This window comes from Molothrus ater, chromosome 11 (genome assembly GCF_012460135.2).
Source record: "Molothrus ater isolate BHLD 08-10-18 breed brown headed cowbird chromosome 11, BPBGC_Mater_1.1, whole genome shotgun sequence".
In the NCBI taxonomy this organism is placed as follows: Eukaryota; Metazoa; Chordata; class Aves; order Passeriformes; family Icteridae; genus Molothrus; species Molothrus ater.
Genome location: NC_050488.2, coordinates 14,349,074 through 14,475,426, shown reverse-complemented (window position 1 = coordinate 14,475,426; position 126,353 = coordinate 14,349,074). Strand labels below are relative to the sequence as shown.

General features: G+C 41.3%; 3 protein-coding genes across 7 annotated transcripts; 2 read left to right on the top strand and 1 right to left on the bottom strand.

Annotated features, from left to right (window-relative positions):
* Positions 1-16,935: 16,935 nt before the first annotated feature.
* On the top strand, positions 16,936-23,276 carry PSMD6 (proteasome 26S subunit, non-ATPase 6). Its single transcript, XM_036391218.2, has 8 exons — positions 16,936-17,157; positions 18,125-18,330; positions 18,844-18,989; positions 19,961-20,180; positions 20,283-20,391; positions 21,377-21,545; positions 22,748-22,825; positions 22,971-23,276. The coding sequence occupies exons 1-8, from the start codon at positions 17,013-17,015 to the stop codon at positions 23,065-23,067; spliced, it is 1,170 nt and encodes a 389-aa protein (XP_036247111.1). The 5' UTR covers positions 16,936-17,012; the 3' UTR covers positions 23,068-23,276.
* A 5,000-nt stretch (positions 23,277-28,276) lies between these two features.
* Positions 28,277-115,007, bottom strand: ATXN7 (ataxin 7). 5 transcript variants are annotated; one of them, XM_036390839.2, is made up of 13 exons: positions 114,933-115,007; positions 96,496-96,588; positions 88,426-88,680; positions 87,869-87,937; positions 64,855-64,959; positions 40,130-40,382; positions 39,221-39,483; positions 38,400-38,482; positions 36,430-36,695; positions 35,817-36,015; positions 34,824-34,945; positions 33,592-34,543; positions 28,277-32,461 (listed from the first exon to the last, which is right to left on the bottom strand). In XM_036390839.2, exons 3-13 carry the CDS (start codon positions 88,667-88,669, stop codon positions 32,444-32,446), a joined length of 2,574 nt encoding a protein of 857 aa, XP_036246732.1. In that variant the 5' UTR covers positions 88,670-88,680; positions 96,496-96,588; positions 114,933-115,007; the 3' UTR covers positions 28,277-32,443. The 5 variants fall into 5 exon arrangements, with proteins under 5 accessions (XP_036246732.1, XP_036246734.1, XP_036246730.1 ...); XM_036390841.1 differs by lacking the exon at positions 114,933-115,007 and adding an exon at positions 109,793-109,864; XM_036390837.2 differs by lacking the exons at positions 96,496-96,588; positions 114,933-115,007 and adding an exon at positions 92,430-92,705.
* Positions 114,959-123,163, top strand: THOC7 (THO complex subunit 7). The gene is made up of 8 exons (XM_036390842.2): positions 114,959-115,164; positions 115,490-115,607; positions 116,388-116,515; positions 116,868-116,954; positions 117,726-117,783; positions 120,793-120,859; positions 120,984-121,053; positions 122,268-123,163. The coding sequence occupies exons 1-8, from the start codon at positions 115,146-115,148 to the stop codon at positions 122,333-122,335; spliced, it is 615 nt and encodes a 204-aa protein (XP_036246735.1). The 5' UTR covers positions 114,959-115,145; the 3' UTR covers positions 122,336-123,163.
* Positions 123,164-126,353: the final 3,190 nt, after the last annotated feature.

Here is a 126,353-nt window from a genome sequence, read left to right as displayed (position 1 = left end):
AGCAACTCCTGGCCAGGTCAGTGAGAAAACCAGAGAGAACCTGCAAAAGGCTGAGCCAGGATATTTGGGACAGAGATCTGGCATAGCAAACCCCGTCCTGTGGCCGATCTCCTTTTGCAAATGTGCATCTCAAACATGTCTGTACTGCTCCCAACAGCTTCACCACCCTGGTGATGGGTCCTGCTCCAGCCACCAGCACCTGGCTTTGATCCCTCCCTGCAGCACAAGTGCCCAGGCTGAGGCTGCTGTTCTCCCACCCCGGTGTCAGGCTGTGTGGCCATGTCCCCCAGGAGGGATGAGCCAGCAGCAGCAGGAGCACTTCACCTGGCTTACAATCAGTCCTGGCATCTCCATGGCAACTCCAGCAGATGCTGTATCCCTAATGGCTCCCAAGGAACCGCTGCACTCTCACAAGCAGCAGTTGCAATCAACTTCTGTCCTGGTCATCTCCAAGGGAGCAAGAGGATAATGCAGAAGAAATTATTAAGAGGCACTGAAAGCACTTTGAACAGTGTAATTGCCTCAACAATTCCTCTGGATTACAATTAGTCTGTTCTTAAAATGCACAATATTTCTCTCAGCTTTTGTTCTGCTGCTGCTGCTCACTGTTGCCCTGTGCATATCAATGGAGGAGGCAGAATGGGACTGTCTCAGTTTCAAGACAAATTTCAGGAGGAAATGCCCTGGAATGAGCATTTCCTCAAAGGAGAAAGGGCTTCAATATCTCTCTCGGCTGCTTCCCTCACACGGTGATGGTGGGCACAGCCAGGAGAGGGATGGAGAAGGAGCTGCCCTAACAACTCACAGGGACAGCTGGTCTTGGTGCCCCTCTGGATGGCAAAAGGGGCTGCAGCCCCTTGGAGCAGCAAGGTGCAATGACAGAGCGGGCTTCCCCAAGGCAACAAGCAAGGGGCAGCAGAAAGTCTGCAGCTGTAGCCAGGCTGAGGGACCTCCTGGCAGGCAGGGGGTGAAACAGCTCCAGGGTAGCAAAAAACCCCACAGCAACAGTAGGGGCACAGAAGGGACTGGGCAGCAGCAGCCCAGCTCCCAAACATGGCAGAGAAAGAGAGACCCCTTGGGATTTCTCACCGGCTGATCCCTGAGGGTGAGGGCAGCTCCAGGTGGGAAAACAAGGATGTTCCTGAGTCCTGGCAGGGCACACACTGGCTCTGGGCTTCCCTACAGCACAGCAGCAAAAGCAGCCAAGCTGGCAAGTTCAGTCATAGTGCTGAAGCAAAAAAAAAAAAAAATAACCACCACAAAGAAGCAGGCAAAGCCCACAGGAACAGCAGGATCCCTGGTCAGAGGTACTGGCCACGTGTGTCCAGGGGAACAGAACACTCAAAGGAAGGGCTGCCTCTCACCTGCACCCAGCTCCCTCCAGGAACCCCAGCTTGGATCCCATTTATTGCAACAGCCCCAGAGCCAGGCAGGATGGGGGCTGGGGTGGGGACAGCAGCACCCTGAGCACTAACAAAACAAAACAGATCAAAAATCCCCAAAATTGTATGGGACAATAAACCATCCCCAAGATGGGGACTGAGTGGGATGTGCCATGCTCAAATGGGGTTACTCTACCAGGACGAGGTTTGACCATCAGAACATGATGGATCCCAAATGCAAGCATGGAAAATCCAAAATCGTTACCCTACTGTGCCTTTCAACTTCAGCATGTCAGGGGGAGAAGTGTCTGAAAACCTACTGGAGAGTTTTTGCAGTAAAAACACTAAAATCAGACTCATTGTAAGGCATAAAAGAGTCCTGACTTAAATTCTGCATGAAAGGCTCAGTTCTGCCCACAAGAGAACCTCAAATCCCCAACCAATGTGCATTTTTCCAGAAATCTTTCATAGGTGGATGATCATACTGCAGCAACACCTGAGGGATTTTATCTTTTCAGCTAAGTGAAAAGTGTATTTTTTTCTCATGCAAACCTGCTGGGCAGCTCTCCCCACGGGCCACAATGACACAGGAGTTTGCACCCAGTATTGGGGCAGGAATACACCTGACCCCAGCCAGGCACCCCCAAGTGATGTCCCCCCTCAGTGCTGGGGTGCACCCCTGAGGATCACTGGGCAGGATTTAGCTATCCATCACTGCTCAGGAGCCAAAAGGCATTTCTGCCTCATGGCCCACATCTTACTCACCCCCAGGCTCTGTGGTGGGAGTTCTCCCTGCCAGTTCCTCCAGCTCCACACACCAGGATTTCAGAAAAAGCAAATTACACTGGTTTTAGGGTTAACATGTTTGCACTCATATTCCAAGACTTGCTTTCACATCTATAACTCATTTTCCAGCATCTTCAAGCAAATTTCACACTGTTGGAAAAATGTCAAGGGTTTAATCTGATACGTGTGATACTTACTGATGCCACTAGGGAGGGAGATGATCGTATCTTCCACTTCCCATCATGTTTCTTGCAGGAGTGAAAACATGTCAGGAGAATTCACTGGGTTTCACTATACTTGGAACATGCAAATGAACACAAATCAAACTCTCTGAGGAGCACAGACAAATAACTTTGCATATAAAGAGACCCAAGCTTATGTGACAGAAAGCTTATCTGTTTTTTCCAGTTGCATGAGACACTCTGAGGAAATGTGGCTTTGCCAGTGAGCCTTGCCATGGCTGTGACCTGCATCAGAGAGCAGGACCTGAAGCCTAGGACCAGCCTCCTGCAAGCCTCATGCTTGGCTTCAACTGGATTAAGAGAGGAATAAATATAGCAAGGAAAAGATGAAAACTAATGAATACATTGATACTGAGATTTTTGCTCAGATTGGTGTATTCTCTGCAATATCAGCAGGAAAAGATTCCTTCAAATCTGCAGGAATTCCAGAGAGGGCTTCCACACGCAGCAGAGAAGTCAGTGGCAATCTTGTGCCACACAACAAAACAAACAGAAGAAAGCAAGCAGGAATGAATGTTCTTTCTCTTCTGAATTGGTTTGAAACTCAGAGTTTAAAACGAAGTGGCTGCAGATTGGAAGTTAATGGTTTGCAGAGCTGTGGTGGGGCTGGGGCTGCCATGGGGTCTCAGAGAGGGGTGGCAGGGCTGATTTGGGCACAGTTGCCCTGTGTTCTGGGCATGGTTACTGGATGAGCAGCCAGCCCACAGAGCCAGGCAGGAGAGTTTGTGCCACGAGGGCTTTGTGCCATGAAAACAGCTGAAGGATCTCAGTGTGCCCAGTGCCAGAGGAAGCAGGGACATGCCACAGGCTGCAGCCCTGGCTGCTCAGACTGTGCTCAGGCAGCTGGGCTTGCACCACTTCACATCCCAGCAGAATGGAATGGCTCCAGTTAAGCCCTTTGCTGTGGCAAGTCCTTTTCTCTACTGAGAAAATAAATACTCTATTTTAAACCTTGGGATTTTGCAAACAGAGGAAAAAAAAAAAAAGATTTAATATTTAAGTTTTGGTCTTAGCCTGACCACTTGCAAACCCAGGGCAGGGCAGGAGGTAGGGACAGGCACCAGTACCAAATGGTGGGGAGGATACCCATCACTGGATGGAGGGGATCAGGCATGTCAAATGTCACCCAGCCTGTCCAATCCAATCCCCAGCATTGCTGCTGGCAGCCCTCGTGGGCCTGTGGATTAAATTCAGCTATCACTAATGCATGGCATTACGCTGATGCCCAAATATCAATCAATATTATTGACTTCAGTAAATTCTCCTCTGAGCTTATAACTGTAATTTAATTTTGCCCAGACCAAATTAGAAAAAGCAGGCTGCATGAAAGCAATATTCCTACGGCTTCATTTTGGAAAGACATTTGGATCTCAGAAATAGGACTTGAAGTGTTTGTAGCAAGGAATATGCTTAATTAGATTCATGTCTGAGAAGTCCCCAGCTGTTCTGCAGACAAACAGAAATATCTGAAATTTCTTCCAGCTCTATGGAGACCAGAGATTGGCTCCTCTCCCTGTTGCCCCAGTCTGAGAGATTCGCACTTATGATTATTATCTGGTGCTGTTTCAGACAATACAAGATGCCACACAATCTCTGAGCACAGAGCAAATATTCCAGCATTTGTTTCATGATTACTTCCACCCTGTTCACTTCAGCATCTGAAATATTCTTTGCTTCTTTTTTTTTTTATGTGAAAGGCTTTTTGGAAGTTGGACGTAACATACATTCATTATGAAATGAAAATACCTCATGTGTTCAGGATGGAAAAAAAATCTCTAGCTTTCAAGAAAGCTTTGTGAGCTTATTAAAAACAAGAGTGCTCACTATGCGTGTTATTCTGCCAAATGAAAAATTCCGTCCTTGCTTCTCAGGCTTGTAAGCTGCTTTGTGTGCTCAAGACATCTCTTTCCAGTGTCCAGCACATTTTCATCATTAGTCCAACTTGGAATAAAATATTTGCTGCCTTGTACCAACAGTAGGGACTGCAGGGCAGCCACACTTTGGCTCCATCTTCTTTGCAAAGGGATTCTGGAAAAGTCACCAGTGACAATGCCCATGCAGCCCTCAGACTTTGGGAGCAGCCCCCCGTGCCACAGGGAACCTTCATACCCAAACCATGCATCTGGGGAGAGGCTGAAACAGGAACTGTGTGCCAAAACCACAGCAGGCCATAAACACCACAGCTCGAGAAGAGGCATGACTGCCTCCAAAATCCACATCCCTGGGGCACTGTGGCAAGTCCAACCACACAGGGAAAGATGCAAGTCTGGGAGCTTCAGTTCCAGATGCAATTTCCAGGCCCACCTCACCAGCCTGCTTACCTTCCCCTTCTCTTCCTTGTCTCCCCAGTACTCACTCCAGCCCTTTTTTTAGGGGTCCCAGCCCCACTCCTGGCTAATGCTTTGAGACAAATCTGTGGGGCTTGGTGGGGGCTGGTCAATGCACAGGTTGGTCCTCCACTCCTTCTTTTCTCTAATTCCTTCTGCTACTGCTTGTACTTCCCCATAGCCAATCCAACAACTCAGGCTGAGCTGGGAGGAGGTGTGGATAGACACTGTCAAATCAGGCAAGCAGCCTCTCACTGCCCATGGAGGAGCCCAGCTGGGCATCCTGGCACAACCAGCTGCCAGGCTGCTGGGTACAGCCCTGAGCATGGGGCATTTTGGGAATAGAGCTCTTGCCAAGGTTGTTCCAAGGAGCTGGGGCTGGATACACAGCAGAGCATGGGGACAGGAGAACATCAAACACCAGTGATCCTCAGGAAAGGGAGGTTAACCCCTTACTGCCAAGAGGGTGTCTCTGGTGAGGCACATCAGACAAGGAACATTGCCTCAAAGCCTGCTGCAGCTGGGCTGGATCTCACAGTGAGCAATCCACAGAGCAAGGATCAGACTGACAAAATGCATCCATGCAGATCACCTCCAGCAGCCAGTGGAACAAGTCATGGAACTTAGCCAGCAATTCACCCCATATGACTGCAAAACCCTGCATTTCATCTGACTAAGGATGAACAAACATTGCAGGAGCTTTGAAGAGCTGCTCTCAGGAACCAGCAGCCACATTCATTATCCCATAGCCACCTGAAATGGGAGCTCTCAGTCTCCCTTGCCACACTACAAGCCAAGTTAGTCCATTGGTCAGTGGTGCCATTTGGGTGGGCAGGTTGGTAATTTGGAGCTATTCAGTACTGATCACTCACAGCTCATGTGCTGTGGAGGATCACACTCTCTGCTGCAAGAGCTCTCTTTCCCCTAGTTCTTCATTCCCATTTATCTTACAAACAATTAAGACTCTTTAAGAAGATAATCAGTTTGGACTTTGAAGCTTTTTTCTCTGATCTGTGTTTTTTTCCTTTAAAAATAACTTCAAATATTGTGGCATTCTGGATGTTTTCTGTTTCAGTAACAAGCTGCTAATTGTAATTAATTTTATCATGTGGAAATTCAAAAATCTGCTCTGGATGCATTCCTTTGAATTTAGTTAAAAGGTACTTTTTGAGCTGACAATCACTTTGACTGTAGCTTGTGAGAAAGAATCAAATTTTAAACTTACAGGAAAAGCTCATTTTACTGCAGGGCTGAGAATCCACTGTCCCAGAGCTCACTGGCATTGAGAGGTGCTAGTGAGAGCCAGAGCAAATATTTCTCTGGGCTTTCACTTTCAAGAAGTATGTTTTAGATTACACTTAAGTGGATTCAGGAGAGGAAACTGGGGGTGGTGAGTGGAAAGGATGCAAGTAGGTAAGAATGAAAGGAGGCAGCACACGGAAAATTCGAAGGAAACAGTCAACTAAAGAAAAAAAAAGATGCACAAAAGGGGTGAGGAGGTACTGGCAGGATTGAGAGTAGATCATACAGAAAGCTCAGTTACATGTACCAGACTGAATAGATAAGGATAATAAGGAAATGTATAAGGCTAATATATCAAAGGATTGCTGCTGGGCACTTCAAAAATTGCTGTGAGTCACTAGAGGTGGGATGGAGAAAACAGGAAAAGAAGAATGAGCAAGAGAAAAACACCAAAATGATAATAACATTAAAAGATATTGAAATATATATTGAACAGTATACAGTTCAAAATATTAAAAGTACATTATTTTCATGTTTGAACAACTGTGCAGGAAGAAAGTGGCATCCTGTGTCCAGGAGGGAGGATGTGGCCAAACAGAGGCTGTGCCCAGCGGGGAGCTGGTGTTGGGGGATGGGGGCAGGAGGCAGCCAGGGCTCAGGTCCTGCACAAACCCACTGTGCCCACCCTCCTCCTCCTCTTCCATCCTACCAGGAACCAAACCTGGCTCCACTGCACTGTGGGACAGGGTTACCTTGCACCAGGTGAAGCTAATCCTTTGTGTGAGTCCTTCTGTGGACATTGTGTCTTCTTCCACCATCTTCCACCAGCCAGAATATGCTTCTCCTTTTGAGGATGGGATGTCTCTGCCCTCCAGATCATTACCATGGCAAATAGGCAGGATGCAACATATATTAGAGCAACCTGCAGAACCCAAGCAGTGCTAGTGGGATATAGAGAAGTTATGGAAATAAAAAATTGGTATTAAACATGAACTTCTGCACTCAGAGTCTCAAGTGGGCAAGAGCAATGGCTGCTTTGCAAAACAGCAACGGAGGGCAAGGCTGCCTCTAACTCTGGGGATAATTGTCATGGAAACTACAAGTAAAGTAGCACAAAATAGAAGTAGGTATGAAAAAGGTAGCTGAAAATAGCTGCTCTGAAATATTTCTTTGCAAAGGTTCTAGACATTAAAAGGCAACTGAATAAACAGCTTAGTAATTTTAGATGTTCTTGGAAAATGGATTTTAAAGGGAAAAATGGGGCAAACCACAGAACTGTGGCTCAGGGAACACTCCAGGAAAAAAAAATCTCTGAGAGAAAAATGAGTGCAAGTATGACTCCTACAAGATTTACAATACACATACATACAGATGTATAGACAGACAGATAAACTAATGCATATGTGTGTGATCACATAGAGCACAGAGTCCATATTTTTAAGTACATAGAGTGTGCATACATATATAGGAGTATATACAATATATATACACTATGGGGAAAAAAATACTGAAAAGCAAAGGCAGCACAAATGAAATCCTTCCTGCATCCAACTGAAGATGAGAGGGCTTCTCAGAGGTTAACTTGACTGAAGCCCAAGGCCTTGAGCAGGAAAGCAAGTTGTCTGATGAGTTGGACCAGTGTCTAAATGGCATCTGCCCAAGGATGGCTGTGACCAGAAACCACACAGAGAGGGTGAGATCCAGCACCCGACAGCAGAATGGATTTGTGCCAGAGAGCCTCCAGCCAACGGGGAGGCAGCAGCAATTCCCAGCAAGCAGAGATGGCCACAAACCAGACACCTTCAACTCTGCTAAAAAAAGCAGCAAACAGCATTTCACAAAGTGCCTTTTCCTTGCTCCAAGGAACACCTCCCTGTGCCAGACGGATGGTGGCACATCCAGGGATATTCTTCCAGCCAAAATTGCCAGTACAAGGAGCTGCAAGCACAGGGGAAGGAGCAGGGGTGCCAGTCCAGAAAGGGGAGCAGCAGGAACAGCCTCGTGTAATGGTGCTGGGAATGACAGGGCAGGATTCAGTGTGGACACAGAGGACAGCAAGTGAGATGTGGAGGTACTGTCATGCAGGCCACACTAGAAAAACATTAAAGGGTGGTTTATGCACCTGGAGAGGAATGGATTGTGTTGTAACAGAGAAAAGGTTAGCTGGAAGAAGCTAAGAGAAGCAGCAGAATATATGTTACATCACTCAGCAGTACTTGCTGCTGGCTGGGACCAGGATAATCCCACCCCAATTCTTGTGCCACACTGGAATAAACAGTGAATTAACCAGGAATAACTCTGCAACAGCAAATTCTATATATGCCCTAGTAAGAGCCAAGCAGTGTGTTTGAGCAGGCAAAGAAAAAGAGTTCAAGGTGAGTACCAGAGGTGTTCTGGGGCTCTGTTTGGGGCTGCTGGTGCTGTTGTTTGTTTGTTTGCCTTGTTATACACCTGCACACTAGGACTGTTATTCCTTTTCCTATACCTTTGCCTGAAAGTCCCTTAATTTCAAAGTTATAGTAATTTGGAGGGAAGAGGGTCATATTTTCCATTTCAAGGGAGGTTCCCACCTTCCTTGGCAAACACCTGTCTTTCAAACCAAGACAGTTTGTCATATCCACACCATGTAAAATATAATGATCAGTAACTCAAGTGACACCCCAAAAGGAGGCAAGAGCAGAATAATTTCATTCATTCACCAGAGGTGATTGCTACTCCCAAGTGCAAGGAACTGGGAAAAAAAAGGTTCAGAGAGCAAAAGATGAGGAGAGGAGGGGAGAGGAGGGAGAGGAGGAGAGGAAGGTCAAGGGAGAGGTGAAAGGAGAATGGAAATGGAGAGAAAAGTAATCCTAGCTAAGAGGCAATTCTAATCAGCCACAGAGAGAGAGAATTCAACACGGCCCCAGCTGCAGAGCAGTGTGCTGTGGGGACAGGAGGAAAACTGCACAGCAGCAGGGGCTGGATGCTGCAGCCAGTCAGGGCTTTACAGGGCACGAACCAGGTATTTATGAAAACCATGAGGCACAGGTTTCTTTACTTCTAAGAGGTTGCAACATAGAAAGATACCAAAAGGAATTAATTACATGGGATTTTTTACTCAGTAATGTCAGGTCGCAGCTCAGGAAGATTAAATATGCAACCAGAAGTCACCTACATTGACGTAATGCCACTAATAACAGTAGCATTTATAGAGGGCTAAATCACACTTCCCTTGCTTAAGGCCTTTCTCTCTGACCTTTGAAGGCTTGATCTCAAGAAATGATGTAAATCATCTGGAGAGTTTTCTTCACCTCTACCGGGTGAAGGATATTCCTACTCAGTGAAAGCAGAGTTAGTCTTGCAAATAAAAGAAAGAAATACACTGGAGGTATTTATCTTTCAGGGCACCCGAGTTCTCTGGTTCCCAAAGTCACTCTGTGCAATGGCAGAGCTCCTTCCATCAGTTGAGGAGGATCCTCTAGCACTGCACAGAGACAGACTCTCAATTCCAGATGGTTTGAATTTTCTGCTCACTTATTAAAATCAACATAAAACCCCCTAAAGTAACAATCCAGCTATTTTCACCAAAACTGAAGTTTCTCAGGCTAGCAACTTGTCCATTAGTAAAAGCAAAAAACATTTAGGAAGATCAGTGCCTGGGCATGAGAGCACAGCACTGTGTGTACCCTGAAATCCCACTCACTCTGGGACTCAAAGGTGTGCTCAAGAGAAGAAAACAAGCACCTTCCGCAGTTAAATTGGTGTTCAAGCCAACGGGCATTTTGCAGGTACTTTCCAAGTATTCCAACAGTCTGCAGAAACAGTCAGAGCTAAATTCCCACATATTTTAGGGAAATGCCTTGTCCTGTGAACTTATCAGGATGTTCAGACTGTGGTCACTTCAACACTGGGTTTATTTTAGAACACAACACAATATTAAATCATCACACTATTGTTTGTGTCAAACACCCTCTGCCTTAATTAATAGATGTGTGCTTGGTTTGCTGTGAGATCTCAATAGAAATTGCACAGCCCTTCTCAGCCAAGTGCTTTTCCTTGCATGATGTGAAAATCATTTGTGTTATAAAGAGTGAAAAAAAATCCCAAACAAAAAACCCCAGGCTGTGTGTTTGAAAAGAAGCTGTGGAAAATACATCAATATTTGCAATTACAGTGGCAGCTGCTGTTATGTGAGCAGTCAGGGATGAAGGCTGCTTTTCCATGGATCCCATACCCCTTCTCCCCACTCTGCCCCATCCCCACTACACTTGACACTCTCAGCTCTTCCTTCCTCTGCTCCTCACTCCCATCCCTCCATGCACCCTGCAACAGCCACACAGCAATCTTCCCTGCTGGTCACATTCCCTAAACACCAGCTGAGCAGAAGGCACAGGAATCCCCTCACTGCAGGATGAGGGCAGGATGGTGTGGGTTAGCAGAATGGCTGATCCTCCCGGTTTGGATCTGCCCTGCCTGATCTCCCGTAACTTCGAGGAATTGGATGTTACTGAGAGCTCATGACATTGATCAGATTTGGTTCAAGCTCACCGAGAGCTTCAAAGGCATTAGAGCACAGAAACACAGGCTGATGGCAGAGGGTGTAATCACATGAGACTGTTGCTTGAGAAAAAGAGGCTTAAAAAAATCATCTAAGGACAAAAGTCGCTCTGGAACCACAGGGAAGGCTGAGACGCTGAGCTAAGGAGGAAGAAAATGGAGTAGCTTCCCAAGTGACTGAAAGATTTCAAATTCTTTGCTCTTCATTTCAAATTATGTCAGTAAACTGATAACTATCACATCAACCCACCAACAACCTGAAGATTTTAACAAGCTTTTTGCCACCAGCACATATAAACCCCAGTGTATTCCAAACGGATGGTTTATTTAAAGATCACATTATATGTACTACAATCAATATCCAGATTATGCAGGGCTGCTGAAAGGAAAAAGATATCATTTTAGGCATGTAAAACCCCTCCAGTTTGGACAGAGGCTGGGCAAGAGTAATCAGCTTCTTAAAAATATAATGAAAAAGCTGAAGTGTGTGTAATTACCAGTGAGAGGCATTGTAGCAAAGTAGATAAAGTTAATTATACAGTGCAGGAGCGTTTTCCATTGATGTGGTAGTAATCATAGTCAACAGAGAAGTGCCCTACAGAAGGATCTATATACAATAGAAGTAACCATGGGGTGAAAGTGTACAGCACAAATTACCTAAAAAACAAAGGCAGACACTGACACATAGCTGGAGCCTCCAAATTAATGCAGATTTGTGGATTTCTACACATAATAGGATACCTTAAATAGCAGCACACCTTACCTTGTGCATGGTACCCCCTCTAAAACTGTCACATCAGTCTGGAGGAGGTATCAATATTTGTGCTCCATGTGGGCCAGATCCAGCACCAGCCTGTGATAATATTGACACCATTTATCATGAGAAATACTAGATGCTGTTGCTTTGTGTATGAAACAAATACATCAGTGGGTTGGTCTAGAGTATCTGTTTTCTGAAACTCAATTATACTTAGGAGACAAGATGCAACAAACACACCTCACTTGAATTCAGGCTCGCAGGCTGCCATTCCCATGGACCCTCCTTTCTGCATTGTAACAGGCAAGCTGGAACACTGGATCTGAAACAAAAGGCTCAAGCATAAAACATTTGTGTGTGTTTATATTTACACATCTCCATCAATGTCATTTCAGTGTCTCTTGCTCTGATGATGGGACAGACACTGAGCAGGATTTCACTTCCCTGTGCCAGCAGCACTCTCTCCCACTCCCCATTCCAGCCATTTCCCCCAGGAGCTGTCACTTGCTGCATGTCTTCATGGCACCAAATCCACTGGGTTCTCACCTGCTCAGAAAGAGCCTCTCCCCTGAGATTTCCTGAGGCAATGGTGTTGAATATATCCAGCCCCAGGCAGCAGTATGCCATCACCCTTCCCTGCACCCAGGGCTGCCAGAGGTGTGGAGCAAAGGAAGAGGCTCCTCCACTGCCCCTACCTGTCAGTTTGATTTCTCATGGCCATTACACATTAATAGCTTTTCAGATCTCTAAGTAACGATGCAGGAGCCCTCTCTTCCCAGGGTAATAAACTCCCCAACATGTCTGTTTATTGGAATGCCCTGACTCTAATACTGCAAAAGAGTTAATTTGGACACTACGTAAAATGCTGTCCTTCAAAACAAGGATTTACTGATTTGAAAATGTGCAAGGGAAGAAAAGGCACTAATTGCTATGAGACAAATACTTGGCTGATCAGATGCAATTGGTAACAAAGAAAGGATGACAAAAGAATATCAGAGAGGTTCAAGAGATACAGAAATCCCACTCCAAGGCATTTTTCTAGCTGTTTGTATGCTGGTGCCAGGGCTTGTTTAACACCAGCCAGCCTGTGGAGCTGCACTAGCAGAGAGCTTGACCGTGTGCTTTTCACTCCCTGCTGACACAGACCACAGTTTCTGAGAGCCAGACTTCCTGAGACAACAGCCATACCTATGCCAACAATAATTACCTAGGAAAACAGGCAGCTTCTAGGAGCTTATTCAGAAGAAATCAATGCCTAACACTTGTATGCTTATACAGTGCCACTGTGAGTATTGCTGTCAACACTTCCACTACTGAAGGGTGAAGAATGAAGCCAGATGTGATTCAAGTGCCATCTTTTCCCAAGTTCAGTTAAACCAGCCCTGCAAATGAAACAAATGCACTGGCCTTGAAGATGCCTGAGGATGACAGCAAGGAATGAAAGCGTAATTGGTATTGCTGAGGTGAGCCTGCAGCTCACAGCATGGTGGCTGCACACAAAGAGCTTTTTGTTAGAGCATGGACAGGTCCAACAGCTCCCAGGGCCCTTCATGCCTTCTGCAAAATGGGAATTAAAGGCACTCACAGCACTTGGGTCCAATCCTGGCTCCTGCTGCAGATCCTGATCTGCTGGCAGAGGATGCTCACAGTGCCAGGGTGGTCCCTGTCTCTGAAGCCTGGGAGAGCCAGGTAGGGGTGCAGGACCTCCTTGGAGAGGAAAGGGGAGCACTCTGTGACCTGCTGCTGGAAAGTGCCACACACCCTGAGTGATGGGAGCTTTTCCCTTTATGGGCTGGGAGAGAGGAGCCCCTGCACTCAGCAGGGCTGGACAAGCAGAGGGATCAGTGACAGACAATTCCCTGGCTCCCTGGATGACACTGGCAAGCAAAATACTCAGCTCCTGACACTACCATAAGGGGTATGTTATACATCCCTGCCAGCAGCAAAGTGGTGCCTGGTCTGCAAACCAGGCAGTGGCTGCGGAGGGGACACAGCAGGTTTTAGTTGTTCTGTGGCCCTGCAGAAGGCTGGCACGCCCCAAAGATTTCAGTCAACACTCAGCAATAGCAGGGCTTCACTTGGCACCCTGAGCAGGGAAAACAGCCCAGCAAAGCGCTCAGAAGGCAGAGACACCGCGCAGTTCCTGCTCTGAAACACTGGCACCTTGTGGCAGCTCAGCCTCACACAGACAGTGTCTGACTGTCCTGCTGGACATCGGGGTGGCCTCGGCACGGCTCCAAGAGCCAGGACACAAGCAGGAGCAACATGACATAGATGCATAAAAAGCCACCTTGCTCTGGGTAACATTTAGTAACTAACAGCTGGGGAAGGAGGAGATCTGGAAATCTGTACTTGCACTTCCAGCCCTGTTTGTGCCCTCCCACAGCTACAAAAAAGGAGGGTGGCATCACTTGGCATGCCCATGATCTCTGTCTGGGGCACTGACCACACAAGATGTGTCCAAGGCAGGAAACTGCAAGGACTAAACAAAGCTCTTGATGGATGTGAGCATCACCAGGGCAGCATGGGGTCTGGACCCCTCCTGCAGCACATCCACACTGTCACTCTTCAAGAAAGAGGTACCAGGCCATCACAGGGCTCCTCACTGCCTCATGTATCTTCTAAGGAAGGAAACAATCATTTTAGATCCCTTTTTGGAAAAAAAAAAAATTATTTGGATCCTTTTGAATGCTGTAAGACCCCATTAAATGATGGTCACCACAAAGCCTTATTTCACCATTTAAATATTTGAGATATAAGTATTCTCCTGAGGTTTTTTTTCACATTAAGTAGTGAATGTCACATGTGTGTACCCAGCTCGTTTTCTCCCTGTTATGGCTGAAATACACGTAAATATGAAAATATAGGCAAATATTTACAGGCAATAAATGCTGTGTGGGGTAATTAACTAGTGTTTCATATGGTTACAAACCAAAACACGACATTTTCAGTAATAACTAAACCCAGGAAAATTAAAACTCGGTTCCCTTACTCTTCTCACACCTAGCAGCTTATTTTTTAGCTAATTAAAAAGTGGCAAATCCAGAAATGGGAGAATGAAGAAATTTTTCTCCCACAGTACATAATGAATCTGTGGCTTTCACTGCCACAATAAGCTGGGGATTCCAAATCCAGCGAGGCTGACAGGGTGTGGGTGTTTCTGTGGACAGTGAGAATGGCCAGAGCTATAATGGTTACGAATGATGTGAATTTTGGAAGAGGGCAGACCTCCAGCTGTGGCTGCAAACCAATCTTTATTAGGGATTAGGAAAAGAGCTATGGTGACAGCCAGGTTATCTGCTTACAAGGGAGCTGCACATACTTTCCACCTTCCACCGTCGCTGAAGGGACTGTCTGCAATAACTCTGTGTTGGAGCTGGTTCAATTTTTTCCGTCTTCAATTTTTGTGAGCTAATCCCAGCTCAGCCACTCACACAAGCCACATTCACCCATGTGTGCAATGCCTGAGCACTTGGAACATCAGCCTTACTTAGCAGAAAAAACCCCAACCAACCTTTTCTTCCCAAACAAGGCATGCAAAGAATAAACAGCATTCCTTAGCTCCAGAGCACGCTGCCTAAGGAATAGAGCTGGGGACAAGATGCAGGGGGAAAAAAAAAAAACCACAACCATGCAAGATGTCTAAAAGTGTCTGTCATAAATAAAACTAATTAATAGGCCTCTGAGCAAATGCAAAGGCCAAGAGGCACAGAACATAAACACTGCTGCAAGAGATCAGCGTGCTGTTCCCTGCAAAGCATCACAGGCACCGCTCCTTGCGCAATCGATACAAAAGTGATTGTGGCTCCAAAAGAGAAACAGAAGACGAAGGAAAAACTGACTGCTCCTAAAGAAACAAAGGGACTGCCCAACTTAAAACACAGTTTTTCCTTTATTTATGCTAAAATACTATAACTACAAGCCAATAAATGAAAGGGGGGTGGGGGGGGGAAGTCAGAATCAGTATAAAAAATACTAGCACTTATCAAAAACACAGCAGGAAACTGTTTCTTCCAGCCATCTCCTCAATAATTCATGCCCAATATACAGAAGCCAAGCTTGGGAACACACAGTGCCAAAACAGTCAAGGGAACTGTTTCTCCCATCACCCAGATGCAAAGCACAACTCCAAAATAGAGGCACTGGCCAAAAGCACTGCACTTAAACCCCAGTTCTGACAAATAACACCAAAACGTGTCTGGAGGAGCTCAGCTGTACAGCAAGCATGGTCCAGGAGGTTGGGTAGGATCCTCCATACCGCAGGATAGCCCTGGGCACCCAAAAATGCCCTTTGCAGGAGCCAAGCACCCTGTGCCTGCCCAACCAGCCAGCTGTGTTCCACTCCAAAAGCACCAGCTCTGGTTTTATCTTATTGCCAGCTTCCAAGGGAATACAGTGGGTGATATAAACAGAGTTGTAAGGATGAAAAAAGGGTTTGACTTCAACTGGGGATGAACCTCAAGGGCTCCACACACAGGGCCATGGAGGCACAGGCAATGCCCCCATCTGTAACATATGGCACAGACAATTTGTGGGCAGCCCTGGTGAGGAGGGAGAGCAGGGCAGGGCCAGGACCAGTGGGTACACGTGGGGACCAGCCAGCCCTTCTGCCACCATCTCCACTTGACGTTCCCAAGGGAGGGAACATGCTCCAGCACTGATAGTGTTTGCTGTGTGAGGTCAGGAAGGACAAAATCAAAGATATTTAATAAACAGATGGAGAAGCGTCAAGAAAGGCAAAATGAGAAGTAGATGAACACAGGCCAGAGTCAGGTATTGACTTCCACACCATCCTGGATGAACTACAGCTGAAACCAGGGCCATTTAGAGCCCCCATTATTTACCTTCGACTTGTTCTGAGCCACAAGCTCTGGTGTAACACATTTGAACTCCTTTCTGAAACTACAAAGGCTACAAACCCACTTTTTCCTGTGACTCCTTTGGGGTCCGTGTCCTTCCCCTGTGCTGAAACACCAGACAGGCCCTTCCTAGGCCTGCTCAGCCTTGAGAAGAGACAACTGAGAGGGCTCCTCATCAATGTCTGACAGTGTCTGCAGGAAGGGTGCCAAGAAGATGAGCCAGGCTCTGCTCAGTGGTGCCGAGCAATAGGACAAGTGACAACTGCACACAAAGTGATGTACAGGAGGTTCCACCTGAAAATGAGGAAAAACTTTCCTGTGCAGTGACTGCACACAGGAACAGCTTGTCCAGAGGGGCTGCGGAGTCTCCCTCACTGGAAACATTCCAGAATCACCTGAACACAGCCCTGCACCATGTGCTCTGGGATCACAGAATCATAGAATGATTTTATGGTTTTGGCTGGAAGGGCATTTTGAAGATCATCCAGTTCCAACCCTTGCCACTAGACCAGGAGCCCGTTCCAGCCTGGCTTTGGACACTTCCAGGGATGGGCCGCTACTTTCTCTGGGTGACCTGTGGCTGTGACTGCGATTTAGCAGCTGTTTCTGTGTTTGTTTGTGCCCCCATGTCGCTTTCTGTGTTTGTTTGTGTCCCCACATCGCCGTGTCCGTACCAGGCCCGTCCCGCCGCTCTCCGCCAGGGGCCGCCCCGCTCCGCCCGCCGCCGGGTTCCTCCGGGCCGCCAGGGGGCGCCGCGCGGCGGAAGCGTGGGGCCGCTTCCGCCGGTCGCGGCTGAGTCACTGGGCCGCGCCGCCTGCCCGCTGCCCAGCGCCGCCCGTCCTGCCGAGCCCCGGCCCCGCGGCCCCCGTCCCGCCGCCGCCATGCCGCTGGAGAACCTGGAGGAGGAGGGGCTGCCCAAGAACCCCGACCTCCGCATCGCCCAGCTCCGCTTCCTGCTCAGCCTGCGGCCCCGCGCGCCCGACCCCGCCGCGCGCGACGAGCTGATGGCGGCGGTGCGGCTGCACAGTGAGTGGGGCCCGGGGGAAGGCTCTGTGTGTGGGGGGGTTTGTCTGTCTGTCTGTCTGTCCGCCGGCCCCGGCTCCCACCGTGTGTCTGTGGAGCAGCCGTGTGACCGTCCGTGCTCATCGATCCGGTTATGTACACGTTCCCCCTCAGTCCGGCGTCGCTCTGACTCCCCCGGGGCGGGCCGAGGGCCCCGTGCCCAGCTCCGAGCGCTCTTCCATCCTGCTGGGACTGCCAGAGCTGGGAGCTGAGCACCGCGGGCTGCTGTGCTCACAGCGGGATAAAGAGACTCACAGAACATCCTGAGCTGGAAGGGACCCACAGGGATCATCAAAGTCCAGCTCTTGGTCCTGCCCAGGATGCTTCACTCTGCCTGAGAGCATTGTCCGAGTGCTCCATGAGCTCTGCCCTGGGGAGTCTGTTCAGTGCCCGACCACCCTCTGGGGCAAGAACCTTCTCCTGATATCCAACTGAAACCTCCCCTGACACAGCTCCATGCTGTTTACTCAGGCCCTGTCAGGGGTTTCCAGAATGCAGAAGTCAGCACCTGACCCTCCACTTTGTCTCATGAGGAAGTTTTTGATAACTTTGAGATCTCCCCTCAGTCTTCTCTAGGCTGAACACACCACATTCCCTCAGCTTCTCCTTATACATCCCCCTCCAGACCCTTCATCATCTTCATGTCCCTCCTTTGGATGCCTTTTAACAGTTTGAGGTCTTTCTGGTATTGTGGTGCCCAAAACTGCCCCCAGAACTCGAAGTGAGGCCACCCCAGTGCAAGGTAGAGAAAGTGCAAATGAGGTTAGTGAAAGGAAGGCCTGCAGAAGCAGGGGCTGTGCTGTGTCTGGATTCAGCAGGTAGCTGGTACACAAGGGACATCTCTGGCATTGACAGTTCTGTTGTCCTTTTAGGAACAAACACACTCTCGTTGCAGCAGTGAACAGCAGAACCCTTCCTGCTTCTCTTTCAGACATGGCTCCATACTACGAAGCCCTGTGCAAGTCTCTTGAGTGGCAGATGGACACAGATCTGCTGAACAAAATGAAGAAAGCCAATGAGGAGGAGCTGAAACGTCTTGACAACGAATTAGAGGATGCAGAAAAGATCTTGGGGGAGAGCGAAATCCGGGATGCAATGATGGCCAAGGCCGAGTACCTGTGCAGGATTGGGGACAAGGTTGGTGACAGCAGAGGCTTTATGGACTCCTAGAAAACACAGCATGGGAACCCTGCTAGCTGGGCAGGTCCCAGTGAGCACTGGGGGACTTGCAGAGAATTTTCTCTATGGCACAGCTCACACATGGCTGGCAGGTAGGGGAGGGTCTTACTGAAATGTAAATTACCTAGAAACAAAACAGTCCTTGAAAGAAAAGTTTTTTCTTGGCAATGAGAAAAGTTTGCAGACACCATTATTTTCTTTCCTTACACCTTTAGACTTTTCCAAGCTATTTAGATTGTGCAGCTGAATTTCAAGTTACAGAGTAGATTTTCATAATCTTTCGCTTTTAAAGATACATGAGGAACAGCTTTTCTAACTTGATTTAAACTTGGATACATTAAGATTATTCAGAATGCATAATGTCAAAGTCACAACTACCAGTGGGAGACAACACATGTTCTTACAACAGGTATTTTGTGAATGTTCTGGGTGCTTTTAACATTCTTACAGTAGCAAATTCTGTTTTGCCAGGAGGGAGCTCTGACTGCGTTCCGCAAGACTTACGACAAAACTGTGGCCTTGGGACATCGCCTGGATATCGTGTTCTATCTGCTCAGGATTGGCTTGTTTTACATGGACAATGACCTCATCACTAGGAACATTGAAAAGGCAAAAAGGTACTGCTGGGGTTGTCTGAGTGCACTAAAGCATTTTTGAAACAAGCTGTAAAAAAAGAAATGGAAGAGAAATACTTTTTTGTCCAGAAATGACTGGGACTGGTTGTGAGAAAGAGTCAGAGTGATGGGTGGGTGTTACTTTGTTTTAGAACACTTCCTGCTCCTGGATTTTTTTTATGGGGGCAAGAGAAAGGTTCAAGATTTTGTGGTATCTGTTTTCTAGCAGCTGGCTCAATTTGTGAGCTGGCTCAGATCCTTGTCCAGCTCCCACTCCCACTTGGGGTGTGACTGCTCCCAGTGGCACTGAGCTGGCTTTGTAAAGAGGGAGCTTTTCCTTTCAAAGCAAGAGTGGCATGGTGTGTTTTGGTGCTACTGGTAGCTTCAGTGTCTCTGTGCTCCCAATGTTTTGAACCTCAGCATTTCCTGTACAAAGCTGTGGTTCCAGTCTCTGCTGCTGCCATGAGACACCAAGGCAGAGGAGGTTCCCACTTCCCTTGTTCCTTGGGCAGGGATATTTTGTGTTGCCTTCTCAGCAGTTTTGTCTCATCCCTGCCCTTCTTACAGCCACACCAGTTTTGTGCACATCCTTAAAAAGAGGCAACCTGAGTCTTTTTTTCTATGCTGCAGCTTTGATTTTAGCAGCAAAGGCAGTGGAAATCTGTTGCCACAGTCCAGGCTGACAGTAATATTTACCCACACATCCACAGAGACTGTTGTCACAGCTGAAGAGGCTGTAAACTATTCCTTTCAGCTGAAACTTGCACTGTGTAAAAGCCTCTGGCCTCTCCTGTCCCAAGGAAGCCACTTTCCTACACCAACAGGTGTACAAAGCCTGGGCTGTTTCAGCAAGCTCTAACATAAACCAAGTTATTACCTCTCTAATCTCATGGTATCAGTTGATTTGTACTTGTTTCATATAACTTATTACATGACACATTTGCATAAGTAAATATTTTTTGTTCTATTTTAAGTCTAATAGAAGAAGGAGGAGACTGGGACAGAAGAAACCGTCTCAAGGTGTACCAGGGCCTTTACTGTGTAGCCATTAGGGACTTCAAACAAGCAGCAGAGCTGTTCCTTGATACAGTTTCCACGTTTACCTCCTATGAACTGATGGATTACAAAACCTTTGTCACATACACTGTCTATGTCAGCATGATTGCCCTGGACAGGCCTGACCTGAGGGAGAAGGTAAGGAGACCATGTGGAAGCACTGCTGCAAACTGACAGAGCCTTAACCTGTTCATCTCGAGGCTGAAGGGGATGGTGGTTAAAGATGTGTGTTTGTTTCAGGTGATTAAAGGAGCAGAGATCCTGGAGGCCTTGCACAGTTTGCCAGCTGTACGGCAGTATCTGTTCTCTCTCTATGAATGTCGTTATGCAGCCTTTTTCCAGTCGCTAGGTAAGGCTGGCTTGTGTACCTCAGCACTGTTTCAGATCATACACAACTTTTGTGGAGTAGCTACAGTCTAAAACTAGAGCTATGTGCAGAAAAAACAAACTATAGAGATTTTTTCAACAGTAACCTAAAATTTTCTGCTTTGGTTTTTCAACCAAAGACAAATTTCTCATCCAATGAGCCTTGTGAAAGATCATATCTGATTATGTGAAAAAGCACTTTGAAAATGGCTATGAACCACCATCTTACCTGAAGAGCCAGATCAGGAAAGATTTGAAAGCTTTCTGTGTAAAAGGGTGACACCAAGCAGAGCTCTTCAGAAAACCCTCATTCTTGCCTGTTCTCAGACTGCTGGTTTTTCTTCTGTGAGAGAATACAAAAAACTTAGATATTTAGAAAAAGCAAGGAAGAACCCTTGATTTTGTGGAAGACTAGGCCTGATGAAACTTAGTTGAAGGGCAGCATCTTCCTCTTGCCAGCCTCATCCCAAGCTGAGAACCGATGCTGTCAGGAAGAAAAAAAATCACTTCAGTGCTTGGAAATCCTTGTAACTAATTTAAGAGCTAGTAGCAGAAAATCAGTATTGTGTCCTTCCACAGTGTGGGTAACAATGTTTCTTCAAGGAGTTACATACCGAGTCTGCTTGTTACCCAGCTCTGCAGGCAGCAGGTGCAGCTCTTGCCTTCAGCAAGGTGGTCTCTCCCCCTGAAAGAAGGGTGCTGTGCATTTTTACAGGCTCCCATTAGCTCTGCCACAATATTGTTTGCATGCTCTTACACTCCTGGTTGCAGAACTGATACAGATGACATGAATTTACTTCTCTTAGTGCAGAATCCCTTTCATATCTTGAGGAGTGCAAGAATACAACATAGTTACGGTCACACTTAGTAACTGGTGCCGTGTGTTTTATTTACGTAACTGATATATGACATTTCTTAGAAGTTACTGACTTCTTTTCTTTATTTTGCTCCTTTCTTTTCCTGTTCAGCTATTGTAGAGCAAGAGATGAAGAAAGACTGGCTGTTTGCACCTCACTACCGATACTACGTACGGGAAATGCGGATCCACGCCTACAGCCAGCTCCTCGAGTCCTACCGCTCCCTGACGTTAGGGTACATGGCAGAAGCCTTTGGAGTCAGTGTAGAATTCATAGATCAGTAAGTTCTTGGCCTTTTCCAGTTCACAGACATCTCCCTTTATACCTTTTAAATATTTATGGTGATCTTATTGCGAGTAAAAATCTTTGTTCACTTGTATTCTAAATATGCCAAGTTATGTTTCTATGGAAGAGTGTGAGAAACTGGTATTTTATTAATTACTTTGTTGTTCTTTATATTGCTCTATTTATTGACTTCAATGTGCTATGGAACTGTAGATTTTAGACAGCTTAGTTCACAGCTGTGCAAAAACTGAGCTGTTCCAACTTTGGAGATCTGCACATTTTTTGTACTCTGCCAGTCTCCCTCTCTCATTTTGCTTGGTTTCTGTTATGTGGACAGGATCTGATGTTTTTCACTTAAATCAAACAACTGCTGTCCCAATTTGAAATTATTTTCTAGAATAAAACCAGCAGTTTTAGATTATGATAAGAACTAAGTGGTGAGTGAAGTGAGAAACTGACTTTTACTCTGTGTACATGAAGCACATTATTTTCAAATGCCTTCATAAGAGTTATTCTTGTTTCAGAGAGGTTTCAGATTTTCTAACATAGAAAACTTAAAGAAATATGAAAGTGCTTGAAATATTCAGAAATTAGTGTTTCAAGAGAAACCAAATACCATTTAATTCAAAACTAATTTTTTAAAAGTCATACTAATGCTTATGTTTCCATATAATATGTAATTGTTCCATAATATGTAATTTATTATGAGTTGTAACTTACCTTACTCTTGAACACAGGAATATTTTCTTCTACCATCAGTTCTGTAGACCACCAGTTGATTAGACAAAACAATAATAATAAAATTTTAAAAAATTAAATATTATTGAGATACTTTTCTAATTAATTGACTGGCATGAAGATATTTACCTCAGGATAAATTCCAAATAGCCACTCTGCATTACTGCTGCCTTTGGATTTGAAGAGTAGTTGATACAAAGCTCAGTGATAAGTTTCACTAACTCAAGTGCAACACTTTGGCCTGAGGAGAAAGAACTAAGAGATTTTGTGTTCAGGTCACTAAAAGGATTATTTTTGGGTGCAATGTCCAAGCCTTAATAAGATGAGGATGCATAAGACACCTGATGAAGATCCATAGGCTGTTGCTTCAGAAATACAGTGTGGTATAACAGCAGTTTCAGTGCTCTTAGGTCTACAAGTCCCTGGTGAAACAGGATTTAACTTTTTTTCTTTTTTTAGGGAGCTTTCAAGATTTATTGCAGCTGGGCGATTGCACTGCAAAATAGACAAAGTAAATGAGATTGTAGAAACGAACAGGTATGTAACAATCCTGGAGGTTGTTTTTAACAGACCAGTTGAATTCTATATATTTTGATGACATTTACTACAGAAATGTTTAATGCTTTGGTATAAATCATGTTCTCAGTTCTAACCTCCTGTTTTTTCCTCCCATGATTCCTAGGCCTGATAGCAAGAATTGGCAGTACCAAGAAACCATCAAGAAAGGAGATTTGCTGCTAAACAGAATTCAGAAACTTTCCCGAGTAATTAATATGTAATTTTTTTAATGCGAGGGAATGCAAAATTTAGATGTTTAAAACATTTTGGAAGTAACCTATAAATATATTGCATAACTTGGTATACTGTAGGGAAAAAAATAACTAGCAAGAAAGGTAGTGTTTTTACTTTCCACTTCATTATGTACACACTGTTCTGTTCTGGTGTATGGAACCCAGTTCATTTATTAAATGTATGATACCGTTGGTGATCTCTTGTAATAGACTTTGTTCCTTTCCTTGCCTGTATACCCAGTGTTCCATGTTGAACAGCAAAGCAGGCTCACAGCCTGTGAAAACAAAGAGCTCATGGCCACTTCATGCTTGCTGTTTTAAGATTTTCTTATTGGAATCAGGGGTGAAAATAATCAGTTGCATAATAGTAAAGTGGCTAAAAATTTTAGTGAAGAGTGCACCCTGTCCATACAGGAGGGAGTCTTGCAATGAAGTGATTACAGCTTAAGGGAGAAGGAATTAGGATGCAGGTGATTGGGGTGAAGCAGTGATGCAACCACAGAACTACAGGACTAAAACTTTGGGAACAACTGGAACAGAAGTAGCCTCTCTCTTTAAACTATTTTTTTGCAAGCTGTTGAAAAGGAAGCCAGCGTGTGAGCAAAGCATTACATTTGTAATTATTGCCTGAGTTAGATCTGCAGATGTCAGTGATGGTGGGAGCTGTGTTAGGGACTACTGCAGTCTGACAGGGCTGATCAGGTACTGCAGGGGTTACAGTTCCTTTCCTCCCAGCTGCTGAGGAATGAATGTCTCACTAGGCTGCTGCCATGCTGATGACACATGGTTCCTGGCGTGGCAGAGCCTCCAGCAGCAGCTGCTTACCCTGCTGGCCTGCCTTGAGGGGTTTTCTCCCTCCTCCCAAAGAAGTCCTGTGAGTGAGTTCTGTGAGCTTTTGATGCCACTGCATTTGGAACATTTACTGCCTGCATGCATTGCAGCTTCAGGGCTGGAAGGAACCCCAGCAGGTAGGTGTACCAAAGAGCAGTCCTAGCATTTGGAAACTGCTGTGCCACAGACAGGACAGCTTGGAATTTCCCCTGCCCACCCCTCTCATTGCAAGGTCATAGAGGGTCTCCTGTCCTGGAATCGCTGCTGCCTGCCTGAGGTTGGACCCCTTGGTGCTGAGGGGCCATTCTATTCTCTGATGAACTTTTCTGAAACCCAAAATACAACCTCATGATTTTGGGGGTTTTTAGTACTTACTGGAAGCTGTTTTGGTTGTTTCCCCCTCCAAGCAGCAGTTATTTAGCCAGAGTTTAAAGATTTACATTTCAGATAGTACTAATTAGAAGAAAATTCTGATCTTTCTTCAGAGTAATAAACAAGAACTCTAGTTTACCATGTGTTCAGCTCTGAGTCTCTGTTTTGTGTGTTCACACAGAGAGCATTTCCTATTAAGTTTTAATTGATAAAACCCAATATTCATATTTTTCAGACCTGCAATAACCTCTTGTTTTTCTCCATCTGTTCCATGCCAGATAAGTAGAGCTAGCTAGGAAGGCTTTAATCAGTCTGACTTTTGGGAATATCTCCACCTTCCATAAGGTGCAAGTGTGAAGCCTATCAGAAAACCATACTGTCTTCATGCCTTCACTGACTTGAGGAATTTCTGTTTGGTGCATAAATAAATTTTCCTTTCCAGCATATTTATACATGACATGGCCTTAATTACCCGCATCAAAGTTTCCATTCAGCATATGTATTGCCATGTATTTCTTTAACTGTAAACTAAAGGGAATAGAAACCTACTCAAGAAAAATCAGGCTAACAGAGGCTTCATGCATTCCAGAGAAATCTTGCTGCTCTCTTAGTGTAGGTAAGAGCAGCAGAAAAAAAATGGAATTCCCTACTCTGTGTGGAAAATAAAAGCATTGCTAAAGAGTTTTAGTGCTCTAAGCTACTTGCAGAGCTATCAACCATTTTATCTTAACTGTTGCCATCATCCTGTGGGAGCCAAGCACTTCAGAATCTGGTGTTCTCTGCTCAGGTGGGTGAAAAATAATGTTCCAAATAAAAGTACATAATCCTAGTACAGCAAAGACCCCCCCCTTTAAAGAAGATCCCAACTTGCCTGCACATTTCCTGGTGCCAGCCTACATCCTGTAAAAGAGGATCCAGGGAGAGCTTGGAGATCTTCTGGACAAAGATTTTTGTGCCACAGCCTGGTAGAAAAGAGTCACAGCAATTTTAGCTGAACGTTTTAAGGCTTTGTGCATCAGTCAGCCTGCATGCCATGCCAGATAGTGGCGGGATAAAATTCTGGGAAAGGTGAAAGGCAGCACCTCCTGAAGCCCACAGCTGGAGGCACACGCTTTAGCCAGCGTGGCTGTTCACATTGTTCTCCTGAAAAAGAAAAAAAACAATCTGATACACAGGCTTTCCAAAGAGCAGGAATGCTGAGGGGTCCAGGGTGGTCAGACCTTGAGCTGATCAAGGGCATAATTTTGTCTATTCTGTTGTTTTAAAATGCCTTCTTCCATCTCTATGTCAAATCAGAAGCATTAGAATTTCTACTTCCTGAAGTAATTTCAAGTTGATTTTTACTGTCCCGTGATCATGTTAGTTTTATATTCTGGTCTCATAGTTTCCCTTTATTTAACTCTGATTGTGAGCAGCACTCCAGACATAGGCCTTCATGCCTTGCTTTTGACACCTTTCCATGGATTTATAGTCCACATGCCAAAGTTGTACATTCTCTCTTGTAATTTAAGCTTGGGCAGTTCCTTGAGCTAATGCCATTCTCCAATTTCGCTTTGCAAGGCGGACTTGACCCTCTCTACAAGGTAGCCAGAACCAGACAGAGATTTCAAGCCACAGCTTGAACTTCTCTCTGCAATTCATTCCCTGCATTAATGGTGGGAAATGCAGGAGATGGGGTGATTTAGGATTTGTTAGTAAAGCTCTGATAAAAAGCAGTGGAAATGTCATTTCTGTGCAGTTTCTGGCTCACCTGCCAACACCTCTGGTGCTTCTCTTGCTGAACACTGGGCTCCAGAGCTCAAGGTCCAGCCTTGCAGGCCTGGGACAGGGCACTGGCTTTAGGAAAAAGTCACCTGTCATGGACAGGAAAGGACTCAGGTGAAGGGACCTAAACTGCAAAATGGAGGACAAAAAACTCCCAGCACTGTCAGAGACCACCAAACCCAAGCAGCAACACAGTCCCCTGCGGATGCTGAAGAAAACTTTTTTGTATCAATTTGGGCACAAATACCAACACCAGCTATTTCTCATAGGCTTAGACAAAGCTTTTTAACTGCATTTCTCAGGCTGTTTTTCCTCCTTGGCAATAAAGTTTCAATCCACATTAGTTTGAACAAGTTCCTTAAAGGTTTTTGAAGTTTGTTGGGTCAGAAAAACCCCAAGCATATGCCACTTATCCATGACAAAGCTTCCATGCTGCTTGTTAGGAAGGAATCCAGCGGCTAACACAGCTCTGAGCCAACGCACTGAAAAAAACATCCAGTCAAAATAAAACGTCCCACGGTGGATCCTGCAAGCCACATGCATTTGATTATTTGTTGCAGCAGAACGTGATAATAATGCACCAAGAGGAATTTGCATTTTAAAGAGCCAGGGCAAGCAAACCCTCCTTTGGGTTGCTTTGGTAGTCGGTGTAAACAAGGCGCCCACGGAGCGGCGCTCCGGCCTTCGCAGAGCCGGAGGGCAGGCGGCCAACTCCGCAGCCCTGATCCCGAGCTGCGCAGCGCAGCCAGGGACGGGCTGCAGCCTTTGAGCCCAACACTGCTCCGCCAGGGAGAGCAAACAGCCTCGGGCTCCCAGGACGCATCTCCCCAGCTTTGATACTAAATGCAAAGGGCACTGACAAGATGTACAGACACACAAACCCTACACACAGGGAACCTCTGACCCTGGGGTTTCATTGCATGCATTGGCAGTTTCCTACATCACCAAGTTACTGTCCCAAATATAAACTGGAGTATTTTCCTATGAGGCAGTAACTGATGGGAGGGAAACTTTTCCACCCGGTTCAGGGACATCTGTGCTTACTGGGTTCCACTTCAGCACCTGGTCAGAACTATTTTTCATCACTAACTCCTTTAGTGAGTGGAATCACCAGAAGAGAGAACCCAAGGAGCAGCTCTGCTCTGCCCCTGGTAGGGGGGCACTGGCACTGCACTGCACCAATGCAGCAAATGAAGGGGAGAGGGAGAATGTTCCAATTCCACAGAGCTCCGACAGCTCAGGGTTCCACAGAGTGAATGCACCTTTTTTCCCTTTCTTAACCTTGCCAGTTTTAGAGGACACTGAACCCTGTATAAAATGCAGTAAAATGCAGAGTTATTCCTTCAGTGTTGGAGCAGTCAGAGTCACGAACCTGCCTGAACACGATGCCAAGCACAGAGCTCTGCACTCCCACGCGCTCCGGGCTGTGGTCACTGGTACAGCTCTGCAGAACCAGCTGCAGCGCCAGCAGCTCGTGCAGGATGGCACAGGTGGTAAAAATTGATACTGGGAAGAAAAAGGATTTGCAAGAAGGGAAGACAAAAAAAGAAATTAAAATACTCAGTAGCACAAAAAGTAAACGTACAACTACTAAAGGTGCTTTTTATAAAAAGACAAACAAGAACTTGCCTGTTGTCTGAACCCTGTTTGTACCTTGCAGCATTTATCCTAAATATTATGAAAAACTTGTTTTAAGGGGGGAAAAAACCTAAACCAAAACAAAATAGACAGAATAAAGGAAGCTTTGCCACAGATGTCACTCTGAAGTCCTGTCCCAGTAACAGGAGCTTTACTGGTTTTACAAACTGCTCCGAAATCACCCACGACACACAAGTCCAGAGTCACGTGCAGAGAAAAGCTCTGCAGGAGTGTTTCACCTGCTGAATCCATACACTGGAACTTCAAACTGTGAAAACACAGAAGATACTTTTTTAGGAGGAAAAAAAATCCAGGAAACATGATGACTCAACATAACCACATCTGGGGCTGTAAAGGCTGCTGCTCATTATTCTGATTAGAAAATAATATTAAGTGTGAACCCTAAGTAACAGAAGATCCTTTGCACAGAAGGAAAATGCTGCAGAAGTGACAAAGGCACTGCTCAAAACCAGGTACCAGCCCCCCGTAGGATGGGAAGCTCTGAACCTACAGGGCTGACTCATGATGCTGAGGGACAGTGACAGAATTTGACCACATCCAATTCTCTGAAATTAGTTCACATAGGCACCAATACAGATAATGTTTTCCTTTAATAGCGAAGGATTTTATAATGAAGCAGAAACATATAATATATTCCATGCAACCAACCTCATTTATTGAAAAGTCCTAATTTTATTGCCTTGTTTAGTAACATGTTTGTTCAACAAACTAATCTTTTTCATGAAGCAAAGCACAACTTTTTCTTATAAATAGTATAAATTATTTTATTTACAGAAACTTGTTACAAAACAAATAGACTATATATTTATTTTTCTTTTAAATATCCAAAGTAATTTTTCTATCCCATGACATTTGTTCATGTACTATACAGCAGCCAACACAGAGTTCAGCTGATCAGATGCTCTTGATTATGTATACAAATTATCAAACTATTCACACATTTTACACAGGAGATTGCTTTTAGAACCAGGCTCAACACCGAGCAAGATGCTTCCAAGGCCTACATTCACATTGACATTATGTAGTGCTCATTTCAAAATTATCTTTAAAACATAAAATATCTTGCACAAAAGGTAAAAATGATTATTTTCTGCTGAACAGTGAAACATTTAAGAATCTTTCTAAGCCCAATTCCCTCCTCCAGGACAGAATGAGTAAAAGACGAGAGATTCCTTGGCAAGAGAACTCTTACAGGAAGACAACTGCCTTAGAAATGTCATTTGGAAATCACATCTTTATTTTTTTCATGGTTTTAAGAGGTACTTACTAGGGGTTTTTTCTTTGTTTTGGAATACCAACAATTTGGAACATTTTCTAAATTATTTGACTAATGAATATTGCTCCCCCCCTTCCCAAAATAAGACAATTAAATAAACTGCTGGTTAAAACCATATTTCAAACCCTTGGCATTATACTAAATATGAGTTATCAATGGGATTGTTCCAACAGAAGGTATTCAAATTAAAAGATTTTACAAAAGCTACCAGCATAATTTGCTTTCTTTTGTGTACCCATCTCATTAATTTCAGATATATAGATATATGCACGTGTGTGTATATACACACACACACACACACACATATATATTATATATAGGTGGAAAAAGCAAGCTCCAAAATTTCAACTGAACATTCAAGTCTTTTAAGGAGAAGCTGTCTAAACAGTCCAAGCTTAAAACTAGTTATATCAGGCACTTTCAGTTTTTCCGTTAGTTTTAAACCACATGAGACCCACACGGATGCGCACGCACACACACGCACACGAACACTAAAAAAAGAGAAGCAGTGTGTCACTTAGCTATGGATCTGCTGGGAGTCAGGCAACTGAGAAGCAATCAATGCCACATCAACCACGAGGGCTCTGGGCTCGGCCATCCTCGGCGTGGATCCACCCACTCCCAGGACAGGGAAAAGGGACACAGCTTTCACAAAACGGAGGCATCCCTTACATTGCAAAGTAGGCATGTTAACTATTGGCTTGGCAGTGAACCACTTCAAATTATAAAAAGGTATTTGCTTTTTTTTTTTTTAATTAATTAATAAATAAATACTAGATGATCTCAATTGTACCAAAACTGGATATAAGAAAAAAAGACCTGTGCAAAAATACATATTTAAATATGTACAATCAATTAACAAAATATGTCTTCTGAAATAGGGATACTTCAATATTTATAATAGAACAAGAAATTCCAAAATAAAGATACAAAAGTATGTTTTTTTTTTCTTGTATAATTCTTTGTTCATCATTGCAGCAATTTTTTAGGTTAAGAAAACTGCAGGAGTCATAACGAGAAGTTGGAAAGACTATAAAAACTGTATCTCTTAAATTAATACCAAAATCTGTCTAGAAACAACCCAGCCACTGCAAATTCAATTTTGCAAGGAAAATTAATTTTAAGCTTCCTTAATTATTTACAGCAAGAGCTATGTGACAATAAAAGCTTCAGGAACAATGTTCTGCTTACAACCAAGATCTAGAACATAATATTTAGAGCAGGTCTAGGGCAGGCAGAATTTATGCTCGGACTCTTTGCTCCAGTGGCTCAAGCCCACATGGTGCAGGTGGCTGCACCCACTGGCTCTGGAGGAGCAGCCATCAGGAATTCACTTTGTACACATCTGCATGCTACTGAAGGAGCACAAATTTGCCATTTTGCTTTCAGATCAACAGAACCTTAAAAACCAGAGGACAGTTCAATCACAAACTCGCCAGCGCCCAATCTTACCAAATTTCTGTTTCCTTTACCTTTGTTTCTACCAAGAGTCAAATTGCACTTGTGACTGATGCTATCCTGAAGTGGAAGCTCTGCCCCAGGGACTTTCATCAGAGCATGGATTTCTCTCCAAACGTGCAGGATTTATTACACTTGGATTTCTTTTTGTAGCATTTCACTTTGGTTCCTTTTATTAAACCAATTGCAGTTCTAACAATCCTTTCAACAGGGCATCCTATTAAATACGAATACTTTTGTTCCTGAAAAGTTGTCTACTGTTTTTTTTTTTTTAAAGTTTGCATAATAAGTCTCTAGTACATTGCTTTCTCAGTGTGATCTTTTGTATCAATTCAAAGCTAAAGTGTCTGCATAGAGGCTTCTTGTTGTTTTGCTGTATAACAATGATTTCATAGGAAGTTCAGGAGAAACTGAAAGCATTGTTAGGTAAACAACTAAGCAACTGCTACTCAGAGTGGCTTTGGATTCCCTGATGTACTTACTACTTGCCACCAGAATGGGGAGAAGGCTGGGCTACGTGAACAGCTGGACAGGCTCAGATTGTCTCTTCTCAGCAATAGCTGATGCCCCTTTAAGGCAGAAAATAAAAATCTTCTTTGTTAGGATTTCATCTTCCTTTGCTTTGCCCCCTTAATAAAGTTTAGTCAGTTTTGAGCCTTTACCTGATGTTTAAAAACTTAACAAAAACATCCAGATGAGTCAAACCATAATACAATGAGCCCTTTGGCGGAATTAATTTTTGAGGTGTTTTAAGCAAGACAAAATACTTCATAAAAATTGGCTGGGTTATACAAAACTGTAAAGCCCCCCACGCTCATAAAGCCTGGGTGGGCCTGGGATGACTGTGATGCACAAACCAGTGCTTCACAGTGAACTCTGCTGTCAAATTGGCATTTATTCCCGAATTTTGACTAAAACCAAAAAAATCTTACTGAGTGGTAGAAGACATCACACATCAAGAATTCTGTTACACAAACAAGGCAGAAAGAAACTGACTTTTATGGTTGTTAAAAAAGATTTAAATATTTTAAAAACTCATTTTTAAAAGGGCTGATTTTATCTGCTGGAAGAGGAAGACAAATCCAGCCTAATTTCATCAATACAGTTCTTCTTTTAAAAAAAACAAAGGCCTGTGGTATACAGTATAGGTCAATAAATAGGTTCTTTGGGCATAGAGTTTTAGAGGTTATTTGCCTTTGTCTGTTTGATATTTTTGGAATTTTTAAAGAACAAAATTAACTTTTCTTCCACAATAAAATCTCATTCAAAAGAATAGAAAATAGCTTTTGTATCACACAAATACGGAATTTTTATACTTGTTTTCTGAGCAGTGGCCTCAAACAAGTTTTTCTGGTTTTGTTGGGTTTGTTTTGTTTTAAACTCCTGATAGCTTCTTATCCCAAATTACCTGCAAAAGGCTGGGCAAAACAGACTATTTTTTGAATTGTGCTATTTTTTATATTCCATTAAAGGAACATTGCTATAAAAAACACTAAAGCCATATTCCCTTCTTGAGGGCTTCTTTCCATTGTGCCTCACACATTTTTCCCCTTGTCACGGGGTCCTCTCCATTGAGGGTGTCTGTCTGGTTAGCTATCACCTACAAAAGACACCATCAGTATAAAAATAAGTCCACAGTAATGTTTATTTCCCCCCAGAAAACATTCGTTTGCCCAGCCAAACTATGTCAAATAGTGGCAAGATGATGTACTCCTGTAAGGAAAATCTCACAGATTTGTAGCAAACAGTCCAGACCACTGTTAACACTGATAAGAGCAATTATGTGGCTGAACTTCATCCAGTGTCCACTTCTAGTATATTCACTGCTACAGACATGGCTTCAGGGAAATTCCTTGTTTAAGTGACAGTCCAGTAGATTTCCACACCTGAGGACCATGGGAAGTTGGGAAAACTCAAGGCATCTTGGAGTCCAGAAATCCAGATGGAGGTTTTGCTTGTAGTGAAAACTGTCCAGTTTGTTTCTCACCTCGGTGCCTTCAGCTATCAGGGACGGGCCTTCGGCTTGGGGGCAAGAAAAGAGAGAACCATCAGTGCAGGCACTGAAAACAAACTAAGTTTGTGGCTAACAAGAGCAAATTTGAGGGAAAATCTCAGGCACAAAGCAACCTTGATAACCTGAGGTTGGTCTCTCTGAGACTTGAAAATCCTCAGCTAAACCTCTTCCAAGCTGTAATGCTTTCAAGCATGCTTTCCTTCTTAGTTCACTCAAATCATATTTCTTTTTTACTTATATTGCATAGTTGAAATAGTAATTATTAGGTAAGTCCAAAAATAAATTCAGCCATCTGAAGGCTTTTTTTCTTAAGTAAACACACAAAAAGGTGAAAATCTTCCTCTGTGGCTGAAACTGAAAATTAAGAAACCACTCTCAAAAAGTTCTTACCGACCTCCTGGCTCTCCAGCTACAGTGATTTCAGTTTTTAGCAGCAGAGAAAACAAAGTTTCTTGGATTTTTGATCCTGAATACACTACTTTTCCAGCGAGATTTGTTTAAAAAAAAAAAATCAAAACCCCAAACTAATTTTTAAAATGAGATCTTACATACTCACGAGATCTGCTTCCTTTATAGCATATCTATTTGCCTTACCCACTAAAAAGGTTTATTATCTGATTTATTACATTTAATCTCATTATTACTAAGAAGTTAGTCAATGACATCTTGGGATAATAGGCTTATTTTATCACAGTATCACAGTTCTGTTATCAGCATCATTATGTTCCACTTTGTAGAATGTTTATTCCTGACACAGAAACAAGGAGTCAGGCTGAGGCACATAGCTCAGTTCCATGGCAGGCTGGCAAGATTCTTTTTTAAAATTATGGTTTAAAAATAAGAGGAATTAATTTTATCTGAAAGCAATTCACAGGCAACAGCATCTAAGGAATTTGAAATATCCCATTTAAGGTTTTTCTTTCCTAAAGTAAAGCTTTTTTATTTAGAACATTTATAAAAGTCTTGAATAAATGTACCATAAAAACACTCAAAATGAGTACTGGACAAAAAGAAGAACTACCTTTTACTCCAGCAGGACCTGGAACTGGCTATCTATTTAATATTAAAGAGAAGACATGAATTATAAGCATGTGAGGAGGCATTTCATGCTGGCTCAGTTTGAGACAAGATTTCCTACCTGATGAAACAGAGAATTGTTCATCAGTCCTTGCGTCCCTGGGATTGCACCAGTGTGTTTTGCATGAACATTGTTCACCGATGTCAATTTGGCAACTTTGTTTGATTTGCTGCTGCTGCTGTTGATGCTGCTTGAACCAGGTGAGCACTTTCTTTTCTTTCCTATTAATTTGTCAAGGGAAGTATGTGAATGTGAAAAACTGCTGTGTGAATTTACAGTCAGCTCACTAGACTGATGAACAAAGGGCCCTAAGGAGAGCGTGGAGTCGCTGCTGTTCATCATCACACTCATTCTCTTTATGGATTCTGCAGGGCTCCCAGTTGGAGGACCCCTCCCTGATTGGTCATGTTTGAGGCTAACAGAGTTAGCTTTGCTAGTCATACAGTTGAGGCCAACGCTGTGGGACGAAGCTGTCACTGAGGGATGATAGGAGGTCCCAGAGTTTCCAGAGTTAACCACACAGTTTTTTCTAAAGGACTCTGTGGAATGAGAAGGTGCGAGCAGTGCGGAACTGTTTTTACGCTTCTTTCCTGAGCCGCCGCTGCTACTGACGCTGCCGGTGCTGTTACAGGTGCCACTGCCAGCAGGAGATTCCTTAGGTTTAAAAGATTTGCTGGATTTCATTTTCTGAGGTTTGCTGGCCATAGGTGAAGGTACAGAGGAAAGCACTGTAGGTGTTGAAGGGGAAGAAGACACTTGTCTTGATTGCATACTGCAGACGGGATCCACGGCGCCCAGAGCAGCGGGGTTGGCGTTGAGCGTTGTCCCGTGGGATGGTACCGATTTGCTGCTCAGGGACACGCAGGAAGGAGACACCAACGCTGGCGATGACATAACCGTGGTGGGCAAGAGGAACCCTGCTGCACTGACACCGTGCTGAGAAGCAGGCAGCAGGTTTGTCCGATGTGGGGCACGGACTGATGCTGTGGTACTGGATGCTGGAGGAATTTTCCTACAGGTGAACAAAAAAACAAAGATAAAACCCCACATAGTCACATTCTTCAGACTAATACCCACGTATCCTAATAATGCTACCTTAAAATGATTGTATCTTGGGGTTGATTAATGCCTCTGATTATGTTAAACTGATAGTTAATTGTTGCAAAAAATCTAAAGCACGGACCATTAACCTTCAGTCTGAACACAAGATTACTTTCTTTAACTAGAATCACAAGGTTCCATGTACTCCTACAACCACCAAGAAGAATCAGAATTCTTTCACTTCTACTCACTTCCACATCTGCGAATTAAGATGCTTCTCCAACATGAAGTCAAGTGCACATCGAATATGGTTCCACCGCTTGTCAAAGACGTAATAACCTCTTCCAATTTGCTGACTACCAAATGTGCAAAACTGAAAAGACATGATTTTTATTGGTGTTTTCTACTTTCAGTGACAACTCTCTGAATAATAATTTGTTTATGATAAATATGCTTTTAGATGTTTAAGTAGAAGATAAAAAAAATAAATTAAGAGTTTTTATGTCTATGGTCCAACAACAATTTTAAATTTTTGGCCTTGGTATATAGAGATAATTTTCTTGTCTTCTGATACTCCCATACTTAATAGAAGAAGTCAAAGTTGATTTTAATCAAATCCTTTGATTAAACAGAGAAGGTTAGCAGTATGTCTGTTTATGTATAAACATTATACACAGGGACACATATTTATGTAACATCTACTTCTGAGGATCTACCAGCTACCAGCTAGAAGTTTGTTTCTGAAAAGAATATAATTTGACATCCAGGGCAATAAATTTGATTTTAGTTATACTAACTAACTTTTGTTAAAATTTAAATATTAAAATACCTTACTGCTATCTTTAACATGTTGGTAACTTGAGTAAAAAACGTATGTGGGTGTGGACAGGGGAGTCCAATAAGAAAATTGCACCAAAAAGACACTGTTTACTTATTCCAAAACCACAGCCCTTTAGAGCAGTTAGCAATTTCAACTTTAGTATTCTGGCATTTTGTTTTCTTTTAGACTGGGGAAGTGAGCTATGAACACATTTTTTTAGCATGTTTATTTTGCAACTAGTTAAACCTTCTCTGCCTACTAGGCCACAAAATAATTTTCTCAAAATATAGGGAGGGGGAAAAAAAAGAAAAAAGAAAGAAAAAAAGTATCACACACCTCACAGAAAACTACCCCTAAAACCCCAAAGTAACTTGTTTACACAATTAGAGCCAGAGACAGACTGAGGTTAACTTTGCAAACGTACAGCGGCTGGTTGAGGATGATGACCTGAATAATGACAATCCAGTTTTTCAACAGGCTCTTCTTTTTCATCACATTCTCCCTCATCACTGGATAACCGAGATGCTGGCTCAGCTGCAGGCAAGGGAGGGTGTGGGGACTCGTGGACAGAAGGAGACTCACTGGGGGCATTTCCACTGTGCTGGGCTGGACAGCCTGGAGGCCTGGCAAGGCAAGCAGTAACCAGGTGTTATTGAACCCAGTACAGTTAAAAATTCCACCCTTTAAGTGTTTATTATTACTGAGAGAAAGAGATCTGCATTAACAGATCCCTGGTGTTGCCCACGGTCTTGCAGCCTGCCAAGGGCAAGCACAGAGTATGGTGGTACCCCTGGAAAAGCAGCGTTGCCCAATTGTTGCTCAACTGCTTCCACTGATTGCAAGTCAGCTTTTACTACTTCAAACAGTAGTTTTACTACTCCCTCCTCACCAGGAGTTGCCCTCAGCAGGTAATTGCTAATTGCAGACAGGCACCAGGCCTGCAGCAAACACACTGCCCCATCCAACAGATCCATATCGCTCCCTCATCAAGCTCCCAGTGTTCATTTCATACCACTGCATCTGCAGATTTTCCTTACCTTGGAAGACTGGGGGGGTGAGGTTTGGGTTTATTAGGTAATAAAGGCTTTGATTCTGTAAGAGTAACTCCATGAGAATTTTGGTGCAGCTCCTGGGAAGTTTTAGTAGGTGAGGGATGTGGTTCCCTGAGAGGGGGCATCTGCTGATGATGATCCGAATGTCGAAGAAGTTCCTTTTCCCTGGTTTTGCTTTTGTGCTCAGCTAACAACACATCAAATCGTTTTCTTCGACCCTGTACAGCCCTCCGCTGGGTTAAGGAATGTGTCTGCAGAACCAGGAATAAATCATTAATCCCAGGCTATGACATTTGTGGAAGTCAAACACTCAAAACATGTGTCAAGAGCTCCAAAACAGAGAAAATCATTACAGTCCTGGTTTAGTAAACAAATGGAAATACGACTTGGAAACAAACTTTAAAATTACTTGGTGGATGATTATATCCTTGTCTGATACAGAATAACAAACCCAGCAATTTGGTAAAAGGCTTCTTTCAAACTTCTTTTTAAAAACCAAACTGCCAAATTTTTAATAAGGTTAAGACTAGAACCAAAAATCATTTTTACATTGATATTTCAACCGCCAACTCCTGCAAAACCAAGAAGAGAAAATATTTACTTCCACTTCAAAAACTATTCAACAAAATAATGTTTAAAATCAGACTTTAATGGGAGACCTGAAAAATATTTAGAAAAGTACTGTGCTGCCTCCTATAAACTAATATATTCCTTGAAAACTAATGTAATCAAATAGATATTGAGGAATTCAAAACATCCAGCAGAATCCAGAGTCAGGGAGGACTCAAAGTTGAGTGTCCTGAACACTACAGACAGTAAGATGTGTATGTGTATAAATGGCAGCAATCTAAGTAAAGTGAAGTAAATGGGAGCTATTTTTCTGAATTGTTTAAGTCAACATAATACCTTTTTAATATGGCACAAAGGGTTTGATTTGGTTCTTTTTAGTAGGTAAAAAATTTTGTCACATAATTCAGACACAAATAGCAATTCCAAAAATTATTTTATGAGTAGTATATTCTAAGGACTTCCTGAGAAATTATTTTACTCTTTCTTTTTCACTTTTGATTTGCCTATTTCTCTTGTAAAATCTTGCAGCTTTTCCCTCCTCTATTAGCAAAACAATTTCCTCCCCACTGTAATTCCAAAAGGGCAATGTGTTCAAGTTCAGTTCCTCTGGGTCATTAGTGCCAGCTTCATGTACCTTTGTTCTGTAGGTGGTTTATTTACCAGACCTTTCCTAAACTGAGGGTAGAGCTGCTCTGCAGGAAAGTACCAAAATATTACACAAGTGCAGGGGATCTGGATTCTTGGTTCCTTGGGAGCAAGTGACAGCCCTCTGTCCCCCAAGGGTTTTGGAGCCAGAGGAAACATTTTGTCAGACTGAAAGTTTTTATGATTGTTTAATTTAGAGTTTGACCTCTAGGTGTGCTCCATGGCTCTTTCATGAGCTGGCTGCAGCAGTACAACCAGCAGCATTAGCATTTACACAAATTCCTACCAAGAACCTGCTGCAGACTGCTGGGGGAGAGGAAAGAGCGTGAGAAGGGAAGAGCTTGAATTATTGAAATCCTGCATAAGCAATATTTTCAATGCTTATGAGGAATTTTAAAATTCATGATCTACAACTGGAAGGTTACTCCCAAAAAGAAAAACACACCGCCCCTGCTACCTACATGTAGAGTGACACAGTTTGTTCCATGTCAACATCCATGTTTAAAGGGTTTATACAAAAATACAAATCTCCAGGTTACTTTGAGAAATGCTTTCTGAATAAATAATTAACTGAACTTCAAAAACAATTTCTTCTTGGTTCTGAGCAATATGTTTTGAGAGGTACCACTTACAGTGGTAATTACTAACAGCAAAAATTTGCAGTTCTCCGTTTTCTATCATGTTCCTCAAGAATTTGAATAAAAACTTCAGATAATCTTATCCTGATTCAGTTATCCTACCTTGCATGTTAAAGACCTAGTACAAGGTTTCCTGGTTTCCACATCAATGACACCACAGTATATATCAGGATCAAATTCTCTCTCTGTCAAAGATACAGTATTGAAAAGTTAGCAAAAGACATTTTGAAATATTAACATTTAGTTTCATCATAAAAATTAATCATATTGGAAACTTCTAAAATACGACACAGGCAAATGTACAAATAGAAATGCACAATAAAATTGTACAAATGAATTTTTCTACACTCTCAGCAAGCTTATGGTGTGCTGAAATACAGATCTCAAGTCCACAAACACCTGTAAGTGTCCTCAAAGGAGGATTTGATGCTCCCTGTTAGGAGCAGAGATCACCATTATGAATTGTGACAAACAAATGGTGGGATTTTGTTTGTTGGCTTTGGCATCAAGAACTTCTCTACCATTCTACTAACACTTAAAGTAATTGTGGTAAAAGGTATAAAGAGCAGACTGGGTTTGCATTTTTCAGTTTATCAGGTACTAGTTTTCTGTGTACATTTGGACCTTCCATATAGAAAGAAGGAAACTGAAACTAAAATCTTTGGAGATAGTAAGAGTGTAATTTTAAAACTGTCAGGACTGACAGGCATTTGAGATCTGTACAGGTTTCTGAAAGGAAACATCAATTTCAAGGTGTTTGCATCCTTAAAGTGTCTGCCAAATTATAGATTTAAATTATAATATTTAAAAACTCTTACTACAATTTACAGTATTACAGGAGTTTTAATTTACTTCTGGAACTTATTTCCATATACATATTTCTACTAAAAGGAATATAACTAATAATAATTTTAAAAAATTACCTGACAATCTTTTATGTAAAAATTTCCTATTATTCGTATTTTCTTCAGGTTTCTTTTCCAAAAATGGAGGCACAGAGAGAAGACCTTTACCATTCAGTATCTGTCCAGGGGAAGGCAAGGGTGGCTTTGGTATTGAGGGACAATTAAGGCCAGTCTTTATTGAGGAACTCACAGTAGTAGAACAAGTTGGACCAACAGCAGCTTTCAGTTGGGCACCATCTATCTTTGGATGAATCTTTTCCACTTTGACAGATGGAGTCATACTGTTATTTATGAAAAACAAAGACAGAAAAATTGGAAAAAAAATAAGCTAAAATATGGTATTATTTAACAACACTCTGATCTATTCCCAATATAAATGCAAACCTTCCTCCTACTATCTTTCTAATTTTCACATTTCTTATGATATCCATAATCTCTCCTGTCCTTTTTTCCCTGACACTTCAGAGTGTCCAGGGACTTCAGAAACCATTATTTCCATTCATGGACAGAGAGCATCACTGCAAACTGTCCAAAGCAACTGCAATGGACCCATTATGTCCAGGGAGAAATGCACCATTCCGTAGCAGTAAATTTTACCAGCATTGCTGTCATCTCACATGTGGAGGTGAAAAACCACCTGAATCAAAGCTAAAACTCCCTTATGATCAAAGTATGCAGATTATATCAAAGAATTAGGAGCCTCTAGTAAAATGACCTTTATTCATGATGATTTAAGATGCAGCTTTGCAAGAGTTCTTCCTCAGCACAGATATGAGCATTAACTATAACCTTTGACTAAGCTGTGGGAAAAGATCCGGAGGAGTTTAAAATGATTATCTTCTAAACCAAAAACACTCTGAAACAAAAGGAAACTTTCTTGACATAGCAAGTAACGACATTTAACTCTCTCTCAAAAGGCACACTCACATTTTGTCATGGGGAGCTTTGCTGTGCTGTACCGAATGCAGTAACCTGTTGTTTCCGCTGATCTGCAGCTTGTCTTTGGGTGATTTCAACAACTTGGAATTTGATGATGATGCACTAGTACCTCCACTGGATGAACGACTGCTCCCACTTCCACTGCTACCTTTGTTTTTTGAAGGGAAAGATGAAATGAGGGAAAATACTGAAGAGGAGGGAGGAGTCAAAGGCGGCTTGCTGGAGGAGCTGTGTCTTCTTTCTGAAAGAGTGAAAAGGGGTTTTAAGCTCCCATATAGAAAGAATTTGTAAATACTTCATGTCAGTTACTCCATTAGCATTTTTCTTTTATTGTCTTGGGAGGTTCCTGCCACACACAGAGCATAGAGGATTCAAGCCTCTCTGTAATCCATGAGGTTCCACTCAAGGCTGGTCTCCAGAGGGTTACCAGAATCTCTTTGAGCTTTGGGAGCTGCACATCTCAGCCAGTAAAGCTTAGCTCTCCCTCCATCTCAAACAATCAGCTCTGGACCTCAGACACACAAACCCAAGAGAACCTTATCCTTAGGCCAGGGAAACCAAAATATCACATTCCCTTAAAGGATAAGAATTATCTGTAAGTATGTCTCCCAATCACCAAAATTATATTGAATCCAACATTTTCACTTTTACTTCATGACAAACTTCTGGTATGATCTACCAGACCTCCAGTATGAAGCACCTCTGGGAACATCAGCTCAAATACTGACCTACACTGGGCTGGTTTTTGTTTGGTTGGGTTTTCCCCTCTTGTTTCTATTTAGCAGCAGCATCAAAAGCAGCAACAGATACTCTTCTACAAAAACCTGAGTATCTGAATTAAGAGAGGTCAGATTCCATCACTGGACGTGTTTTTTAATTAACACCAAACCATGAAAACTTCTATGTTGCTAGCACCAGTTCGGGTAAAAGTGTCTTTTGTAAGGGTAGTTCTTTAGAAGCATGAACTCTCAGAACACCTGGCAGCTCCCAGCTCTGCCTACACAGACACGGTGATGGACCCTGTGCTCACTGACACATGGACACCTGTGATTCCTCGAGGATCTGTGTCATCAACACCTTCTTAAAAGACACTTCTGGCAATCAAGTAAATGAAAACCAGAGATCTAAGAGACACAAGAAAGAGGTCTGTCAGGGGAGTGCAAAGGCAGTGGTAACACCTCTTTTGCAGCCAAGTATTGTTAGAGGTGCCCAAATCCACCACAGATCAATCTCAGGATCACCTTACAGATTTTGACTCGAGTGAACCGTGGAAGCAGCAGGCTACTCATGAAGCTACAAATAGAGCCGAAAGTGACAGCCAAGTCCAGTGCAACCTGTGCAGAAGCCTGTGACACTCTGGGAAATGTAAATTAGTACATCTGTGTTCTATGACCTATTTGGAAGTAGCACTTGAAATGTGTTCATTAGCTTAGAAAAATTAAAATAATGAATTAATACAGAGCTTGGACTAAGAAAGAAACAGAACCAACTCCTGTGTGTTTCTCTGTTTAACTGCAACAATGGGTGCAAACTACCTAACAAATCTTCTGCAAAATTTTGCAAAATACTCATCATTTCTGGATTGGTAATTACCAAGAAGTGGAGAACTCAAGTGTGAAATGCCCGACAAAAATAACAAACAAATTCAGCAACTTATCATCCATCTCAAGGAACAACTGCTTTACAATTGTAGTATTTAAAACAATTAGTTATCAAAATCATCCACTTAGTTTTCTAGAACAGCTGCCACTGAAGAGACAGTAAATGAAATATTTTAGCATATTTATGCTCTAGTAAATGCCTGTGCTTCTAGTATGACGCAGTGCTTATTGCCAAATGGCTTTTTATAGCAATGGCAAGAATCCCTGAGCAGCTCTGTTCAGTTACTATTTGAGGACCATTTAGAGTTCAGTGATGCTACACCCTGTGACATAATGAGAAATCTTACTCAATGCTCTTCCACATTCTGTATATTTAGAAAATTCAAAATCCAAATGCTTATGACAGTTACAAACAATCTCAAATAAGCCAGTGGATGACTAATGCAATCCTTGGGAGTTTGTTATGATGATGTTGTCTTTCTGAAGGAAGTGAGAGCATTACTTTCTTGAAAAAAAACCTAGCAGATGAAAAGAAGAAGGGACTAGAATAAAACTGACAACCTCCTTGCATTCCATCTATTAGGAAGAAACTAGACAAAATAGTAATCCCAGCTATTTCTCTTCTGGCAACTGCAAACTGAGATGCTACTGCTATTTGCACAAATGTTCATTCTACAGGCTCAACCAAGTGAGTTTAATAGAAAGTGGTTTAAATTGGTGGTAACAAAAAAAAATAAGCTAAGAGAACTAAGGCTGATCACACACAAGTTTACAGTCTACCTGTCAGAGAGGATTTCCATATACAGACACACCCAGAAAAAAATCCATCAAATTAACATTTTTAGAATTCTGGGACAATTTCTGAAAGAGATATTGTAACACTGCAGGGCTGTGAAATCTTCACTTATCACTTCTGTGCATAACCACGACTTATGTTGTCTATCAACAAAACAAGAAGAATTTTCAGCTCATTTTTCATAACCTGGCTAGACCTACTTTTTTGTTGACATACATACAAACAGAGGTAGGGCTGCTACTACAATTTGCTTATATTTAATGTTTTAGTCTTTTTATAACATTCATGGTTTTAAATGAAATCTACTTAAGAACTGCTTTGCAAACCATGTGAAGAGCACTGAAGTCTCATCTTAATAGAGAAAACTAATATTATTTTTGAAACCAGACGTGTTAAGAATTGCATATTTGATCTCATGAATATAGTTACAGACAGATTGCCACAGTTTTTACTGGAAAAATGACTACACAAACTGGCACTGAATAATCAAGACCACCATGCTTTTGATGCTAAGCATATTACAATAATAAATTCTACTAATCTTCTGCCAATTTAACATAGTTCCCATTTGTCATTAATTCTGTCTCAGCCCGAAAACATTTAAAAATATAACTATCTCCAGGTGTTCAGTTTTCAAATTTTAAAGGCTCCAATCACATCCCTTTCCTTCACATAACTCTAAAGAGGAAAACAATTTTTTAATGTCATGATTGCTTATGTAGCAGATCAAAGTGATAGTCCCATTTCTGTGCCTGTGTATGATGATTCTAAATCCTAAAATTTAGGGGAAATAGGGGTTTTATTGTTGTTGTTGCTTGGGTTTTTATGTTGGCAGGGTTGGGTTTTTTTTTTGTTTGTTTGGTGTTTTTTTTTTTGTTGTTGTTGTTGTTTTCCTTTTTAAATATTAGAAAAAAGTAAGTTTTGGCTTTGGAGAAAGAACCCAAAAGTCTTCCTTGATGCCACAGCACTGGAAAGAATCTGATCTAAAATGACAGCTGTGTTTAACACTAAACTTTAATAGGCAAACTCCTCCTTAAACACCTTTGCATTTCTACAACAGGTTTGTGACACTGTGGAGAAGGGCTGGACAGAGTTAGAAAGCTGTGAAGAGAGATGGCATCCCATGTCTCTGCTCCATGACCAGGATAACTGTTAACTATCAAGTTGGAAAAACACAGCATCTCTGTGCTATAGCTGAGCAAGTATTATATATGCATCAAGGCAGAGGACACAGGACTTCCTGATAAAATAGATATTGATAAAATAGATCTCTTCCAGAGCTTAAAAAGCTTTACCTGGCCCTTAGTCTGACTACCAATTGTCTTGGGTTTACAAATCCTATTTTCCATTGTCTATTTCCTACTAAACATGTAGCAATCTCTGACAAAGTGCAAAAAAGTAACCTAGAAGGGGCAGGAAAAAGAAAAAAGATGGAAAAAAAAAAAAGAGAAAGAAAGCTTCTCATTGTGTTTGGCTACTACTGCTTACTCTTCTATCAATGAGTAAACAGTTGGACTTATTATGATTCATAACTTATTGCTATATTAAAAGACAATATCCTTTCATAAAAAAATATTTTTCATAAAATGCCACTTTCTTTGCCGCATGCTTACAAAAAAAATTAAGAAAAAATTAATTTAAGAGCAACAATAATCTTAAAAATTTAAGACATTCATCCCAGGTTTGTACTTATTTCAGAAAAGCCAGCAAGTATTTTGTGCTGTTCATTCTCTCTGGGCATCAATTAATAGCTTTGGGCAGCAAATACAAGATGTACAGATCAAGTTTCATAAACCCATTTTTTTTATACCGACTCCTTACATAAGTACTGGGCAAAAAGTCAAAGTGCCCTGTGTCAGTGCTGGTGCAGCTGCAGTACAAAGCACACCCAGGAGCATACACATGAGTTTGGTTCAGCTAGACATGCTGGAACTTCAGTGAACATTCAGAAAAAGAGTTAACACACATTAAGAGTATTGTGTAGAGTAAGTGTTACAGTACTCCTCCAGCTATAGGATTAGATGTGCATATTGAAACAAAGCATTAAAAAAACTTTATGCTTAAGTAATTGTTATTTCATGTCTGTATCACAAAGTGTAAGCACAATAATCATGAAACTTAAACTCGTCCTTTTCTCTAGCATACTGAGCTACTGTGTGTCTTGTCATCTGAGAAATTTAGACAGGCATATTAAAACAAACATCTTCTACATGAGGATAAAAAACTTATTTTCTGTCAGTAAGAGTATTTCTTCCCTAGAATAATGGAGACCCAGTTGGAGAGCTAATTGCCTTTCTCCAGCAAACTAAGATCCATGACATGACAGCAGAGCACAGACACTGCTACGGAAGGGCACCTCAACATAGCTCCAGATTTTACTCAGCAAGCAACTAAAATCTCCTTTGCAGCTCTAGTCCTCTAGTCTAGCTCTGATCTCACCATGACAAAGATAAAAAAAAATTAGGTCCATGAGGATTTTGCAGGAGAAACTGGGAACTAAAACAATCACAGGCACAGCAGGCAAATTACTCCTCCTTTGCTGCCACCCTGGCAGTGTGCAGCTGCTTGGTCTGTGCAGGAGCTTGATCTGCTGCTCACTCACTTATTGCTGCTTCATTATCCTGCTCTAATCACGGGACCTAGATACCAAGGATTCTGCCTTAATCTTCCCCTGATGTCCCTTTAATCATGCCATCAATTCTGTGCACACTCTAAGTCAGGATGAGGTCACTCCAACTGCGTGGTGTTTGATCTTACACATTCAGCTGAACAGAGAGGAGCTGAACAAAGCCATCTTCACTTCAGCAAGGTTACAAACCAGAATATTGATGGAGCCCAAGCAACCAGGATGACAGACCAACAAGGCCTGACAGGCACCAGCGCTATCTGTCGTGTCCTGAGATGCTTTGTCTCACTGTTTCATAAAAAACCATTGGTTTGCATCTGGCAGCTGATATTACTGGTTTATCAGTGTTAGCAAAACCACAAGAAGAAACCAAGTGAAAGTCATGTATGCTTGTAGCACTAAGAAACAGCCATATATAATATCTTTTAAACTGATAATGGCCAAGCAATACTGAGGCAACCTTATGTCTTGCACTTCCTCACTTGAGAAATACCCAGCACAGTAAGTTTATCATTTTCCTAGACATTTATTTTGGAGAACTAAAATCTACTCACAAGTGATCACTGTGCAAAGTATGTTCAATAAAGGTGTGTTGAATTATGCATAAACAGGGTCAGTTTTGTTGCTGCCATTGAAGAAAAGAGAGGGAGAAATGGAAAGTGATCATCCTCACTAGTAAGATTCTGAATGCCAACTTCAGTACTTTGAAATATTTCAAAGAGGAGATAATTATGTAACTATAATTTAGGCTACATTATGATTTTGATGGTATAACTACAGCACAGCCAGGATGGGTTTTAATTCTCTAGTAACAGAGAATTACTACCTGGAGAGGAATGCCATCTCCTCTATGGTACCTGCTGCAAAACAGCTCCAAACCCAGCACACCTCCCCTGACAGCCAAGATTGCCACCACAGGAAAGAGTGAGGAGCAGATTGCAAACACAGTTATTAGGAATATAACAATAAATTAATGTATTTAAATAAATAACCTTCAAGTATCTCCCTTTCCCAACTGCTGCCCCTCCACAACCAGTTTTCTCGGTTTTCCTTATTTGTTACTAATCCTTTCAAAACCCCCTTGTATTCAGCACGCAAATGGTTCTGTAATCAATTTCCACAGGATTTAATATTCCTCTGTAAAATACATGGGTTTTCCCCTGAAGCATCAAGCACAGTGCCATCCCAAGTCTGCAGACAGCCTGGGCTTTTCTGTGTTGTGTAGTGGCAAACTGGAATTAAGGACACTCCCATCAGCTTGGCTTGAGCTATTCAGAGCCCCCTCAGACCAGTAAAACTCTTCAGAACAGGGTGGGAAAACTGAGAGAAGCAGGACACTAAATTATTCATGGAGCAGAACCACAAGCAAAAATGGAGCCAGGGAGACCTGGCTGTCAGAACATTTCCCCTCATCACCCAGAGAAGGATGTTCACCTCATCCTCCTCCTTGCCCAGGCAAACCCAAATCCAAGGGCTTTAACATCCAAGCCCAAACTTCTGGTACAGTTCCCCAATGAACTTGCCAAGAAGTGTGGTCAGTAACTGTCCTATAAATCTGTTAGGCACTGAAATACAAATATGGCAAAGTTATTATGGAAGGACAGTAGAGTGTCTCAGATGGTAATGGGGCCATGGAGAGATTACAACATCCACACTATGAACACTAATCTCTGTAGCCTGTTAATGACACAACAATACCTGTCTGATTAAAAGGCAGGTATTGAGTAAGTAATTCTTCCACTATTAAAAAAATAATTCTTATTTGAAATAAACTTCAGAAGAGCCACAGTGCTGACAAACAAGAGCATCAAACAGACAGGGGTAAGCAGTACAGATCAGCAGTGCCTCAAGATGCACTGGGAGTCAGCTTTGACACTCTGGGTCAGCTTTCTCAAAAATACAAGACAACAGTTTCCCAGCTGCTTATGTTTACCCTGAATGACAATAAAGAAAAGTTTCAGTTTTTCAAAAAAAGGTATAAAGCAAATTCAAAATAAATACCTCATCCCAACATTATTCCAAAGTTTTTATTAAACTTTGGTAAACAAAAGATTAATAAAGAATGGTGTGTTAAAACATGCAAATAAAAAAGGGACGAACCACCACCTAATTTCTGCTTTTCTCCTAATTTCTGCTTTTCTTGCTCTCAGCCCACTCTCTACCCAGAAATTAGATTTATATCTCTAACACCACGTTCTTCCTCTTCAGCAGCAACAATGTTCCTGAGAAGACCTTATCACATAATATAATATTGTCATGACTTCAGATGAGCTCACCTATCCAAATGCCTGCCTGGCTTTCATCTTCCCAATGCTTCTATTCACACCAGATTGGGAATTAAATGTTTTCCCCTGTAGCTATTTCTTTACACCTATGTTGACTGTCAGACTTAGTTCTGCTACAAAAGAAAAGGTGCTGACAATGAAAACTTGCTTAACAGCTGTTAGTGACCCAAAATACAAAGGGGGCTACAGCTAACTGAAGTTCTGAAGATGGGTATAAAAGAAAAGCCTTGAAATGGAAAGCTCTCCACACAAAAGAGATCAACAAGAGGGAATTGACTTTGAGCGTGGAAATGGGAGGAAATATCACAGGGTATACACAAAAATAGTGATGTCAGCTAAGGAAATCACATTCTTTGATTTTGTCACTAAGAAACTAGAGGATAAAAAGACACTGAGCACAAATATTTTTCTTATGTACTGCTTGATTAACTAGTGACATCCACTGCCATGATACAAGGGCTTTGTAAGATTAAAAACTAAAATATAAACACGTACAGAGCTATTTGAACTGGCCAACCTCAAAGCCCCTCTCTGCTGATGGAAGTGAGAAGGGAGCTCCTGGGGCTCTCTCTGATGTCACACCCATGTCTCATCTGTCACACCTACAGATGTGCAAACCCATGTGCTTCCCTTTGGCAAAGAGGGCACTCCACACTGAGGGGCAGTGCCCACCTGCAGGAAAAACTCAAGAAATGAGAACAGCACGGGGTTCTGCCTGCACTGCTAGCACCCCTCTTTCTGTTCTGAGGTTTTAAGCACAAAATGTTTATCTCTTTCACAATGGAAAAGGATGATGGGAAGCAAATCAGTGGTATTGCAATATTTTTCAAATTTACAAAATTTGAAATCTCTTGAAATGTAACCCTGCAATTTGCAACATCAGTAGAAAGCAAATAACTTGGTTTCTTCTTTTAAGTCAAATCCTTACATTACTTTACCCCAATTAAATGCATAGACATGGGAACATTAGTATTTAGTATCTGTGGTTTAGGATTTAGTATTAATTTCTAAGTTTTACCCAATTTTTAGGCATTAGCAAGTTTCGAAGGATAAAAAAATATCATTGCTACTTATTTCATTATCACTGATCAATCAAAATTGGCATTAAACAACTGTTTTCATGTGTAAAAACACTGACCACGTTAAACTTTACACTAATTAAAAATTTACTGTAGCAAAATCCTAGGGAAATCACTAATACAGTCAAATGAGGGCACAGGCCTACTGTGCCTGCACAATAGTGTCTTTCAAATTAAATATTACCAGTCTTTTCACACTTCCTTTTGAAAGAATGGAGCAATGCTGTGATTAGGATGTGCTAACTAAAATGTTTGTGCAGTTTAACCTTTTAAATGAAAAACATGACTGCACTTTACACATGCAGGCTGTGCCTGCGTTTCCCATTTCCTCCGGAGCCCAGACCCTCCTGCCCACAGCCAGCCATCCGCAGAGTGTAACACCAGTGTGTTTGCCCTCTGATTTACAAATTACACGGGCGAGCACGCCCAGGAAAACAAGCTAAAATGAACACACTCTTACTAGTTTATTTAATTAACATTTTGATTAACAGCTGCCAATTTATCTAAGCGGCTGACGGGACTGCAATCGGCTGTCTAATGTTTGATTGCTATTTTTTTTTTCTCTTGCCAGTCTCCCCATCTGAGCTGTGTGGCACTGCCTCTGCCCGGCCTGCAGCCCTGAGGATCAGAGCTCCGGGGTTTGTCCCTGTCCGTGGCCAGCTCGCTGCCCGCCCGCTTTTGGAGCCGTGCCAGACGGCTCCGGTGACATTTCAGAAGGGCTCACGGGGCCGCTTGCAGTGTTTAATCCCTCGCTGTGGGATTTTCCACGCCGTGCACAGAGCTCGCCGAGGCCCGCGGCTCCGCAGGCAGCGCCGCCGGCCGCAGCCGGGCCGGCCACGGGAGCTTCGGGCCGGCCTCGGGCACCCCCTGGCCACGGGAGCTCCGGGCCGGCCTCGGGCACCCCCAGGCCACGGGAGCTCCGGGCCGGCCTCGGGCACCCCCAGGCCACGGGAGCTCCGGGCCGGCCTCGGGCACCCCCAGGCCACGGGAGCTCCGGGCCGGCCTCGGGCACCCCGCGGCCGCCAGTGCCCCCCAGACCTCTGCCCACCCCCGGCTTCACCCCAAACTTGTTGCCAGCCGCTCTCGGGGTGGCTTCGGCGCTGGTCAGACACAGCCAGGCCCAGGCTCTGTGCGTGCTCCTGTGATTCCCACCGAGAGCAGCCAGGCCTTGCCAGCGGCTCCAGGACAATTTCTCCAGAAACGTGCCTGTCACCAGCCACCCCACCGCGGGTAACACGGCCCAGCCTGGGGACACACGGAGCTGCAGCTCCCTGGGGTATCCCTGCTCCGAGGGACACAGTCCCTGCACCCTGGCAGAGACTCCTGCTGTGCTGTTCCAGCAGCAAATTTCACTATTTACTGGCCTGAACTTCCAGATGGGTGTCTATGTCCCAAGTCTCCATGCTCTGAGGTCTGACTGTCAAGGTCTGATTTCCACCCAAGCCAGGACATGGACAGTAAAATCTAATTTTTACCAAATGATTAATTTCTGGACCATTTCCTAAGAAATCACTTATAAAAATTACAGCATATCTGCTGACAAAAGGAATAGGGAAAACCAGTTTGTGGCTTTTGCTCTTATTTTAAGTAACCATAATCAAAGCTGAAATTTTTGGTCTTCCCTCACTTATCAAATTACACACAAATTCATTTTTAAAACCAGGCAAATTACTTTTTCACTAAAATAAGAAGTTTGCCAAGAAGAGAGGCAGCTGGCTTGTACAACACCTTTGTGTATTAGCATCAGTGTGTTATAACACTACTTTTCATCATTAAGAAGGTTTAAACAGAAGAAGGGAGTACCATTTCAGCAGACCGGGCTTTGTTATGGTTGGAGGTTTTTTTCTTTATTTAAAGAAACTTGCAGAAACCTGGAGGTTACTGCTCCTATTACCAAGCTTAGAAATTAATACTAAATCCTAAACCACAGATACTAAATGCTAACATTCCCATGTTTATGCACTCAGAATACTAGACAACAACAAGCTCCTCTATGGCTACCAATTTCAAGAAGTTGACAGTTCATGTCACTTACCCATTAATTGTTAATGACAACTGAGAAATACAAAGACACTTCCTTGGATTATGCTGTTTTTAAAACACTACTCCTTCCACCACTAAAATTAGTACCAGAGGGATGTATGTTTTTAAAGGATTTGTTTCTACCATACACCCTTCTACTTCACACCCATAATTAAAACTGGATAAGTCCCCAACAGATTTTAGTGGTTCACAAAATTCTTGACTTCAAAATACTATGTGGGGAACCAGCACTGATGTATTTGTTAGAAACTAGGATTTTTACTCTTTGATTTGACTCATTCTTATTTTAGGGACAAAAGGGCAAGTAAGATTTATTTTGTTGCTTGTTCCACAAATAAACTGACCAAGATCAGGCAATGTAATTCCCACATGGAACAATGCAGAAAGCTGTCTTCCTTCTGGGTAAGAGTGAGGACAAAGAACCCAACTGCTAAGAAACCCCAGCAGCTGGGCATCAAGGCAGGAGCTGGAATGGAAGGGAGAGGCATAACGGGACACTCACACAGGGAGAGAGCAGCCTGGGCCCATGGGAAGGCACACAATGGCACAGAGAATACAATGGGATTTTTTGCCTGCCTATGTTATAGCAGGAGGATATATGCCAACTGCCTCAATCCAGGCATTTTTACCTACTATTTTCCAATGTCTAAAGGCTTCTGAGTAACACTAAGCAGTAAATATTCACAAGGTTTCACCTTGAGATGGATTGTGCGTGTGGCACAGTGAAATTATGTGCTGCCAGCGTACTGTGACAAATGCAAAAGTAATTTTACTTAACATAGTAAAAGCAACCCATTATGTAAGGCAATGAAATTAGTAAGTTCTTTTCCTGGTACTAAATATTGCAAGAGGTTTTATTTTCTATCAACAATACTTGAAGCCATTGAAAAAAAAATCTCCTAAACATCAACAACATTAGATTCAAAATAAACACTCATACCATCAGTTAATACCTGAGTTCAGAAGGCTAAAATGAGCCCTGCAAGCTGTGATAATGCACTGTGCAGATCCATACACAAAGAACACCCACCTGCACACGCCGCTCGCTCCCAGGGAACGAGGCTGCAGAAAGGAGACTCCTGCTCTGGCATCAGGACAGTGCAGGAGGGAGAGAAGCAGTTTGATATCAATCACTGCAGAGAACCCAATTTCCAGGTCTTTGGAGTTACACGATCACCCAAGAAGGACAACTTGAACTGTGCCAAAACCATTGCAATGGAAGAAAGTTTGCTTCCTACCACTCCAGAAAGAACAGCATCAACCCCCTCCTTTTTTTTTATTTTCTCACTGAACACATGAAACACAAAAAGGTATTTATATAATTTGTGATGCTATCACTACACACACACATACAGTAGCTCCCTTTTATGAATGAGTACTGCAGAATGTCAAGGAACTGAAAACAAACAAACAAGAATAAAACTGGGGGAGTGGAGAGAATCCAGAAGTTGAAGTATCCTGTGCATTTTGCATTGCCAGGAAAAGTGATTTTAAGAATAAAAATATTCCAGCCAATCTTTTACTTGCATTACATTTCTTGTCTGGTTTTGTAAACTGAGATAAATGCAGGTCTATCATATCTCCTTCCACTTGTCTACATTACAGTGTTCTGTATGTCAAAATTAGGCTGATTGAAGTAAAATTGAAGAGCTGGATTTGAGATAGTGCCCTCCCACCCCCTGCTGGGAGATGTTCTGAAGATACTGGTGTTTATCATTAACAATAGAAGCAGCATTCAGACAGCAAAGGTAGGACTTCTTGGTACTGTTACAGAAGGAAAGCAGGAAGATCTTTGCTGGCTGGACACCATGAGCACATTCCAGCCCAGTAGTGCACATCTCTTATTAAACTGGCCAGCAAAAAAAAAAAAAAAAAGAAAAAAAAAAGGTAAAACACGACATGAAACCTGAAGCTCTGTCTGTGCACAGAACAGGAGGTGCTGCAATGGCAGAGTGATGGCAAAACACACAGGACAAAGCCACAGACAACCAGGCTTCACTGTCTTCACCACATATTAAGACTCACTTATCCTTTCTCAAAATTCAGCAAACTCAGGCACCGGTTTCACAACCACTTTAAACTGGCTGGTGCGAGCTAATACTGCCACAGGCAAAAAGCATTCCTGCCCTCTCCCCAGCCCTGACCACTCAGTCTGAGCCTCTGCACCATCTGCTCTGTCCACAACAAAGAGCAGAGCCATCCGCTCACAGGCCTGACAGTGTCACAGACCAAATGCCTGCCTGTGCCAAAGCTGGCAGTGAACTGAGCGAGGACTAGCGAGAATTAAACTGTGACTTGATCCCAGGGAGAGGGCTGCAGGCGCAAGAACTGGGCACAAAAACCAACTGGGTTGCTTGTGAGCTGCAGTAATGATAACTTTGCCAGTTCCTAGAAGCGTTGAGGGGTACATAGAAAAAAATCAGACTCCCAAGGAATTTCATCTGATTGATATCAACAGTGCATAAGCTGGGCTTGCTTACACTGCAGCCTGCTTATGTTTACATTTAGTACTGTCTAAGATGATTTTGTTGTAAATATTTTGCTTTAAAGAGATTGTTTGGTTACTGGCTACTATTATTATTCTTCCTGGAAGGAAGAGAATAATGGGCTTTGAGCCAACATCAAACATCTTAAAGTTGATCAATTGAGGACTCCAGCATCGTTACTTGGAAAATCAACTTTGCTGCTGTGGGGGGGTGCATGGAAAGAACCCTTTGATTTGCTACATGACACCACACAGTCAGCCTTAGCAAAAGAGCAGCAAAATCACAAAAAAAGTAATGCTACTGCCTTGTATTTGGAAAAGAGGGCTCTGAAGTACCAGCATGAATTAAATTCCCAGAACCTCCAGAACCACAAGGCAATGGATTTTGAAATCGTGGATCTTTTTCACTAGCAGCTGGAGTGTTTTACATACTGCAGAACAAAACAAATATACTGGGCAAGATTACTGTTTTTGATGTTTTCTTTTCCAAGTGAGCAAGCTTAGAAGTTCCTCAGGTTTCAGAAAACTGGAGTGAGTCCAAAATAAAATAGATGACTGAGTACAGAGGAACAACTTGACAGGCTTGTTGGTGCACAATCAAGTGACAGCATTTTATGCCTTAGTATCAACTCCACTTACACAACATGCTTGTTTACACCAGAAAAACAAAATATAACTGCTACTCATGCAGCACATGTGCACACATAGAATAAAGGTTTCTAGACACAATTATGTCATTTCCAGGGACTAAAATTAGGAAAGGACATCGAGTCCATTAGATTTCAAGTGAACAGCCACAGCTATTGTGAATCTCTGCCACCTGGACAACTGGGACGGGGCAGAGGAAATAGCAAACAGTCCAGGAGCTCTGCAGGGCTTTCACCACATCCTAACTATCTGCCAACTCCAGCCTTCCTAGATATGTTCTTGTGATCACAGAAAAAGAAGATAAGTATGGCCCTAAAGGTCAGTGCCCATCCTCAGTCTGAGTAGAGACGAATCCTACAGAGATACAAACTTGGCACTGACCAGTTCCTACATGTCCTTCTCAGTCTGTGGCAAGCAAGATGTGAGCATCAAGCCTTGCAATACCACACACATGTATAAGTTCATATAATTTCTATGGCTATTAAAGCAGTCCCAGGTATTTTTAGAAGCTAGTTGGTGGATTGCTTCGTGACCCACAGAATGACCTTTGGTCAAATAGTACATGTCACTGTGATGGGAGGGGACTGAACTGTGGCAGTTTTAAAACCTTTCCTCTGACCTTAGAGGACAGGAGAGAGCCAGTGTGGCATCTTTCCAGGCATATACATGGTTACATGTGGCTTGTCAGAGGCTGCAAGCCAAAATGAAAATGAAGAAAATGAGTGCTAGCTAGTCCCATGCCAATGATGAGCACAGCCAGAGCTTTTTCAGAGTACTATAGGGCTTCTCATTATACTCTAGAAAAGTGAAGGAAGTAAAAACAATTTACTTCATGAAGCCCACCCTAATACAGTAGAAAACCAAAATGCTTAAGAACTCAGGTGACAACTTCAGCCATGCAGTAACAAAAGAAACACAGCCAATTTTCCTCTTAGCAAGAAGAGCCATGAATTCCATGTGAGTACCATATGTACCATCACACAGTGATGAACAGCTCTTAAAACTCCCAGTGTACATCACATCAACCCAGCTCTGCAGATAATCTACAAACATCAGAAAGTTTTAGGCTTAAAGGTGGAAGGGTGCCCTGAAAGGGGAACAAACACCTTCTACCTAATGCACAGAATTCACCACAATGCTCCACAGAAACCAGGGCTTTTCCAAGAGCCAGACATGACAAACAGGTTCTTTGCAACCAGCAGGGTCAGACACGGAGGACACAGCACAAAACCACTCCTGGCCTGGCAGAGGGAGAAAATCCTGTGCGGTGAAAACGTGGGAAGGTGATCTGGGTAAAAGAAAACACTTCCTTTTGGAAAGCTATTTCACATAGAATTGTGAATTAAAGGTTTTGTGACAATCTTGCCAAACAACAAGGAAAAACTCAGTTATGTAGGAACTGCTTCAACCCTGCAGGAGCCTGGTCTAATTGCATCCTTTACAAAGCAGTGCAGAGGGAGAGTGTCATACCAACCTGGGCAACTTGTTATCAGGGAAGAGAGAACAGAAAATAGGACAAGAATCTCTTGACAGTGGTCCTTCTTTCTCTAATGCAACTTGGTGAAACAAAACAGGATTGCTGCCTTTGTGGCCAGCAGCACTCTGACACAGAAGAACTTGCATAAGGCACAAATGTTTTTCGTATATTTTTTGGTATTGTTGAAAAGATTAACCTGCTTCCCAGCTGCACAATAACTGCTGGAATATATACACAAATTAGAGTAAAAATAATTATTTTCTATACAAACACTACATTACATATTTGTTTCATCAATAGGAGATAATAAGGTTTGGAAGTATTTTGGCTGCTACTGCCTGAGGTAACTAATGATGGCCTATTAGACAATAATATTATCACAAACTTACATAAAATTACATAAAATATTTATCTATTCCTGTTTATTTTCTACATTTAAAAAAGATTTATATTTTCTACATTTAAAAAAGTTTTTAATTGATCTATACTGTTACGGAGCTCTCACAGAGTTGGATAATGCAAGAGCTAATCAAAGACTGCTACTGAAAAGCTGTTTGAATATTTGTTACAGGTAGACACGACACACCATTTAGAAATCTGAATTGCCTTCCAGGCCATTTACATTATTTGGATATAATTATTTAGTGTTTAACTGAATTAAGCCTAATGAGAAGCTTAAAAAGGTGGCATTAATTGTATTATTTTGAAAGTGAATTTCACCCTGCAGTTATTTATTAACTTTAAAAAAAGCCATGTGGTTATTGATTGCTCTTCATCAATAAACTTACAGGTTTCATTGTATAGAAAGCGTTATACACTCCCTCTTCTGGTTATATCTTAAAAACACAGTTTCTGGACTTAAAGTGTATCATATGTTAGTTTTTAAGTGTATCATATTGCTTGGAAGAAAAAAACCCTCAAGGAAGTACCACGTTTCTTTTTAAAAAGTCAGCAAACTGGTGATCAAAAGCAAATAAATAACAGGTGAAAACTACTTGACATAATGCCCAACTAAAGTAAGTAGCAGATACTTTTTAGCTGTGTCTAAAACCAAAATGTTATAGATTTCTTTTAATTTGGTAAGAAAAATATTGTCCCAAGTCTTTCTGAAAGCTTGACTCGTGCCTAATGCCTGGTTACCATTCAGTGCACTATTGCTGTAGGTGAGAATGTAGATTTTAAAATCCTGCCTATTTTTCCAGAGGTGGCGGTTGAAGTTCCTGCAAAACATTGTTTTTATGTTGGTCCAGCAGGGATAACTTTTTTCTACCTAGTACACTACACCTCATCTTCCCTGGGGGGGCATTCTTCTAATAGCAAAAGCTGCTGAAGGCTACACATACATCCAACTGTCTAAAAAATACTATTCACAGTATGGAAAATGAGAATTGTGGAATAACATTAAGAAAGTCCAATCAGAAACAGTAAAAGCAATGCAAAAGAAGCTAAAAGATGAACTAAGTGCACACACATGCATGTATCCATCTCTTCCCTTGATGCTCAGTGCCTGATAAAGCCAGGAGATGTGTCTCAAGAAGGACACATTCTTGTGGCCCTCACCCCCCACCAAAATGTGCAAAATCCAAGAACATCACAGCATTACACAAACCACATTAATAGTATTGCTGCCAAAACATTGAGAGAGGAAAAACTTGTGAAAAAGCTTTTGTTTGTTTTGCCCTGTTTAGCCTCTCCTCCTTTCTACCACTTTTACCCCTCGTTACAGAGTAATAAAACCACCACTGTACCTACTTCATTCTCCCTTTTCTAAGGTAATTTTGTCCTACCTTCCTTATTTATCTTCCTCCTTATTGTCTTCATCTCTTTCTTGTTACATGTATTTTACTCAAGTTCTTTGTTTTACATTTCCCTTTTTAAGCTATTCCCCAGTGTCCTCTCTTTCCCCTCCTCGGACACACACAGACTGCAAACCACTTAATTCCAGCTGTGCTGAGGCAGCCCTGCCAAAGCTGGGCACCACTGCCCCAGGCAGGCACTGCAGAGCCAGCTGTACTGGGTGCACTGGTACCTTCACAAGAAGCAATGTAAATGATGGTTACTGATGGGATTTCCTATCTGTCCTATGAAGTTGTGCTTGCAGAGAAAAAGAGACCATCCCAACACAGCAGTTGTTCAAGAGTCAGATGCTGGGATGAGAGGGTACGGTCTGTTCAACTGGAAACTATGTACTTCCATTGGGGGGGGGAAAGGCAGAAAACCAACCAAAAATTATTTTCTTCATGACAGTTCAATACTCAAAACAATTTTACAAGCTTCCCAGAATACTCCTCCCTGGAATCACAAAGTGCTGTGGTATTCACTGAGGTTTGCAGTTCTTGGAATAATCTACACAGTTCATGAGAACGCACTTCTCCCCAAAAAACAAATGAGAAAGTCCTTATAAATAATTCATCTGCATGTGGTTAGCTTTTGAAATTAAACTACTACTAACCCCACCCTCCAACACCAAGTTTGTATCTCCATGGCTCTGACACATTCCCATCTCTCCAGAATAGCAGAAATTAGTCTTTTTTTTTTTACTTCAACTTAGGCTTCTTCCGCCTCCCCAGCTCTTACACAGGTTGCAGCTCCGTTCTCCTGCACCCAGCTTAGGGCAGTGTGCCAGAGCCTGCGTGCCCATGGCCTGCCCTCAGCGTGTGCCACCTCCCCTGGCTGAGCTCCAGCCTGGAGGAGTGGCTTAGGCGGTAGAAAGAACCCTTTTAGCTGAGAAGGAAACCTTCCAAGGATGTGGATCACGTAAGCTGATGCAGAGCGGCCTTCCCTGACCCTGCAGAAAGTCAGGAATGATGGCTGGGAGAGCTGTGTCCTGCTCGTGACGTTTCCTCTCACAAAATGAGTTCTGAGTGATCAAACTCAGCCTTGATTCTAGATCAGTTAAGTCCTCTCATTGTCATTTTTTTGTCACTAAACCAGTCATTTTTAATTGTAGACCTGATGCAACTATCCCACCTGGCTACCTTCAAAGTGAAGCTGTAGTCATATACACTCAATAACAACTTTTTATTGGAATTACTTGTTCTCTTTGGATCTTATTCCAATCTATTGATCAACATGCTTTCTCTCCCTTGCTGAACTAGTGTTTCTGTGATAGAGAACATGGCATTGCCTCTTCTTTTCCCACCAAAATAAATATTTGTTTTTCTTTCTTTCCACTTGTTCTTCCCCATCACCATTTGTTTTGAAAAGAGAGCAGTCAGTCCCAGTGCCCAAACAAATACCCAGCAAGGAGATCACTATAAAGGAGCAGGGTTCTCATGAAACCCTTGCATAATTTTGTATGTTAGACTAGTTTTAAGTATTTTAACATTTCAGTAGGAATAGAAAAACTATAGTCTCTTTTCAGCCAATATTAACCCAAAAGGATTTTTGCATCTAGATCTGCTATGGCAAAACAGCATAAAATTAATTTCACATTAACCAAAGGTAAGATGAGCCTAAAGCACATCAAGCACTTGAAGTTTGTAGTATTTTAGCACACACAGTGCTGTCGAGAGAATAACATAACTTACATGGTAAGCAGTAAACTGAATAATCAGTATCTCCTAAATCTGAAGCTGAACATCACCTTTTTTCTTAGCTGATACTTAAAAATTGCTTTATATCTTCAACCAGAGCTTGACAAACTCATGTACCCACAAAAAAGGAGGAAGTTGTACTAGAAAACTGCCATCAATTTCTCCAACAGACTCCCTGTGCTTTCAGGCAATAAACGAAGACCACAGCCATTCTGTGTACAAAAATAATCTTCTGCATGTGAACAGTGTGTGATGATACAAGTAACCACAGAACCGAACTCCACCACTCTGTAAAATCTGCATGTCACATTTGGTATTCAGCTAATGGCTTGGGGGTGCACATTTCAAAGCTCAAAGTATATTTACCGAGTTTCTTTCCACATTATTATAATTTCTTATTTAATTATGCATTATTTAAAAATGACTAAATAGCCAGCTAAAACTTTTCCTTCTGAAACAAATCCTGTGCTGACCTCTGAGCACATTCCCTGCTATATGCCACGATGATTCTTGCAAAAGCTACAGAATTTCACAAATTTCTACTAAGAAATTAAGCTAGTTGTTGCTGGACTCACAGATTAAGATCCAGCTGCTGGAACTTGGACTGTGTGGAGGACTGTGCATTTAAACAGAAGCTGCCAATGATAATTTGTTAAAACTATACATTAACTGGAGCAATAATATGCCAAATGCCACCTGTGCGTGTTTGGCAATATGCTTAGCAGATTGCTCCAGCACAGCTGTGACATACCACAAAATATTCAGGTTTATTTTGGCTGTTACACTTCTACAGAAGATCACTGATACCCAAGAAAATTCTTATGATTTATAAAAAACCTTTTCACACTGCTTTAAAAAGACTTTAGCGAACAGTGGACATTAATTACTGAAACAAATTGCTTGCTGCCAAAAGTATGCAGGCCACAATGAAGACTTATCCCTCCAAAATGAGGATGAGCTCAAGCAATCTCCCACGAGAAAAAAAACCACACACTCAAAAAAAATATCCCCAACCAACCCAAAAACCAAGCAACAACAACCCAGTCCTCAGGTCCAATGGCTTTGGAACAAGATTCAGTACATTCCTTTCTTTTCTTATCAGCTTCAAACGCTGCCTTGTACAGACACTTTCACTTTGTAATCCATGAATTCATGCTAAACATACTCTCTTCTTCTACTCTAAACAAGCAATACATGCACAACAATTTAAAAACATTAAATATTGACAGATTTTTCAGAACAATTAGCTGCTGCCAAATTTAACAAAAATACAGTAGGTCAAATTTATACTCAATTCATGGTGTGAGAAGAGCCCCAACATGTAACACTGCAGGGACTGTAATACTTAAGTTAAGTATGATACACATCCAAAATACATCAGCACACCAACAGAGATAGTTAACAGATCATTTTTCTCAATTAAAATCACAAGTATCACATGTCCTCTCTGAATCCAGGCACTTAACACCAACACAAAAAAAAAAAATCCTTTAGGACTCTCAAAGTGGAGACCAATAAATGAAAGGTGGGTGTGGGCCCTGGCTGAGGGAGGAAGGGCCTCGGTTACACAATCAGATGAAGGAGAATCATAAAAGGCAACAGACTCAGAGGATGGTCCCAAGTAACCAGCAAACATCTCTTTCTCTGCTGCCAGGATCTGCCCTCCAAGTAAAAGGTTGTGTGATGCTCTATTCCAATTCCACAACTTCCTAGAAACCACAACAGATGATGGGCATATCTGTACAGTAACCCTGCTTCTGATTCATACACTTCAGGTTTAAACCTGCACTGATTGGAAACCAAAATGTTTAAGCAATTCCCCATCAGCTTTCAGGACAGCAGCAGCAGGCAAAGCTCCCGGTTGTTGCTCACCTTTGCCACTGTGCCAAACCCATGGAAGTTAATCAAAACACTTGGCATAGCTTTTTAATGACTCAACAGCCCAACACACTATCATCATCTCTTTCCAACATGTACTGTATTCACGGTTTTCACAATCACTACATGAGTCACGGGCACTCTCAGTGTAAGTTTTACAGGTAGCCTTCATTATTACTGCTGAGAGTTTAACCCTACTTTGTATTCATGGAAACTAAGACACAGAGAGGGAAAAAAACCTCTGGGAAAAAAAAAAAAGAGGCAAAGTTAGAAGGAAGAAACCCCACACATGTCTATGCTGATGCTACTTTCACACTGCTGAGCTCTCTCCTAGCCACAGAGCAGCCCAGCCAGGGCAGAGAAGCAGCTCTCATTAGCCAGGAGGCTGATAACCACAGGGAGATGAGATAAACCCGTGGAACAGCTGAAATGCCAACAAAAGGTCACACAGCCTGAAAACCACGGCACTTCAGGGCTTCCACGAACAACCTGAAATAACTGTCACAATGGCTTCCTCAAAGAGCAGCCTTTGGGTGCAGGACAAGAACTGTATCTACCATGTCTTGGGGGAGGAAAGAACGGAAATCAAAGGGAGACAGGCACAACCCGCTGTCCTGAGGAGTGTGACAGCTGGCACACCATCATCCAGGGTGTAAGAAATACTCCTGGAGAAAAAACACTTTCTGGGAATAGGTCATCAAGATAAGTGATCCCAGGTGCTTCACCCACAAGACTCAGTGCCTGAACATTTTATCTTTTTTCCATCTTTCACCTCTGAACTGATCTTGACTCATCTAAGGAAGATGCTGATACTATGAAAGTGCAGCCATTCACAAAGCAACAGCAGGAACAGGAGCAATAAAAGGGCTGCAATCACTTGCCTGGCCCCCCCCAATGAAAACAGCTGTGATCTGACAGAACAGAGGATTTGTCTTGAAACAACTTTGCCTTGGCTGGCTTGCTCCTGCCCCACCATGTCCCCAGCAGTGCTGCCACCCTAAGCCAAGGGCTAAAGCCATTGGACTGCACTGCCAGTTACTGTACACAGGCTGGAAGGAACACCACAAGCTGACTTCAGATATCTCATTATATTGGATTGCTCTTAAAAACAAACCTGCATGTGGTGCTATGCATACCAGCTTTACAAATCAAGCATAGTACACATATCAACACCACTGAATAAATTATTAAAATGGAAATTCATAGCCCAGACATATGCTTGGATTGCCTAAACAAGTAGAATTTTGTTTTACATTAGTATCTCTTCTAGTCAAATGCATGAAATAGAAAAGAATCAGTTAGATAAACAAATCTGGCATTTGTATCAATAAAGTATTTTACTAAAAAGGTTATATATTCTAATTAATAAGAATATTAACATTTAAATTATTTCTGACTACTTATGGTCCAGAGAAAAAAGCCAGCATATGTCCTGCAAAGCACTTTCAGCCTACCTAGTTAAGTAGTTTATCACAAATATGCTTTGGAAGAAATTAATTAGCTCATTAGGTTTAACTAATAGTTTGTTTAGCTTTCCTCTGACAAAAGCGACATTTTAACAGATCATATTCTGCTACTTCAGAAAACAAAATTTCACATGACAAATTTCAAAGAACACCAAGTACAGCAACACACACCACCAGGAGCTATAGAATATTTTAACAGATTAATACTTCTCTGGCAACAATTAAAAATAAAAGATCCTAAGAACATAACAGAAAGATACATTGATGGACTGCAACTTTTCAGAATTTTTCAATTCCTGAAATCATACCATCAATAAAAAATTTAATTCAGGGTGAACTGACTGTGGTGAATCCAAAGAGTGCTTTACCTTCTTGTTATCATGATAACACACTTTTTGTTTTAAAATAACCATGTTTTAAGGACTTCAGCAATTTCCTTCTCCTGAGCTATACTGTTTAAAAAAAATAGATCATTGTCTGGTAATCAATCACCTGCCATATTTATCATCTTCATATTTAATTTTCTAAATTAAGGGACAGCTGTGAAATGATTTAAAAAATGGGAAGGCTGATAGAAGGCTTTGAGAACTAGTGTTACACAAAATCACCAAGTCAGCCTTCTTACCTTTCTGAGGCTATTAGATTGGCAAACTAAGGTCCCTTAATGACATTCACCCCACCCAAGCCTGTTTTTCTCATCAGAATGACCCCGCCTGTTTCCTCTGCACGCCACAGCCCACGCCAAGACTCTTCATTGTTCAGAACAAGCTTAAGAAACACTAAGAATAACCTCATCGTTTCTATCCACTCCTTCTACACTTCACCTGAAGTATGAATCTGCCACTGATGTAAGGCTTGTATTAGAGAAATTTTCCCATTTAGGGACCACACTTCTATAAAATGATACAGAATGGAAACATTATGTTAGTATTTATTACAACTTTTAAAATTACTTTCCATACCTTCATTTTGCATTTCCCTGTTCACTCTTTGCCTCTTAAATTGCAAACAGTGCTTACAGAAGAGCTGGAATTAACTTCACATAACAAGTCTAACAGCAGTCCAAGCAGCATTACAAGATGCCATGTTTCCATGTCCATGCTCAAGACACAATGCTGCACCTATTCAGCTCCTGAGCTGCTTCTGCCACCTGTCCACAGGGACAAACACAATGCTGCTTCCTACCAGACACCTGCTTGTCAGACAGTGTTTGGAAATCACCTGCTCATTTCATAAAGACAAACTTAAGGGTCTGCAGCTACCCACAGCTCTCTGTCACTACAATATTACTGACCTCAAGATGGAATATTCAATATGCCATCCCTCAGAACTTGGTATCATCCAGTCCTCCCCCATAAATTTATTTTTATCCATCAGAATTGGTTTAATAAGATATTTTAGAAGGAGTTGTTGGGCATCTCAAGTTGATATTCAGTGACACATGAGGAATCTCACTGGCAAGGGGTAGACTCATTCTTGGCTAGTGGAAAGGCTTACAGCAACCAGAACAAGAAAAGCAAGAAAAGATGGCCTTCTCTTCTTCTGGCTCCCAACAGCTCTGGAGACTTATATCCACAAAACCATGGGTTTAAAAAAAATTATTAGTACAGCTATCCACAGAATAACAAGCAAACTATTGAGAATTATGACACAAAACCTATTCAGGTTATTTTCTGAGTCACGCTGTGTGACACAACTGCAGGATCCAGCAGCAAGGGTAGGGCTCTATAATCCATAAGGCAATATAACAAAAAGCCACGTTAGAGGGAGAAAGGATAAGAAGTTCACCCTCTGCACCGTCAAGAAAGGCCCTTCTCCAGTCTCGAGGAAGCAAAGTCTCCTTTTCTTGCCAAAGCATTGGATTATTTAAGGTGCACAAAAGGTTATCCCTTTTTCTCAACTCTAGAAGAGGTTCCCTGCCCATACCCAGCTTATATCCTATAAACACCAAGCCAACCAGTATGGGCACTGGCCTAGAGAAAAGAGAGTGTACAAATACATGCACACACAGGGAGGAAGGATTAGTTCAGAAGATGTTCTGTCCATCATGTTTATTAGGAGTTGATCAGAAAACACCTCATGAATTTCTTAAGAAACAAAAAGCTGGATTCTAAAAACCCTCTTATCCAAATATTTGCATTAAATTGTTTGAGGTTAATTTCTAGTCTTGAGAGGAGCATGGAAAAGCAGAACTGCCAACCACCCCCAGTCAGGCTTGGAGGAAGTAAGCAAGCATTTGAACTGGCACAGCACTTCACATTTTCTCAGTCCTCTCTAAACACTGGCCAACCAACACAACAAGAGCTTCCTTATATAGTTTATATACAAAACCACTGGACCAGTAAAACAAATACAAATTGATAATTCTGAAAATAAATAAATAAGCTTACTGGCTATTGGAAGCTTACTACATTTTATAAATTTTGCTGTAAGTTTAGCTTTAATTTCTAGTTCACACTGTACCAGAACCCATGTAAAAATAATCTGTATAAATACACAAAGAGAAATGACACACAGAGACACAAACACTACACATATTGGCTGTGAAATACACTAGATATGTCATTTTGAAACTAAACTGTAGCTATGCAGCATTTCAAGAAAACAAAAAAATAAAAAACAGATCTTTATGTAACTGCATTAAAATGTATAAAATTATTAAATACAGGTTATGTTCTTTGACATTTTTTTATAATTTAATTATCTATTTACCATCAATTTAAAAAAAAAAATTGCCAGGCTTAATCCTGATTTAACCTCACCCTTAATTATTAAAAATAGTTAAGCACTTACCATAATGTGATTGAAATGCCTGTGGTTTTACGACCTGATTACAGTGGTTACACATCACCAAATAGAAATCATCATGAGCCGGGCAAAGACCAAATATTGGCATATCTAAAAACAAAAAGACAAAATGGCATCTCTCAGCTGCTGACAATTATAGAAAAACAGTTTAATTACAGAGCCATGACACTAGTGTTGAATCAAAATTTTAGAGACATTTGTATCAAATTTGAAATGAGGGAAAAAAAGAGCATATAATGCAATAGATAATTTTGTGCTGGAGTATTACAAAAGCAAAAATCTTACTACAAAGATAAATGTAAAATGAGTGATTACTTGTAGAAAACATCTATTAGAAAATTGATTTAGGACTGATTATTTTATACCAGATGCAATAATGCAATAAAAAAAGACTGACTTCAATTGAGACAAACACCACAGAAGAGGGGATGTTTTATGTATTCTGAAAAGGGCTTTAGATTTTATTCCAATGTCATTAAATGAATTCAAAAGTGAGCTTCATTTGCTATTTAATTTTTTTAAACCATTTTAAGCACACAGTCATTCACCGGGCAGAATTACATGCCTAATGGTTTTATTTGTTTAACAGTGCATTATAGTCCAGCCATCTGCTGCCAGAGATCCATGGAACAGCTACACAGGAGACAGAACCAGAGATAACAGTATGTCAGAGCATGTGTGGATTGCAGAGATAACACACATACTTGGAGACTTTTACAAATAAAATTAGTTTCTACAATTTTACTTTGAAGAATACAGTTTATTAAGAATATATTTAACAGTTATAACTGCATTCAGAGACTACTGGAGCAATAAATTCAGCATTCACTACAAAACTTAAAGGTATATTACATTTATATAACTAAAAATGTTATTCAATCATTTAAAGACAAAAAATGGAAACTGCAAACATAATATGTGGCTATGGATCTGTAACACTATATAAAGGTTAAAAATTGACATAAGCAAACTTATTTTCTTATAAAAACCCTCAAGTAATAGATTTATCTTATAAGAAACTTAGAAAATAAGTTAAACTTGTTTACTTTGTGCTAGAACTGACCCCAGAGTTTTGTTTTACAGCTACTAATTTGCCTGTGTATACTTTTAGCAACATCCACTGCTTTGTCCATTAACAGAACAGAAATTATGAAATAAATTGAGTGTGTTTCACATTAAGTGTGCCATGATTCAAGGTAGCTGCTCAGAGAAAGACACCATCAGCCCTGTCCACTTTGTTTCTCACAGACAGAGAATATATCCACACCAAAACTACTTCCAGAATTAGTATGTATCTTCATCATAAAAAAATTCAATACTTTTATTTAGAAGACATAAGGTTTATCCCACATTTTCCACACATCTTACTAGTGCTACACAAAATTAAGCATGACACCTGCAATAACAGCACCAACTGGATTTTGCAGTTGGATGTAAATGCAATGACCAAAGACATCTAACTTGGCTGAGATCACAGTTACACTCACCTAAATCACAGACACTTTTCACAACTGAGGTTACATCAAATAAACAACTCATCTTGTTTGCACTGTAAGTAGCAACTCTTGCTGATTTATTGATAGGATATTTATTGAAAAAAGCATGAAAACCTGTGACACACCCAACTACTGCAAGCCAGGCAAAATTAGTAAATATATGCTGAGGGGAGGAAGGGGGGGGGGGGAAATCAGATAGGAATGATAAGCTTCTATTTTTCAATATCTACTTTCTGTGATGTAATATCAAGCTATGTACAAAAAGACGTATAGGCCTAAATGTCCTTGCTAATATTTCATGCAGGAGTATTCCCTTTGGGTATGCCCATGTATCCAAGTTTATACACACAAGCAAATACTCCAGGGTCACTTTCACCAATAGCTGAGGTGAATGGGACAGTGACAGCATGCACTGCCTGATATTTACATTGTTAACAGCCCACAGAGAGGCTGCTCCTGCGTGATGCCCAGACAACTGTAAATCCACACCCTGGAACCTGTTCCCATAGCTGTGCCTTTCAGACCCTGCTGGATTCTCAGACTTTGCACCAGCTTTACTCACTGCAGGGGGAATTGTTAACAGCAGAGAAGGACTGCAAGATAAAGCACTGCTTCAGACCAGTCAGAGACACCACATCCACGTGCCATCACTCTAAGAAACCTTCCATGAATATTTGCTGGTAATACAGAACTGCAATTTTAAATGATAACTGAGACAAATTGACAGAAATTGATGTAAAAATAAAGTGTTTTCCTAGTTCAGTTTGAGGATCCCAAGAAATCGGAATAATTTACAAAGGTCCTCTACACTGTGAAACACCTTCAGTTTTAAAATCTTAGCTCCAGGTGACAGAAAGCAATGACAATGCCAGGAGAAATACACAAACTCACAAAGGACCATTCTAAGAGTAAAACCACTTGACACAGAGAAAAGAATTTGCTGCACACACCAAATCACAACCTGATTTCAAAGGAAGTCATGCACAAGACTCCAGCCAGATCACACAAATCAATGCAAAAGGTCTTGTACCCCACAGAGGTCTCCTACAGCACTGATATCAGAATAACAACTCAACCAGTGAGAGAGTAGCAAAGGTAAGAGGCCTAAATGCAGTTTAACAATGGCTTTGAAACTGTAAAGAGGTTTGACCCAACCAAGATTATTTAAGGCTACTGGAAGAGACCTGAGCTCACATTTCCCAATCCAGGAGCCTCATTTTTAGGCAGGTAAGCTCTCACATCTTTAATGTGCCCCATGCCATTAGTTGAGCAGGGCAAGAGCAGGTTTCAGGGAAATCTTACTTCTCTTTCTGTGTTCCAACAGGACAAACACCTATGTGGCACTGTTAGGGAGTGACAAATTACCAGGAGTAGGTGATGGGTGCCCAATTTTTCTGTCCCCCTGTAAGCCATTTATGAAAGTTCACATATATTGTGCAGTTGGTATTCTAACATCTAATACTTGACACCTGAGCCACTTCATGACATGCACATTCTCTGTTTAGAAGTCTAATGAAGTTTCTAGTATTTCACCAGTGTCATCTCAACGCACTGTTACTCTGGGTTTGAAGATTACCTTCTGAAATACTTCACTTTGTAAAGCCTGTGCCTCTCAAGGAAGAGCCTGGCAACTGTGATTCATATGTTCCTCTGTCAAAGCTGGGCTCATTTAACTCTCTCCATCTGGGAATATTTTTCAAGGTCAAACTAAAAATTTAAATCAAGACCTCAAACTTTCCATGTATTTTTCCATAAATACAGTATTCATTGTATCAACATACAGACACTATTATAAGAGCTGTTAGTTACATTAATTCTATTAACAGCAGAGAGAAAAACAACTTCATTTACCTCCATAATAGGAAGCCTCTGGACACTGATCTCCAGAATTCACTTCTCCTTTCAAATGTAACTGAATTTTTAGAAAAACAACTTTAAATGATGCATTACTGCACTCTTAACCAAGACCAGAACAAGCCCATGCCATACACAATTCTGAGATAACTGCATCAGTTGCTGAGCATGTAATAAGGAAAATGCTTCTTACTTGGAAAAGGTCAATGTAGCATCATTTTCTAACAAAAAAAGAAAAAGTAATAATGGATAATTTGGCATACTGTACATCAAGTAAAATGGAGCTCAGCATGCTTCATCTGGAAAGTTTTCTTACACTGATCTGCCATCTTTTCTTCTCTGAAACACATTGTGGAAACACACAAATGATTGAATAATTTCTTAGAATTTTCAGCATTCTCTTTCAGGACAGCTACACTGAAGAAACTCATGCTCATTAAAACTAACTGTGCCTGCATACTCTCAATCCCTCATTTCTATTACTTAGTATCACACAAAACAGAACACATAAAACAGGCTGAAACTACCTCAGAGAACAGGCCAGCAGCTTGCATCTAATTACCCACTAGATTTCAGTGACTACCACAGCTATCTATTTTAATTGGATTTTTCTTTTCTAACTCCCCAAATGTATCAAATTTCCTATAAATCTTGTATCTTTTCAGACTGAGACCATTGCATAGTCCATCTATCCTAGTACCTAATAAGACAACATCCCTTCTAGAAATGAAATTAAACATCAACAAAAAAAGTGAGGTTAAGATCCTCTCCAGGACAGCAACTGCTGGAGGAAAAGAGTAAAGGCAGCCTGTGTGCAGAGACCAGAACAGCAGTTTCCTATTTGCCAGAAGTCTGCTTACTGCAATTCAAAGAAGGTGGAGAATGAAAACTGAATCAGAGAAAGAGAAAGCAATACTACCAAGAGGTGAAAGGGCAAAGAACAAACTATCAAGGTTATAACAAAAGAATAGAAAGCTTGATCAAAAAAAGCAAAAGGAATATGTAAAAGTTCTGCAGAAATATTCCCCTATCTATTCTCAGCATAAACATCTGCTTATTAAGATTAGTTTTAAAGTCCAAGCCTGATTTACAACAAATATGTACATGCTACTCACCACTAAGTGTAATTTGACAATGGACATTGTAGGCTGATGCCTGATGTGAACAGTAAAATGTTTTGGCTACAAAGATTCCACAGAACAGCATAACATGCCTTCACCACTACACCAACCTGGTTATACTTCCAGAAAATTTTTAATCACTATAGTTAGTATTAGATGCATCAAAATCACAATGCCCTACACTATTAAATTTATACTGACAGCCCAGATATAACTCCCTATTATCTTTACAACTTCCCAAACACAGAATTTGTTTTTAGTGGAGTCTGATCCAAATCCACCTTAAGTAAATGTACCAACTTGTATCAATTTACTAGGTTTTACATTAAGACATCAGGGAATTGTTTCAAGTACTATATAAGAAATTGTAAATAGATCCCATTATTTTGAAATGTTGCCAAAATCTGGATTGTTTGAACTATTTACTTCACAGTGAGTTTAAATTATGTCCACCAACAGCTATCTTGAATACATTTGCTCTGTACTAGCTGGGTTTTGTCTTCTCATTAGAAGGTAATTAGTCTTGATCACACTAAGGTAAAAAATATGCCAGTACACCTTGCTTTAACTTAACTACTAGATCTCTTTCTCTACAGGCACACTTGTAGTAGAATTTTTATTTAAGAAAACACAACTCTCACTAACATCTGAGAAATTTTTGAAAAGGGTAAAAAACACCAGAGTTGTAGTAACAAAGTAGTTGACATCTTGGAGGAAAAGAAATTTTGTGATAACTCTCATAATTTGCTTGTAACACATGTCTCAGGTACTGTCAGATCCTGATAAAGTAATAAAAATATTTCTGTTGTTTTACCCTTTATGGCTGTGGTGAACATGTAATTTAGTATGTGAAAGAAGATAAAACCTCCCAGATTACTATTTTTAAGAGCTTGTGATCTGAGGAAGAGGCACGAGGAGGGAGAAGGAAGGCAGCTAACCAGCACTGAGGACCACATGAAACAGACTGTACCAAAACCAGGCAAATTTCAGAGAGAAAGCTCAGCTCTGCTACCACCAGACTTGGAGCCAGCCCAAAAACTGAAACTTCTGCCAAGAAATCTGCACAGCAGGTAAGCAGTAGATTCACTGCTGAATCTATTACTGACTTTAAGTGTCAATACCAAGTATTCTTCAGGCAGAAGGAGAATCTTGGCTGCAAACTGAGGCAGCTACAAACAGCACTGCAATGTAACTTAACTAACCTGGTTATCTTAAGTAAAGCTCTCATCTATTTAAGGTAATATAGGTCCTCATTTTAACTGATATGAATGTTTTATTAAAAAAAATTAAGTGATCCAAGTTAGGTCCTCGAAACTTCCTTTTTATACACAGATACTTCACTTTCTGCAACTAAACCATCATTTTCTAAACAATATCTTCCAAACTATTTTGGAGAAACACTCAAGTGCTTATCATTCATGAACAGATGTGGTTTTGTATACTTATCAATGCTGACGTAAAATTAAACTACTGCACTTTTTTTACTGTGTACCATGCAAGATGATAACAAAAGAAGAATATTTCTAAACACATATTGTGAACAAAATAACTAAACCCATATAGAAATTAGAGTGCTCTGGTTTACACAAGTTTGGAACCAAAGTAAGAGACTCTAGCAAAACATACTTGAGGGTATTCTGCAAAATTTCAAGTAATGAACACTTAGGTATTAATAGAACACAAGTATTTTATGAACCATATGTGCAGGCCTAACCAATTTGTGCCTGCAGAGAACATACATATAACCAAATGAACAAACCATAAAATGATCAAATCTACACCCAGAAACACTGGTTTTTAAAAAAATCTCTCCCATAAGGTTTATGCTCATGTTGCCTCAGATACAAAACAGCCTTTTAATACAAAATAAAACAAACCAAATGCACAGTCCCATATCTGAGCTGTCTCATTTAGGTTCAGAGGGACGCACTGCTGAAGTATTTTCTTCAACGTTCCCTTCTTTAAAATTCCTTGCCAACTCCACTCTGTACATTAAATAACTTACATTTCCTGCACATACAGCTTTGGAAGTCCAGCTACTTGAGGGGACATTTGAAAGGCAGAGCTCTCCTTGGGTTCTGAGCACAAGTGCATGAACTTTGTTTCACTGAGTAGTTGCTGATTGATCAGCTGAAGGAAGGAACAGCTGAAGACTTGATTAACTGTTTTGACTGTGTTTTCCACTTCAGCAAATACAGCAATTACCCAGCATTTTACTGAATCCTCAAACCTCAAAGTTTTGGCTCAGGGAAATGACTTTCAGTTCAAGACCAAAAAACCCCACTATCTGGTTTAACTAGGCACAGGAGCTGCATTACAAGATTTGATCACTGTCATAAATCTCTACTAGTGTTAGAACACTTGGTTCATCTCTAAAAGGGGTGTCCTCTCTGTTTGGTGTCCTTTCAAAACTCAGTTCAGTCTATCTTTCCAAAGCTACAGCTCTCTAGATTTTACTTTGCTTTTTCCAAATTCAGATTGCCCTGCTGAAGGGGCAAAGGATGACCTACCTCTTTTCCATAGGTGCAGCTGTGTTGCATTCCCAAAACCCCATCCCCTTGAGCTTCACCTCCAGCAGAAAGGTTTGCTGCAGGCAGCAGCACTCCTCTGTGCACACACAAATCCAAACAGCCATCCTTGTGCAAGGCTACTGGCACAGCAATTCCCCCAGAGCCCTTCCTTCCCTCTCTCTGCCAGGATGCAGATTGAAACACTAAATTTTAGTTCTCTAAAATTTAACAGTTCGGGAAATGTCTGTGTCTTTTATCCAAGGATAAAAACTGAGCAACAGATACCAAAGAGGAAGTGTGTCATGCACACGTGCACCTGCAGCCTACTGCACAGCTGGGAGTTCTAATTTTAGGCTCCCAAGATTTCAATGTTCCTGTAATTATATATAAAGCATATTAAAGTAGACATCTAAGTATTTAGTTAAATTCTTTGTACGTGAATTCATCTGCACACAATTAATTTCTTTGAAAATCGAACACAAAATGCATGTCAAATTCTTCATTCAAGCTATTAAACAGGTTTTCTAAGTTGATGGTACAGAATACTAAATAATTTCAGTGAAGAAGCTTACAGAAGATTGTCTGTAGAAAGACTGATGAGTAAATTTCTCAATGAAACACAAGTAGCATATTTTAATCTGAAAAGCTTTATAAGTCTCCCCACTCACATCGTATCCTGCTACATCAATTTTTCATCAGCAACTTGAATGAAGTCAGTCATCTGCAAAAACCATTCCCATTTACTTTTTAATGAGTTTTCAGGCCTAAAGATATTTTTAATTTCTCCAACCAATTTGTATATTACACAAATGTTGAACACATAATTTGTCATGTAAGATATCTTCATTCAAAGTCATGCATTATTTTTAGTTGGCATGATCTCATAGTGCCACTGCTGTATTTTGGGAAAGCCAACAAACAATTATTTATGTTTTTCTGTAAAAAAAATTCTAACAATTCTAAAATAGCTTAAGGAATCCTCAAAAATTGAGTTTTGCAATTATGACACAAAAATGAAACTGGATTCAGGGAATAAAAACCCTATAATTTGAACAGTAAAATTTAAATCTGGACTAAGCTAATATGAAAGTTTACACAGAAACACTTCAATTATTATGCAGAAAACCTACCATGAGGGGGGAGAAAAGTTCTGGATAAGCCACTAGTCAAACACAGACTCAATTAAACTGAAATAAATCGCCCATAGAATATTCTAAAATGTATCTTAAGTCACAGCCTGAAGCACACTGCAATTATGAATTGTTCTAACATCAACAGGTTTGCTATTTTTCTCCTGTTTCACACACAGCACTCCATGTACTCTGCAGCAGCTGTACTTCTGGAGTAGGAAAAAGGAAGTTTGTTTTATTTAAAACTAAACTCACAGTTTACATAAAGCTGCAGAAGTATTTTGATACGACGTGACTGCAAGGGGTGAACGTGTTCCAGGCTTCTCAGCCTCTCCCATCTCCTACCTAGGCATGCTTTTAAGGGAAAACAAACCTGGTGAAAGTGTGGCACTTTTGCCACTTTGCTGACTGTCCACATCCAGCCCTGTGACTGGGGGCTGGCTGCAAGTCAGTAACTGCCAGAGCACAGCAGTGACAGCCACTTCCATTGACACATTTTCTTACTAGTGGGAGCTGGAGGAACACAGTGTGCCCGTGACTACATCTCTTGTCATAGAACACTCCAAAATTCAGCAAAAAGTTTTTCCCTGCTACCTGGGACATGCACAGTGCTCATCTTTCCACCTTTTCCCTCTCTTCCCTGCTGGCCACAGCCCCAACTCCTGTGTGACAGCAGCAAGGTGTTAATTCCTTAACTGTGCAAAGACAACACATCTTTGTGCAAAGAACACTGAGTTTTCACACTATGCACCTGATACCTGAGGGAGCAAATCAGCATATTCAAAAAAAAAAAAAAAAGTAAGGAAAACAACACACAGGACCTGTCAACTGAATTGTATATCAATATTTTCTTCTATTAGGCAAGCCAAGTACCTAAAACCACCCCACCCCTGCCACTCCCATTTTCTCCATGCACTGGAACATCCACCTCAAAAATAAGACTGTTTCAATCATGCCTCATACAGCCGTAAGGAAACTAATGCCTGTTGATCTTCACATACCAGCTTACACTTCCTCACTCCTCTCAATTTGGCAGGCACTATTAGTTTTTTCAGTAAAATTTACTTCCTTTGCTTTGCAGATTTACTGGGACTTGATTTGATACAATAAAATAAAAATAATGTAAGTTGCACAGCAACAGGCATATAAATGTACTATAGCAAAGAAACCCCAACAGCACTGGGATAGTCAATAAGATCAGAAGAAAAAGTGTAAAATAAAATAGTGTTTTTGTTGTTATAGTGCAGTAAACCTATTTACTAACCTATTTGCTATGTATTTGAACACACATGTAGTTACACATAGTATTTTGAACCTGGCTATTGCATACCTTTAGACAAAGAAATGTGACTATTTCAATTATCTAGCTGAGGAACTGGTAAACCCTGAGTCTTTATGTCTTACAGTTGATATATTCCAGCACATACAGAGCTACTGTCATCAGAGATTTCCTTCCAAGAGGGGACCCACCTGTTCAGAAGGGTTAGGCTTTAAATCTGTGCTAGCTGCCCTCTGACACACAGTTATATGAATTAAATAGGTAAGCAGGGAAGAAAAATCAGGCTACACATTCACAGAATAATGTCAGTAATTTCACTGCTGGTTATTTGTGATATAACACAAACACAGTTCTGCCTAAAACATCTTCGTGGAAGTGAGTTTCTTTTATTGCTATGGAATTTTGAATTGTTCTAAAGAAGAAATTTGGGTTTTGCCTTTGCATGTCACCTCCTCTTTAGATTAAACCCAATGCTATCCTTATTCCAAGATGTATTTCTTCACTGTTAGGAGATATTTGCCTTATTTTTGGAGCCTGTCTTCACAAAATCTTCCAAAATTCCATCTCCAAATATTACACATAAAATACATGATATGTGTGTTACAGAGGAAAAAAAAAGACTTTGAAAACACTAGGTGAACAAATTTGCATCAGGTATTATTCTTCCATATCTGGCACTGGCTCTCCACTACTGAAATCACCAATTTCACTCTTCAACAGAAAGGGGTTGGGAAGGATTGCAACTTGTAATATTTTTAAATTAAGATGTATTAAAAAATTAAGATAATTTAAATCATATTATACATGCATAAGATCTGAAAGGACTGAACTGTTTTAAAGTAGTTTTTCTGCTCTTTCATGGTCTGGGCCTCTTTAACATAACCAGAACACCAGCCCACTTGTGATGCACACAGAAAGTAACACCTTCAGCAGAGCATAATAAAAGCAAAGGAGAAAAGAATTTGCTCAGACTACTTAATGTTTTGATTTGGTTGGTTTGGTCCAACTCACATTTTTGACAGATACTTCTAAGACTACTTCCCTCCTCTGGTCTCTCTGCAGGTAACAGTACTCATCACACTTGGGAAGAAGGTATTGGATATGTATGAATGGACCTAAACACACAGTGGGAGGTGAAAAAAAGAACTTTTCTCCCTTTCTTAGGCCAGATAGGGAGCAAAATGCTCTACTCCAAGGAAAACTACTGAAACAGGCACCAGCTTTAATTTGTAGACATCTCATGTCAAAAAGGACATAAACCCAATAAACTTTATTATATAAGCAGCACCACAAAGTGATCCTTATGCAGATTCAAGATTAGACATATTCAGAGCACAATTGTGCAATAAGACACAGGCAAGTGTGTCTTATGTGGTGTCCTGCTCCCCCAGGAAACCCCCAGACCTCAAGTGGTGCTCCTGATGCATTGTGTTACAAGATGAAGCCTATTTGCAAAGGGGAAATCACAGAAGGCACATGGGGTCAGTATTAAGGAACAGGCACAACAGAGAACACCGAGTTGGTTTCAAAAACACACAGAAAAGGACACTTCAGAGCACCAGTTAACTGCCCCTGGATGACTCAGGATGAAAACAGTAAGATTAAATAGACAACAGAAAACTCAAAGGTAAACAGGATCCTTTGATATTTTAACAAATTTGGAGAGTTTACCACCCTCCAGTACACTGAAAACAAACAGAACATCCACCTTCCTGAAGCAGATAAAAGATAACTACTGCAAACATATCCAGGATAACAAAACCACGGTTTACAACAGAGGCAGATCCTCTGCCAGGCACAGCAGTTGTACACACATGACTTTCAGGACCCAGGCTGGGATCTTCAGCTCAGGCTCACTGGGAGACTGAGGCAATCTCTACTGGTGCCTATCCAGGGTAGGCAGGAAGCCAAAGCTGCTGCTGCCAAACTTGTTGATCCAGTCCTCCCTGCGCTGGCCCACAATGCACTGCTTTGGGTTTGGAAACGGCTCAAAAGCTTTTGCTTCCAGCAACAGCGTGGAACACGTGGGGAAAAATGCCAAAGGAGTCCAAGAAAGAGCATTGCCAGGCCACCATAACAGTAGGGACACCCCAAATGCTCCCGTGAGTCAATGGCATCACCCCGGGCACGGCGATGACAAACGACGCCACGCTCCCTGCAAGGCCTGGGTCACCAAGGGCAGGAAAAGTCCTGGAGGGATTAAATTATAAATAAAACTGCTGATGCTGCACCCTACCATCATGTCTTCCTATTTCATAATGAAGAGCACCATCTACCCAGGCTGTGATTTTTGCCCTTTCCTGGGAGAGGGCCCTTTCTTCACATTGTTGTGGCTATCCATGAGAATTTTGGATGGTGTCAGCAGGAGGACAGAGAATTGCACTGTTGCACAGAGAACCCTTTTTGCATCCCAAGCAGTTGTAAAGAAGCCTCAGATGAGACATGTTGACAGCACACTGAAGATTTTACTCCTGTGCTCTACCCTGAGGATAAAAATAGTTTTCTTATCTCCAAGAGTATCAAGCTAACACTTCAGATCATTAAATTCAGGCCACAAAAACAAGAAAAGAAACTTACAAGTTTTATTCCAGCAAATGACACAGTGGTCTGTGTCCCTACGTTTCAGGGCACAAGGTGGGAGTCAGGCAGAACCAAAAGGAAACTTCATAAACAAGGACTGATGTGTTTAGGACTTCTCCAAACACCCCATGGAAACAGTGGTGCTGAAACAGCCAGGCACAGTCAGTTGGTGTTAAAGCAGGTTCTACAGAAGAAATATCAGAGAAGGAGAGGGCTCTGTCCAGCCTAGATACAAACCATAATCAAACTGTATCAGGTACAGCTCAGACATTGATATTTCCCCCTAAAAATCTCACAACACAACTGGTAGAAAAAGTCTTCCACAATCACTTGGCCACAAAAAGCCCCAACCCCGTATTTAGGACAAGAATTATAAGCACATATTACACTGCCTTTGGTAGGTAACACAGATATATTGAATTTGGCTTAAAACTTCTCCTCTATAAATTACAAACTACAACGTCGAACAGAAGTTCCTTAACAAGCCGGATTTCTAGGCAGTTGATTTGAGTAACACAACTTCACAGAAATGAAAAACAAATTTGCTTTTGGGAATTCATCTTTAAGTACTTTTATGAACTAAATGCTGCCTATCAGGAAATTAATTTAGGCCTTTCCTCTCAAATACTTTTATTTAGTACCAGTGAGAGCAGGACAACTGCCATCTCTCTTAGCTGAGCAGAACTGACACATTCAAACACAGATTCTATGTTTTAAAAAACAAATTATCTGAACATCTGTGTTGGTTTTGCACAGCCTGGTTTTTGGTAGTGGGGGGCCACAGAGGTGACTTCTGTGAGAAGCTGCTGGAAGCTTCCACCATACCCAGCAGAGCCAGTCCTTGATGGCTCTGAGGATGGACATGCTGCTGGCCAAAACTGGGCCAGTTACAGAGGCTGGTAATGCCTCTGTGATAACAGATTTAAGAAGAAAATCAAAACAAAGTGGGACACAGTTTTTTCCTAGCCAGAGAAGAGGAGGAGGTGAGAACATGTGAGGGAAACAACGTGGAGACACCATGGCCAGTGAAGGAGGGGGAGGAGGTGCTCCAGGCACCAGAGCTGAGATCCCTCTGCAGCCATGGTGAGACCATGGTGGGGCAGCTGAGCCCCTGCAGCCCCTGGGGATCCACAGGGATGCAGAGATCCACCCCCAGCCCCTGGGGATCCACAGGGATGCAGAGATCCACCCCCAGCCCCTGGGGATCCACAGGGATGCAGAGATCCACCCACAGTCCATGGGGATCCACAGGGATGCAGAGATCCACCCCCAGCCCCTGGGGATCCACAGGGATGCAGAGATCCACCCCCAGCCCCTGGGGATCCACAGGGATGCAGAGATCCATTCCCCAGCCCGAGGGGGAGCTGCCCATGCTGGAGTGGGTGGGTGCCTGAAGGAGGCTGGGATCCAGTGGGAGACCCGGTGGGGAGAGGGCCCTGATTCCAGGCTGGAGCAGCCTGTCCTTGGAGGACTGCATCCCATGGAAGGGTGACCCACACTGCAGCAGTTTTGGGAGGGCTGTGTGCCCAGGGGGGGATTCACATTGCAGCAGGTGCTGCAGGGCTGCTGCTGCTGAGGGTGGACCCACACTGGAGAAGTTCACAGGGAACTGTCCCCCCTGGGAGGGACCCCACGGCCTCACGGGGGAAGGACTCCTCTCCTGGAGCAGCAAAAGAAACCCTCAGTGATGAACTGACCAAATCCCTCAGGCCCTGTCCCCCTGTGCTGTTGGTGGGAGGAGGGAATGGCTGGGGGAAGAAAAGGTGTTTTAAGGACTTATTTTACTTCTTGTTATCTTTGTTAGTAATAAATTCACTTCGTACCTCTAAGTTGAACTTGTTTTGCCCTTAGAGTGTTTTCTCCTGGTCCTTATCTGAACTCATCAAGCCTTCATTAAATTTTTCTCTCCTCTGCCCAGCTGTAGCAGGGGAGGGTGAGTGAGAAACTATCATGGGTGCCTGGCATTAGGCCAGTGTCAAACCATGACACGATCCTAAATCCCAAAACTGTATTTGTTATAGACCAAAGCCTAGAAAAGCCTTCTAGTTGTCAGAGGCAAGTTAAACTCCTGTAATATATTTCTAGAGTCATTCTAATTGAACAGGAATGAAATAGATAATTTTAACATTTCCTGGAAAAAGTGGAGAAATTCTTTGGAAAATGTATTATTTTGAAAAGTGCTTTCCAAATTATTTTATATGGCTATCTCAATAATCCAACACCCACACTGTCTGATTATTGGGAACACTTTCTATTCCTTTGACATATCCATCAAAAATACTGCCAGTTAACCCAAATCTTTGCAGCATTTGAGGCTTCTGGATATTCCACACAAGTATAGATTTCTTCTTAAGGGATAAAAGGAGTATTTGGTATGGAACACCATTTATGTATACTGTATAAATGATGCTTCTTTCTCCTTTTGCCATAATTTGTAACAGCCCTCCAGTAAAAGATAAAGATAAATGATGCTGCAAGTCTTGTTCAGCATAGTAACACAAATTCAAATGGCATTTTCTCCAGTTCACAGAGTTACTAGGAACCACCTGAGGAATGTTAGAAAAACTTCCAATTTCTATTACCTGGCCTCCTGACATAACTAATTATGAAAATGGAATTTTTTTTTAAAGAATACTAAGTAATAATAATAGTAACAACAACTAGTTCTTACTTGTTTAGTTTTTACAATACACCACTTACAACTGGGCCTGATTTACACTGTGGTTATTCACTGACATGACATCTTTAACACTCAGAGATAACCAAGACACAAGATCTATTATGCTATACAGTCTTGTAGGCAGACATGCAAAAATCAGATGAGGTTCACTCTCAAAAGATACATAATTAAGCACAGTCCAATGGGTTCTAGATTTCCAGACCAAACACATGATGGAAAACTAAGGTTCTCCTTTAAGCAGCCATCAACTTGTTTTGGAAACAACTTTACAGTTAGAATACAACTATTATTTCACAAGTGTTTCACTCAGCAGAGACAGGAGCTGCTTAATCCAGCATTACTAGGAGGAAAAAAAAAAGATTGTAGAACCACACCCTAGGTGTAAACTGATACAAATTTTCCTCAGTAGTTTTGCCTGAAACAATAGCCAGAGGGTGTAATTTAGGGTATATACACCTTGACAAAGCCATGGCTGTAATATCTAGGGACTGACAATTAAATGTTTGCATAGTGCAGTACCTTTGGTGCCTGTCTGATGTGGGGTTGCACTGAACATGGCTCTCTCCTCTCTCACCCACTGAGCCCCTCAACCTGGTCCTACATTCTCCTTCCAGTCACAAGAAAAACTCTGCTGACTTCAGTGGCTCACAGCAAGATCCCACATCCCCAGGTAACACCTGATAAACCATCAGAACTCTCATCTTCCTCCTCACAGCACCTACTATGCCGCTTCTGCAGTCAATGAACAAAACCATAGACTGAAAGTTAAATTTATGAAGGGTAAAATACAACAGAATTTGATGTCCATGGAAAGCAAACATCCAATTTACTGTGTATTTATCAATGGACTTGATTTTCAAATTTAACTCTTTAAAGCCTCTACACTTCATTTTAAGGCAAGCTGCTGTAGGACTTCCAGGCAACTGTATCAGTGAGAAAGCATCCAACCAACTTGCTTGCAAAGAAAACAATGAGAGCTCTAGATTTCAAAGCAATATGGACATAACCTCAATTGCTCCCGACAGGATTTTAGTACTTCAGCTCTTTTGTACATATTTTCTTCAGTGCCAGCTGAGAAAGCTGCATTTTCTGTTGCATTACAGACAGTTGATGAAGATTCAAGTCCTGCTTAGCAACAGAAGGAAGAGCAGATCAAGAACACTGCATGTTTTCTGCCTATTATAATCCCCCAGCAGAAAAACAAGGCATAACCAATTTTCCTTTTCCCCTTATATTACCAATGAAGTTTATCCATGGATTATGCCAAAGCTATCAGAAGTGGAGAGCAGGGTGGGGGTGAGCTTGTAAATAAACCATGTTTCTCATGTGGAACATGTAACCACAAACCAGCTTATTCCACAGGGCTGATGGGCACGGGCACACACAAGTAACTGAGCATTTGAGTATTTCTAATCTAGCTGAGTCAATAGCCCAGAGTATTTGCCATCTCCAAACCCAGCAATCGTGACTCCAAGCCATGTGGGAGCAGCTGCATGTGCAGTTTACTTTGATGAAGTCACATCCTGTCATACCCTGTAGTAGTACCTGGGCTTTCCAGAGTGTCTGACCTGCCACAAGAACCCGTGTGAGAGCCACCAGCACCAGTCCTGCCTCACAGCTGCACACAGCCTGCACAAGCAGGGAAGGATTTTCACTGAGCAAAGCCTTCTAGCAGTGGGAACACAGATTACAATAAATTTATTGCCTTCTGTGACAACTGCTTTTATAATCATGCTACTCTGCTACATTAGGCTTTGAATTCCCTTTGTCAGAATTCAACACTTGCTGCTAAAAAACTTGAAGTGTAAGTACAAAGCTCTATTCATCTCTGTGCTGTCACCTACATTGTAAGAATGCCTAGGAAATAACATTGAATATTATACATATGGGGAAGTTCCACAGCAGTGGATTATTTCATTCATTACACAGGAAGAGAAACAATTTTCAAGCATCCTAGAGATGATTTAGAATAGTTAATTACAAGTCAAATATTACAATGGTTTGTGAAAGATGAAATCTTTTCCATCTTGTAAGAGACAAGAAATCACACCTATCCCCAGACAACCTTCAGCAGTTCCAGCCACAGGCTGGGCATAGCCAGGAGAGCTGTAAGAACTGGAGACATTCACTTTTATAGATCTGCTGCAATGGAAGAAATACCTTGTAAAATAGTTACCTTAGAGAGAGTAATCTGCATCCTCTTAACCCAATTTATTTAAAAGTATCCTTCACTAAGCGTTTTTGTCTTTCCTGCTCTACTTAGATGACAAAGTTACCACCTTGTGTTAAAGTTACATTTCTACATATTTTTTACCTTGCTCTTTTCTCACTGAGTTTTTGTTGTTAAATATAGCACAGAAACACTACAAAAACCAATCTTTAACTAAGTATTACCAAGACATCACCTCTTCTGCACAGGGATAACCTAGCTAATCATACATACCACTTAAGAAGGATTAGATAACAGTGAATTCCTGACTGTTATGTATGTTTACAGACAACTATTTCAAAAATAAAAAAGAAAATATCCTGCTTCCTCACATATTATGGACAGACCAAGACAGTCTTGAGGCTGCACTTGCAGCCAAAGTCCCCAAGGCCTTGCAATACCACACTAATATTATGGTAATGCCTAAAACCTGCCAAGTATCTTTAAAACATATGAGATGACACAGTTCTAACTTGTAGTCTAACATCACAATATTCTATTTGTAACACCTGACTCATGCCATCAGAAATAATTAAATATTGTAAACAGAACTTAAATTTAAAGGAAAAAAAGAACCAAGTAAAAAATTAGGGCCAATCACTGCAGACAATTTCAGAAGCATCCTTTCAAATTGCATGTTTTTCAAGCAATCTCATAAAACCTCCACAGTCTTCCTAAACAGTTCAATGCAATCTTAAAGTCTCCCTGCAATTGTTTTACGATAACCAGTCCACAAAACCTTAAGACAATTTGTGTAAATAGTCAATTAAAATGTAATGAAGTGAAGAAGAGATTTATCTGATTACAGACTGTGAAGAGCTATGCAGAATGTCAAAAAAGAAGCATAGCACCTTGTACTGCTATCTTAAAATATTTATTTCGAATTTTTAAAAATTCTCACAAGTGTATTTGCAGGTAGTCAAGGATTACAGAGCCCTTTAAGCATCTCTCTGATATGATCTGACGCAACAAAAAATCAACTCAACTAAGCACCTCCCAAGGCTGAATAAAAAACAAATTTAAATTTGAAATAAGATGTTGTCTCTTACTTGTATTTACAACTTAATATTGGAACAGAAGTTTCAGCAGTGCTTTAATTATTTATGGAACCTGCTGCTGGGAAAATTCTAGACCTTGGGTCTATGTGATAAAGATGCTTCTAGTGAGCCTCCCAGGCCTGGATTTCACTGCTCAGCCCTGCCCAGAAAGAGCTGAAGAAGAACAAGGGTTCATCACACGGCTCTTAGTACTGTCACAGCTCTGGTAACTTCCATTAATAGCAATTAATATAATCAAATCTCAAAACTTCTGCTGAATGCCCTAGAGGTTCACAGAGCCTTTATTTTTTTTTTATCCCCAAGATATATTAACTGTCAAAGATCAGAAGTTCAGCTGTTACCAGGTGACACAACGCTGAACAGAGTTTGCTCCCACCTGCTCTCCTGACTAATTCCTACTGTCACTAAACCTTCCAGAGTGCCTTCTGAAGGTGCCCACCAAAAACTGACAATCTGTATTCCCACAGAAAACTCACTGCTTGCTTTATTAAGACAGAATATTCTAAAAGCTGTAAGACTGGTCCTGTGCTACATCACCCCACAGCCAACACCAATTCTGACCTGGGACCCAGGTTACAGATGTTCTGTCCTCCTCCTCCTCCTCTACTTTGTTGCCAGTTAACTCTAAGTTATGGTGACAATAGGAGTGAAGTGCTTGATATAGACAGCAGCAAGGGATTCACCTCTCAAAGGATGTAACACACCCAAAAATACCCAAACAAACTAAAAAAGGGGCTGTATGTGTGACTGAAAGAATGAGGTGCTTAAGCTCTAGTAAAGACACCATAGTTTCAGCACGCACTGAATACGCTTAAAAAAACCCACTGAATTTTAAATTGTCTTGCCAAATCTTTTTCTGTTCCCCATATTTTTATTTTCTCATCTGAGATGCCATAGTTTCTTTTCTTATAATTTTAAGTATTTCAGATTTATTTTATGAGTCAGTGTAAGAATACAAGAGACTTATCCCAACCACTTCAAAAGGGTTGCACAAATTAATAAGTAATGGTGTATTTAATGATGATGTACATGGGTTGTATCTCTCTGACTCTCAAATACAGATTTGGGGGTGGGGATGGCTTGGTTTTGGGTTTCTTATTTTGGATTTTTTCCCCATGTTCTTGTTTTATTTAAAGGAACATACATGACAACCTTTAGCAATTGGTTGAGGGGAGAGTCAAGAGTTCTTTGGTGGTGGGAGAGGGTTAGGCCCTCAGCCTCAATAAACAACTTTGGTCCTCACTGTTTCTATCCACAGCCTCTCTACTCTTTCACAGAGCAAAATGAGCCAACCTGTTGTTAAATTTTGCAAGAAGCAACAGTTGCCTCTGTTGAAGCCTGTCAAAGTTACCACGCATGAACTATACACTCACAGGCACAGCTCTATTTAGAGATGCTCTTTGCAACAATGGGCTAGAAAAATCCTTAAAAGCAAACTAAATTCAGCACAAGTTAGCAAGGATCTCCAGAAAAACTGTTTCAAGCACCGATTACGAGGTTTGACATGAAAGAATAATTTTTTTTTCAAATCAAACAGTGTCAGGTACTACAGACACATCAAACTCCTTTTAAGATCTACTGCACCTCCAAGATGAACTGAGTGACTGAAAACATTTTGGCTGCATCTGATGGCACTTGCTCCCACTATCACACACATTTGGAAGATGCACTTCAGCAAAGTTTCATTTTAAAATACAGGAAAAATGCATGAAGAGGATGAGATTTTCTGCCTTGCTGTTTTGGAATTCATCTACATATTACAATGCAACATGCTATCCTTGCTTCATCACAGCACAAGTGAGTGGCAGGGGATTCACACCTTCAGCTGGTTCACAAGGCAGTAAGTAATTAAGCGACTGCATGAGCCAAAAGATTGTCACATCAATTACATATGAAAATAACTAATGAGCACAATTGCTTCTAACATGTTCTTACCTTGATAGGATTGCTCAGCAGAAGGTTTCAGTATACAAAGTCAAAGTAAAGTTTAAGGCTTATTTTAAAGTAAAATCTTCCTATCCCAATGGGTATCCCTCTCTCACTTCCATCTCCTGGGGATTTTCCATACCAAGAGCAAGTCAAGTCCATTGGGCCCATATCTTATTCCTGCAGCTGATTTCTACATCAAAGCTCAGTGTGGACTGTTACTGTCTCAAAAAGCAATATATAGGAGAGTATCCAGCCAGTTTCTCACTTTGATGAAGGTCAGTGAGGATCCCAGCAGGAATGATTTAATATTATGTATTAGCAGAACAGAAAGCATGTAAGAGCAGTGAAAAAGAAACATGGAAGTACATGGAGACACAAACACTGGGAGTTTGGGAAGCCCAGATTCAAATTCTAGTTCTTACTTCATTGTGAGCTTGGTTATGACAAGGAGGGTTAGATACAGAAAAAAACCCATGTTTTCTGATCCCTGCATGAACTAGCATCATTAACAGGTATTAAGGACTCATCAGGCTTCACAACCACTAAAATGCTGAGAGAGGAGCTGCCTGATCAGCAAATACAAAGTGCCACAGACAAAGGTGTGTCTGAAATTCTGCTTCTCTCCACTGCTTGCAAATATTGCCCTGGAATTACAGAGTTACATCCTCCTTTATTCCTTTAAAATAGCATCCATCATTCTTTGCCTTTAAAGCTTAACAAAAGGAGAGGCTGGCAATGTTAAAGCCCCTTTTCTAATACAGGGTTACAACAAGAGGAACACTCACTCTTCGTTCAGGAGACTCAAACTCAACTGCTGGTGAGGCTGAAATCCACCTCCTGCCAGCAGGCATGCTGAGGATGAGGCCATTCCCACCAGGAGATGCAGAGAACAGCACGTGGGAAAAGAAACAACTACCATCCATAGCCCAGTGGGGACACAGGCCAGTGGGAGCCCGACAATTGTTAAATAAAGAAAATGGTTCTTGGTTTTGAACCCAGTTCTAATATGTGGGCTGTAAAGTCATGTTCCTTCTTCTGCTCCCTCTCCAGGCCATGAATATTTAATTATTTTATGCAAACTGGAAGAGTTGCAATGCAAGGTTAAATTAGCCTAAATAACCTTGAAATCCTTTTGTGAAGTCGGGCCTCAGAGTCAACTCCCAATCTGTAGAGAAATAACTTTCTTACACTATGAGTTCTGTTGTTACTTGTATTTAACATACTGTGGGGTACCACGACAAAAGTCTTGAGGTTAAAGTGGATTCAACAAAATTTATATTTTTGGTTCACGTTTCTCTGTTAAGAACCAAGGTTTAGAAAGTCCAATTACTTTATACACATTTGTTCCTCAATTTTGAATGCAAAATTCTTCCTGGGAAAATGAATAATTTACAGCATTTTCAAAGTTTTATTTGATAACATATACATATGCTGACATGTTTGCTGCTGCCCTAGTTCCTTAAGTTAAGTTAATCTAAACTTAATTAATAGTATTTTAGCTCTATTTTGTAGCAGGCCAAGCTCCCTACAGGCCAGCTACAGGTATATGCCAAGTCAGTGTCTCATTCATATGTCATAAAGCAACCAAAATAAATAGACTTCTGGAAGCCTGACAGGGCTACTAAGTTTCACTTTTAATTCTCAAAGTATTTTATGAAATTCCTTCAACTCACAACCCTACAAATCATTCACATGGTTGGAGTCAGTGCAGAAAAGCTGTGTCTCAGTGATCAGCCTGCACAAAAACAGTTTCATGATCTCTCTCCAGTGGGAAAAAAATAGGATAGATTATTCTTTACCCTGCCAGCTAATCTTTAGAATCTGGAAACCTTAGATGCTTGCATTTTAAGAGGTAGAAATAAGAGCAAATGTTTGAAAATCCTTACTAGTAAAATCTTCACTAGGATAATGTGCGTGTTTATTGTTGTAAATGCTTTTTTAGCATTTGAATGATTTGCCTATTCAGAAAAATGAATTACATATCCAGCACAATGATTAGATTGGAACTTGGCAATGAAGTAATGAAGTGATTTTTCAAGTGCCTAAGAACTCACAGATACACTTAAGAAGATGGCAAAACAACTCAAGTGAATCTGCACGCTGCAGCACAGCTGCCTACTGCATCTTTCTTCCATGCCCCTGACCACTGACTCTGATTCTAGAAACTGCATTTTCCAAATTTTAGCAACGCTGGGAATTGTACAAAAAATAGCCATTTTGATTCAGGCTCAACATGGATCAGTGCCTCCCAATCCTGCCAGCCTGTGCTGCTTTAGGTTTCATTTGCTGCTTGCAGCTCACAAGTCACTAAGTGCTGAATCAGATCATCTCCTAAGGTCGCTGGCAAGTTCTGCTTCCCAGGATTGTAAACCTTATCTACAAACTCAGTCTTCCATTTCTACAACATCAAATAAATGATTTGGGTCTAACTGCTCTAGTACTTAAAACAGCTGGGCCTGTTCTCTGGTACAGTCTCAGGCACTCGGAGGGAACCAAGAACCAACAATATTAAGAAAGGTTCTAAAACTTTCTCTGTTCTAAAACAATCATTAAACTAGAAAAACAAACAAACAAAAATTAACATAATAAATCACACTCATTTCCTTTTTTCCACTGTCTGTTAGAAAGTGAATAATAATCTATAGCTTTCATTCATCATCTGCTTACAACTCCAAGTAGCATTGTTACTCTTGCAAGAAACTAGGCCGTAATGGGCTTTTGCTAATCACAGGTGAAAGGTCACTCTCATTTAGCAGAGTACCAAGCAATAAACATAACACAATGACATGACAGAGGAAGGGATTGGTATTGAAATACTGACATGGATTATACCAAGAATAAAAAATATTGTAACTCAAGAGAAGATTTTATCAGTGTTGGTCACAGAGCCTCCTTAGGACTATTTATAGTGTAAAGAAAACAAACAAACAACATATAGAAACACAGTAAGGACAGACTATGCCCTAACTCGTAGTTTTCAAAATACATATTAATTTAATAATAATGCTAATAACACCAGTCACTGACAGTCCTAAATCCAAACCGACAGGAAACTCTGACCCTTTCTCTTTCCCGTGCCTGCCCCTCTGCTAAGGAGTTATGAAGAAGAAAACTTCTCCCTTGCACTTTTCCTCAAGAATGAATTGCACTCACCTTCTCGGCAAAGTCGCATTGCTTCTCGGTTTCTCCCGTATTCCTTGAAACTTTCTTCTAATGCTGTTCCTAAAACCAAAAAGCCACAAGATTTCAATCCATGGAAAAGCCAGAGGGTAGGACTGACCCCCGCTCGTGACCTGTAGCCCGTTCCCCCGTGGGCACCGTAAACACGGACCGGAGGGACCGAGGGCTCCTGGGCCCCGGAGCCGCTGTCAGCGGCGGGGATGCCTCACCTGCGGCGGGAGCTCCCCGCCCCACGCCGAGGCTCAATCGAGGGCAGGAGGTGCCGGGCTCCGGGGACCGGCTCCGACCTCCTCGCACCGTGTCCCGGATTACAGGAACTGGGGCAGGCGCTGCCCGCTCCGCGCCGCTCCCGAGCCCGCCCGGGGGGCGCGCACCGCACAACGAACTCGGCCGCGAACGCCGGGGGTGGGAACGGACCCAGGCTCCCCGCCGGGCCCGGCACCCCGCCGTGCCGTCCCGGGGCACCCGCGGGCTGCGCTGCGGACGGCCGGGGGGAGGGGATGGGGGTGGCGGTGTTGGCGGCCACTCACCGTCGTTCCCGTGAAGTTTAGCAGCATCGACCCAGTGGCTCCAGGGCTGCCCCAACATCGCCTCGGGGCTGGGCAGGGACCTGCGCTCCCCGACGGCCGCCATTGCCGCTGCGGTGGCGGCGGGGCCGGCGCCGCTCCCGCCTCCTCCGCCTCCTCCCTCGCCGTGGCGGGGCCGCCGCTGCCGCTGCCTGGCGGCCGCGCCGCGCTGCTCCCTCCTGACGTCACCCGCGGCCCGCGCCGACATTCTTTCCGCTGCTACAATGTAACGAGAAAAGTCAGCGGCCGCTTAAGGTGGCGCCCCGCTCTTAAGGCAGCGCCGCGGCGCTGTCAGCCCGCCCGCTCGCTCGGCTTCCTCCCCGCGGGGAACCTGCGGCCCTGCGGCGGCGCCGACTCACCTCTGCGGCGGCCCGGGGGGCAGCGCCCGGGTGCCCATTATTGTGCGGGGAGCGCTGCCTTCCTCTTCACCGTGTAGGTGAGGCGCGCTTGTGTTCGCGCTAACAAAGCGGCCGAAGGGAGCGGGGGCGAGAGGGGCTACGCCGCCTGCCAGGCGTACCCCAGCTCCATGGGCCGCCTCGCTACCTCGGCCCCGCGACCCTACAAAAACAACGGCCGCATCACAACCCCGCCTGGCACCCGCTGCCCCGGCCAGGGGGGCGGACCGGAGGGCGACGCGGCGGGCGGAGCCGGGCGGGCGCGCCCCGCCCTCAGCGCCGGTCCACCTTAAAGCCGGCGCCTCCTTAAAGGCAGCGGCGAGCAGGAAGCGCGCTCCGGGCGGGCGCGTCCCCGGCCCCCCGGCTCCCTCCCGTCCCCTCCCTCCGCGGCCGCCCGGCACAGGGGGGACACCGAGCGAGTTTCCTGCGCGCTGCTGCCCTCGCTGTACCCGTAACCTGTCTCCCAGGGGGAGGGCCTACTCATTGTTATTTCACATTTCTTTTTTAAACAGTCCTTTTTTTTTTTTTTTTTCTGCCCCTTGCCTAAACTTTGCGATGACGTCGTGCCGTGTCAAAAGCGAGGATTAAAGGATACTGTCGTACCTGCTAACTCCAAGTAATAGAGTCTAAGCTTTGCAAAATCAAGCTCTTTGATTAAATCCCCTGGGTTTAGAATTAATTTATCACAGAGTTTTCTCCACTAGAATGTTCAAGTACCAATGTCAAACTGTCAGGCCATGATCTGCAACGATTTCTGGCCACACTTAATGCCACTGTTAGTAACATCCTCGAAGAACAGCTAAAAATATGTAAATGTGATTTGCTGCCTCCTCTACAGGTACTCTAGAGCACGGGACTGGCACTGTCAGTGGAACTGCTGACAGATCCCATACTTGTATTTGCAAAACCAGACAGCAGAAATCAGAACTGTAAATAAATTTGTTTAACCTGCAGAGGTGCATATAAACTCAGGCTTAGCTAATTTTCATTTTCTATTTCAAGTGTGGGGCTATACAAGCTAGAGATGTTTCTTTCCAAATTTATGCATATAAAAGATCTATAAATTCAAGCTCATCACATGGAATAGCATAGGCTGTAATTATAAGAATAGTTTCAGTGTTCCACCCAACTGATAATTTATGTCACACTCAGAATGTATCTCATAAAATTGCAGACCTAAGACAGAACAGCTAGCATGATTTTTCTTTCCTCCTGATCAACTTGAAGTCTAAGTTAGCTCCTTCATAAAAGGCCAACACCATAAAATTTAGGTAAAGAGAGCAATACTGACTTCTACTGCAGACATTTGCAGCAGGATTAATTATCAAAGGCCATCAGCCTCTTGAGCTGGGCCCTGATGTGTCAGACAGTTACACTGCCCTGCCTGTAGATTCCCAAAACTCTTCATCTTAGTCTGAGAATAAATAAAGGTGTTCATGGAATAAAGATGAATGGAGTGCATTATTGAGTAATTATCAAATAGCATACTTTATAAAAGAGAAAACTACTTATAATTAAAGCTAAGAACATCACTGGAAGAAAAATGTCTGTCAGGTGCTGAACAGCTTCTGAACAGAACCTCAGCTTTTTTTGTGGTGTAGAAGCCAGATAGGAAAACAGCCTTTGCCTGATTGCTTTCAAGCTTAGTTCTTCAACAGTGCTTCACAAATGGAGTCTAAGATAGTATCCACAGCTGAATGCAGACTCCAGGCACAGGATAAAGCAAGTTCCAGACAGATCTATATTCTCTGTGTCAAATATTTTCATTTATATTACAAACTTCATTCATGCAGCTTTCCTTTGTCCTGGAGTAAGCTGTCAGAAAGCTGCCTCAGCTGCAGTTTGAAAAAGAAACCTTGATATGCCCAAGTGTCCATCAAATTCATAAAGGGTTTTTCTATTATTTACTTTACATAAATCATAAAGCAAATATAGTGATGAGTGACCAAACAGAGTCATAGACCACCATCACCTACCCTTTAACAGTGACAGAGCTGACCACAGCAGATCAATTTCATGTTCACACATCACGATTCTTTTCTTTAAACATTACCAATTGGCAAAAATTACATCAATTAACTAACTACATTAACAAGCCAATAGATTATCAACTTCTTAGTTTCTAAAGCTGACACTCATCAAGTTACTCAGAAGTGCCTCTTGCTTCAGAAGTGCCAGCCACACAGGTAAAAGCACACACCACTGTTATTTCATACAGCTCTGATTATCCCCTTTATGGCTCTTCTCTGCTCTTTCAATCTGGCTGTTGCATTTTTAGCCTCCCTCTTTCACAGCTTTTCTTCTCTGCCTATATATTCCCACTCAAGATCTAATTCTGCAGCCTGGGCCTCGGGCTGTCCTTTAGCAAACCTTCCGCTGCTGCAATATTTTCTCACTGTGCCGTGAGTGCATCAGTATTCCAGCAGAGGGAGGGAAGTGGCAGCAGAAGGATCAGTTCATCAGTTCAAGTGCACAAGACCGATTAGTCAGACAGCAGGAATAGGGGCAGATGAAAAACTAATTTTACAGGGACTGGAAGTGGCGAGAACTTTCTTTCCCCACAAAGTCATTAGGCTGAATACGATGTTTGGGCTCTTTAAAGCACACTAGTTCAATTTTCTTACGTTGTTTCCATAATGCTGTACATGGATGCATTGATTATTTTAAGTAAAAATAGGGAAACCCCTGAAAATCCATCATGTTAGAAGGAGATCAGAATTGAAAACACATGTACAAGCAGTAGACTTTAACAGAGGTGGCTGTTACAAATCTGAGACATCCGGTTAGAACAGCTGTCATCCAAAGCTCCCTTGGTGGTCAGCAGAGAGGAAGGGATACTTCTGGGATCAGTTTGGTCCCTCCTGGTGCAAACCACTATTTGAAGAAGCCCTTCTCTTCCCACTGACCACAGAAGTAGCCATGGATGACCACACACATAAATTAGGCACCTGCATTAGACATCCAGAGTTAAGTGGGGTGAACCTGGCCAGAAGTGGGGAGAACATTGAAGCGTGTAGAACTGCCTAGAAGCCAATACTTCTCTTTAACACAACAAAAAGGAGCTTGGAAATGCCCTTGGTTGGTTCTAAGGACTTATCTGAGGAAGCAAAATAGCCCAAGCAGTAGCATTGGGACTGAGACAATGTGTGAAAAACCATGAACTGCTCATACCTGTGAATGAGAACAAGTATTTGGAGTACAGAGAGAAAGCACAAAGAGGAGTTAAGTTAAGCTCAAAGAGAAAGTAGAGAAGGAAAAATATGAGGCAGGAAAACAGCAGAAAACAGTGGATGATATGACGTAGAGAAAACAGTCAAATAATGATGTGAAGAAAGCATAAACAAACAAAACATATAACACAGCCTGCAAAAGCAAAGAAAGGAGACAAAAATAGGAAACAAAACATACAGAAAAGGAAAACTCACATTTTTAAAGCTCACTAGGTAGATTTAACAATAGATTAAACATGGCTGGCAACACTATGATTAAATGTATGCCTACAAACAGCATGCAACTGCTGAAAACTGCAGCGGATGGTTGTTTCATGGCATGACACTGCAGGCATTTTTTCACCTGTACCAGCAGGTTTCATTCTTTTGCCAGGTGGTCCAGGAAAGCCGTTCAAACAGGGAACACCTACTTCAGCTGTTCAGTTAGAATCTGTATGACAGCCTCTGTATAGGACCTGAGATATGACAACTCTTAACTGGAATGAAAAAGGAAGGATGAATCTGCAGCCGAACTCTTTCAAGAGCAGAAGTACAATGATACCATTCACCGATGATTTTCCACAATGGGAGTGAAAGGATGTGAGAGTTGAAGTGCAAAGGGAGAGACAGGGAGAATCCACAGGGCTGTCACTTTATCAGTACTCAGAAGAAAGGAAAATAGTGAATTCACCAAACATCTGTCAAGGAGAAGCTTTGAGGGGCATTATGGCACTAAACGAAATCAAGTAAGTTAATTCTAGCCAAAGATATGAAATAACCAAGAAGGGCGTAAAAACTAAGAAGAAATGTCATTATTTGTTGGTAGGTAGGATTCAGGATGAAGTGACAACTCAAGAAGCTGACATGCTGAAGTCCTGACCTCCCATCACCTCCTGCTGAAAACACTGGAATGGGGAGCACATTCTATGCATTTTAAAATGTATCTCCAGTATGAGAAATGTAAGACTATAATTGGGCAAATATGGAAGCAAGAGATAAAAAGTTTACATAAATCAAAACATCCAGATGAAGACAGAACTACCTAGCCATAACAAACAGACCATTTAATTTAAGCCCCATTATGGCAAAATATTAATACACTAAGAAAAACACATTATGGTTATCTGTAGCTCACTCTGACACCCAGGAAATCAGCAACTTCTCCCTTTACAACTACACATAGGATTGTGATCCTGCAAAAATAATACTAATCATAAGCAGCACACAATAAAAAAATTATATAAGAAATCATGCTAGTTTATTATCCTTTTTCCCATGGATCCTGGAAGTTGATGTGTATAATTTTATTTATGAGTAACACTTCAAAGGTGAAACTGGAGATGCTCAGAAGAATTGGAATATAGCTACTTTAAATGCTGGAGTATAAATTATTGTGCATACCTACTACAAACCACCTATACCAGGGGAAATAAGAATATTATTAAGATTAGAGGACTAACTTAAGGTCTCCTTTTCTGAGAAGGAAGAATTGGGGAATGGAGGCAAATAAGTACATCTGCAAAAAACTCTTCATTAGGGTGAGAATGCAAGAGATGCCCTCATATGTTTATCCAGATATCACAATAACACTATTACACCCAAATTATCAAAGAATGTTATTACCATGTATTAAGAACCTAGCAAAAGACTACAACCACTTCCTTTAGTTAATTTTCAAATATATCAGTGATCTAAAGCAGAATAATGAATAGAGGAGCACAGATCTTTGCCCTGCTTAATGACACCACATAATGTCAATTCTTGAAGGGAAATTTACAGAGAAAACACTGTAGTGATACAAAGTTTCCAAGTGTTAAAGGTAAATAGGCAAAACTACACAAAATGCATGCAGTTAATGATCTGGAAATCAAACTAATGTTTACTAATTTTACATAAGGTATTGAAATTACCTTTTGAATTTGGAAATGTTAAAACTATTTCAGCAACCTAACTGTGCGGATGAATCATTTTAATCAGAGGAATCAAGCAGGTATGACCTTTCAGATTCTCATTTATACACAGAGAATATGATATTAAAACTTAGAATTACTCAAGTACACAGCTGTTCGGGCCAATTGCAACAACACATTAGTGCTGGATTTCCATTTATTGAAACCAAAGCACTTGATGGGGACAATTTGGTACTACTGATCTGCTGGAACATAACTGCCATGCAAGGTTTCATAACCCTGCCTGGTTTCTTGCCAGTTTAAGACTCTGGGTCCAAGTACAGCTCACAGCACTTGAGTTTCTTGAAGGGAAGCTGCTGAGGCCCCATAACTTCTGATGTGCTTTAAATATCCAACCAAGGATCCTAAGAACCCTGGCACAAGGACATTTAAATTTAAACTTTCTTCTCATGTTTTGACTGCTGCCTGCTGATGCTTTGCTGATGCTACCTGCTCTGACCACGTGCTTAGCAAGTTAACAACAAAATATTACACAAATTGGACATGGGCAGGTATGTGGGACTTGACAGGATGCACATGAGGGTGCTAAGAGAGTTAGTTGGAAAGGTCACAGATGGGGACCATGAGATTGCCAGTAAACTGGCAAAACTGCTGTGCTCAAAGGGTGGGAATGGCTCAAAATCAAATGGCAATCAGCCACAAACAGAGCTCTTTGGGGATCAATACTGGGCTCATTCATATCCAATGTCTTTTAGAATTATCTGGATGACTGGAATAAATACATTGCCAAGTTTGCAGGTGACACAAAAACTTGGAAAACAAACAGATCCACCCAAAGTGTCCCTATGCACAGAGATTGTGACAGGCTGGAAGACTGAGCCACTTCAAGAGACCCATAAAAAAACTAGACAGGGTCCAGCAGAAAGCCAACGAAGGGATTAGAAGGTTGCAAAACTTTGTGAAAAAATTTAAAGAAATTAGGTTCATTCAGCCTAAAGAAGAGAAGATTCAGGTGAGATGTAATCACAGTCTTCCAAGAAGTAAAAGATAATTATAGAGAAGACGGAGGTAACTCTCTTCATAAGGAACAAAGTGATAGGGCAAGAGGCAACAGGCACAAGTTGGTTCTGAAGTTCTGTCTAGATGCAACAACAAAATATTTACTGTGAGGACAATTACATATTGGAACAGGCTGCCCAGAGAAATTGTGAACTTTCTCTTGCCAAAAATATTTAATCCTTAGCTTGACCAGGCCTCAGATAACCTGCCTTAAACAGAAGGTTGGACCAGATGATGTCCAGAGGATTGTTCCAATCTAGACTTTCCTAGGATTATATGAAAGCCTGATAGATGTTGTGACCCTATTCAGTGATGAGGAGCAAGGAAGTAGAAAGAACAAAGCCAGTTTTCGCACCCAGACACTCTGGGCTCACTAAGACAGCCACCTCTCAGGTGGCTGGAAAATCCAGGGAAGCATTTTGCTATAAAAACTTCAGGTATTACAGCTTCAAATGTCACATATTGCAAGATCCAGACAGTAACAAACATTCCTCACAATCCTTGAGCCCAGGCTAACTCTGCCACTTAAATAAGCTCTGCAGGCCAGATCCATGCTAACCAAAATGGTCCTTTCTGCTGCTGCAATCTATTCCAAAGTATATTAAAAGATGTTTTTCCCAGCAAATACTGGCCAGGCTGTAATAGTCTGGATTCTTCATATCTGTGCATAAGAGTGAAGTCTTTTTTTTCATGGAGTTAAGCAAAAATATACAAAATGGTGAAATGCACATGATGATATAGAGTAAAGATAAATGTAAGGGAAACAGAGAAAGAAACAGATAATCTTTCAATGAATTAGCAGTACCTGATACAATAATCTGCACTAGCAGCCCTTCAGACAAAATTTCAATATATTATCATAATTTTCTCTTTTCCTAGCATTCTGCAATGAACATTAGTCATGCAGAATAAACCCACTGTGTTAGGCAACTGTACAGTCTATCTCAGATTACAATTCCACTTTCTGAACTCGTAAAATAATAGGACTGATGCAGGTGGTAGGCTATGGCATATGCCAGAGCCTAACAGCCTTCAAATGCTTTAACATATCATGGAAACATGTAAATAGAAAAAAATAATTATTCAGAAAAGGAAGATTACTTCTTCTAAAATATAAAAAATAAATAAATTTAAAATATTGATTCTGCTATATTCCCCATCTGCCACAATTTACTTTTCCAAATCACCTAATTGATTGAAAGATATAATCCAGCTTAGTTTTATCTAAGTTTGGCAGTTGCATGCCAAGTTGAACTCCTTCTAGGCTGACTGCAACGTCACTTTATTTCCCACTGAAACATACATTAAACATCTGCATTTAAAAAAGTCTCCCCACTGCATCTGGTAACACTTCAGACTTGCTCTGCAACCCTGCTAATATTCTGTTCTCTATGTTTCTCACATCTAGAGACTGAGAATCTTATGCTTAAGGAAAATATTTGGTTAAGCACAGCACAGTACCTTGAAAGTATGGTGAATCGCTGGGTTGATTTATCAATTGATCTTCATCTGTTCAGATTTTGGAAGCTTTTCCTAACTTGTACCTGATTAATTCTGAAAGAAAAGAAAAAGAGTACAGCACTAAAACATTTGAAACCTCAACTCTGTTTCCTAATGATAAACGTGTCTATTTAAAAACTAATATGAACCACTTTATCAATTTTACAAACAGAGTTTGTGCAATGGATTTCAAACTGAAAGGTAAGCAGGGAGCTGTTATGGTGTGTTCTGTCCAGAGCAGCTCTCTAAATGGCAGCCTGACATTACCACAAAGGCATGCATCAGATGAAACCTCAATCTTCAGCCCAGTTACCGCACTCGCGCCGGCTCCCGCTGCCCAGGTTCCTGAGCACGCGGCCGTGCCTGTATCACACACTGGAAACACAACAGTGCTGGGCTTTCTGCACAGGGCTTCTCTAAAATACAGCATGACCCCAACAACAGGGGCTCTCAGCATGCAGCCACTGACAGCTTCACCACCATGCCACAGAACATGGAGAGGTAAAAATGATCCCTCACGTAATCAACATCAGGGACTATCCCTGCACCACCAATGAAGAATTTAGAGAAATGTACAGAAGGAGGCCTTCCCACAAACAGGACCTCTATCATCTCAAGCTCAGGTTTTTAAGATCCTTTCATTCAGTGCTTATAAACTTGTTTATATAAACAAAACTTAATCCCAATTTGCTTTGGTTTCGCATAAATCAATGCCAAACCGGTTAAAGCTAAACCAAAGCCCTGTTAAAACTTAGAAAAAAGTTCAACTATTTTTGTGCACAGATTATATTTAAGACCAATTAATTGACTTTTACAAGTGCTTTTAAATCAAACTGATTTTTTTTTCATCACTAAAAAGCCATGAATACACATATAAATTAGCCAGCCTAGCACTGGGACTGGATGACACTTCAGAGACATCTATTTTTTCCCCTTAAAGGACTAAAGTCCAGACAAGAGGAATGCAGTCCAAGAGGGCACCCAAGCTATTCCCCAGTCTGTAGGGCTTTGCTCCAGTGGAAGGTGCCAAATGAAGTTTTTCCTGCCTTCTGGCTCTATCCTCTGGGAAGATGTCTGCCAAGTAAGTTTATATCATTCAAGTCTTTTTATGCACTGAGGATAAACCCTTTTTTCATCTTTTCCTTTAAACTGCAGCAAAGCAGCTAACATTACCTTGACTGAGATCCTCTGGAGATATATTTACTATTTCTAAGATTGACTCTGCTCAGTGACAGCTGATCCTAAGAAGAACATCCTCACTTAATTATATTCTAGTTACTTCATAAAATCCAAATTTCTCTTGTTTTCAAGAGAAGAAAGACAAGACTTGAGAGCAAGTCCAATATTATTTTTTTCTCCCCTCTGCAGGCACTGTTTTGCTTTATGCTTAATAGAAGTGATTCTTAGTAAACTTCTACCCTAGTAGAAGTCTCAGAAAATGCTTGTTACACATACAAATCTCACTGAATACTGCAATATAAAACTCTCTGCTGAACTCCTGCTGCTGCTAACTAAGAAAATGCTATGCAGTGTTTACCAAATTCCTTTTTGTCCTTTAGTAGTTTAGGACAGGAGACTCTGAACTGATATGGATCATCCCCTTCCCAGCAGATCATTCAATGTTTAGCCTCAAAGTCCCAAGCCCTTCAAGCATATGACCTACCTGCTGTGGAAGTAATTCCACAAGTGATTTCCACAAAGGAAAATCCTCCTCCATCTCTAGCCCAATTTCTTTAGGGGAAATGAGAGCTTTGCATGCAAAACATTCTTTCTTTTATCCTGATGTGTTACTTTTATAAAAAAGGCAAGTTCTGTTGCTTCATGCAAAAATGAAAATAAAAACTATAAAGCAGAAGACATCTCCAAAGACTTACAAATCTAGAAATAGGGTAGTAAGAAATGGACAAGGGTGAAGGAAGGATCAGCAAAAATTTTATTCCTGTGTATGAACGATTAGAGCATACTATGTCACCACCTGTGAATTTTGCTGTAGGGATTACACCTGCAGTTGAGTTTGAAAGAAGTTAAAAGAGTAAGTCTCAAAAGAATAAACTGACAGCTTAATGACCCTTTAAAGAGAACTCTTTCTCTGGATAATGGGTGGCAGAGAACAGGAATGATTCTTGTTGAGAATTTACAGCAGGTCAATTACAACCACAACTGTCAGCACAGAGTAACACAAGGAAGTCATGGGATGATTGAGAACAAGCCAGGTGGAGCTCTCTCCTTGGTACCCTGGAAAAGGGAGAGCTGGGTGAAAGGTGGAAAAATGACAAAAAAAGAGCAAAAACAGCAATCCAGGAAAATGGAAAAAGGCCTGCATTTCCAAACCAGTGAAGCATTATGTCACTCTCGTTGCCTGACTATCAAAGAAACTTGGACAAAATTGCTGTTTGATACTTTGAGGAGTTACTGATATGCAAGGCAGGGAACCACAGCCTGCAGAGCAAAAGCTGCATGCCCCAGCCAAAACTGTATCCACACAGATTACATATAATATAGGCAGAGTTACAATTACAAATGCATATTATCCATTTAAGGGGAAACACATTTACACAAAAATTGTAATTGCAAATCAACTCATTAAAATACAGAAAATGGAAATGTATGTGATGGAGCATCCCTAACTTTTGAAAGTATCAAAACTAATGCCTCAGCTATCCAAGGTCCTTTAACTCTGCTTATTTTCAGGTGCCAGAAATATGCACCAAAGAATGTGCCAAAATTTTGGAACACTCTTTCCCCTATGTAACCTACTAAATATTCAAATTTAAGATAAAACACGAAGGCTATATTTATATAAACAAAGCTGTGGACATGCAGGGTATAATCACACCCAGCTCTAAGTATGGGGATAACCTCAGGAGGTCTCCCTCTGGCGCCTGGAGAGGCAGGAGCAGGAGGGGTGTGCAGGGAGCAGGAGCAGGGCAGCAGCAGCCCAGGGGCTGCTCTTAGGGCCAGCTGGCAACTCCAGGCCAAACCCCAGCAGCTCCCAGGCTAATCCTGGCTGTGCTGGAGAATGACTCTGAACCCCCCAACTGCAGAATCTCAGGGGGTCAAAGGGGGGATCAGAACGACCAGTTGCATAATTGGCCCTGCTAGTCTCTCCAGGAGACACAATTCTTCACATCTTCACAGACTGAGAAATAACTACCAGCTCCATTCAGAGATTAAATACCAAACTTCCATAAACACCAATTGCAAAATTACAGCTTCTCAAGATTTCGTGTATTTCCTGTGTATACCAATAGCAAGTGTTTCTCAGAATTACCTAAATATTTACTATTATTTGTGCAAACACAAATGCAACAGAATATTTGGTGTAAAACATAATAATGATACAAGTTATTCTGAAACTATTTCAAACATAGGTATCTTAATTAATAACGAGAAATTTTAATAACTAATCTTTTAGTTACTACATAACTAATACCTTAATCAATGGAGAAGCAATAACACCTTTTGGATAATTGACAAAAATTGCAAAATGATAATGTACAGCAAAGTGCACTTGATGGGTCTTAACTCTGACTACTGTAATTTTCTTTTGTCTAATGACAACAGGCAAAGACCAGCATTCATTATCTTTCTCAACAAATCATGTCATCACTGATTTTATCTTCCAACAATTTCTCTTTTAACTTAGAAGTCTTCTTCAGCAGCAAGATTAACAAAGTCACAAGAACGCTTTGCATATTCCACTTCAACAATTTCAGTAAAACCACACAAAGCATTGAACAGAAAGGTAAAAAAACATACCTAATTTCAGAAATAATGCAAGATTTTCTCTAAGCAAGTATTTTGTCCTATACTTCAAAACACCCACATCTAGCAGTATTATATATGCCACGATTTATTTCAAAGTTCAATTCCTAAAGCACATTATCTTATTGCAGCAAACTAAGATAAGTATGGACAGTTGAAATTATATTTATACATTTCTTTAGAAATGGTATTTATATATGTCTGTAGAGAAGAAAAAGATATGTTCTGCATTTTAAGCCACAGGAATATTTCATACCAATTACAACTTGTATTACATCAGAAACACAAACAATGAAAGCCTGGTAGTTAGCAGTAAGACACTGGACATCAGGATTTTCCATTTTTAAAATTAAAAAAAAAAAACTGACTGGATCACTTAAAAGGGTGCATGAAGTAAAACAATAATGAAGTAAAAAGACTAAGAAAAATACACAAACATATAATATAAACATACTTTTCAAGACAGAAAGGCACAGCTAATCAAGGCAATTGAGAGTACATGAATAATAGGATTTGCAAAATTTATTACTGAGCTTCTCTGTTAAAGGTAACATTATTCAAATGACACCGTCACAGTTATTGCAGATTAAGGATTTCAAATTAGCTCCTTGTGTATATCATTATTTTGAGTAGCTGCATTTTATCTGTCTAATTTTAAATTACTGCAGGCAGATGAAAGTCATCCTAAAATCTGACTCATAATTCAGGTACCATACCACTAACCTTAACAGAGATGCTGGTTCTTACACAGGTACAACACTATTCCCAATGTAAACAAAGGACACTGGCATGCACCCCGGGCTAAGGATGTCAGCATTTTTCAGACACCTTTCTGACTGTTCCATTTTATGGTGATGCAATATGACCTACATTTTCAACGGCCAAAGAGAGACAGAGAGATAGAAAGGGAGGAGATAGAGAAAATAAAGACAGACAGACCTTTGCTGTCCTTATCCTCTACCAACTACAGCTTTAACTGTTCCTCATGGGGGTAGTAATGGGCAAGAATAAAAGCAGAATAACCTTATCACAAATTCTGAATGAGAAGCTGAAAGATAGGCAAGTGTAAGAAACAGCAAGATTTTCTCCTACAATCCTGTGAACAAGTACATAGTGACACCCTCAATAGGAAAGAACAGTAGAATCAATAATTTTATAATCAACTGCCAGAACAAAGCTGTCTGCAATACAGATGCATATTTTACTACCTTGTATTTCCTCTCATGTTCCTACCACTTCATTTCCATGTATTCCCTTAAGATCTCGAAACAAAACACAAAATAATCCACATCATTATCACCATTTTTACAGAGAGAGGAATTGAGGAAGGAGTGATTTGCCTACAGTTACACACCAGGCCTAAGGCAGGCTTGGGAACACAAAGCATCACTCTTCATTATCTCTGTCCTCTGCAATCTATTAGGGACTGTGATACCTGTCACTCTAATACATAATCTTGACATAATACCAGAATTATCTCTATCTTGTATTTCTCGCACATGAACTTCACACAGAAATCTGTACTAAATTATTATTAATAATCCTAACTCTCAGAAAGCTTTCCCTCACAAATGATGGTCCATATTTCTCAAACTGGCTCTGGAAATGCACTTGACTGAGCTGTAAAACTCAGCTCTGGAAATGCTAATGGTCTTTTTCATTATAAACATGTGAAAATATAGAACTAATTAAATCTTTGGGCGGTTTTTCTTGTGGTTTGGGTTTTTTATTATTCTGCAGCTAAAGCACCTTTATTTTCAAAAATCTGTAGTTTTCTACAGTTAAAACTAGAATTTAATAAATTAAAAGCTTGTTGCTAGGTTTGTATTAAGCAAAAATCAAGATATTTTGATTTTCAGTTATTCTTCCTTAGGGCAAAAATATCCTGCAGAATTTCTGCAAAGCACTTAGAGCTGGTAGTTAATACAATATGCAAAATAAAAGTAAGTAATTTCTTTATGTTTGAAACTGAAAGCCAAAACATGATCTTAAGCATATCTCTGTACATCCAGAATTACTTCAGATCTTTCCAAAGAGATTCTTGGGATTTGCACATAGATAAACAAGACTGTAATTTGGCATGGTATTTGAAACCAGAGATCAATAAAATGTATAGACTAATCCTGGGTTTGAACTGTGATTTTATGATAACAACAGCTTTCTTATCAAGCAGCATTCATCTCATGAAGTGCAATCAGCCCTACACAGCAAGGGGTGAGAAACCGTTGCTCATTTGCTTGAGTGCTTCTGCCTTTTCCAACAGCAACTTTCTATCAAAATGTTTAGCAGTGAGGAGTTAGGGAGGCAAACAGCACCTACACCAAGAGTGAGAAAGAAAAAACTTAAAGCCCATCCTATTTTATAGAGCAGAGACACAGAGAATCAAGAGACAGACAGCTACCAAATATGAAGGAAGGGAAATACCTGTGTAATGATGGGGAAAAGCTTAGAAATTGAGGAAGGATGGACACTGCAAAGGGAGGATGGGATGCAGGGAGTAGGGTGGAAGACACAAGGTCTGAAGCAAAAAAGAGAACTATTTCTCCTTCAACACTTGCTCATAAAGACTGTAGGGAAGTCCTCACTCAATTAAATGAAATTACAATCACACATTTTTCCACTTCTATTATCTGTGACTGCACTTTGGTCAATCTATTTTACTCTTTGAAACTGAATTTAGTGAAAAACTGGTATTTCTTCCATTATAAACAAACTTATTTATGTTAATCTAGGACACAGTCGTGCTGATATAAAAGAAATCTCTTCCATATTGTCAGCATTACTAAAGCTCTCCTTTTTGAATATTTCACTTCAATATTTTCTATAATTTTTTTCCTTTTTTTTTTTTCTTCCTTCATAGTATCTTTGTCACAGTTCAGAAGGGAAAGAAGCAAAAGTGGCACTTTTATTGCTGTCCAACACCATAAAAATTTCAGCTGGAGAAGCCAATCAGTGCAGGCACCAAGCCCAGCATCCATCCCAGAACGAATCTTCCCTTTGCCTACCAGTGACTGCCACCTAGAGCCAGAGTGCACCAAGCAGGACAGAAAGAAATGTTACAGCAACAACAGGAACGTCAGCCTCAGCCAAAAGAAAAATACAAACCAAGAACTCACACTCTAGAAAGTTACATCCAACTGAAAAGATTAAATTAGTTAGGTTTCTCTTCTTAACATGCCTTCTGAATAACGAGCATTTGGCCCATGTCTCCCTGTTTTTCTCTGAAAACTGCTATTTTGTTACACATATTTAAGTTACATATGTGGGAAAATATATATAAAATAGCATTATACTGCTTTTCAAGTAAATCCTGTGTTTCATTTTATTTGCTAAGAAATGTGCTGGGCCACGCTAAGAAACTGACTACAGAATCTCATCATTAGCTGAAGATGCAACAGTGACATTTCAAAGACTACCTGTGTTAAAATGCTGACAAGGCTTTAACATTCATGACATTGGTGATATTAATAAGACAAGAAATGTCTTTTTAGTGGCATGAAAGTTAATTAAAAAACCCTAATATTTTCATTTGAAGAAATACACTCATACTCACCCAAATTTACCAGTGGCTTGAATGTCTACCAAAGCCCACCCAAGCAAACAGCTGCTGACACACTATAAGCTTAACACATATTTATAAACTGTATTAATTCATAGCTGCTTATTATACTGTGTAAAATCATATCTTTTTCTAACTACTACTTATGTAACTATTAATAAGGTGCCTAAATCTCAAGCATTAGTCAAACAACTACAAGATACTCTTTAACAGAATAAAAGGAAGGATTTTTTTGTTATCATTTACCTGCAGAATATAATAATTTGCATTTTAAAATATTCCCAGTAGCAGTTCCCTTCTCTGCGAATTATACACTGCTGCAAAAGCAAAGCTATGTGAGTGTTAGCATATTCTTTAGCTATTAAAATAATTTATTAGCTATGACTAATAATGCCTTGTGAAGAAATCAGTTCTCCAGTTTCCTCACTCTGCTGCTCATGGACAGGCAGACTGGTAACAGAGCATTAGAAAAACAGAGGATTTCTTCTCACATTTATCATTCCATTAGAAACACAACCTCCAGGTTCCATAGTGTCCCTCCTTTTACTGCTTGTCCCACTAAGAAATTAATTTTTCCCAAGGGGATACATGTTTACAGATAAAATGAAATTAAATGGAATTACAAACCTCACTGTTGAACACAGCTACCTACATATGAACTAAATGTCAAGCTGTAGTTACTGAAATCAACAGTTTGAATGCAGCCAGCTGGAAAAATTGCTCATTCAGATCCACACTCAGGACATACTTTCCCCCACAAGGCACTCCACGAATCCCCATCATTCTTCCAAGCAGAATAACAACTCTGCAACTGGCCTAGATGCAACACTGCAGCAGAGAAGAATATTTAAACAGAAAGATGACAGGGACTCACTGTAGAATTGTCCTGGAGGATGACATGAAAGAACTGCCAAAAAACCCAAACCCGTTGAAAAACACAACCTCTCCTTGACAACTACCACAGCTTTTCTTACAGATACAACAAATTCCACTTGAAACAGAACTGATGAACAGGTCACAGAGCTGGAGAATAGCTTTCAGCATGATCCTGTTAAAATGTCTCCAGTTAGAGATCTGTTAACCAAAGGAGAGACACAAGGAACCTCCAAAGGTCAGCCAGTCCCTCCCTCAGCCCCAAGGCACGATAACTAAGCTACCTGGTGGGAACAACACAAGGAATCAAACCTGTTCTTAAAGGCCTGGGGCAATGGATAAGCCATTGTCCCACGGGTGATTATTCCAGCCTTTCAATACTTCCACTAGAGAACTGTGTTTGTCTGTGATCAATCTTCATTGCTTGAATGTGACCTATTTGTTCCTCCACCTGCCACAGCCCCCTGCTTTGCAATGCCCTTCAACAGATCTGTGTTCCCACCCCCTGAGTCCCCTCTTTTTTACCATAAGGAATTTTGTAAGGAATTGCATTCTTGTGGCAGGCTCACATTGTTTATGCATTCTGGTTTTTTAAATCTTCAAGCAACTGCACTGGCATCTCCACACCTCCTCTTTCTTAATTTCATTCAATACAGACCTGATGTCCTCCATGTCTGCAGTTAATGAATACTTTATTTCAAAACTAAAGCAGATCAAGCAGACCTATTTTCACAAACTCAGAATCCTTATTATTATATAGATTTACTTTGGTTTTTTTTGTCTAAGTTTAGGAAGCTCAGCTAGAACACAGCATGCACCTCTACCCTATGCAGTGATTTTACATATAAGTAAAACAAATAAAAACATAGATGATATTCCTATCACTTTAAAAATTCAAGTCCTGCTCATGAGTTAATAAAATGTCACTATTATGGTGGGAGCACAAATATAAAAAAGAGGTTGGCCCTCCTGCCCTGCAACAAAACCATGCAATTCCCCATTATTATCAGAGATGGTGCTCAAAGAACAGCTGTGGAAAACCAGAAACACAGAAAAATACTCAGCAACTGGCAAGAAAGAAAAAGTCATAAATTTATCAGAAAGCTTCAAGGTAAATCTTCACAAAATATGACCACATGAAAGTGAGGTTTTTCTTTTCTATATCCTCCAGTACTCTATTTATGTGTGTAAAGTCTCAATAGTTATGTTTTCACTTCCTGAAGTATTTCTTTTTCTAAGGCAAATATCACTCTTAAGCTTTAAATTCTCTGATGACAACAGACAACTGTATCTCATATCAACATTGCTCTCGATGAGACACTTGCCTGGGAAGATCTTTGACTCCAGAGATCATGGAATTTCCAATTACTCCTCCCTCCTTTCTCAACCAAAGGATAATGGAGCATAGCCAAGTCTGGGCCCTGCTGACAACTGGATTAGTACAAACCATTCCTTTAACTGCACTCACACATAGTTAAGGTGATATTTTCCTATTTCTTTGTAAAAAAAAAAATTGCATTTTGTTGTGAATTGCTGTACATTTCTTAACCACAACACACGGTGCTGTATCCTATCCACCTCCCAGAAGGTGCCCTGTGCTAGGGCTGCCTGTTACTTATTTTTCCCCAAGCCATGACAGTTATTGCAGCTGCTTAAAAGACACCACCTGCACAGAAGCCAGCAGAGAACAATTGCTTATTCGAAGACAACTTAACTTTTAGAAGCCTTTGTAAAGAAGCAACACATTCTCACAGCATCCAACTCAAAAAGAAGATGCAGAGCAGCAATTTCGCTAACTGCTATTAGCAGAAAGAGAAGAAAATGCAGGTTGCAAAATGGCTGTCTTAGAGTTGAAACTCTGTGCCAAATTTAGTAGGCTAGTCCTAGAAAGACTGGGAGGCAATTATAAATTAAGATTTGATAAGAACAATCCGGTCGTTGGGAAATTCGTTACCTGTATTATCATCATAAGTCTACACTAACATTTGAGAGGATGAGTAAGGTTCAAAATCCCTTCAAGGGCTTGCAGGACCAGGAGAGACTTCTTTAAACATTTGAAAACAACAGCTCTTGAGCTATTTCCTTCCATTTGTTTGATGACATGAACTACAGTTACAGTCTGTCACTCCTTGTGCAAGCCTTTCACATAACAACAGGATAGAAAAGCTCCACCAGAAAATCTGACAATAAATATCCTCCTATTCCAATCCAGACAAAGTGACTGCAACTCAAGTGCAATTTGGGTACTTCTAAAATTGAATTTCAAACTAATGACATTAAAAAAAACTCCTATGTTTCATTTTAATATACACGTGCACAATTTTATTTCAGGATATGTTATTGTTCAACACCATCCTAACTTTTTTAAATATACACACACAGAGCAAAAACCACAAGCAGTTCTCAGAAATGAAAAAAAAACCAAACCACCAACTCATAACTGCCAAAGTGACACTGGAATGAAACTGAAGTGAAAATATTTAGCATGAGCCACAAAATCACAGGTGCATACTTATTAATAGCATGGCTTTGTTTTACTCTGATCTCCTACAAGCCAATCTTTATTAATCTAAGTTATAAAATCCAATTTATCTGCATTGCCTATTTTATTAGTTCAATTCTCTCTATGTATAATCAAAATTTAATTTTTTATTAAAATAAAAGCTAAAAGCAGAGGATCAAGAAGAATTTGTGGTTTTGAAGTATTCTGCACTAATGTTTCGCAAAATAAAAACATGCAACAAGTGAATCTGAATAATTGTTTATAAAACATTATAAGAAAAAGTTACCTTGTAACCTGCTTGAAATAAAACATTGCAAAAATAGATACACTGTTACCTACTTTCATAACTATTACTAAAAGAAATAACACTTTGGGCTTAATGTTTTGGGTACACATATAGCCACTTCCAAATCTCAAATGAAAATGTCCATGTATATATACATACATATGGATACACACATACTTTATAGATAATGTATTTTGTGTCCAATTCCTCTATTTCCTGGTGTTTGACATTAGCTTGTCTATTTACCTTTTGTAACTCACCAAAATATTTTATGAAGCAGATTATTTTATTCCATCATTTGTTGGGGTTTTTTTTTCCTGTTCCTTATACTTTTCAAGCTCAAATTCTATCCCTGATGGAAATAAAGTACAGAAATCACCAGGGAGAAATCACTTGTACATCTTTGAATAGAATCTGACCTGCAATGCAAAAATTATCTTGATTGCTCTTTTCTTGCACTTCTGAAATTACTGGTTTGCTCTTACGAATTACTCCCTTAAACACCTTAGTCCTCAGCCACTGAATATCTTTTGTGTTGGGTTTCACTGCTGTGTTCAGTCTATCATTCTGACAGCAACACCACCTTGTACTAGTCAACAGTGTGGTGATTACAAAATTCACTCTGATGGAAAGAATTATGGGCATTAATCCCCTCAGGAAGGAGGATAGCTGGGTTGAAGCCTCCCACACATGTGGTGAACAGTCCAGCAGATAACAGCTCTGCTAATGATGAAAAGGGAACCAGAACCACCACCACCTCCTGGGTTTTGAAAGCAAAGATTGACCTTTGCTCCCTTTTTGAAAGAAAGGGCTTATGATCCTAATTTCAAGAGAGCGTGAATCCAAAATGCTCCCTGGAGAAAGGTGCTTAGCCCTGGCAAGAGGCAGGATTTAAGCACATTCCTACTTCAGCTACTGCATAGAAAATGTGCAGATTCATCATCTCCTTCAAGCCTTTCTGGCTGGTATAATTTTAACAAAACACCAACAAATACTAAAGAATTTGGCTCCCCACCTTCATGGAAACATGACCCAACTGGCCTCAGGCAGACCAGCCTTCCCTTTTTGACCAGCTTGAGCCACAGCCTGCATTTGCCCCTTCTGGGTCTGACAGTCTCTGCTGGAAATGCCCAGTTATCCTCTCATCACATTTCTCTTGAAATATTTGTTTAAACCATCTGTTTAGACAGCATTTGAACCAAGTTTAGAAGCTACATTTGGCACAGCAAAAAAAGAAAGTGAAGAGAATATGCCATCTTCCTAAGGCCACAACTTCACTTTGGGGTTTTACGCTGTTTCCAGTCCTTATTGGGAGGCTAACAAAGTTCAGTGTTTTCACAGGATCACAGAATCATAGAACCACTGAATATTATAAGCTGGAAGAAACCCATAAGAATCATTGAACCCCAACTCCTGGCCCTGCTCAGGACACCCCAACAATCCCCCCTGTGCCTGAAAATATTGTCCAAACACTCCTTGAGCTCTGGCAGCTTTGGGGCCATGACCATTCCCTGGGGAGCCTGTTCCAGGGCCCAACCAGTGCCACCTGTATTTCATTCAACATTTTACAAACAAAAACCTGAGCAGGCATCACCCAAGCATGTAATCATGCCTCCAATTATTTCTCTTTCTCTGCTTGGACTTGTACCTCAGAAATTGGGAGTGAGAACGTGCGTCAGTGTATCATGTTCAATGGGAACAGTAAATTTTAGTGTGCTTGAATATTACCCACTGGCAGAGTTTCTCTATTACAAGAAAATAAACCATTAAATAATCCAAAGCAAAATAAAACCCCAATTTAAAACAAGAAGCAGATGTTTATCAATAGACCTGATACCCTTTCTCCATCTCCTGAGACAGAAGCCTTTCTTTCAACATCTCCACATGATGTAGCCAAGCTCAAAGCCTTGTAAAATTTCTATGCCTTCTTTTACAGTTTGGGGCTGCTTTTAAAAATTAAAGAAAACAAACTTAACCAACCAATTTTTTTAAACTTCAAAAAGCTGACTCAGAAGCTGTGCAATAGCTCTGATTCAGCTTTCTTAGCTGAGTCAAAGCATGTGGCCACGTGATTCAGAGAACACCGCTCTGAAGTCGGGCAGGAGCTCTTTCCAAAGGAGGAAATGCCTGGTTTCCCTTGCAAGCCTTGTGCAAAGTTTCCTCAGTAGCACTAACAGTTATTTATTTAAACTTGATACAAGTCAATATGATATTCACACCTCTCTTATTGTTCATCCAATGCTTCAAACCACGGTTAAATAAAAATATTTACCATTTGGCCCAATGCCAGCGAAGACAAATTCTTCTAAGTCAGTGGTAAAACCTCATTAAACATCCACATCTTCCTCTGAAAACCCTGGCACAGCACTGATCACTACCACAGCCATGAACTGAAGGACTGAGGAAGGAAAAAACAAAAATATGTTCTCTTTCCTTAGTAAAATAAAATAAAGTGAAAACATCCTACCAACAAATTAAGAGAATGCTAGATAATTGACTAATCCTCTGAAAAAACCTCCAAAATAATAAAGTCTGCTTTCTTACAAAACACATGAAACAGAATCCCAGAACAGCATGAAATGCCACCCCAAAATTACCTGAGTCACTTTAAATCACAGAATGCAGACATCATGTGGGATCTCCGAGCCACTGCACAGGCTGTAATATAGTGTTAATGATTTTTAAATTACAAGAAAATTCTAACCAGCTACTCTGTCCTGCAGTGGCTTCATGGCACAGAGCTTCTCAAGACACCTGTTAAAACACCTTGACTTTCTTGCTGTGTGGGAATCTCCCAAGTCCCTGGGAATGGGTATCATGACCCAGGGTGCCACTCCTGCTCATCCCACTCCTCAAACAGAGGCCCTTTTTGGCACACACACAGGACACACTTTCCTTTGCATCCCTGCACCTGAAAGCTCTGGCTCCTACACTTCCAGTATCGTGAAATTTCAAGCTGAGTTTGACAAGCTTTAATAAATTAGTCACAGATCATCCTAAAATGTACAATAATTGATCCTCAAGCTTCATAAATATTCAGTAGGATCTGGGTATGAAATTTGGAAAGCTGTTACATAATTCCTGTGAAGACAGCTGAAAGAGGACAATATCAGAATGCCACCTGTGTAATTGAGATTAACTAAGACACAGAGCCCTTACTTAGGAAAAAAATATTTCAAAAGACCATGCAGCACTATTTTATTTATGACTAAAATAAGCTTTTCTCCCTTCAGGAGAAAAATAGTAGTGATAAAATGTCTTTCTAATGAACAAAATATTTCCAGGACTAATATTTTTTAAGATGCTTCCATCAAAACTTCTGGAATTTTACAGGCTTCTTCCAGTTACAAAATAAAAAATAAAAAATTAAAATTAAGACCCATACTGTAGACCACAACTTGTGGTTACACTATTATGTGATAGGAGCCTGGTTTTTAAAGTATGGGATTAACAGTACATTTAATCAATCTTGGTACACAGGCAGTAGACAGCATAATTGATTACTGTTCACATAATAAAATGTTGCATTTTAAAATTATTGGTACTATCACTACAGTCAGAACAAGTATTTTCACCCTCCTTTTTCCCATTCTGCTGTAACTCTATGAAAATGGGCTGCCTCTGCAGAAACACAAGGGTCCATGTCAGGAAAGCTTTCTACAAGGCTAAGAACCACTCACTACTTTTTATACCTCAATCACTGGGGTGAAAGATTTCAGGTTTATCTGCCAAGAGTGACTATTTTAATATCTGCAGAATTAGACAGCCAGGGTCTTAGAATTCTTACAGAACAAGATGACAAGCTCTTGGAACACTGATGCTAATTTTCAGTAAATGCTGAAGCTACAGAAGACTGCAAAGAAAATAAAACTGTAGCATAATTTAAAATGAGAAAAACAGTCTGATAGGTTAGCTTGGTATCAGTCTTGCACAGAATTCTGGTATATAATCAACAGAAAGATAAAGGATGGTGGTAAAAAGTAATGCTAAACATAGACTTACAGAAAATAGGTCTCGCTAAATAAATTTGGTATGGCTTTCTGACAAGAATATAGGTTGGACTGGATAAAAATACCCTGCAGTTTCTGACCTACTATACTTAGATCTCTGTAAGATTTAGTGCTACACAAAAGTCTGATTTAGAAGTTAGTCAACATGAAGAAAGCCTGGAATCTAAAACCACCTCATAAATTATTAGGGAGGCTAAAGAAAAATATTTTAAATCCACCTTGTCAATAGTTAAAAACTGTTTTCTTAGCTCTTAAAAATCATAGCTCATTATAGCCTGGAATACTATAAAAAGCTTCTTCCCCTTTAACTTTTTGTGTGGTTGGGAAAAAAATCATATACACACAGAGTTAAAGAAAAAGGGAGGAGGAATACAGTCACTTTAAACTTTTGCTCTCATAGATTGTTTCTCAGGAAAGAAAACTTCAGCACTAACAGATTTCCTCAATAAAAAAAACATCAGTGCACTTAAAAGCCATATTTTCAGGAACAGAAAAAAAAAGTATACGTATGAAAAATCAAAGCCAGTTCCACACACGTGTAACATCTTGCAGTACTAAACTTACCTAGGTTACCTTACTTCTTGCATCCAGAGTCACCTGGAAACATTACAGAGGATTATTTAACACTTTTGACAAGGACAGATGTGCAACAAATTATTATGTATAAGCTGCTCCAGGGTCTTACCATATGGCACACATAAAAGAATTCAAGGAAAGAGAGAAAACTGTGTGACATTTTACCTTGGTTGAAAGCACACACAGGTACTTGTTCCAAAAGAGCTGGCACAGAGTCAGGTGCTATCCCCTGTGGAAGAACTTTTTCCTATTGTGTGAATCTCCACTACTGATGCTTTAGGGAAGGTCCAGAGCTACTCAGTGTTTCTGCTGGTCAGTTGAAGGATTATATAAAAGACTGTAGCTGATAGAATCTGCACAGAGTACCCAAAGTGGTGAAGGACAAATAAGTAAGAGTAAGTCAATCCTGTTCCAAAGATCTACACCATATATCACAGTGAATTAATGACAAAGACATGGCTGTATACAGCCCAGTGCAACACCCTCAGCACATGAGAAACGAGGGTTGTTTCACACTTAAAGATGAGGAATTCTACTTGGAAAGAGAGCAAAGCAAATCAAAAACTCCTAAGACACAATGAATCCTCAAATGCATATAGGAACCCAGAAAGCTGGAACTGGCTTCCCAAGCAAAAACATCCCATAGATATTTAATATGTCAAAATAAAGCAGGAGAGAGAACAGGCAGTTGCATCAATACCTAGCCTTAGTGAGATTCTTGATGATGTATTTACCAAGTTCTACTTGCATTCTAAAGGAGAAAAGTTAATCAACATTGATAATGCCTGAAAGCCCTGTCTTAAAAAGAAAAATAATGCCTTTGTACCCAAAGTTGTTCTTATGAGCTTAAGACCCAGAGCAAAAAATTTCATAGAAGCTCGTAATTAGTAACACATGAAGAATGGAACAAAAGTCACTAAATATTATAAACTAGTCATATGTACTGCTGTATTCTAAATTAATTACTCAAGGACTATCTATTTGTCATCTGGAGACCTTAATAAGACCAACTGATTAAGAGTGGAATGATGAACAAAAAGTGAGAAAAGATTGTATTGGATTAAATGACAGGAAATTACATGGAAGTTCTGAGATTATTAAATAAATAATTGTGGATTTTCACCTACAATAGTTTTCAGTTCTGACCAACTTCTCTCTGCGATAGGGCTCAGAAAATGTAAAGAGCTCAGAGGTGTAAGAAAAATATCATCTTGATTAAATGGGATGTTTCAAAATGCTTAAGACTTCCAAAAGGAAGTGAGTGGATAAAGAGGAAAGGCAATAACGGTACAAAATTTGCATAGAGAAGTTCAGCTAGGTCTCTCACCCTTTAGCAAAATACTAAGCTGTACCATAGTGACCAAAGCCTTAAGAAAAACAAAGATTTTAGTCAAATCAACTAAATAGCAACATATCAGAGTTCACAGAAGTGAGCACCTTCAGTACAGCTTACATAGTTCATGAATGCATGGCCCATTCTTTGGCCCAAACCTGGGTAACTGGATAGTTCGTTAGGTTTTCATATAAAATGATATTCCCCACCAATCACCTAAGAGTACATAAAAACTTCAAGAGCAGAAGCCACTTATCCAAGTTTCCCATATTGGAAACACTTTATTCCTAAAAGTTCTGGCGGAGTTTTAATGACCACTCCCAGTAATGCTTCCCTACTAGCACCTTCCAAAGGGCCTGATCAGTTGCCTATTGAAGACAAAGTACTGACTTGAAACAATCTACAAATCCGTAAAGAGCTGTTAAATGCCTCTATCCAGAACAAGAAAGCGCCTTTTAATCTCTCACAGCTCTAAAACCAGGAACTAACAGATTACAGCACATATTAACTTCGTTCTTTTCTCACCCTGATTTTCCCCATCACCCTAAAACTGTCAATGAATAGTGCTAAGCAGAAAAAGGCAGTGAGCCACTTAACTGTCCAAACCAAAATGAAGAGGGAATAGAAAGGTGTCAGGGTCTGGCAACGCCTCAGCTACTGTGATATACACTTCAGTAACATTACCAGCACTGCCCAAGCATCCAAGCCTATGGACCAAAAGCCTCAAACTCAACACATGGTAACACCTTAATATCTCTTTTCTCCAGATGCCTCTAGCCACTTTTTCCAGCATCAGCTTAGTTTGCCAGGACAGGAAGAAACAACTATTGTTCCTCTCTGCTGATCACAGTCAAACTCACCAGGAAACATCAGAATAATTTTTGGCACACCCCAGGCCCTACTGCTTGTCCTCCCAGCATCGAGTGGGGATGAGCCCAAGGGCAGCCAGGGGAGGCCACTCCAGCTCCCCGACACCTGCACCATGGGCACGTCCTCCACACCCTCACCAGGGAAAGGCACCGAAGAGCCAGCGCTCCCGCTCCATCACCCACAGGGGCTGGACAGCCGCCACAGGGGACCCCACCGCCCTCACAGTGCCATGTCAATGACACTGGGCACCGTGACGGGACCATCCGCCTGCCCGCTGGGTCATGGCCAGCACGGCGGGACCGTCCGCCCGCTCCCTTGTGCCATCGCCACCATCGCTGCCGGTGGGACGGCACCACCGCGGCCGTGCGGGACCCGGCGCGGGGAGCTCGGCACCACCGAGGGCGATGGTGACGGCACCCCGGGGAGGACACCCCGAGCCGGGGCCGTGGCGGGAGGGCAGGAGAGGCGCCCCCGACCCCGGCGGCCTCGATGGCGCGGGACCATGTGCCGGGGGCATGGCGGGGCGGCCGGGCGGGGGGCGGCGGGGCCGGTGCGGGTGGCGGGGGCGGGGAGGTGGAGCCTGGCTGCGGGACCGCCGCTTCCCTCCCCCGTCGGGCGCTCACCTGGCGGGGCCGCCCCTCGCCAGGGGGCCGGTTCCACGCGGGGCGCGGGGCTCGCCCGCCCGCCCTCCCCGGGCCGCGCGTTCGCCGCCCGCCGGCTCAGGCCCCAGCAGCCGCCGCCTCCCCCTCCATGGCCGCCGCTCTCGCCGGCTGCATTGTGGGAAGCTGACCTCACTAGCTGCTGCCGCCGCCCCGCCGGCTCCGGCACTCGCCGCCATGGGGGCCGTGACCGACGGTGAGACCTCCCTCCCTCCCTTTCTCCATCCCCCTCTCCTTCCTCCCGCCCCGCACCGCGACCCCCGCCGGGGTCCCCGCAGCGCCGCGCCCCCCGCCCGCCCTCCGGGGAGCGGCTGCCGCGGCGCCCGGGGCCGCTCACCCCGCAGACGGGCCTCCATCGCGGCCCCGGCCCCGCGGCCCTCCATGCTCCCCCGGCGCCGCGGCTCAGCGGATCTGCCCGCTCTGGCTCCGGGAATGGTTCCCTGAAGGGCCCGGAGAGCCCCGCGCGCGGCGCCGGGAGGCGGCGGCCATGGCGTGAGGGCTTAACGGGAGTTTTTCCCCAGATGAAGTTATCCGCAAGCGGCTGCTGATCGATGGCGATGGAGCTGGCGACGACAGGCGGATCAATTTGTTGGTGAAGAGTTTCATTAAGTGGTGCAATTCCGGATCTCAGGAGGAAGGGTATCTGTTGTTTTGCTTTGGTTTTTTAAGTCTTGGAACTGCTTAGCTTGCGTCTCAGTGGAAAGCAGGGCTCGATCCATTTGGAAAAGATCCGCGTTAAAATGCGCACAGCTGCTTTTCTTTGGCTCTGTGGTGTTTCCAGGACTAACGCCGAGGACTGTGCTGGGAGAGGAGGGCTACAGACGGGTCAGGAATCACTGAGGGCTGCGGGCTGTGTCCTGTAATCTGCCAGCACCGCTCGAATGCCCTCAGGATTGCTGTGCCTGCTGCGTGATCCAGCCGGGAGTCCCGCTCTTATAACAGGATCATGACTCGGATATTTTAGTTGGCAGTTGTGCGTTTGTTCTGTTAGGGAAGGGAAATACTGCTGGTATTTCTGCTGCTGTCGTTCTCTCTTTTTTTTAAGTCTAAATTAGTAAGGTACGAGTGACAGCCTTCTGTGGGGTCTCTGTTAGTAATGGATGTAAATTCCCTGAGATCACAATATTACCAGTGTGTAGACAGAGAAGCACTGCAGTATTAAAATACTAATTTGGTGGTCACAGAACCAACCCGAGATGGAAAATTTAAAAGCTCTTGGTCAAACTGCTCACTGCTTTAATACCCAATTTACACTGATAAGGACATGATGCTGGAATAATGTGTACAGTGCTTCTAACTGCACTTCCAAAAAATTATACACTGAATCTTTGAAGTATTTTCTTTATTGAATGGTTGTTATTTAGCTGTCCCTTAAGCTGCATGAAGTTGAGAGTAAATAAATGTCTTGTCTGCTTTCAGATACAGCCAGTACCAACGAATGCTGAGTACTTTATCACAGTGTGAATTTTCAATGGGAAAGACTCTTCTGGTGTATGACATGAACCTGAGAGAGATGGAAAATTATGAGAAAATCTATAAGGATATAGGTAAACACGAGAAAATGTTACTGGTTTCTGTTTTAGTGTTTCTCTTCTGAACAAGCTCAAGCCTGGTGAACATAATACATATATCTGATGACTGGTTTGGAGGTTTTTTGGGTTTGGTTTTTTTTCTTACTAGATAGCACTCATATATGTGCTATAAGCATCTTGTAATTACATAGATTGCATACAAACAAAAGCTTTTTTAACCTGTTGATGTGTATATAGTTTTTAAGTTGACGGAGCTAACAAGCCACCATGTCACAAACAACTCTTTTATAGTTTAAATTTTTATTTACATGTATTGCTTGAATTCAATATAACTCTATATCTTTCTCTTTCTTTTTTTTTCCTAAAGAAAATAGTATAGCTGCAGCCCATGAGAAGATCTCTGAATGCAAAAAACAAATCCTGCAAGCAAAAAGGATTCGAAAAAATCGCCAGGGTAAGGTGCCATATCTGTATTTACAGTGTTGGGCTTCATTGGTTTGTTATCTTTTACATTGTATTGGAAAATAGATTCTAAATTTTTGAATGTGCAAGGCATCATGATTACTGTATTCAGCCTGGTGGGGACAACTGACTACTGAAAGTTTTGGGTGGATGACACAGGCAAGATTGAACCAGATCTCAATGACATGCAGCATCAGGAAAACCTAAAACAGTGTTCTTTCTTAACACCTGTTTTAAGAGGTGTATTTTTTCCCTACTTTTAAAATTGTATACTCATAAATCATTGAAACCTGTAACACTTTAAAAGATGAGCAGTTGATTAGAAGCAAAAAATTATTTTTTCATGATAAATGAAATGCAAAAAATTTCAGAAGTATAACATGAAAGGTTTTAAGTACAACTGTTTGATCAATGCTGTGGATAATTTTGAACTCAACTGGAAATTAAAATAACCTTAACCAGTAGGAATATGGAGTTCTTACATCTTCACAAACATAGGTCTGAAGTGTTGGCCTTTTAATATGTTCTGTCCAGTCTGCAGCACAAATTTTTCCAGGTGAATGAGGTAGTTGTCATCTGTATGGTCTTCCTATCAGGAAATGGCTGTGTTAGTTACCTGTATAACCATAATATTATTCTTAATGTGTAATAGTTTTTTTAAAAAATCCTAAAAATAAAAAAAAAATCCATGCATAATTTTATACTAAATTTTATACTAAATATTTTCAGAAGTATTTAGATCAACTATTTAAATGTCTTTCAGAATATGATGCATTGGCCAAAGTCATACAGCATCACCCAGACAGACATGAAACATTGAAGTAAGTATAAAACTACATTAAATTATAATAGAGCAGTAAACTAGAAGTCACCAGACTTGACATTTCCTTGATTTCAGTTTGACTTTTCCTCACATTTATATAATTTCTTTGCCATGATAAAAACTTGCTTTTCTGTGCCCTTATGAGCTTTCCTTAATCTCCCATCTATATGGGTCGGAAGCATTGCTAATTGTTCTGTAGTTGAAATTTTTCCACTGAAAAATTAAGGTGAATAAGTGAACTGAGATGTAAATGCACATCTGATGTCAGTTTACCTGTGAGTTGCTCAGAAAAGGGAGATGGTGGGAAGTCCCTTAACTTGCACCTGCCAGATTCAGTAGTCACTCGAAATGCATAACACACAAGCAAGTAAGGTGGAATGGGAGAGCAGGAGAAAGCTCCTAGGGTTCTTTTTTTTTTTACATTTTCCTTCTGGTTGTTGTTCCTGCATGCCCAGTTATAAATGGCTGCGTGGTGTGCCACACATAACCTGCCCTGGCATGCAGGGCAGACCTACCTGTTGTCCAACTCATCCTGTGTGTAACTCACAGTGCTGCTTGTCACATTCTGGGTTTGCATCACTGTCTGTGCTTTTGGGGCAGTTGTGGGGGATTATTGAGCCATACAAACATTCCAGGATTTATTGCATCTATGAGTTTGTTGTTCTTAAACTGATTAAAGAGGTGGTGTGGGATTACTGTTCCCATGTAAGTGCAGCTGTGCACTTATCCCTCTTCCCACTTTCACTGAAATTGCCAGGGGAGGATGTCTTTTCATATTCAATAGCCTTTCATAGCAAATGGAACTGATTTGGTTATACTATTACCCCAATAATAGCATTTTTATAGCTATAAGCCACTCACAATATTTCACACATTTCTTTCTTGTATGTTGTTTTTCTGTGCCTTGATTTCATTACCCCAACTTTGATTATTACAGGCAATTCTCATGAGACTTGACTACTTCTTACTTCATTAGTCAGCATATGACATTTATCAAGTGAGGCTTTAATAAAGAACTACCAAAAATGCAGTTTCTCAGATAAGTCAATTAAGAATAGAAACAACTAAAGGAGAGAAGTTATGACTGCCCCACTCCTGGAAGTGTTCAAAGGCCAGTTTGGATGGGGCTCTGAGCAATCTGGTCCAGTGAAAGATGTCCCTCCCCATGGCAGGAGGTGTGAACTAGATGATCTTTATGGTCCTTTCCAGCCCAAACTATTCTATAATTCTGTGATAAATGATATTTTGTTATCTTAGAGGATGCTGGATTGTTTAGGCTTGGAGGGATTATCCTAAGTTTGCTTAACACATCCAAGCATAAGTTTTAAAGCAAAGCTAGAAAGGGTGGTGAGTTATAGCTGGTAAGGATGCAGTCTGTAGGAAAGTACACAGAAAATGATACAATGAACCAAAGGCCACCCTTAATTCAGAACAGAGGAAGCCTCACTAACAATGTCACACACTTCATGGAACTCTTAATCACTAAAAACACTCGAGAAAACTTCTTGTGAGAAGAAACAGAAGGGTTTCTTGCAAGAGTTACATTTACAGCTTTTGCAGGTTATCTGGAACAATAGGACAAAGTTTAGAAAAATACTTTCTTTGTGCTTTTAAGAGTCTGTTTTTTGGAACAAGGAGTCATACAGCACAAAGGAAGCTGTTAACAGCTTAGTCACAAGTAGTGCACAGGAGACAATTCAGGAAGTGATAGGAGCAGAAGTACTGAACAACACTGCCCACAGTGTAATTAGATTCTGTATCAGAAGAGCTGTTCAGAGAACCAAGAAATGACACAGTCTTAGAAAAAGAGATATAAAGGTAAGAAGGCTAAGCAAAGATTCTCTGGAATGTAAAGTAAAAGGAGTAAAATTCCAGATGTAGCTTGGATGTTACTAGAAAAAAAAAAGTCTGTCCTCTCACAGTCTGCTTACACCTGACAGCACAGTGTAAACAGCAAGATTTGGCCAAATGCAAGTTTTTCAGAAGCTAGAAACTAAATGCTTCCAAAATCAGTGTATGAGCCTATAAACTGAAGAAAGGAGTAATGTCACACACAACTCTCTCAGGTATTCCCATTGAGGTACCAAGCATGCTGGCCCAGAAAAAGACAACACCCTTGGGTAGCACTAAAATCACCTTTTCCCATCCACAGTGGGGTACTTAGGACTGGAGGGCTTTTTGTGGTTCCCTAGCCAGACTAGTTGCAGCAGCTGTCAATGGCTTCAGGAAAAAAAGGTTGATTTCCTTGCTGACCCCTCTGTGACTCTGCCTGCTAATTAATCAGGGATATCAGCCTCAATCCACTTCACCTTTAAATGAGCAGTTTGCTGTCATTGCATGGTGCATAAATTATGATAGGCATTAGAAGTAGAAGGACCAAACTGGAGGTATAGCTGTAAGAGCTGGTGCTCCATTCTCATTTGAAAGGTATGTTATGGTACCTGCTGTTCTTGGCCTCAAAAAGAGTTGGTCCATGGTGAGCTCAAGTGAGAGCAGAAAGTTCTTCCCCCAGACTGTGGTTGGGCACTGAACAGGCTCCCAAGGAAGTGGTCACAGCACCAATTCTGAGAGAGTTCAAGGAGCATTTGGACAATGCTCTCAGGCAAAGGGCATGACTCTTGGGGTATCCTGTGCAGGGCCAGGAATTGGAGTTGATGTTCCTTGTGGGTCTGTTCTGGCTCAGGATGTTCTAAGATTCTATGAATCTGCTTCTTTGACTTGTAGGGTCAAGTAAATAACATGTTGTGTCAGGACTGAATTGTTCCAAATGCCCAGGGTACAACTGTATTCCAGCTTGGAGGCCTGATTTTTTGTAAATATCGTGAAATTACAAGTTGAGAACATAATAGTTTAAAATTACATGAAGTGACCTTACCTCTAAATCATTTCACTTGTTTTGTTTACATAAACAGCATCTTTTAGAGTTCTTTCTCCTCTACTCAGAGCAAATCTGTTTTGCAAGAATTTTACAGAATTTTTTAAGAGTACTCTGACAATCTCTTTTCAGGCAGCTAGAAGCTTTGGGAAAAGAACTGCAAAATCTTTCTCACATTAAAGAAAATGTCGAAGATAAGGTAAGTTTTTCATAGAGATGGTTATATAATAATTTATTAGGAATACAATTAATGTAGAGTCTGCTATGGGTTGTTTGGCTGTACGTGCTCTCTGTTTCCTACAACATGTATTTTATCATTCCAGTTGGAGCTGAGAAGGAAGCAGTTCCATGTTCTCCTGAGCACCATCCATGAACTTCAGCAAACCCTGGAGAGTAAGTGCTGTTCTTTGGTAATAGGTATAACTGGGTTGTGTTTTAGCAGATCAAAAGGAATCACAGCTTCCAGCAGGGGGATGGCTCTGTGCAATTGAGGCTGGTGACCTCTTGCATTGGCACAATTTTTTCCCAGTAGTAGTCCAGAGCCTGAGACTGCTCTGAGCATTTTTTTCTTCTACAAGCTACCCACTGTGCCATTTCCTGACTAGCTTCAGGTTAATTTGTAGGCAGCAGAATTCTTTAAAATGTGAGGATGAAGAATAGCCATTTGAGGTGTTTTTTTGGTTTTTTTAAAACAGAAAGTATTTCTTACAGAGAGTTATTCTTGTGCTTATTTCCAAATTTCATTTTATAATTCCTATTTCAGTAGTTTTGAACATGTCACTACTACCATGGCATCATTTGAGGCTTTACTAAAAAGAAATTGAAATACAAGGAAGGTAAATGACAATCTACTCAGACTGTGAATCTGACAGAGCAGGGACTAAAACTGTCAGACACGAGAGCTAAATTCAGGAATTAGTTGTACTCATCTTTTCTCATACAAATACTTAATATTTTCAAATCAGCACTAACTTTTTGTGCTCCAATATGGGTAATATTGTTTTAAATATTTGCTGTAGATTTTCCCTGTCTTTCAAAGACAGAACAATTGGTACAGCCTCTGAGCATGACCTGATTAAATGCAGAGATGGCTCTAAGAGCAGACTTTCATTCTCTAAGGCCATCTAGATCTTCTTAAGCAGAATGAACTGTTAATCCTAGGTGCACTTTAGCAGAAGGTTATTGTTATTATGTGTTAATAACACTTGCTTAAGTACTACTCTTGAAAATGCATTTTCATGTGAATATATAGATTACTTTTCAGGATTTTGTGAAGGAAGTAGCAGTTAAGTGAAAAACACAGCTTCAGTATAAAATGAATAAACCATTAGCAGACAAGGAGAAAGAAGGGGTTAGAAGCAATCTGGTACCATTTGCTTCAATTGACACTATAGAATTTACCCCATATTTCCAGTAACAGCTGTTAGAGATAACATCCTTAAAAACTGAAGGATTATTTTGTTTGTTTGAACATAGCATTTTTTAGAGTGAGATACTCAACTACACATTTTAGGCAATCAAAATAAAATATTTAAGTGGGACAAAGTTCTGCAATATAGTCTATATATGACCAAGCATGTTTGACTAACAGTAATATTGAATTTTAGATGATGAAAAACTTTCAGAAGCTGAGGAATCACAAGAAACTCAGATGGAAGCAGAGGCCAAGCAGTAGATGTCATCTGAAGACTGACAATTACTAATTAAGAAAGTCCAAGTATCTTCACATTCTGTTGAAATCAACAGTAAGAGAGATGGAGCTGGAAATAGTTTTCTACTGCTTCTGTGAATTTTTCTACAAAAATACATTTTGCATATGTTTAATGGGAAAAGAGTTGCAGATGTTTGCAAGCAGGCACTCGGTGTTAATCCACAAACTTTGTAATTTGTGACAAATATACTTTGTTTCACAAAGGATGAAGCTTTTACACCATACTTGTGAACTAAGGTGTTTGTAAAACTTTGCCAATAAAAGGTGTTTTCACAGATTTTCCTATTTTTAGTAGGGGTTGAGCCTTATAATAAGGGCTTCTTTTTTTACATGGCATCAGACTGAGGGCAGGGCATCTTTTCATGAGTCCCAGCTTCCATACCCTGTTCTGGATGGGACCTAAATCTGAACTAAGTTGGCTCTTAGTTTTTTTAAGTTGCTGCCATTTAGAACTTACTGTGACTAGACTAGAATTTGATTGTTTCATATAAAATAAATTAGTTCTATAGAATTAATGCTTGTTAGGTGTTATGAAAAAACAAAAATTATACTGTACTAGCTTTAATTTTTTTCCTCAAAGTGATGCAAAGAACTGCAACAATCCAAGCCTTGCTCTGCTGTATTTGTTGTACCACATCAATAGTCGCATTTTGAAATGGCACATTTAAAACTTCAGTTTAAAAGCTTTGTTCTTGAAGAACCAGGAATCCAATCCCAGTACCATTTATAATCTGCTTCTGGATTTTGTCTGTCAATTGACTATTATCAAAATACATCATAATTTCTGAAACAGATGGTGGAACCCTTCTTTTCTCATGATGAAAAACTGAAGCAGTAGAGCAATAATCATGATGTTAAAGAATCAGAGATATTTTTGTTATTAGTAGGCAAAGTGGAATCTATCCATCCACCTGGATCAGCCTGCTGTCTGAGCAATCCATTGGGAAGTAACAAAAGTTTCAACCTTCCCCAAAAGAGAAGAGAATGGAATATGCTCTATATTTTGTAAGGTAGAGAGGAAGGAATAAGGGACAGTAGAAGGTCATGTTCTGAAAACACTAAAAGGAGCCTTCCAGTGGTTTGGGTAAAGGAAAACACTTTGGATCTCACTCAGACTGTGCCATAAGCATACCTGGTTCAGGTGAAATAACAATGTTACACGGATCAGAGCTGCTGTCTCACGGGGTGACAGCTGAGGGGGAGTTCCACAACTGAGACTTCAGACATTTATAACCTAGATGCTATGTAATTCCCACTCTCAGTGGATCTGGGTGGATTGGGCTGAACAGACATAGCTGAGCTTGTTTTGCTCACATTCCAAGTTTGCTAAAGGCAAGCCAGCTGAATGAGAAGTCACACAGCTTCAGTAGCACAGTGCAGCCCTCAACTAATAAGCTGTCAGAAGTCTTCTAGTTCACAGCTGGTCAGCTCAGAACACAGGGAAGCTCAGGTCTGCCTGATGGAGCCTGTACAGACATGCATTGCTTCTCATGCACTATGAATTTGGCCAGGTTGAGGGGTGGCTAAGCAAACAACAGGCATTTAGTAGAAGTACACCATCAAAAAGTATTAAGTGTACAGGGTTTTCCCCCTCATAACAGGGAATGGTAAAATATTTTGTAAAGCAGCAACACTAAATTATTGCCAAATCAGGGAGGAGTCATTGTCATGAATGTATGAATTACAAAGATCATAAGTGACAAGGACTCAAGGACAATTTAAAAGCATATTAATTTTTTTTTTTTTTGTTGAAGTGCCTCCATGAGCTATCTGGACTGTATTTTGATGCAGTATTCACCAGTTAAAAACAGTCTCTGTACCAGTGAGAATCTCAAACTTTTCTATTCATTGTTTTACATAATCCTTTGGAAATTACTTGGATCATCAAATATCTCAGAACTTGCACTGCTCTGTATAGAACCTGACCAGAAACATGCCAACACCTAAATCTGATAAGGAATATTTACAGAGAAATAAGAGTTGTACTCAAGAGAAGCAATAGAAATGCATGGCAAAGGAATATATTCTAGTTCAAATTACAGTGATGCAATCTTGAAAATAAATTACTGCCCTGGAAAATCGAGTTGCCCTAGTGCAAGGTGGCAACAAGAAAGTGATGTCACCAGGCCAATCAAAGAAAAAAGTAACATCAATTAATTGCAAACACAGCCTCAGTGGAACACCTAAAATATTTGCTCCTATTTTTTCAGTATTTATACCTCTAACCTCTTGAACATTAGATTTGTACCAAAAAAGAAAACCAAATGGAATTAATATACCAGCCAGTATTTATCCTGCCTTATAAGCAAGACTCCATAAGTTTTTTGTGTGTCATTTTTGCAGGGCACACACGATGGTCACCGTTCCATCCCTGCCTAGAAAGCTCTGCTCTGTCATGCTGCTTACCTGCATTGACTCTAAATGTACATGTATAAAAACCTAGGTACATAAATTCAGAATCTCAACAACCACATTATTTTAAAAAGCTCTTTCCTGGATTTGTGATTTTCCTTGACTCTATCCAAGCTGAAAAATTATTATATGCCTAAGTGGTCCATCTCAGTGCCCTTGTCATGTGGTTGCAAAAATACAAGCAGAAAGAGAGTTGCTGAAGTGATAAACTGACATTTTCAGTGCCAGAACTTGTTTTTCTGTCCTGTCCAAAGGAGAGCAGCAGAGGGAGAGTGGAACATTGGACAGAATTGGCAGCTTGGGCAGGACTTGTTAAGACAGATTGAGCAAGTTTCATGAAGGGATAGAAGAAGGAGGAGAAAGGATGTCGCCACGACACACTGTCAAATGATGGGATATCTCTGAAACCATGTTAATTTGAAGAAAGTTGCTGCCAGCAAAGAAAATTGCAAAAAAAAAAAAAAAAATCCCAAAGATTTATGAACTAGAAATTATGAGTTGAGATACTTGTAAGTTTTTCAGATGTCCCAGCTGGCTTGTACTGTGCTTTCCCTGCTTTACTCAAGGCTCAGGTGGGTTTCCTTTTCACGCAAGTTTAAAATTTAAACTAAGAAAAGAAATCAGAAATGCAGGCAAGTACTGTTAGTTCTGCTCTGGCAACCCGTGTGGCTTTTTCTTTCTAGCCTAGCTGCATTGGGAACACATCCAGTGTATGAATCACTTTATAGATCTATATGTAACAGACCCTGGGGAAAGCAAGTTAGCAACAGAGAAGTAAGTGCTCCACCTTTTGTGCTTCACCCCAATTGTCAAACGTTCTTGGGTTACCTCAGCCTTCATTTCCCAAGTCTGTTTTAATAAAGGTTGTTAGCACTGTTGCAGAATTCCCTCCACTCATAGCCCAGGGCTACACAACACAGGGCTGTGTGTTGCTGGGCACTGTGCAAAGGTTGTTGAAAGGCTGTTCCTGTGTGCTGGGCAGTGCCACAGCAGCCAGGAGGCAAAGTTTTGGCTTGTGTCCACCCTGGCCTCGTGTGATTCACCTGCCTGCTGGCACCAGGAAAGTATCCAGCAGGAGCTGGCATGGCACTGTGAGCTGTTCAGTGATGTGCCAAAGGCACTTGGAGAATGGGACACCAGGACATCCCAGCCAAGAAGCTCAGCATCCTTGTACCAAGGAGCTTTTCAAATATTCAAGAGTAATCCTAAAGCCAGGGATGCAGTGTGATGTGGACTTTGCCTGGGCTAGAGTCCTGAAGGGAAGGATGAGGGGCTTACACCTCTGTGCCAGGTGAAATGATGGAGGGCTCGTTCAATAGAAAGAGGAGCTCTGGACTGTCCTGGCCAGAGGCTGCACTGTTGTGTTGGGCAGCCATTGCTGTCTGAGTGGCAGGGGCTGGACTTAATCGGGGAACCCACGAGGAGGGAACTCGGGGGACAGACTCGTTTTCCCCCACTTGTGACATGTATGTCTGTGCAGCGTTTGCGAGGGGCGCAAACCGCGCGGCTCGCGGGAGCGGCTGGCAGCGGCGCCGAGGAGGCGCTGCGGGGCGGGGCCGGCAGGGGGCAG

Excerpts from the sequence above, each read along its gene's own strand:
- PSMD6 (XM_036391218.2), top strand. The coding sequence starts at position 17,013 with ATGCCGCTGGAGAACCTGGAGGAGGAGGGGCTGCCCAAGAACCCCGAC. Across the intron at positions 18,331-18,843 it reads TGTGCAGGATTGGGGACAAG|GAGGGAGCTCTGACTGCGTT; the intron begins GTTGGTGACAGC and ends CTGTTTTGCCAG. Across the intron at positions 20,392-21,376 it reads AGCCTTTTTCCAGTCGCTAG|CTATTGTAGAGCAAGAGATG; the intron begins GTAAGGCTGGCT and ends TTTCCTGTTCAG.
- ATXN7 (XM_036390837.2), bottom strand. Across the intron at positions 39,484-40,129 it reads AAAGCTCCCCATGACAAAAT|TATGACTCCATCTGTCAAAG; the intron begins GTGAGTGTGCCT and ends CATAAATAACAG. Across the intron at positions 38,483-39,220 it reads TTTACATAAAAGATTGTCAG|AGAGAGAATTTGATCCTGAT; the intron begins GTAATTTTTTAA and ends TATCTTTGACAG.
- THOC7 (XM_036390842.2), top strand. Across the intron at positions 117,784-120,792 it reads GACAGACATGAAACATTGAA|GCAGCTAGAAGCTTTGGGAA; the intron begins GTAAGTATAAAA and ends ATCTCTTTTCAG. Across the intron at positions 120,860-120,983 it reads AAGAAAATGTCGAAGATAAG|TTGGAGCTGAGAAGGAAGCA; the intron begins GTAAGTTTTTCA and ends TTATCATTCCAG.